The sequence below is a fragment of the Lutra lutra genome, chromosome X, assembly GCF_902655055.1.
Source record: "Lutra lutra chromosome X, mLutLut1.2, whole genome shotgun sequence".
Taxonomy (NCBI): Eukaryota; Metazoa; Chordata; class Mammalia; order Carnivora; family Mustelidae; genus Lutra; species Lutra lutra.
The window spans coordinates 1,891,552-2,013,462 of NC_062296.1; the positions used below are offsets into that span (position 1 = coordinate 1,891,552).

Genomic DNA, 121,911 nt, shown 5'->3' on the forward strand with positions numbered 1-121,911 from the left:
CTCGGTCCCCTAGCAACTTCCAGAATGCCTGGACTTTTCCATATTGAATATGCATCTGCTATTGCCATCATTTCTGCCTTTTGAGGCTCAGATGGATCCATCTGTGGCCTGGGGGAGTTCCTGCAAGGGGGCTCCCAGGTACCCCAATGTGGCGCTTGTGGCCTGAGGGCCCCCAGCACTTCCTGCCATAGCAGAGCGCCCGGGGTTCATGCGCACGCGCCGGCCTGGTCCTGCTCCTGCTGGAGAGAGGTGGCAGAGAGACACCTCGACACTGCTGAATCCAGTCCAGATGTCCTCGTAGCTCTTCTTCTCCTTAACATGTAACCCTTTAGGTATGTATGATGAAAACTCCATGTTTTTGAGACACTTGAAATACTTCTTTTTTGCACGGTTATGCCGAAACTGTCCATTTGTTTCTGTTTGTTTTTCATGCTTAGGGAATGATTTGGTCTCCTTTTTAATTTTTTTCAATTATAGAAACAATTTTTCATGAAACAATACTTGTATATTTATATCCTCCTATTTCTTTTTTTTAAAGATTTTATTTATTTATTTGACACAGAGGGAGAGAGATCACAAGTAGGCAGACAGGCAGGCAGAGAGAGAAGGGGAAGCAGGTTCCCTGCTGAGCAGAGAGCCCGACTCGGGGCTCAATCCCAGGACCCTGAGATCATGACCTGAGCCCAAGGCAGAGGCTTAACACACTGAGCCACCCAGCCGCCCCTATATCTTCCTATTTCTTATACAGATACTATTACATGCTGTGCCGTACCTCGCATGTGGATATATGCTTACATCCTGGGGCTTTGCAGGAGGTATAGGAGCTCTCTTGGACCCATTTATCCACCTGCATAGTGCTCTGAGAGGCCAGCCTTGCATAGCTGACTCAACTAGGCCTGTGCAGTGGGTGGTGGCTGGTTTCCAGTCATTTGTCATTACTAAGAAGTACCTACTCTCGATAGGTCTGCGAGACTCCCTCCCTCCTTCATTAGTTCAACACATGCAAGGTGCTGGCCATGTGCCAAACACTGGGCCAGGCTCCCTGGGTGTCATGATTACGATGGAGATCCGTCATTGTTTTCCCTGGGTTCGCCCATTCTTCGTGGGTGACAGATTCTTAGCTAGGCCCATGCCTGCCTGAATTAAGGCTAGTTGCAGCCACATGACCAGTTCTGGCCAGTGAGATTTAACTGGAAGTCTTATATAGCACCTTCTGGAAAACTGCTTTCAGAGACGCTGGTATTCTTCTTGTTCCTCTTATTCACTCTTTGCTCTATTCCCTGCATCATCTTTGTTCTGATGTGATGGCTGGAGCACTAGCTGCCATCTTGGATCAAGGCGGTAAAGGCCATCACTGGAATCATTAGCAAACTGGAATCATCTGGAAGGACCTTTGAACCCTAATGATTTTGTGGACTATCCATACTAGCCCTGAATGTTTTACCTCTGGACTTCACTAACACACAAGACAAATAAAGGTCTTCTTCGGTTAAGTCCCCATTATTATTAGTTTTTTTCTCATGTGTATCCCTAAACCTAATCCCAGTGGACAGAGGGAAAAAGCAAAACAGATGAGGTCTCTGATATTATCTTATGGGGGAACAGCCCATTAAATATGACACGGCTAGTAAGTAAGTGTGTAACTGGTATTGCCAAATTGTCTATGGAAAAAACAAAACAAAACAAACCTACCAGGTCACCCCTCAGTATCAATGACAACAAAACCAAGATTGAGAGAAAGATTCATCTTTGATGAGCATACCTGGAATGCTGCAGTGAGAAAACCAAGAAGGAACTTTTTTACATTAGTATGTACGTAAGTTTTTTGACATTTCAAAAGATACAAGTTGATTTGTTTCCTTCAGTATTATAACCTACATGCTCTGAATGACCTTTGTGTTGAAAATAACCAAAACTGCTGAGGAAAAGACGTTAAAATCATCCTTTTAAATGCACCAGTGAGACAGCGAAAAGGTTAGGAATCCCAGGGTCCAAAAATTAAGTCAAGACAGGAACCCAGAGAGGTAAATAGAGCACTGAGGCCAACTTTTACCCTGAGGGCATTTGTGGACCCTGGTGACCTTAAGCTTCAGTTTTCATGGCCTTATGGACTGTGGGGACAGGCCACAAAGCCCAAGTCTTGCAAAATAGGAAACCTTCATCCACCTCCCCCCCGCTGCATGAAGGTGGGACATAAAAGGTTAAGTCATCGTTGGAGAGGTGAACTAGAGACATTGACCACCACCCCTTTGTCCACGAGCCTGCAAGGACAGTGGCTTATTTCCAAACCTGGCATGAGCACCATATGGATTTGCAGCTGGAATTGGAACACCTGGGTAGTCCGTAAAGTCATTCAACTGAGAATTTAGTTTAACACGGTTCTGGATTGCAGAGCCTCCAGAAAATCACCAGAAGCCCACACAAATGCTCTCAGAAGGAATCCACCTTCAATGTAGGTTTCAAGGTGTTCCCACTACGAAGTTCTAAGGAATAAAAACAGCCAGTCCGAAAATCTAAACACACAAGTGACAAAAGGCAGACGTGCACCTGAGTGGCTCAATCAGTTAAGGGTCTGCCTTCAGCTCCGGTCATGATCCTGGAGTCCTGGGATGGAGTCCCACACTGCGCTCCCTGCTCAAGGGGTGTCTGCTTCTCTCTCTCCCCTGTTCTTGCTCTCTCTCTGTCTCTTCACTTGCTTACACACTCTCCCAAATAAATAAATAAAATCTTTAAAAAAAATCAACTGTAAAAGGGAACAGAGCCCCATGAGGGAGTGACAACAGAATAAAACCCCCAAAGACTTCCAATGGTGGGATTATCAGACACAGAGGATGAAAGAAGCATGTTTAATATGTTCAGAGAAATAAAAAAGATTGAAAACGTAACAAAGGGCAGAACTCTACAAAAGCAACCCAATATATGTGGAAAAAAATAATATTCCTAAAAGTGAAAAATAAAACAGAGTTTAGAAATTCAATGGACTTCCATTTCTGGTAATGATGAATTAGTTAATTCATGCCTACTTCCTGATGAGGACAATTAGAAAAGATGAAAAAATAGAAAAGTCACTTACCTGAAGGCATCACAGAGAAAACAGAGGATGAGGAATTTCCAGGCCAGGATGCAAAAAAGAAGAGGAACTGAAGAAGGTGAAGCCGGTGTTTAGAGCGGATTATCCTCTGAGTGTGTCTGCAGGGTCTAGAATGGGTAGGTTGGAGACGGCAGAGGGCTGTCGACAGCTACATGGGGCTGGAAGGATGGGCATTAGAACCCAGGACCTGCCGAAGAAACAGCCTGCTGAATATTCCTTGTTTTGGTTGAGACCCTAAAAAGCTGTTCCCTAGGAGTAAGGTGATCCAGAAATAGTCTCCTAGGATTTTCATTAGCTTTTTAGCCTCTCAATCCCTTAAACTGGGTTAAGATGACCCTACATTGCTCAGAGAAGCCACATTTTGCTCAGAAGCTTACAAAGCCAAGTGGAATCTTGTCTGGTAGAAGAGGACTTCACCCTCACCTTCAAGTTATTGCTACAAACATTTTTTTTTATCAATTACAATGTTCAGCAAACAATAAAAACACGTTGGCAGATGAGGAGAGAAGGCAATAGGAATGAAAACCAACAGTGATAACAGACAATAGAAAAGGACCCACAGTGGCTCCAGACATTGGAATTATCAAGTATAAACTTTAAAATAGCTAGGTACACAGTGTTCAAAGATATAAATGGCAATATTGATAATTATGGCAGAAGACAAAAACTATAAAAAAGAGCTATAAAAAAGAAAATTCTAGAACTAAAAATGAGTGCAACCAAAATTAAGAAATGAATGGATGGGCATAATAGCAGCATACGTGCAGCTGAAGAAAGTGTTGGACTGGAAGGTAAATCAGAAGAAACTACCCAGAATGAAGTGGGGAGAGACAAAGGGATGGAAAAATTTTTTTAAAAAGAGAAGGAGACAAGGAGGATACAGTAGAATGTAACATATGTGTAAATTGAGTCCCAGAAGACAAGGAAAGAAAAAAAAAATGGGGTCTAAGCAATATTAGAAGACGTGATGGTGGGGCGCCCGGGTGGCTCAGTCAGTTAAGTCTCTGCCTTTGGCTCAGGTCATGATCTCAGGGTCCTGGGATCGAGCCTCATGTCAGTTCCCCACTTAATGGGAAATTTGCTTCTCTCTCTCCCTCTGCCCCTCCTTTCTTCCCCTTTATACTCTCTCTCAATAAATAAATAAATAAATAAATAAATAAATAAAATCTTTAAAAAAGATATGATGGCTGACAATTTTCTAAAAATGGGGAAAACCTCAGATCACAGAATTAAGGAAGGTTTAGAAACTGCAGAATAAGTGAAGAGAAATACATCAAGGTAAAACTAAAAACCAAATTCCTTGATTGTGAAATACTAAAAGCTTTATATTTGAGCTCATGTACAAGATAACGGGACTAGTTAATACCAGTTCTACTTGGCACTGTACTTGAGTACCTGGCCAGTGCAGTAAGGCAAGGCAAATAAAAAGACTGAGAAATAATTTGCAGATGATATAAAGGTTTATGTAAAAAAATCCCCCCAAATCTAAAGATAAATTATTCAAATTAATAAGAAAATTTAGCACATTTTTTGGATACAAATCAACATATAAAATTAACAGAGACATAATTTGAAAATGAAAAGATAATATTTATAACAGCACAAAATATATGACCATCCAGGACTGAATCTAACAAAGACACACAAAACCATTATGTAGAAACTTATAATAGTTTGAAAGACAGTGAAGGAAAAATAAAAAACAATAAAAATATATGCTATGTTCATGGATTGGAACACATAATTTCTTTTTTTAAAAAATAATTTTATTTACTTATTTGTCAGAGAGAGAGAGTGACAGCACAAGCAGGGGAAGCAGCAGGCAGAGCAGAAGCAGGCTCTCTGTGGAGCAGGGAGCCTGATGCGGGACTCAATCCCAGGCCCCTGGGATCACGACCTGAGCCAAAGGTAGATGCTCAACCGACTGAGCCACCCAGGAGTCCCAGGAACACATAATTTCTTTCCTTTTAACTTTATTTTTAAAATTAAAAAATTTTTTTAAGTAGGCTCCATGCTGGAGCCCAATTTGGGACTTGAACTCACGATCCTGAGATCAAGACCTGAGCTGAGATCAAGAGTCAGATATTTAATCAGCTGAACCAGCCAGGCCTCCCTCCTTTTAACTTTCTTTCTTTCTTTTATTTTTAAAGATTTTATTTATTTGACACACAGAGAGAGATCACAAGTAGGCAGAGAGGCAGGCAGAGAGAAGGGGGAAGCAGGCTCCCCGCTGAGCAGGGAGCCCGATGAGGGGCTTGATCCCAGGACCCTGAGATCCTGACCTGAGCCGAGGGCAGACACTTAACCCACCAAGGCACCCAGGTGGTCCTTCCTTTTAACTTTCTTAAACATAATTTTAAATTTATAAAATACTGCAAGAATAGTGGAAATAGAGAAGGGAACATCTCCAACCTAATAAAAGGCATGAATGGAAAACCCATGGATAACATCATATTTAATAGTGAGAGACTGGAAACTTGCTCCCTATAAACAGGAACAAAACAAAGATGTTTGCTCTTGTCACTTCCAGTTAACAATGTACTGGACATTGTAGTCAGGGAAATTATGCAAGAAAAAGAAGTAAAATCTATCCAGATTGGAAGGGAAGAAGCAGATCTATCTCTATTAAACAGATGACATGATCTCATACAGGAAATCCAAAGGAATCCACTAAAAACTGATTAGAACTAATAAATGCGTCCAGTGAGGTTGCAGAAATAAAGCCCATATACAGAATGGCAAGGCTTGTACAATACCACATTGTTGAAAGACATTAATGAAGATCTAAATAAGCAGAAAGACACCCCATGTTCATGAATCAGATTATTAATATGAAGATGGCAACACTGTCCAAACTCATCTACAGATTCAATGTAGTGCCAATCAAAATTCCAGCTGGTGTTTTTGCAGAAACCAGTCAGCCAATCCTAAAATTCACATGGAAATGCCAGGGATCCAGAATAGCCGAAACGATGTTTAGAAAGAAGAACAAAGTTGGAAGACACACACTTCCCCATTTCAAAACTTAGTACAAAGCTACAGGAATCGAGACTGTGTGCGATTGGCATAAGGATAGATTTATAAATTAGTGTAATGGTATTGAGAGTCTAGAAATAAACCTTGACATTTATGGTCAATTAATTTTTCAACAGGAAGTGCCAAAACCATTCAATGGGAGAAAGAACAGTCTTCAACAAATAGTGCTGGGACAACTGGGTATCCACATGCGGAAGAATGAAGTCAAACCCCTACCTTCCACCACACACAAAAAGTAGCTCAAAACAGATCAGAGGGGGCGCCTGGGTGGCTTAAGCCTCTGCCTTTGGCTCGGGTCATGATCTCAGGGTCCTGAGATCGAAGCCCGCATCGGGCTCTCTGCTCAGCCGGGAGCCTGCTTCCCTTCCTCCTCTCTCTGCCTGACTCTCTGCCTGCTTGTGATCTCTGTCTGTCAAATAAATAAATACAGTCTTCAAAACAAAACAAAACAAAACACAACACAACAGAGACCTAAATGTAAGAACTAAGACTATGCAACTCTTAGAGGAAAAATGGTTGTAAATCTTCATGAGCCTGAATCAGACCATGTTTTCTTAGATATGAAGCCAAAAGCACAAGCGACAAAAGACAAACTAGATAAATGGCTGCAAATGATACTATCAAAAAAAGGAAAAGACAATCCACAGAATGAGGGAAAACATTTGGAAATCATGTATCAGATATGGGACTTGTATCTAGAATATATAAAGAACCCTTACAACTCCACAATAAAAAGATACATGACTCAGTTCTAACAACGGGTGGAGGACTGGAAGAGGTGTGTCTCCATAGAAGATCTCATGAGCTAATGGGCACATCAACAGATGCTCAACATCATTAGTCATTAGGGAAATGTAAATCAAAATCATCATGAGATTTTATTCCACACCCACTAGAATGGCTGGAATCAAAAAGACGTACGAAACATATTGGTGAAGATCTAGAGAAATTGAAATCGTCATACGTTGCTGATGAACATGTAACTGGTACAGCTGCTTTGGAAGAGCTTGGCAGTATCTCAGGATGTTAAGTACAGAGTGTCCATATGACCCAGCAATTTCACTCCTAGGGATAGTCCCAGTAGATAAAGTGTATGGCATGTGAATTATATCTCAATTTAGCTGCTAAAAAAAGCGTAGTAGATGGATTTCTTCTATACCCTTCATACAGATTCCCCAAATGTTGACGTTTTATGAAGTTTGTTTTATTCTCACCTCTCTATATGTACACCCTCGCACACACCCCCACGCGCCCCCCCACATGCCCACACTTATTTTCTGAACCTTTCAAATCAGTTGAGACATTATGCTCCTTGATCTCTAAAAACTTCAGTGTGTATTTCCTAAGAACAAGGAACATTCTCTTACTGAACCACAGTACAGTTACCCAAATCAGGAAATGAACATTGATACAATACCATAATCTACGGTCCTGATCCACAGTTTGCCAATTGTCCCAATAATGTCATTTCCCGAAAAGGAGCACCTCTGATTGCTCATGACATTCAGTTGTCATATTCTCTTGGGTCTCCTGTAATCTGGAGCAGCTCTTCGGTCTTTGTGTTTTATGACATTGGCATTTTTCAAGGGCACAGGGCAGTTATTTTGCGGAGTGTCCATTTGTTTGGTTTTGCCTGATGTTTTCTCACCATTAGATTCAGGTTTTGCACGTTAGATAGGAATGCCAGAGAAGTGATGTATCCTCGATCTAGAGGCACACAGTGGTGGTTTGTTCTCTTGCTGGTGATAGTAGCTTTGGTTGCTATTATTTTCCTTTTGTGCGGAGGCATTTGGAGACCATTTAAATATCCAGTTCCTCATCAAACTTTCACCCACTTCTTTTTTCATCCATTGATCAGCTTTTTTTTTTTTTTTTTTTTTTTTTTTTTTTTTAAAGATTTTATTTATTTATTTGACAGAGATCACAAGCAGGCAGAGAGGCAGGCAGAGAGAGAGGAGGAAGCAGGCTCCCCGCTGAGCAGAGAGCCTGATGCGGGGCTCGATCCCAGGACCCTGAGATCATGACCTGAGCCGAAGGCAGCGGCTTAACCCACTGAGCCACCCAGGCGCCCCGATCAGCTTTTTTTTTTAAAGATTTTATTTATTTATTTGACAGACAGAGATCACAAGTAGGCAGAGAGGCAGACAGATAGAGAGGGAGGTGGAAGCAGGCTCCCTGCAGAGCAGAGAGCCCGATGTGGGGCTCGATCCCAGGACTCTGGGACCATGACCTGAGCTGAAGGCAGAGGCTTTAACCCACTGAGCCACCCAGGCGCCCCCATTGATCAGTTTTGCTTGAATCAATCAATCATTGCTGTCTTGGTTGCCAAATGGTGATTTTCCATCATTCTTTCTACCTTTTTCATTTGGCTTTCTCCTATGAGGAAGAGCTGCTTTTCTCCCCATTAACTTACTTATTTATATCAATGGAGACTCAGAGATTCCTTACCCTCTGGAAGAACAAGATGTTCTAAGCTCCTCTACACTTTTCCTGTCCCCCATTCCTAGAATTAGCCATTTGTCCTAGGATCCCTAGTTCAATTTGAATGAGTAGTTGCACTTAGAAAACTTTTGCGGGGCGCCTGGGTGGCTCAGTGGGTTAAGCCTCTGCCTTCAGCTCAAGTCATGGTCTCAGAGTTCTGAGATCAAGCCCTATACCAGGCTCTCTGCTCAGCGGGGAGCCTGCTTCCCTCTCTCTCTAACTGCCTCTCTGCCTACTTGTGATCTCTGTCTCTCTGTCAAATAAATAAATAAAATCTTAAAAAAAAGAAACCTTTTGGAAAATCACACACACCCCATACATATATGTATACATATGCACATTTATTAATAAATGTAGCAGTAAAATACATGTATGTATGCTTCCACACATTTCTGTTTATATATTTATCTATCTATCATCCATCCATCCATCCATCTGTGTGGGTTCATAGTGACACCTCTAATTCCAGGTTCATTCCAGCCTTCTTCCCACCCCTATTCTCTAGAGTTCAGTATTCATTTCTTTTTCTTTTTTATCTTCATCCATTTATTTCCATTGGTATTTCATTTTTGCATAATACCCTGCAAATTTGTGATTTTATTTATTCTAGGTAATTTGAAGTTCAGATGCTCTCTGTCTTCTAGTGATGCTGAGGTCATGGGTTTTGTGTGGTTTTATTTGTTCTTGTTTTTTTTTTTTTTCAATTGATTTTTGTTTGGAAGCTATGTTGAGGGTTTTGCCATTATCTTGGTTACCCAGAATTCTCAAAAAAAAATCAATGTTTTGAACATGCCAATTCCCTTCCATTTGATTTATAGATTGAATGCAATTGTAATTTAAATGCCGTTTTTAAGTGGAGCTTGACAAGGTGGTTCTCAAATTTATATGCAGGAACAAAAGGTCAAGGAGAGTTAAAATGTTCCTAAAGAGGAATTATTGTAAAAATTATTCTACAGGTACTGCATTTAAGATGGTGCAGTATTGGCAAAACGATGGGCAAATAGACCAGAGGGCCAGAAGGGAGAATGCGGAAGCAGAAAAAACACGTGCAGGAAGTCTCTTATGGCATTTCTGACAAAGCTGGTGCCGCAGCTCAGTGGAGGAAGGGGAGGCTTTTCAGCAGGTAACGCAGGGACAACCACTCATGCACATGGTAAACAAAGTCTGACAGCGTCCGGTGTTGGCAATCCGGGGAACTGCAAGAAGACTTAGATCCTGCAGGTGCCCCTGGGCGCTGGTGCCATCACTTGTCATTCCTCAGTGTCAAGTTCGAATCCGGCAAAATGAAACCATGTGTTGTTTGGGGGCACATATGAAGGTGGCGAAGCTACAAGGAAAAACATGGGACTGGCCTACACACAATTCAGGGAAGAGGTTAACCTCTGAAAGGGGTGTTGGGGGAGTGGGGGGGGGCGGGGCATGGGGAGGGACACTCAAGGTCCTTTGCTGGTAATGTCACCTTTCCCCCGCCCGCCCCTGAGCCAGGGTGGGAGGTGGGAGCACACAGGGGCTCATGGCATTGTTCCTCACACTCACACGTCTTTTCTCAGTGGGTAACAGGAACAATGTTTAACGTGCAGAGACCTCAGAAATAGCCCTCGGGCTCTGGTGCCTCAGTCCGGGGGTGCGGGCCCGGTGCTCTAACCCTTGGTCTGGGTCACAGCAGCTGACAGCAGGGGCACCTCAAATGCTTCCCACCTGCTGATCGCCCCAGCCTCGCCTCAGGGGCTGGAGGAGGCCTCCTGCCCCCATCCCGACTCCCTAAATAACCAGCTGGGTTAGTTCCAGTCCCAGAGCAGCCTCCCTGCCTGGGCCTCTGGGGTCAAGTGCAAGGAATATTCATGCTGCAACCCCCCCCACACTCTTCAGCAAGGCCCAGCACCCCCACTCCTGGAGGAGAGAAGATTCAAGGTTACCTCCGCAACCGGATCCGCTTCCCATCCAGGCCACCCACAGCCAGTTTGCCTCGTGACCAGTTGGTCTAATTACCTGGTCACCTCCAAGCCGGGATTTGGAATTCAAATGAAGGCGTTTATTTTCACCTCTTATTCTAACGGTAACTGCAGCTTAATCAGTCCTTTAATGATCAATTTGCCCAATTAAAAAAAAATGCAGCACTTGAAAGCGATTCACCAAGGGCTTCTATCTCTGTGGTGTGTTTCCAAGGGTGGCTTTGCTGCTGGGTCAGGGCGTCCCCGCTCTCCTGACCCAAGTCGCACGTCCAGCGGCAAAAGCGTCTCCGCACTGCGGGGTTTTCTAGAGCTGCCCAGTAGCCCCCGGACTCAGCGTGGCCTCCCTCTGGCTGTGCCCTGGAGCTCCGGCCACACGGGGTGGGGGGGCACTCGCTGCAGCCCTGCCGCCGCCCCGCAAGGCCACCCCCAGCCACCATGCCACCAGCTTTGCCCACTGAAGGGACAAGTGGGACAGCTAGTCAAGCTCACAAAGAAAACAGGACTGTGAAACACAAACCGTACAATGTGTTAATAGAACAGACTTAGGCCGAGAACAAAACAACATCAGGAAAAAATCTTTATACCAAAAGGCAAAAGAGGCCGGGGGGGGGGGGGGGGGCGGCAAACGCACTTGCCGGGTGTCTTCCTGGCTTCTCCAGGCCTCTGGACCCGATGACTCTGCTGTTACTGGCCCTTGACCCGGACAAGTCACACCAGCCTCCTCCTCCTTGGGAGACGGGGCAAGAACCATGTGTCCTTCAGAGGAGGAGTTCATCCATTTCCTGTTCGCCATGGAGGCCCGGAGGCCCACTTTAACTGCAGGAGAAACACAGATTAAAGTGAGTTGCCCTGAGAGGAATGCTTGGTTTTCCTCCTTTGTTTTTTTTTTTTTAAATCCTTAAAATGCCAAAAAGTTGGGGAAAAATAAGGCCCAGGATACAGATGCAGAGCCCCTTGGATGCACCTGAGGGCCGCGGGGCGGGGCTGGGCTTCGGTCAGGGCGGAGTTGGGGGGTGAGGGAGTGGGGGGTTTCTCTCCAGCCTCTGGGTAGCTTCCACTGCAGCCCTGGCTGCCTTCCTGTGGTCTCGAGATCCTTCTCTTCCTTTACTACTCTTGCCTGGAAGCCTTCCTCGAGCTCTCACTTGCCATGAGCCTCCACCATCTTTGCGGGGCAAGACCTCCTCTGCTGTTCTTCCCACAGAAGTTCCTGATGGCTTGATGGGGGGCGGGTGATCCCCAGCCCAATGAGGACGTGACTCAAAGAGTGTCACCTAAGGAGAAGGACCCCTTGCTGTCTTTGAAGACCCACTTCTGGGCTGCCTTCCAAGTAGGAAGTGAGGAATGGGGAGCAAAAACTCCAGGGGGAGCTGGGCTTGTGACCCTGGGAATGGGGTGCACACTGGACTCATGGGTGAGTGCCTGCATCTGCCCGTGGGGGTTTCTGGACGCTGGAGGCTTGCTGGAGGAGCCGCCCGGCTGGGCCAGGAGCCACTGAGGGTGTGTGCTGGCAAGGAAAGGATGGGGCACCCGTACCCCGGCTCCACTCCACCCTGCGGGCAGGAAGCCTGGGGCCAGGGGGCAGTTGTCCTTGCAGGGGACACTCACTTGGGGTGGGGGCTGGGGACATGGCTGGGGCCTGAAGAGGACAGGGCTTACCAGCATTAAAGAATCCTTAGCAAAGAGGGGGCTGAGCCCACCCTGGAAAAGAGGTGACCCCCTTGGCAGGAGCCACAGGCAAAGATGGAGTACCCTCCCCCCTTCGACCTTGGGCTGGAGACAAGGCGTTGCCTGCCTCAGCCCAGGAGTGGGGGGTTGGGAGGGAGGGGGAAGTCACAGCACCCTGTCTTTGTTCCGGTCCATTCCAGTCCTGGGGATGGGGAGGGGGGTTTTGAATAGGATGTGAATCTGGGCTGAATTTTAATCACCCAAAAGAACCAGAGAAGTTAATGGTCAGGGGTGAAGGAGTGGGGGGTCGTGGGAGGCGCCAGATGCACCTGGCTAGCGTGAACAAAGCCAGTCCCGAGCTGAGCCTGCAGAAAGGTCTGGAATGGTTGGTGGGGCCCCTGGAAGTGCCGAGGGAGGGGTAGAGCTGCAGGCTCGGTGCAACCCCTGTTGCACCCTGTTCCTCCAAGCTGGAGCTGCCCTGGGGCAGAGCAGGAAGGAGCGTTGCAGCCTAGAGGGCCAGGGGCCTCTCCCAGAAGGCAGCCAGAATGGAGGTCTGGGAGCAGTCGGGCCACACCTCCAAAGGACTCTCTATTTTCCAAAAGCCAAGCCAGTATGACCTGTAGCCCCAGGAGACATTTCTTGTAACTGAGGCTGCGGGGAGTGGTGGGCAGGGTGGGGAGACATTCAGTGTAGACAGAAAGTCACGGGGCTGTGGTTTCAGGACAAACTGGGGCAGAGGTGAGAGGTCCCTGAGTCAGCATGGGGCCCCCTGTGGGTCTGGGGACCAGAGGGGCTCAGATCTTTGTCCGCTCTTCTGGGAGGGTGGCAGGCTGCCTGGGGTGGACATGCCTGGGCCCTTGGAAAACAGGCCTGGCTCAGCGGGGGAGCTGCAGCCCTTGGGGGCTCTGGCTCAGACCTACTAGCAATTTCCTGACTCCAAATGTCAGAGCATTAACAGAGGTGGACCTCAGTCTGTTGCGCTGTGCAGGCTGGGCACCCCAAGACACTCTACCGTGGGAAAGGTGACCTAAGGGCTCTCCCCTCTTGCTATGTTTCTCCGGCCTGAAGAGCCCGCGGGCTCCCCTGTCCCCAGGACGCGTGTCCTCCACCCAAACCAGCGCTCATTCTGCCAGAGCGCGTGTTAACTTTAACATTTTTATATTTTTTTTCCCGTGCTGTCTCTCTTCAAGGCCTCTCGATCGGTGTGCTCAAGGAGTGTGTGACGCCCCGACATTTACTCTCTGTCTGGGGGGATCTCGGGGACCAGGGTTTTCCCCACCCCGCTCTCTTGGCCACCGGCAGCTGCTCCCGCATCCCCGTTGCAGGAAATGGCTTCCCCTGAGCCGCTGCCTGGTAGCAGAGTGGAAACCATGGCAACGGGAAGCTGGGAGGATCTTCCCGTCACCCCGCAGAAAGGGCAGCCTATTTCTGGGACCTGAGCCCAGTTATTCACTAGTTCTGCATTTTGCTGTGAATTTCAATTCTGGAGAGCTGGCATCCAGGCCGCTGGGGCTGAGTTCGAGGGGGCTGGATAAGTGACACGCTCCCCTTCTTTCTCTGAAGGGGACACAACTCCTGGCCCCACCTTCTAGGCCGTTGGTGCTGCCACGAGACTCAATTTCTACCCACACTTAGATCCCTTCTTCAGGCAGAGAAGGGGAAGATTGGTGCTTTGGAGGTCACTGGGGTGGGACGGAGCCCGCTGGGCTCCCCCTCACCGACTTCTCTCTGTACTAAGAGACTGCTCTCGGGGCTATCAGCAGAGGGGACTCTTTGAGCCACCTGGCTGCGGGGAGGAAGCTCTGACGTGGTGGGAGAGTGAACTGAGTTGAGTTGAATCCCTTCCACCCAGCGAGGAGCGGGAGCTCAAGAGCGCGGGCACGCGTCCGCACACACCCGCACACTCGCCAGTTGTGTGGCTTTTAGTGTAGACTCCTCTGCCCCCTAGTGGTAGGCTTCAGCCAGCACACGGGGCTCGGAGGGGCGGGCTGCCACCTCGCCTCTAAGGGGATTCCTTCCAGCTTTGACCTAGGAGGGAGGTCTTTGGCGATGAAGGAGACAGATGGGAGACTGGCCCTCCGAAGCTGGGTGCGAGGGGAAAATCGCAGGGTGAGGAAAGCACCCCAGGAGGGGATCACAGCTGGATCCTACCTAGCCATTCTCCTCCTGTCCCGCTCTCTTGGGTGACTCCACTTTCTCTCATTGTCTGCCCATACCTTTCCCCTTGGATTGCCCCAAACTGGGAACAACTCTTTGATGTCCCTCTTCCTCCTTCCCAACATCCGACTCCTCACCCATTCTGGGGGGCCCACATCCCAAATAGCATTCATTCATGTACTTCTTTTGAAAATCTTTATTTTATTTATTTATTTTTAATTTCAGTATCGCCGGCACACAACGTGACACGTTAGTTTCCTGCGTACAATACAGTGGGTCAGCACCTCTGTGCGTTACACTGTGTTCAGCACGGGGAGCTACCAGCTGTCACCATACAACTAAATGGCTTTAAATAATCCACTTGAGGGAGGCATAGTTTTGGCCCTTGTGACCTTTGCCCTCTGATGTTATGCCCGTGACTACGTCACATTGCATGGCCAAGGGGACTTTGTAGGGGTAATTAAGGCTACTAACCAGCTGACCCGAATATAAGAATATTAGCCTAGATTACAGGCTGGGTGCAATGTCGTCACAGGAACCCTGACATGCTGAACTTTCGCAGCTGAGACCAGATGGGAGTCAGAAAGAGTCAAAGATAGTGAGAAGAATGCCAGCCACCGTTGCTGGCTAGAAGACCGAGAGGCCTCAAGGAGCTAGGTTCTGCCAACAACCTGAACGGAGAATCTTCGGGAGCCTCTAGATGAAAGCCGGTCCACTTGACGTCTTTGTTGTGTTTTGGTTTTGTTTCAAAATTATTATAGAGTCACGGGAAGTTCCAAAGACAGTAGAGGGCCCTGTATGGACCCTTCCCCCAGCTTCCCCCAGTGGTGACAGGACTCCCCTTTCTGCCTCTATGGATTTGCCTTTTCTGGCCTTTCCGACAAATGGAATCATACAGTGTGCGACCTTTGGTGTTTGGCTTCTTTGACTAAGTATAATGTTTCCAGAGTTCATCTGTGTTGTAGCATCTGTTCATGCTTCTCTCTTTTTCACGACCGAATAGTACTCCATCATGCGGAGGGACCACCCTGTGTGTGTCCGTGCGTCTGTTGATGGACATATGGGTTCTTTTCACTTCTTAGCGGTCATGAATAAATCTGCTATAAGCACTCATGGGTAAGATTTTGAGTGGCCATATGCTTTCATTTCTCTTGGGTGTATACTTAGGAGTGAAATTGCTGTGCCATATGATAACTCTGTATTTAACTTTTTGAGGAACTGCCAAAATTATCTGTAGTGACGGCACCATTTACATTCCCACCAGCAATGAGCGAGGTGCCAACTTCTCCATGTCCTTGACGACATTCGTTATTCTTCTTGTTGTTGTTATTTGTCAGTAGTCCTTTTAGTTATAGGTACCTTCGTGGGTAGGAAGTAGTATCTTGTGATTTTGATTTGCATTTCCCTAATGTCTAGTGATGCTGAGCATTTTTTCGTAAACTCAGGGCACATGGTGGACGGTCTTCAGAGAAGTGGCTGTTCAGACCTGTTGCCCCTTTTAGTCGGGTTATTTGTGTTTTTCTTATTGAGTTGTAATGTTTCTTTATATATTCTAGGTACAAGTCACTTATTGGCTACATGATTTGCAGATAAGTTCCTCCATTTTATGGATCGTTTTTCGGTGGTGTCTTTTGCATCACAGAGCTGTGTATTCCAATTTATTTTTTATTATGTTGCTTGTATTATTGGTACCACAGTTAGGAAACCATTGCCTCTTTCAAGGTCATGAAGATTTATGCCTAGGTTGTTTTTTTTTTTAAAAGGAGTTCTATAGTTTCAACTCTTTTTTTTTTTTTAAAGATTTTATTTATTTATTTGTCAGAGAGAAAGCAAGCAAGGGAGTGAGCACAAGCAGGGAGAACAGCAGGCAGAGGCAGAAGCAGGCTCCCTGCTGAGCAAAGAGCCCAACGTGGGACTCCATCCCAGGCCCCTGGGATCAGGACCTGAGCCGAAGGCACACGCTTAATGACTGAGCCACCAGAGCTTCCAAAAAGTTTGAACTCTTACATTTAGGTTTACGATCCATTTTGAGTTAATTTTTGTATATGGTGTGGGGTGCGGGGGGTGGGGGTGGTCCAACTTCATTCATTTGCATGTAGCTATCTTGCCAGTCTTGTTGAAACTCAGTTGGCCATAGCAGTATGGGTTTATTTCTGGGCTCTCAATTCTATTCCATTGATCTGTGTGTCTGTCTTCGTGCCAGTATTGCACAGTCTTGATTCCTGTAGCTTTGTGGTAAGTTTTAAAATCAGGAAGTGTGAGTCCTCCCACTTTGTTCTTTTTGAAGATTGTCCTAGCTATTCTGGGTCCCTTGAATTCCCATATGAATTTTAGGATTGGCTTGTCAATTTCTCCAAAAAAAAAAAAAAAAAAAGAAAAGAAAGAAAAAGCCAGCTGGAATTTTGATAGGGATAGTGTGGAACTTGTAGATCAGTTTGGAAAGTATTGTCATTGTAACAATAGGTCTTTTGATCCATAAATAAGAGATGTGTTTTTATTTACACAGATCTTTAATGTCTTTCAATAGTATATGGTTGTATAAGACTTGCCCTTCTTTTTTTTTTTTTTTTTTTTTTTTTTTTAAAGATTTTATTTATTTGTCAGAGAGAGAGAGGAGAGCGAGCGAGCACAGGCAGACAGAATGGCAGGCAGAGGCAGAGGGAGAAGCAGGCTCCCCGCCAAGCAAGGAGCCCGATGTGGGACTCGATCCCAGGACGCTGGGATCATGACCTGAGCCGAAGGCAGCTGCTTAACCAACTGAGCCACCCAGGCGTCCCTAGAGACTTGCCCTTCTTTTGTGATGCTTATTCCTGGGTATTTTTTTCTTTTTGATGCCATTATAAATAGAACTGTTAATTTCATTCTGGATTGTTCCCTCATAGTGTACAGAAATACAGGCAGTTTTTGTATATTGGTCTAGAATTCTGCAATTTTGCTGAACTTGTTTATTAGCTCTGACAGTTTTTTTGGTTTTTTTTTTTTTGTGGATTCCTTTGGCTTTTCTTTATACATGATTGTGTCATCTGTGAATAGAGAATTTTTTCGCCCCCTCTCCATGGCAGACACTCTTTTGTTATCATTTGGTTGCCTTTTCTTAACACTGTAACTCTTCTAGTAGCTGCCTCTGTATCCGTAGATAAGGGATTTCCACAGCTACTTCTTCATGTAGCCATTGAGACCTTCTCTATCCACTGCCTGCCGAGAGCTGAGGGCTTGACTTCCTTGCCCAGTAAACACGCAGCAGACTCAAGATCTCTGACTGACTCCACTCGTCCTTCGCTGAGTCCTCTTCTAGGTTTAAGGAAGGGGTGCACGAAGCAAAGGACTCAGGGGCTCGTGGAGCTCGTGGAGCGGTCCTGCCAAATGGATGTCCCTGGGCTCCTGGACTGACTCGCTTCACACAGGCCCCTCCACAGGAACCAGGACATACACTGGACTGCCCCCAGGGGACCAAAGGTGGCTTCCTGTTTCAGAGCGAGTGTTCATTAACTAGACTCATCCAATCAGAGTCTCCCTCTGGACTTTGAACCTGGAGACTGAGTTGGTCAAATGATGGTGGGCACATGGTTGAAAGTCTGGGTCGTGCTGGTCCCATGGCCAAAGATAGGGGAGTGGGGAGTGAGGAAGGGGGTGGTTCTGGCCACAAGCCTCGGTGATCCCAGCCGCAGGAAAGGCTCTGTGCGCAGTAACCCCGAGAGGGTCTGGGGAAACAGCAAGAGGGCTAGAGTTCGAGAGGTATGGGGTCTGATGACACAGTACGCAGGCAGGAGGGGCTGGCACAGACAACAAAACTGGTGAGGACTTCACTTTCCAACCTTGGTGAGGGGCATTTGGGATAATGAAGAAAGTGCTGTGCCAGGAGCTAAAAGCCCCACATTTGGAAGGACAGCCCTGCGCGGGGTGACCTTGAGAAGCCACCCGACCTTCTCAGATTGGATTTCTTCATCTGCATTCTTTCCTTTTGTTTTATTTCTCCGTGCCCTGGGATGAATTATGCCTCCCCAGGCCTTCTTCCCTTCCACAGGGTTATGAGTGGCCCGTGCATGGGCAGCAGCTCCGGCCTCCCTGTTTTCCACAGTCTCGAATTTATTAGCAGACATCAGGGGACAGTCTCAACCACCTGCTCCCTGACACCCCCCCACTTATGAGGTTCCTGTGGCTGCCATTAACAAATGACCACAAACTGTGTGGCTTAAATAACAGCTATCTCTTCTCTCATGCTTCTGGAGGCCAGACATCTGAAATCAAGGTATCTGCAGGGCTGGCCTCCCTCCGGAGGCTCTAGGAGAGGATCCTTCTCCGTCTCCTAGCTTCTGGTGGCCCCAGGAATCCCCGGGCTTGTGGCCCCATCACTTTAGTCCCTGCTTCTGTCTTCAAGTGGCCCACGGGTCAGGGAGGCCACCCATGAGATGGACGTGGGTCAGGATGTCCCCATCAACCTCCAGTCTGGCGGGAGGGCCTCCGGTGTGCAGAATTAGAGCGGGGCTCTCCACCTGCACCCCTAGACTGGGTGTCCCGCATCTCCAGCACTCTGCTCAAGCTTTCCCCACCGAGCTATTTACACAGCTGGGGCGTTCTCCCTGTCTTCTCGCGACCCAGGCTGCCTGGGCCTTTCTCTAGCACAGTGCTGCCAGCCTCGCTGCAGCTGTCCCGCTGTTGCTGTCCCGCTGGCTTCTCAGCTTCTGCTCCATGGGTTTGTGAGTTCACTCGTCCACGTGGAGCCTTAGCGCTCTGAAGAACTCCCCGGCTACGTAAACGGCTCGTGGTCCCTCCACCAGTGCTGCTTTGCCCCCTGACTCTCTTTGCTGGCCAGTCTTCTGGCTCTTCTTTATGAAAATCCCTTCTTGCCATGGGGGGTTTTGTCCTTGATGGCACAATTGTCCATGACCTTTTTTTTTTATTGCAGCTTTATTGAGATATAATTCACACACCATAAAACCCACCCATTGAAACTGTCTAGTGCAATGGTTTTTAATATGTTCACAGAGTTGTGCAACTCTCACCACAATCCAGTTCCAGAACATTCTGATCACTTCCCTTTGAGCAGCCACTTCCATCACTCGCCCAGCCCCACAGCCAGCCCCTGGCACCCATGGGTCTACATTCTGTCTCTGGATTTGTAGCGCTTGTCCATGCATATCTAGCGCCGGGCGGGTTTTCAAACCCTTGTGCGGACTTTCAACATTGCAGAGGTCTGCCTTGGTCACACGCAAGCCCCCGGGGGTGTTCAGAGCTTGCTCAATCTTTCTCTTTACTGAGCCTGTTTTTACTCAAAACTTTGAAAAAGGAAAACATCTCAGGTAGTAGTAGATTAACCAAAAGCTATAATCCCTACAGTGTCTCCACTGGTCCGGCAACTCCCACCTTCATTAATAAGACTGAGCCCTGGCCCGCCCGGTAAACAGAGCCCTGTCCAGGTAGTGTGGCTCTGGCAGGCTCGGAGAAGGCAGGGCCCCAATCAGGCTTTGGTTTCACAAAGGTTGCTTTGTCTGGAGCATGTGGGGTGGGGGAGGAGGGCAAGGCTCCAGAAGGGAAACCCTGTCTGCTTCATCCCAGCACCAGGCCCGAGCCCCGCTCATGCAGGCGCTCTGTCAATGAGGGAAGGAGGCAGGGGGCCAGGAGAGTGGGGGTGAGGGATCCTCCAGAGGAAGGTGTTTGGGGCAGGAAGGAGCGTGTCGTGGTCACTCTTCAGAAACAGGATTGACCTCCCACCCCAAATTTGGTTTGGCCAAGAGGGCACCGCCCCGGCCAAGAGGTTACAGAAAGATTCCTTACTCATGCGCTGAGGCTTTCTGGGGATAGTGGGGCAAGTCCCCAGCCTGGCCAGAAAATGACTTGGGAGGGCACAGCGAGGAGACTGGCGGGGTTCTGTGTCATGGCTTGTGCTAGGGCAGGGGTGAGGGCTCCTGCGTGCGGTTTGAACTCCCCTCTGGTGCCAAGGAAGGGAGCACTCCAGCTTTCTCCGGAGCTTGCCCAGATGTGGGGCACAAGTGGACAGGGAGGGTGAGGCTTCAAAGCTGTCAGCACTGAGAATTTAAAACAAGGAGCAACCGGTGCTGCTGGATGGAGGCAGCTTGGAAGCAGCACGTGACCTTGGTGGGCGCCGGGGTCTGAACGCGCCCCTCCTCTGAGCTCACAAGGTGTGACCCTGATGCTCTGGGCTGGGGCCACCTGATCGGGTCCTGAGGGCGGAGCCTCAGGAATGGAACCTGTACCCTTATCAAAGAGACCCCGGAGAGCTAGTGTGCCCGTTCCACCGTGGGAGGCACAGTGAGAACTTCACTTTCTGCAAACCGGGGGAGGGTTCTCACCAGAGCCCACCCATGCTGACACTCTGATCTTGGATTTCCAGCCTCCTGACATTTGAGAAAGAGATGTCTGTTGTCTATCCATCACCTAGCCTGTGGTATTTTGCTCTAGTAGCCCGAGTGGGCTAAGATGAGGGTGGTGTGGGAGGGGGACAGTCTCACCCAGCGGGGGCCGGGCGCGGGGGGGGGGGGGCAAGGGCGGGGCAGGCAGCAGGCTGTGGAGTTCAGGACATATGTGGCTTCAGAGCTTGCATAGTCCAGAAGGGTGGGAGGGCAGAGGGCAGCAGAAATGGGGAGGTGGTTGGGACAGCCAGTGGGGAGAGTTCGGAGGCCCAGAAGGTGTTTGTGGAGAGCTGGGGAGAGGTGGGGAAGAAGGGGTGACAGTGGAGTGAGGTTCTCAGGTTGCAAGAAGGTTCCGAGGACACACAACAGGACTGGACTTGGATGAAGGGGCTCCTCATGACCACCCTAGGGCGAAGGCCACTGGGGAGGAGGTGGGCAGGGTGAGCACTTTGGAAATCCTCCCCTGTCCTTGAAGACCAGTCAGGCTTTCCAGTGGTCCGGCCTCTGTACCCAAAGGCCCCTCCCCATTCTCTGCTTCATCCTTTGAGCCTCGGCCTGAGCCCCGGCTCGCTCCCTCGCTCATTAGGTGAGGAGGAGGCCGGGCTGTACTCAGTGGGAGGCGCACAATAAAGGTTAGATAAGGCGGCCTTGGCAAATACCATAGAATCCCCTTCCCATAGAATTGTCCGCCCCTCCTGTATTGATCATCTTCTCCATACAGGGCCTGGAGATAATCCCCGGGGCAAGGTCAGGGGATGGTGGGGGCGGTGAGGGGGGGCGGGGGGATGCCACCTTTGGGAGGGGTGACAGGAAGGGAGGGCCCATGCAGTGGGTGTAGCTTGATGGTGGGAGAGGAAGCCCTGCCTAGAGGTTTGCTGGCTCCCACTGGTGGCTAGTGAATTATTCATTTGTCAACCACCTTGTCCAGGCTGCTTGCCGGGAGGGTGCCCTGTGACCCAGGGTTTTTAAAAATTAATGTGTTCATTGAGTCATTCCCTTGACTCACGTTCATGGGCGCCTGTTACTTGCTGAGCCCAGATTCTTCACACCACAAAAGGCCCAGGGCGGGGAGGAGGAATTCAAGCTGTGCTGTTTAACCCGCAAACACAGGGGGCAGAGAGGTGACAGGCAGGCCACTGGGCCAGGGCCCGGAGGGAAGAGTGAATGAGACGACTTGGGCGTGTGGACGTGTGTGCGTGTGGTGCGGGGATTGCCCGATGTGTGTGTACATTTGCATGTGAGTGTGGGGAGGGGTGTGCGTGTGCTGGTGCTCTGGGTGGTCTGGGTTTCAGCCTCAGCTGGGGGACAGCAGTGACAGAGTGCTCAAGGCATGACAGGTGTTAGCACAGGGGCCTCGGGGCCCCGAGTCCCTCCATACATATGCACATGGGTACATGTGGGCAAGCACGCGTGTGCGCGCACACGCATGCACCCACACACGCACAGGTACTCAGCCCAGAGGGCCTGGGCCTTGCCTCAGACAGGGAGTCGGGGAGAGGGGTTTGGGGCAGGAATCCCTTCACTGGGCAGAGCTTGTGTGAAGACCCTTAGGCGGGAGGTTATAACTTCCAGGGAGTTGCACAAGGGTGTTGCCATGAGTGGCAGAGTGGTGAGATCTGAGGCTGGTCAGTTGACAGGGTGACTCCCTGAGAACTGGCATGTTAGGCTAAGGCCTCAGCCTTCTCCTGAGTGTAAGGGGTTCTGGGAGATGGGAGGCAGGGCAGAGCCCGTCAGGCTTACATTTTAGGAGGCTCGCTCTGGCTGGCGGCTGGTGTTCCGGGCCAGACGGTGGCCCCCTAGGTTGTGATCCCTGGAAGCTGGGATCGGTGAAGAGTCTTTGCAGATGTGATCAAGTGAAGGGTGCAAGCTGAGATCACCCTGGATTTCCTCATTGGCTCTAAATGCAGAGACAAGTAAGAGGGGAGACACAGAGACACACAGAAGAGAAGGCCATGTGACAGCAGAGGCCTGCAGTGACATGGCCACGAGCCGAGGAACACTTGGGGCCACCAGCAGCTGGAACAGGCAAGGAAGCATTGTCCCCTGCAGAGAGAGAGTGGCCCTGCAGACACTTGGATGTTAGACTTCCGGCATCCAGAGCTGTGGGAGGATGAGTTCCTGTTGTTTTCAGTCCCTCGCTTCATGGTCATTTTGTTACAGTGGGCACAGGAAGCCAGCCACCATGGCTGGCGTGGAGAAAAAGACTTGGGGGGAGTTGAGTTGGGAGAGAGATGGGGGAGTGGAGGAAGGAGACAAGGCAGTCCTGGGTGGGTCAGGAGGTAGAGCCATCATGACCCTCACTGGGGGCCAGTCCCCTTGGCGGAAGAGCTTGGGAGCAGTGCCTCTTCCTCTCAAACTTCGAAGCTCTCTCAAATCATAGCAACCATCCGATGATACCGGAATGACCCGGATGACTGGGTCATTAGTTTGGGAGTCCCTCTGGTGCTCTATATCCCTAATGCCTGACGTGGGATACCCTGCTTGTGGAAGGCACACGGACGCAGGGTCCGATGGCATCGTGAGCTGGATATTCAACAACATTCATTCATTTAAGCTCCTAGTGTGCGTCAGCCTGGGAAGGTGAGCAGAAGCCAGATCACCAAGGGATGCAGAGGAAAATCCCAGAGGCAGGACCCCACAACACACTCGCTCTTCGCACATGTCCTCCGGGGCTCGTCCACCTGTCTGCAGACGCGGCAGATGCGAACGCGGGCACTGAGGATTTCTCCCGCTGGGAGTCGAAGACCAGTCACAGGCAAGCGCCCCTCGCCCCGGGGGCTGGCAGTCCCCACCGGCCGTCCCAGTCCCAAAGCACGCTGGGCCACCAGCCTGGAGCGACGCCCGAGTGGGACCGCAGGGACTTGCCGCTAAGATGCCCGGGGGTGCCCGTGACCTCGCTGCGCCCTAGCGACGCAGCCCAGCCAGTTCCGGCCGCGGGGTACCGGGCCGGCGGCTCTCGGGCCCGGGCGTAAGCCCCCCAGGGACCGGCCGGCGGTTCTCAAGGGCGAGGCGCGCGCCGTTCGGGGGCAGGTCGGCCGCCAGCCAGCCGCCGCCCGGCCCAGTCCGCGTCTGCGCCGGCGCCGGCGCCTGCGCGGAGCCGCGGAGTCATTTCCCCCGCCGCCGCCCGCCAACCCGGGGCAGGGAGCTGGGAGGCGGGGCGGCGCGGGCAGGGGCGGGCCGGCGGGGCGGCGGGGCGGCGGGGCGGGGCGGCTGGCCGCGCCCGCCGCGAGGACCCCCGGAGCCGGTGGCCGCGCGCTGGGGCCCCTTTTCCTTCTGGCGGGGGGTCCCGGGCCGCGGGCCTCATGGAGGCCGTTGGCCTGGACAGTTGCGGAGGGGGGTGCACGGCGCGGGGTGCCGAGGGGCGGCCGGCACCCGAGGCAAGGGTGCACTTCCGAGTGACGAGGTTCATCATGGAGGCAGGTAACCGCGCTGGGGAGAGGCCCGGCCTTGCGGGAACCCCCTTCCCGGAGCAGGGGACGCGCAGGACGGGCAGCGGGCGCGGCTGGACGGGGTGGGGGCGGGGAGAGGGCCGGCTCAGGGGTGCAGGCCCCTGCTTCCCGCCGCGCCCTGTGTGCTAGGCTTTGAGCTGCGAGGAGGACACACACGGTCACTACCACCTCGCGGACGGGCGCGCGGGCCCAAGGAGAGGACGTGGACAGGGACTGGCGCGAGCGACAAGGTGGTCGAATCCCAGCGCCCCGGGCTTGCTGCCCCCCCCCCCCCCGCGCCTTCAGGCACATCTGTCTCCCCGCGCCCTTGGTCTCGCGGAGCCTTTCGGGGGCCGCCGTTGGTGAGACTCATGACGGGCCCCGTCGGCGAGGTCCCGTCCCAGCGAGGACCCAGGCCGGGTGCCTCTCGGGTTCTGAAAACCCTTTCCAGGCTGTGTTCACGGAGGTGTTGGGTGCCCCTGCTTCCAAGGCGAGACAATGAGGCGAATCGGATCCCGTGGAAACACTGTATCTCTCTCTGGCAATAGTATCTGCTCGGGGGCGGCCGGTTACTTTTGATCTTTGTTACTTTGTGCACAGTCTGTGCCAGCGGGCTTTGGGCGAGTCGGCTTTCAAGTCCAAGTCGGCCGTCTGGGGGAAATGATGCAGGACCATTAAGCCCAGGGATGTGTACATTTAATTTCCAGGAAGTTGCACGAGGTCCGAAGAAGGATGGCGGTGGCCTCCCACAGGCTGCCATGCATCCGCTTGGAGGGTCCATGTAAACCAGGGCAGCGTGCTGCCCTTTGAGGACTTGCTACATGAAACAGGGCTTGGAGGGTCATGTGCAGCTATGGCTCCGTATCTGACGTCTCGGGACTGAAGAGTCTCGTGTAGGAACTGCCTATGTAACTGAAGTTTAAACCTTGACGTGCTAAAAGCTCTTCCAGGTACCACTCTCCAAGGACTTCTTTATAAAATGTGTTGCATATGCCCCTGCTCTCTGTGTGAGGCCAAACATGGGTCCTCCAAAGATGGCCCCATCCTAATCCCCCGAACCTGTGACCCTGTGACCCTCTGACTGTACTCCATGCAGCAAAGGAGATTTTGCAGCTGGGATTAGCATCTCGATATGGGGAAACTACCCTAGATTATTCACTGGGCCCAGGATAATCTCACCTGTCACATCCTTAGAGGTAGGAGTGACTGGCAGAGTGGAAGGCCGTGGAAGGCCGTGGAATGAGGGAAGCAGAATTAGAAGATGCTCCCCCTGACTTTGACAAGGGGGGCAGGGGCCACAAGCCAAAGACTGCAGGATGCCTGGAAGCTGGGAAGGGCAAAGAAGCATTCTCCCCTGGAGGCTCCAGAAGGAACCGACCCCCACCCTGCCCACACCTTGAATTTAGCCCCCCAGGACTCATTTCAGACTTCTGACCATGAGGACTGTAAGAGAAACAGTACGTGTCATTTGTGGTAATTCACTGCAGTAGCCCCAGGGAACTAAGGCACCATGGGGAGAGGATATTGACTGCAATCTTTTTTTTTTTAAAGATTTTATTTATTTATTTGACAGACAGAGATCGCAAGTAGGCAGAAGAGAGAGAGGAAGCAGGCTCCTTGCTGAGCAGAGAGCCCAATGTGGGGCTCGATCCCAGGACCCTGGGATCATGACCTGAGCTGACGGCAGAGGCTTTAACCCACTGAGCCACCCAGGCGCCCCTATTGACTGTAATCTTAATGACTGTTGGTTGCCCCCCACCTTCTTTCAGTCTGTTGGATGTCATTTAACCTTCTCTTGTTATCCCTGGTCACTGTGAATTTATATGGGTTCTGTTACCCCAGTGCAGTGATTTCCTTGGGAGCCATCCAGAGCTGAGATGGGGTGGGCTGGGCGTGGGGTTAAACGGTTAAATCAAACCACCACGGGTTCTGGTTTTTGAACCGTTCCCTTTTCTGTGTGTCGCTCTTCTTCCCTGGTACCTGCGGGGGCTGTAGGTTTTGCTTTTTTCCTGCTCTGCCTGCAGTTGCCTTTGGCAGTCACCCTGCAGGCAAGGAAACTGGGGCCGAGTATAATCTTTAGTTGTAACCCTGGGACTCTGTGGTGTCTGTTCGATGCTCAGAGGCCTTTTTCCCCTGCTGTCATCTTGGCAGGATTTTTGTTCCGTGAGCTGTGGGAGTGAGGGTGACCTCTGGTTAAATGGTTTCTGAGGCAGAAACAGACACACAACAGTGTGTGGTCCTTTCCAGAATGTTGTGCAGAGGCTGACATTCCAGGTGTGACCGGGAGGGCTTGACAGAAGTGTGGGGTCCGCAGTGCTGCTGGAGGGGACCTGCATTGGAGCATGAACCCCAGCGGCTTGTCAGCCCCGTAGAATCGGAGAGGCCTGGCTTGAAACCTCTCAGATAGAGGACCCAGTGCAAGACCCAGCAGCCGCGGCCAGCCGGGCTCCGGGTCCTGTCTGAGCAGGGCTGTACGCCCTCAGGGCCCCACTCGGCAGCTGCAGCCCTGCTCCGGCAGAGGGTGAGCCTGGCCTGAGCTCTCCCGCCTGCTTTCTCTTGGTAGGAGTCAAGCTAGGGATGCAGTCCATTCCCATCGCCACTGCTTGTACCATTTACCATAAGTTCTTCTGCGAGATCAACCTGGACACCTACGACCCCTACTTGGTCGCCATGTCTTCCCTTTATTTGGCTGGCAAAGTGGAGGAACAGCACCTGCGCACTCGGGACATCATCAATGTGTCCAACAGGTAATAGCTTCCAGGCCAGGCCCTTTGGGAGGACTCACTGGTGTTCACCCAAGTGGGAGGGCAGAGAAGGGTGCCGCTGAGCCCCGACCTCCAGTGACAGCGGTCAAGCTCAGAAGGAAGGCCAGGGTGGTCCTGAGCCAGGGCGAGAAGCACGGCAGCAAAGGCAGGCGCGTTCCTGTGTCACAAATGGGGTGAGTGGACGAGAAGCCGGGGCTGGGTTAAGGGATGTCTCAAAGGCCCGAAAGAGTGTAGGGGAGCTGGGGTCCTGGGGAGGGGAGCATGGCTAGAACATAGGGAGCTTGGAGAGATGTGTCAAGATTCGTCTGGAGTTTTAGGCAGGATGGATGGAACCAGTTGTGTTCTGTGGGACCCGCAGGACCTTCCCAGGCAGGGGAGGGTGTGGACCCAGTTGGGCAATTATTTTATTAAAATGGTGTGGGAAACCAAGTCAGAATCGCTAACAGGCATCTCTTGCCTGGTGTGGGCATGGTGCTCTGTGGGCAGCCCCCGTGGGTCCAAGCAGCTGTGTTCCTATTGGGGAAAGATATGGGGGTCCGGCCAGGCTGCACTGAGACCCAGGGGGCCCAGCAGTTTGTGGAAAGTTACTGACTAGCAGTATGGCGTAACCTTTCTAGAAACTAATCATTAGGAAAGAAAACAGTTTTGTGCTGCTTCTCTTTTAATCAACAGGTAACAGAAAGAGCACTCCCTGCCCCCTAAGCATGACAGGTTCATAGTGTACCATGAAAGCCTAAGAGAAAAACTGGAGAGGGAACCAAGGGAGAGCCGCAGGAGTCCACCTGTAATTGCCAGGTCCCTGGCAGGGGGTGCTGGTAGAGGGGAAATTGTCTGGACCGCTAATTAGACAGGAGCACCTGGGTGGGGTTCTATGGTGAAGTTGCAGAAGGATCGAGAAACTAGGAAGGCTGAGTCATTGGCAGAGAATTTTGATCACTTGAGTGTGAATCCTGTTCTCTTACATCTTGGTGATCATGCGTAGGTGGAAGTGTTGTGGATATATATGGCGTAAATAAGGACAGAAGGATCTGGAACAAAGGAAAGACAGTCTGGGAACATAAAGCTGAACTACATTTATTCTTCTGTGTATAGCGACCCCATGACATGTTTTAGGACCTTCCTTGGGCCCAGAGTAGGAGTCCTGGGCGTTGCCATCCTGGGCGATAAACCCCGTCTCTGATCCCAGCTGACTGTGATGGGAAGCACGATCAGTTCAGGGTGTTGGAGCTTCGGTTCTCCTGGAGCAGCCGCAAAGAGCTCGTCTTTACGCTGGGCATGTTGCTGAGTGCTACGGGACAGCCCATGAGGGCCGAAACGAGGAGCTGGCTGTTCCTGTTTTTGTCCTCTGTCGTAGGCCTGTAGATGAAGAGTGACTTCTAAACCCGTCAGTAGAACCGGCCCCATCCATGGCAGAACCCTGGGGTTTGGGTCTGGACGCCAGGGGACTTGGGGGTCTCCCTGGGGGCACCTCCCCAGCCGCCGCGAATGCCGCTGTCTCTCCGCGCAGGTACTTTCACCCGGGCGGCGAGCCGCTGGAGCTGGACTCCCGCTTCTGGGCTCTTCGGGACAGCATAGTGCAGTGCGAGCTCCTCATGCTGAGGGTCCTGCGTTTCCAAGTCTCCTTCCAGCACCCGCACAAGGTACCTGCTGGGGGGAGTGGCAACCTTTTCTAGAGGCGTGAGCCTTTTCGTTCCTTATCCCGAGACGGCCCCCACCGAACGCTCCCAAACATGTGGGCCGTGAGAGGAAGAGCAGAGTTGCAGCCGGACACCGGGGCTCCTGCCTGTGCGCCGTGACTGGTCACGTGGCCCGGGTTTCCTCCGGCGGCTCTCATTTCAGCTTCTGCCTTTCGGCCCACTTGGCTGAGGCTGTGAGCTGGGACCCGTGTGACTCTGCAGCCCCACACAGATCGTGTGCTCAGCTAGCCACAGGGAAGCGGGGCTGCTTTCGTGATGCCCCAGGGTTCCTGTCCCCAAGAGCCGCTCCTCTGCCTCAGAGCTCACATGCCGCCCAGCTGTGCTTCGAGACCCATGAGAAGAGCTGAGTCACAGAGTCACAGAGTTAGGTGGGCGCACTTTTAACCGCTAGGAGCGCGGAAGCCCCAGTAGAACGGGTTCTGACGGCAGCAGAAGGGATATGTGAGACCCTCGGAGCACTTGGATGTGACACTTTGGGGGCTCCAGGCCCCCATGTGGGCAGCTTGGAAGGGTGGCCTGCAGGGCAGGATGTGGGGGTTGGGACAAGGGGGTTGGGACATGGATTGGGAATAGGATTTCATTTTGTTTTGAATTGAGACTTGCACTGAGGTGATTGTAGATGTGCAGTCGGAGGGAAGAGTGCAGAGATCCTGCCCGAGATGGACACTCTGTGCAGCCTCCCCGAGTGGAAACATTTCGCAGAACTCCAATGTGCCGGCAGGGGTGTCGGCACTGGGGCAACCCCACTGCCCTGCTGGGGACTCTCGGGGTGGCTGGGTGGTCATCTGCACAATTTCATTCCATATGCCCCTGCATATATCCGTGGCCACAGCTGAACTACAGAGCAACTCCCATCACCACGGCTCCTTACAGTCTCACCCCGGCCTTCTAGACGGCCTTTCTAATCCCGGAAACCCCTGGTAGAGATTTAAAATAGTCGTGTTTCCGGTCGGTCGCCTAATGCAGGGGAAGGCAGGAGCCGGCTGGGCTCAGGGTCTGGGGAGGAACAGCACCTGCCAAGGGGGCTGTCGGGTGGGGGAGTGGGGCTCAGCGTTGCCCGAGCCTAGCGCCCTTCTGTTCACGTCAGGTCGGGACGGGGTCTCCGGGAGCCGATGAGCCCCCCTTCCTGGCAGGCGGGGGTCGCATGCGTGTGTGTTCAGGCCTGTGCAGTGGGCTCGTCAGTGTGTTCGTGGGTCGGGCGGTTCAGCAAAGCGGCTGTCTTCCCAGAGCGGGGACAGATAGCTGAGCTGAAAAGCCGTTCTGAGTCTGCAGCCCAGCACTCCCGGAAAGCATGGTCGCCAGTCTTAGTCCGGAAAGCGGGCGTCCTGTCCCTTGGCAGCCCCTGGCCTGAGGCTGGGCACACGGGCGCCGCATTCTGTTTGGAAGATGAGGACGCTATTTCCGGAGCTTACGTTGAGTTGGGCAAGGGGATACGCAGAATGGTTTCTTTCTTTTTTTTTTTTTAAAGATTTTATTTATTTACTTGACAGAGAGATCACAAGTAGGCAGAGAGGCAGGCACAGAGAGAGAGAGGAGGAAGCAGGCTTCCCGCTGAGCAGAGAGCCTGATGCGGGGCTCGATCCCAGGACCCTGGGATCATGACCTGAGCCGAAGGCAGAGGCTTTAACCCACTGAGCCACCCAGGCACCCCCCCCCCTTTTTTAAAAGATTTTATTTATTTACTTGACAGCAGAATGGTTTCTGACGGCGGCTAGAGCAGGGCCAGGTGACGGAGAGGGACTGTGGTAGGGGTGGCCATCGAGAGAGGCTCGTGCAAGTTCCAGGAGCTGGGCCAGGAGTTGAGCGTGGGTGGGCACCCGGGCCCGGGCCCGGAGGGAGAGACCATTTCAGGCAGAGGGAGCCACGAATGCCAAGGCCGGAGGGGTTAGCAAGCTCAGCCTGTTTAAACGTGGTGGGAAGGTGGGGCGGCACAGGGCTTGGAGGCCAGTGGAAGGCACTGGGGCTTTTTTCTAAGGGACCCAGGGAGCTGTTGGAGGGCTTGAACAGAGAGATGACTTGATCTGGTTTGTGTTTTATTCCTATTGAGACAGCTTAGGGGCAGAGTGGCTGGTGGGCGGTGGGGTGGGGGCACAGTGCCTCTCAGCAAGGAGTCAGGTGTCCTGGGGGCTGGAGCCCCAAAGGCCCATTGGCTGACTGGTGTGTCTTTGCAGTACCTGCTCCACTACCTGATTTCCCTCAAGAACTGGCTGAACCGTTACAGCTGGCAGCGGACCCCCATTTCCATCACTGCCTGGGCCCTGCTGCGGGACAGCTACCACGGGGGGCTGTGCCTCCGGTTCCGGGCTCAGCACATAGCCGTGGCAGTGCTCCACCTGGCCCTGCAGGCCTATGGGGTGGAGGTGCCCGCCGAGGCCGAGGCCGAGAAGCCATGGTGGCAGGTGAGGTGACTGCTCAGTCTGCTGGTGTGTCCCCCTTTCCTTCGCCTGAGGACTCGTCCATGTTTCTTTGTAGGCACTGTCCAGGAAGGAAGATACGGGCTGCTTAGCAATACTGATGCTTGAACACACCCCGTCATGATTGTCTAAGGCAGGGGCTCTCCCCCTTGGCACCATGGACGTCTGGGGCTGGATCGTTTTCCATGGCGACACCATCCTGTGCTGCCCGGTAGACGCCCCAGTCGTGACCATCAGAGATGTCTCCAGACCTTACCGAGTGTCCCAGGGTGGGGGTCAGCCCCGGCTGTTGAATTGAGTGGGAGCTTGCCACAGATCTGAGGTTTCGTAAACTTGGATTCACATCGGAAGAAGTATAGGGGATCCTCTGAAAAGATGGGTTCATCATGGACAGGCAGATAGACGATAGATAGATGGACCGGTAGCTGACAGAAGGATAGAGGGGCGGACAGACAGATGGATGATAAAAGATGGATTGGCGGGTGGATGGCTAGATGGCAGACGACGAGGCTGAAGGTCACGAGATGGGCCGGCCTCCCACAGCACGGTTGGTAGAGCACGAGTCTGGGGGAAGGGCTGCCCTCGAGCTTCCCTGAGGAGGCCCCAGTTTCTCACAGTGGAATTTTGAGACCATTTCTGGTTTTCCCTTCCCCGTGCTAGACCTGAGTCTAGTTTGCTCTTCCTTTCGTGTAACACCTCGTAGTCCGGCCTGGCCCTGGAGGAGGGTCTCTGTGAGCGCTGCCCGCAGTCCCTGAGGGTTTCTCCTCCTTGGGCGCCCTCCCTCCCTGGCCAACCACCAGTGGCCAGAAGTCTTCTAAAAGGTGTCCTCTGTTTCCTGAAGAGAGGGGGCCCTCCTGGGTCTGCTCCTGGCACCCCCGCCCTTCCTGCAGCTCGTGGCTCCCATGGTGGCCCTCCTTTCCCGGCATTCCTCCCCCGGCAGGCCCTCTGCGGAGACCCGGCTCCTCCCGCTGTTCGTTCTCTTATCCTTCACTGTCTGTCCAACCCCTGCAGCTACCCAAGGTAGCAAGCACCGGGAGGTCAGGGATTTTGTCTGCTTTATCAGCCGCCCTAGGCCCGGTGCCTAGACCTGGCACATAGTAGGTGCTTGTGTGTCTTCGAGCAGACACGTCTGTGGCCCTGATCTCAGGTGAGACACACGTGCTCTGACAGCATGGGGTTGAAAGGGGTCTGCGTAGACAGAAAGTAGTGCTCTGTGCTGGGGTTTCTTGGGGACTTCCAGATCGTGTGACCATAGTGTTCCGGCTCTATGGGTGGTGGCAGAAGGGGCTGCCACTTCCCGGCCCTGCTCTCCAGGGGTGTGTGGTGGGCATGGCAGCCCCTGCCATCTTGGCTGCTTGGATCTGCGATTTCATCCCTCTTTCCCATTGTCTGGCTCTCCTCTGTGTGTCTGCCTTTCTGCTCTCCTTTCCTTTCCCCTGCTCCTGAGCGACCCTGGTCACCCCCTCACCGCCTCTGCCTCCCACTCCCTGCCCTCAGCAGGGGAGGTGCTGGGAGGCAGCCACCGCAGACCTGCTTTCTGGGCAGCACCGGCTTACAAGTGATTGTTAAGACTGGGAAGGGGTGGGGGGAAACTCGTTTCCACTCAGCTCTTCACCTTTTCCGCCTGGCTCTGGGCCATATGCACCAGGAGCATCCAGAATTGGGGGGCCTTTTGGGCTTGTGATGTGCAAGGACCAGTTGCCTTACGAGAAATGGCTCTGGATGATGCCTCCCTCACCGCCCCCCCCACAAACGCCTGCCCGCCCATCTGGCCCTGGATGCTGATGTCTGAGTTGGGAAATACTTTTCCTCCTTGTTCGCTCTCCTCCTTGCTCGCCACTCCCTGCAGCAACCGCCTCTCTGTTGTCGTCCCTTGTCCCCCGGGGGCTGGGGCTTTGCCATGCTGGTCAGGAGCCTTGGGAGGAGAGCGTGAGTGCGTCTCACCAGAAGCCTGCGGGTACTCGAGGGTGAGAGGGGCAGGCCTTTGTGCCAAGCTGTGTGGGGCCTCCGGGTGGACGAAGTACTGACTCTGGAGCGGGGGTCAGATGTCTGTCCTTATGGAGGCTGAGCACTGTTCCGTGGTACGGATGGGCCACGTTGTGACTGTGCATTCCTCCAGGGTGGCCTCTCAGATTGCTTCCACCTTTTGGCCTGGGACTACTTTTTAAATCTTTTCTTGGCTTGAGGTCCCCAGGAACACACAAGGAGTGAACCTTGGCAAGCAAGCCCAAGCCTGTATTTTGGAAGCATTGATTTTCCACCTAGAGTCTGGGGTGGGAGGGCCGATCTTCACGGCCAGGGTTTGGGATTTTCGGGCCACAGTTCCCTACCTGTGGCAGTAGCTTATGGAGGGCCCCGGATTTCTTTGGTGGCTGTGGAGGGGGTGGGCTCCCATCTAGTTTTTGCCCTGGCTTGACCCAAGGTCTTGACCCTACTGGTACCTTGGTTCCCCAGGCAGCAACCCCTGGGCCCAGGAGGCCACAGCATCTAACCGAGATCTCCTTGTTGTGCTTTTTATTTCCCATGTCATCAGGGGCCCCCGAGAGCACCCGCAGGCTCGATGCTTCACTAGGAGGGCTCGCAGAACTCAGAAGAGCCGTACAGCGGCTCCTGGTCACGGCCGTTGTGGTCAGTGACAGTGGAAGCACACAGTTCGGAATCGGCAAGGATGCAAGGAGCGTAGGGCGGGGGGCCGGGACAGACCAGGCGGGGGCGTGGGCTGGGCCGTTTCTCCCGCAGCCTGGGGTGACAGCCTGCCCCGGGCCCCGCCACCAGGGAGGCCTCCCTGAGCGGTGCTGTCAGGGGACTTGAGATCGGGGTCAGTCCCATGGGCCTGGAGCTCCCGTGGGGCTGACCTCGGATGCTCATCTCTGCCCCCTGCCCCCTCCCCGGAGGTGAAGCTAAGAGGTGTGGTCCAGCTCCGCCCCTGGGGGGACTGAGACCCTCTCATGGGGCAGGACATCCTGGGGGCCAGAGATCCTTTCCCCGGGGCTGGGCAGGGACCAAAACTTCCTTGGGAACATGTGGCGTTCACCCTGAGCTGCACACCCCTCTTGGTTTGGGCCCCTAGGGGTTCACCTGATGATTTTATAAGCTCTGCAGCACAGTCAGGAGCCTGGCTGGTCTAGGCTGTGGAACAGGTGCAGGTGTGCTCCAGGGCCAGCCCGGGGTGGAGTGCTGTTCAGTAGTTTAGCCTGTTTACTTTTGGAAATGAACCCCTGGCCCAGCTCTGTCACCAGCCCCCTGTCCTGTCTGGGCAGATGATCCCCGAGGCCTTTTCCATCTGGAGTGGTCTCTGCTTTGTGGTCAGCAAGGCTGGAAGTGGACAGGCTTTGCAGAGAGCTGCCGTCCTCTCTGATCGCCAAGCCTCTGTGCCATCCCCTGTACAGTGCAGTTTGGCGATTAGTGGCGGGTACCTTGTCTCTCACAGAGGGAGTCTAATCGGAACCTGTTTTCCTTCTCCTTTCTAGGTGTTTAGTGACGACCTTACCAAGCCAATCATTGATAACATTGTGTCTGATCTCATTCAGATTTATACCATGGACACAGAGATCCCCTAAGGCCCTGGTCCAGGCCTGCCCCAAGAAGCCCGGGATGCTCGGCTGCCTGGGGACGGCATCACCACGTCGCTGTGACGGCTGGTCCCCAGAAGACCAGCTGGGAGGACTGGTTTTGTGCTGCTGGAGACGGGCTGGTGAAGGCGATAACCTGCTGCCACTCTGATTCTCATGCTGACTGTCCCCGGCAGCTGTGGTCCAGACAGTGATGGGCACTGTGCCTCCTGCGGGCAGGTCGGGGTGCACCAGGGGAAGGGCCCCCCCAGGCATCCATGTCTGCTTCTGTCCTTTGAGAGGACGCTGACTGCAGTTGAGGTGTGACGTCATTGGAAGCAAAATCAAAGAACAGACGAGACTGACTGTACCCTTGGGGATTTTTTAAAGCCAGATTTATAGGAAGTATGAATGTGCAACACAGATGGAATTTTATTTTGTATAATAAAAGATGATACAAATCATCGGAGACGCCCTGTCTTTGCTCTGTGGCCCAGGCTGCTCTGGGGGCTCTCCAGCCTCGGTTTCCCCAGAAGTGCTCTCCCTGGATGGAATTGCCCCTTGTGCCTCCACTGCTTTCTGAGGCCCTGGTGTCTGAGTGTGTGCTCACATCCTGGTGGTGTTCCCGAAGGAGTCCCCATGTCCTCCCTCCTCCACTGGGACATCTGCAGAACTTGGCGCCCGTCCCATTCAGTGAGCGAGCATCAGTTTTGGAGAGAGGGACTGGGGAGCATCACTTGGGTTCCCCAAACCCAGATCTGACCAAAATGTAACTAGAAAGTACTTGACAGTTTTTTCTTAAGTGTGAAGCCAGGGAGTCTGGACGGAGAGCCTGGAGAACCTTGGCCACGACACACTCCTGACCCACTCAAAGGGCAGTTCTTCCAGAAGACCTGCTTTTGGGTGCGTTAGAGAAACAGAGCAGCCTAGGTTGTTGTGGGAGCTGGCCAGAATGCTGGGGTCCATCCGGCTGCCGCCGAATGCTCGTCTCTAGTGGAGGAGACACACGGAGGTGTCCCACACTGGTCACAAGTCAGGCGGCCTGGCTTGCTTGAGTTTGCTTAGCAACCGTCTTCTTTGTCTTCAGGATGAGAGATCGGAGTAAATGTCCACTCTTCTACTGTGTCCTTTCCATATCTGTCCGCCCAGCGCAACCGGGAGCTCTTTGAGGACAAGGCTGGTGCTCGGAGCCGGGGCTCTGAGTGCGGAGCGGGTGGCGAGGAGTTAGCTCTTGCTCTCACTGCTCCTTTCTGTCTTCCGCTATTTTTTTATTTTTTATTTTATTTTATTTTTTTATTTTTATTTTATTTATTTATTTTTATTTGACAGAGAGAAATCACAAATAGAGAGTCAGGCAGAGAGAGAGAGAGAGGGAAGCAGGCTCCCTGCTGAGCAGAGAGCCCGACGCGGGACTCGATCCCAGGACCCCGAGATCATGACCTGAGCCGAAGGCAGCGGCTTAACCCACTGAGCCACCCAGGCGCCCCTGTCTTCCGCTATTTAAAGAGGACCTTTTCTGCCTCGTGCACTTCCTCCCCACAGGCTGGGCCCCTGCATCGCCCTCTGGACCCCAGCCTCGCCCGTCCCACCCTGACCTGGCGCTGCCCTTGGCCAGTGCCTGTTGCTGGTCTGAATGGAATTGGGTAACAGATGTTTCACTTTTGGATTCTCTGTATTCTCTCCCATGACCAGATCACAGGTTCTTATAGAAGCTTCCATTTCTTCGGCTCTCTTAAGGTTGAGCTCCAGAGAGGCAGCCTGCCCCCACACACTTGATGTGAGGTCATTTGCTCAGCTCTCAGAAAGCAGAGCGCCCTGCCCTGGTGGGAGGGCTGGGTGGAGGGTATGGGAGAACCCTCTGGAGAGTTCTCTCCAGATGCGCTTGTTTCCGTCTGTTTGCTCCCCACCCCTGTCCCAGGACTTACCAGAAAGAAGGGAAGATGGCTGGCTAAAGCTCTCTGGGGATTTGGTGAACATCCCCGCCCCGGCTTGAGGGCCCTGTTTCCGAACCGGGAAAGAGTGGCTCCGGAGGCTCTGGTCTGGGGTTCCGGGGCAGGCTCTGGAGATTCCCGTAGCTCTGGGTTTCCTTTTATGATGACTGCATAGCAGGCCCCTTCTTTTCTTTCTATGGGACTCAGTTTCCCACTTAGTATATAGAGCAGGTTGGACCAAATGATCCCAGACTGGGATTGCTGATCACTCGTTTCATTTTTTATTTTATTTTTTTCTGATTGCTATTTTAAAATCCCTTAATCCACCCTTGTGCCTGTCGTGCTGCTTGGTGGGACTTGCAGGCCTCGCATGCTGGCCTCCGGGCCTGTCCTGTCAGCACTTACCCCGTGGGGGTTGTCTCTGTTTCCCTGATGCAGCTGGGGCTGGGAGCTCCCCCTTCTGCGTCATCATCATCGGGAGGGAGATGGAGGAAAGGCGCTGGTCAGCAGTGAGGGATGGTGATGAGATTTCCTAAAACCCAAAGCTTCCAGGAGCTTCTTAGTCCAGAGCACATCTTAATTACTGTAAAGTGATAAACGGGTGGAAGGAGGGGGCAATCCGGGTTCTATGAGGAACTTGGCTGGTCTCTCCCTTTCCAGCCACGGTTGAGTGAATGGTGTCCCTAAAAGGATGTGTCTATGTCCCAACTCCTGGAACGTGGGGATGGGTCCTTGTTTGAGAATAGGTTCTCTGTAGCTATTGTCAGTATGAGGTGAGATCCTATGGGGGTAGGCTGGGTCTGGATCCGAGATGACTGGTGTCCTTCTAAGATGCAGCGGTGACCCGTGCGGAGGGAGGAGGCGGCGGGCCGGTGGTGGCAGGAGGAGTGGCGCCCACCAGCCAGGGCAGGCCAAGGACTGTGGCGACCCCAGCCGCTGGAAGACTCAAGGAAGGATCAGCCCCCAGAGCCTTCGGGAGGGGGAGGGCCGCCCTGCCCAAACCTGGATTCCTGCCTTCTGGCCCCCGGAGCAGGGGGGTGGGTGACGGCCTTGTTATTTTAGGCCCCCGCCCTGCTGACCCCCTCCCCGCCACCACCATTGTCAACTCCTACCGGGTCTTCCTCAGACTCCTGGGCTGCACCTTTGCTCCCAGGGGTGCTCCTGGGTGGTGAACTGTCGGCCAGCTTTGTGCAGGGATGGGTACTGTAGTGCTGCCCAGTTGTCTCCCATGGCAGAAATTAGCGATGTGGGGGGGGGGTGCGTAACACCCTCTGTAAGGTGCCAGCTCCCTGCCCAAGGCATGGAGCCCCCATCTAGACTTGCTTGGCCTTACGATTCAAGGTGGACTCCTACCTCCGTGAAGCAAGGGCTCTTTGCTATTTGTCTGCTGTTTGCTGTTACTGGTCTTTCTGCCTTTTTTAGACATATGGGCTCTGGTGGTTGGGAGGGAACTTGGAAGCCATTTTTCTCCTTTCTTGGCAGCTTCCCTGGAAAAGGCATCCACTGGCGTTGCCAAGTTTGAAGGGGTGATGTGTGGAGTGACGAAATGGAAACACAGGCAAAGGCGATGTGGGTAGTCTTGGCCTGGTTGCCGTGGTGGTCATTTGCAAGTTTTGGACCAGAGCTGCCTTTGTGGTTCTGCTGGCAGAGTAGAGGGGCTGGGTCGCAGGGCACAGTTGTCCCCCGCTGTAGGTGTGCGAAGGGATGGAGAGGGGAATGACCTGGCGAGCAAGTGAATGACAGAAATAATGGGTTTTCTTTCCCCGGCTTTGCCTTAAAGAGGAATTCTGGGGCGCCTGTGTGGCTCAGTGGGTTAAGCCGCTGCCTTCGGCTCAGGTCATGATCTCAGGGTCCTGGGATCGAGGCCCGCATCGGGCTCTCTGCTCAGCAGGGAGCCTGCTTCCCTCTCTCTCTCTCTCTGCCTGCCTCTCCGTCTACTTGTGATCTCTCTCTGTCAAATAAATAAATAAAATCTTTAAAAAAAAAAAAGAGGAATTCTGATTACACCCTTTGTGCACTGCTGGTGGTGGTGGGGTTTCAAATGGTGCAACCGCTTTGGAAAACAGTTTGGCAGCTCCTCAAAAAATTAAACCTAGCATTACCAGATGACCCAGCAATCGCACTTCTGGATGGAGACCCAAAAGCAGGGACTCAACCAGGTGTTTGTACACCCGTGTTTGCGGCAGCGTGATTCACAGTAGCCCAAAGGTAGAAGCGATCCAGGTGTCCCCTGGTGGATGAGTGGATAAAGAAAATACGGTCTAGCCATACAATGGAATGTTCTTCAGCTTTAAAAGGCAGGAAATTCTGACACAGCCTACAAACACGCATGAAGCTTGAGGACGCGGTGCTGAGCGACATCAGCCAGTTTCAGTTACTGTCTGCCTGCACTGCTGCAGGTTTCCGAGAGCGGTCAGACCCCAAGAGACAGAAAGGCCGGTGGGGCATGGGACGAGGAATTAGTGTCCAATGTGAGCAGATTTCAGTTTGGGGAGATAAAAGTGCTCTGCAGATGGATGGGGGGGATGACTGTACAGTACCGTGAAAGTACTTCATGTCATTGCTTAAAACTGGAATGTGACTTTTATGGTGTGTGTATTTTGCCGCAATCAAAAGAAAAAAAAATGTGCATTTGGGTTGGTGGCTCCTGCCCTCACCTTCCTTGGAGGACGCCGGCCTGGACCTTCAGGTGAGGCCCCTCTGGGTCCAGACAGTTAGACGACCGCCATGCAAACCTTCGCTAACAGTGCCTCTGACCCCCTCAGGGCAGGCAAGCCCTTTCTTCCTTCTAGAAGGGTGGACCGGTGACTGCACACCCGGGGTGGGGGTGGGGGGCTCTACCATCCCTGGGGCTCATCTCAGTGGTGGTGAAGCAGATGAAGACACCTCCTTTTCATTGCAAATGAGAATTCACCAACTAATAAATCACACATGTTACCCAGACTGGGACTATAGGAGCCTTTCATTTTTTTTTTTTAATACACAGAAATTTTGGTCTATTCTTTAAATTAGGAAATTCAACTACAGACTTTAATTTATTATGCATCTGGTCTTCCTCATTAAGATAATTTTTGTTCTTCTTTATAACAGGCAGATAAGAATGTAAAACATATTTAATAACTGAACACAGCTGACCAAGCCATTCCGTATTATATGCTCGATAGAGGGGGGCTTCTTCACAAGATAGGTCCCTTAGCCAGAGTGACAATCGGAGGTCACAGCGCCCCTTTTCTGAACCCCATACCCCGAGGAAAGGCAACCTAGGGACTAAACAATGGACACACACAGGAGGCAACTTTGTACAGCAGCAGTGAGGGCGGTTGGTCTATGCTGACCGTTCGTTCTACTGAGGTGTCTCTAACAGGGAATGAAAAGAAGCCCATGAGCAGAGCATACGCCCCTTATCTTCTTCAGTTGAAAGATTTCCAATTTTATTTCTAGTTTAAGAACACACAGACCCTCAACAGATTGAGTTGCCCTTTTTGTTGTTTAAACAAGGACATTAGGGAACAATTTACAAATGGATAACATTCTCAATGTGCCCTTTGGAATAAAGGGATGGCTTTAAGTTATCTGTAGCTGGCATTTTAAGTGGGATTTTCTTGTCTAACTGGAACTCCTTTGCCTGAGATTTGACTACTCCTGCTCAGCCTCAGGCCCAAGTGAGAGGCACAGGTCGGGCCTCAACTGCCTCTGGGCAAAACACGAGACAGCCGCGTTCCGCAGGTAAAGGACCCTCTGCGTTTTCTGCTTTTCCCTCCCTGGTTAGTGTGCATTCAGGGGAAACTGAGGCTTGGCACCAGGAGTGCCCATACGGCAGGGAGAGGTCCCCGAGGGAACCATCTGGGGAGCCCAGGCCCAGCTCTCCTGCCCGCAGACAGGGTGCTCCGCCGGCACGGCAAAGCTCACCTCCTCAGCCTTCTGGGCTCATGGGGCTGAGCCACAGGGGCCCCCAGGGGCTCTGCTCCCGCGTTGGCTTCCCCCATGTCCCCGTGGGTGGCTGCACACACAGAGCCACGCCTGCATGGGTCATACTTGTCCTTTAATGAGTGCTTTGGCAGGTGGTGACTGAGAACTGACCCCAGTCACTTGACGGACCCCTCGGCCCAACTTCTTGGTTGCGGTCACATCAGCTCCTCTTGGGTTTGGACAGTATCTCTTCCTCTGCCACTTTCTGCCTGACTCCTGGTGCTCTCCCCACCCCCATCCCACCTCCGGACCTGGCTCTCCTGGGGCTGCTTCGGGTTCCGGGTTCTCCCGAGGGGGCGGCAGCTGGGCATGGACAAAGAAAGCCCGCCAACCAGAATTCAGGACTTGGAGTTGAAACCGAAGGGCACGGGAAGCAAAACTCCCCTTTCCACCTACCGGAGGGGATCATTCTCACCAATACTTTGGTATTTTCCTTTTAAATAAAAAATTCCACCAAAAGGGTCCTGCTCCCATAGGCAGGGGTCTCAAAGCGCGAAAGTTCCAATTCTAACCGCCCCGGCCTCGTGTCTCTCTCCCCGACCTTCTCAGGAATCTGCACAGCAACACTCCCAGGAACCGTGCGGGAGGGAGGACCGGGTCAGAGCACGGAGGCTGGGCGGAAGGTGGGGGGCAGCGGTGGGGGGGCCAAGCAACCGAAAAGATACTCTCTCAGTCCCGTTCCCTGAAAAAACCCTGCCTCAGTAAATAATGAAATTTCCAAAATGAAAACACCTGATAAGAGGAATGGAAATATCATGCTGATAAATAGCTCCTTATTCTTTAAATATGCATCGGGTCATATATGTACGTATATGTCTATACGCACACACACAGCTACACACACACACGCGCGCACACATACAGACCGCACGTGTGTCCTGGGGGAGGGGTGCTCCGTGGTGCAGGTCCCTTTGCGGGCGGCTCCCGGCGGGGAGGCGGGGGGCTGGCGAGGCATCCTGCGCGAACCTGTCGGTCCGCTCACTCTCTGGTGGGTGCGATGCAAGGCCCCATCAGCCGAGCGCAGCCCCCCGCCCCACCACACAGCCCGAACGGCGAACGTCTGGTGGAATTGTAGTGTTCGTTTAAAAAAAATGCTTCGATAGAAAAAAGGGAAACGCAGCTCTGCTCACGCTCTAGTTTCTCTCTCCTCCTCCTCAGTGCCAGGTAGGAAGCCTCGGGTGGAGCAGCCCCCGCGAGTGCCGCGCGAGCACCCCTGCAGCTGCCTTGGCCGTGCCCTCCTCGCAGGCCCGTGCTGGCTGGCCGCGAGCGCGTGTGTGCGGTGCGCGCTGAGAGCAGTTCCCCTAGAGGGACGTCTCCACGCTGTGGAGCGGGCTCCCGGGTCTGGAAGAAAACGCTGACGAGGTAGCTGTCTTGGTGCCGTGCGTGGTCAGGTAGATGCCGCTGTCTATGGCATTGTTGTTCTGGTTGGGGGCTGGGGGCGGGGGGGCCCGCAGGCGCTCCTCATTCTCGTCCACGTCCGTGTCATCGATGAGCGGGATGTTGTGGGTGTAGTCATTGATCAGAAACTCGGGCGTCGCCATGAAGTTATGAATGGAGGTCTTGGATTCCGGTTTCTCCAGGCCTTCGTAGAGCGAGCTACGGAATGCTTTCACCACCCGGATCTGGAGTGGGAGGTGGGAGGACAGGGGCACGAGGCGGGAGCAGGGAGGGAGGGTGGGAGCAAGGCAGGAAGGGAGGAAGGAGGGAAGGGAGGCAGCCAGGCAGGAAGGAAAGAAGGAAGGAAGGAGACAGTCAGTGGCGCTGGTGCTGGCAATTCCCACCCACGTCAGTGGTCCTTCCACAGGAACGGAGCAACTGGGGCCGCTCTGCCTGGTCGCGCTAAGGGCTCCCGGGACTGGGTCCACGTCTCGTCATCTGATCCACACGCAGGACAAGTGGCAGTGGCTTTCTCTAGGCCGACCCGGGCGGTATTTCGGAACTCGAGAGCGATCAGTGTGTGAGACTCTGGGCTGTTACCTCCCCTTTGCCAGCCCTGGGAAGGGGAGGACCAGCTGAGGGGGCCCTTGGGCCCTCTGGCAAATCTGAATTCCAATTTGGTGGAACAGGAAGATGATTTAAAACAGGGAGAATGCTGGAGCGTGGCCTCTCCGCTTCCTCCTACCAGAAAGTCCGCAGAACTTTCTGATAAGAGAAAGTCCCCAGAACTTTCTGATAAGAGAAAGTCCCCAGTCTGTGGGCACTTTGCTGGCCTTTCCCAAGCGGGTCTCCCTTCCTGGCTTCTCTATAGACCTCTTCTCTGTCCCCCTGGCTCTCGTGACTATCACCAGCCCCCATCGTGCGCAGACCCACATGGCCATCAGTCTTCCTGCTGCTATGTTCAGGGGCAACTTCTCTGTCTCCGTTTTATTTGATTTCTCAGGGCACCCAACACAGCTGACGGACCCTCCGTCTGGAAACTCCTCCCAGCTTCCCTGAATTGCCACTGCTGGCCCTACTCCTATGTCACTGGGTGCTCAGGCCCTGTCTCCCCGACTTCTCCTTCCTCTGTCTCATGGCGCCCCAGAGCCCCAGCACTGCTTCATTCGCCCTGGCCCATCTCCCGGCCCTGACCGCCTCCACTGAAAATGGCTCCACTTTAGACTGCACCCACTAAGCCCATCCTGCTTGGATGCCCTGAGCCAACACAACCGTGCCTCATGCCTCCATCAGGCCCCTGCCTGCGGCTGGGCGCCTCTGCTTGGTTGTCATTTCCGTCCGCAGACACTTCGGCCTTCGCGTGTCCTGCCATCACAGGCATTTTGCAATCTGGCGCTCGTTGCCCCTCCAGCCTTTCTCACCCTGCGCGCTCCTCCTCCTCTTCAATTTCTTTCAGTCCCTGGAATCTGCCGTATTCTCCCTCTTTTCTAGATCTCGCTTCCTGGCTGCTCCACTGGCATTGACAGATGTCGCGTTAGCATAACTCTCCACAGGGAAGACCTTCCCACAGTGCCCTGGTCCCCAGCTACGGTGGCCCTTGTCCCAAGCCAAACTCGGGCCCCCTTTGCCCCCCCCCCGGCCAGATCTTGCTCCCAGGTCTTTGCTCCCCTCAGTCTCTTCGATCCCACCTTCACTTATATGAATGTTCACGTCACCAGGTCTACGAGCCACAGAGCTGAGGCCTCCCTTCATTCCCTCCCTGGTCCCCCTCCACCTGGGCTCCCTCTTGGTTCTAGAAGCTCAAGTTGACGGGAAGGCCTTTGCTGGGCCCCGCGTGAGCCAGCAGCAAAGCCGGCTCTTCCCTGTGTGAGTGGGTGGACATAGCATCAGTTCCACAGTCATTTCCACATCAAAGGTTCTAGAACTTGGCTTTCTTGGTTTCGACTAGGTGTTGGCCAACTGTGGCCCACGGGCTAACACAGGCTCTCAGCCCCACAGCCACAGCCATTCATTTCTGCATTGTCTCTGGCTTCTCTGAGATCCCAGGGCAGAGCGGGTCGTTGCAAGAGAGACCTGGCCTTTATAAGAGAAATTTGCTGCCCCCCTAAATGCTGTCACCTAAATGGTGACATTTAGACCATGAATCACACCGCTGACAACGAATCCCCTTGGATCTTCCAGGGCCTGGGTCCCAGAGCTGTCCGTGCGCGGCCAAGCACAGCGCTGCAAAATCAGTTTAAGCCCCGTGAGCCTCGCAGCCCTGTGAGTGCAGAAAGTCAGCCAAATCTTACATCTGGCTAGGACTGTCTCTGAATTCGGTGAAGTCACACCTTCTGGATTACAGATGGCCAACGATTCGCCCTCAGTTTCTTAACTCTCCCAGACTGGCTTCTGAGAAAGGGGTAACCCAGAAGTTGACGTGAAAATCGTTCATATTTTTAATGTCATTGCAGATGTGGCCTCATTATTTGGGCCTTTTCTGAGGCCAGCACTTGGGGGGGGGCTCCCAGGATGTTTGCTGCGGCTGGCGCACCAGTGGTGGAGAACCTGCTCCTGCTGTCGGCAGCGCCCCTCAAGCCACAGAAAGGACAGCAAGCCGGATCCTGCTGCCCTTGACCCTGGGCGCCGTTGTGGTAAGTTTGGCAGCAATGATCTGATGATCCCGGCTACACCCTTTCCTCTAGCTGAGCCTGTCCCCTCCTTTGGACCTGGGTCACAAAGTCAGACCCATCTTCAGGACTCCCTGTGCCTGGCTGAACAACAAAGTCTTTGTCCAAAAAGGGCAGCCAGCCGTTCCCTCTCCAGCTTCTGCAGCTCTGGAATGTTCCCTCAGGGTGCTCCTCCCAAGTATAATCAGACTCACTTTAATGATGGTCTTGTCACTGGTCTGGTCCTGTTGACAGAGACAGAGCATGGCATAGCCGTCACTCAGTACCCAAACCGGGGCCCAGGGCTGCTCACACAGACCTGTGTCATCCCAAGTCTCTTTCAGGTCCCACTTTCCCGCATTCAAGCCTCGGGCTGTTAACAGATTGCTTGGTATTGGGAGTTTGATGGGGTGCGTTCAGGCCACCCAACCCTGAAGGGCACTGCGACCTCCTGGGATGGGTTTGGTGAAAACCGTCAAATGTTTCGAGAAGAGATGCCTGCCCCGGAGACCCGAGCTCACACACGGGGGGCTTCGGAATGCCCCCACGGCAGAGTTCAGGGGGTCCCAGCAAAAGAGTGACCAAGGCCGAGTGGAAGGAGCACCTCCTCAAGTTGCAGGGGGAGTCCCTCGGGCCATCTCTCCATCTCTGCCACTCCCCAAGGGACCTTTCCACCCTCAAGGCTGTCAGGTCCAGCTTATATACACACCCTTCATACCCCCTATGTTTGCAGCCAGCCGCACCCCTTCCCCGCACTCCCTGTGTCCCTCATGTCCCTTGGGTGGCAGACGGGTCTATCAGATTGCGGGAGGCTGAAGGTCAGCCCCAGTCTTCCCATCCTCGTGCAGGGCTCTGGCCAAACCACAGAGGCGCCTCGAATCCCGACCCCAGAGCCCTGCCTCAGCATGTCCCTTGGCCCCCAGGTCCCCACCCTCTTCACAACGGGGCCCTCTCTGCCTCTCACAACCCCCAAGGGCAGAGACCCCGACTGCCTGCTCTCGCGGTCCTCCCTGGCTCCCACCTGCGTGGCTCACATCTCCGGGGTCCCTCGCAGCCTCCCTCCTCTCTGACTGTTGAATCACACCCACCGTCCCCAACCTGGCTCAGGTGGGGGCCTCCAAGCATTCCAGCAGGCAATGGGGCTGCCCTGGGTCCACTCCGTGTAGTACAGGAGTTCACCGAACTGAACTCCCCCCCGCCAAAAAAGTCCATTTTACTGTCAGATAACTTAAGAGTAAAAGAAAGACAGGAAAAGCACTTTCCAATAAAGATGCCTCCCTCGGGTTGTAGCCAAGGCGTCTGGGAGAGCCGAGGAGGATCAGGTCAGGCTGGGGCGGGAGGGCTCTCTCACAGCTTCCTGTCCCTCCCCGACGGAGGCCTGTTGTGCCCCCCATTTCCCAATGTCTGAGAGGCAGCCCTGCTTGCTCCTACACTGCCTGGGCACCTCACCCCTGCACCCACTCAAGGATGTTGTCCCCTCCCTTGCCTAGCTTACTCATTACTTATTTGTCTTCTTTCCTGACCCCCTACCCCCCAGGGACCTCCCCACCTGGGAATGCAGTGCTCTTCATGCCACACCCCTGCTTCCCGGCTCAGATGGTTCTCTGACCTCTCTCCATCTCACATCTGAGGGCCCCAGGGCTCATCTTTGGACATTTTCTCTCCTTCCTCTACAGCCACACATTTCCTAACTGATCTGGTCAGCCAAAGTCTTAACTACCATCCGTCTGCTAGTGAGTCCCACACCTCTATCTCCAGACTTGGGGCTCTGCCGGCCACCTTCCCTTCACCCTCCACCCTGCGCCTCCTCCCTGTCTCCCCGCCCCTGCCCTTTACCTCTGCAGTCTATTCTCTGCAGAGCAGCCCAAGCAATCCTTTCAAACAAAAGCCAGAACTTGTCACACCCTTCGGAGGGTCTAAAGACCCTTCACTTAGAGGTGTCTCCTGCAAAGTCAGGGCCTGCCTCAGGCCATCTTTTTTCTCATTCCTCTTTACTGCCTCAGGCCTTGGCTTCCTGACTGTATGAATACCGAACACCACCTGCACACTCCTGCCTCAGGGCCTTTGCACAAGCAGTTCCCTCTGCTGGGAAGGCTCCTTGCCACTGAGCCTCACAGCTCCCCCTCGCCTTTTCTGTTCACAGTCTCAGCCCTTCCATCTCCCGCTGTGGCTCACCTTCAATTCACCACCACCCCCACCATTATTCTCTCCTCTATCTCCTTTCCATAGGCCTCCGAAAACTGGAGTCTGTCCCATTCGCTGACCTCCCCAGCTCCCAGCACCCAGCACAGTGCCTGCAGCCGGCAAGAGCTCAGCGGGCGGCTGCCGGAAGTGCCTCCGACCAGCTAGCTCGAGTCTCCCCCAGCCGCGTCACAGCTGCCCTTTCCCCTGTCTAGACTATGCGTCTGCCAGAGTGTCCCATGTGAACTTTTTCTCTGTCCTCAGAACTCGGCTCACACATCGATCCTTTGGGAGGCTGTCCCAGACAACCTTTCTCTAAAACAGCACCCCCCACCTTTCTTTTGCTCTGCTTTCTTCTCTTCTGCGGCTTGTGACCATCTACACTTAACATGAGCTTACTTCTCCGTTCTTTGCTGCCCACCCTCTGCCCTCACAGGTAAGCGCTGGCCGGCCTTCCCCGGAGCCCTGAGCTCCGTCAACGGGGACAGGGTGGGTGAGGCTTCGAAGCCACAGCCCTGCTCCAGCGGCCCAGAGCCAAAGCAGAAGGGATGCCTGTGCCACACTCTGCAACAGGACTGCACTCCTGAGGGGTGCGTGGGGCAAGGGCAGAGGGGCTGAAGGTCATGGCTGAAAGTGGTTGTGCTCCACTTTTGTTCTGACCTCCCGTGCTCAAGTTTGCGAGGCGGGCGGCGATGAGGGTGGGGAGGAGGTGTGACAAACTGGGAGGCAAGGGAAGGACCCAGGGACCACCCACCCAGGTAAACAAATGCAAAAAGGGAAGGAAAAGAAAAGAAGAGGAAAAGAAAAGCCAAGGCTCCTGAACAATGATGACAACAGAAACAACAGAAACTGTGCTTGACAACCTTTTGGCCTTTTCTCCTCAGTACCAGGGGACCAGCAGGCTGGGGGTGGGGAGGGGTCATCATGCTTCCCACCCTCTGCTTCTATCTCACTGCTACTCCCTCCAAGCCCCCTCATGCTTGATGGGCATGCCTGTCTCTGTACCAGACACTAATCCAGAATCTTCTGCGGGAGGGAGGGGACTTTCTGCTCTCCTGGCATTCAGGCTTTGGGTTTACAGCAAATTCTGAACATAGCAGCTGGGGAGAGCCAGGGGAACCGCTTTCCAGGAACTTTGGGGTTCCTAGGTCCCAAACCATCCCTGTGGGCATGAGAGTGGCTCAGGGCTTGATCGCGACACAAAGAGGTGTGCAGAGACAGACCCACAATCCAAGAGGAAGCTTTCCTTTCCTCACCATGGAATTAGGAAATGTAAAAATCAAAGTCCAGAGCTGGCCCTTGCACTGAGGCTCGAACCCCAAACCAGCGAAGCACGGACTCCATGCCTGTTAGCAAAAGTCACGAATGCTAACGGCCAGCAAGCTCTGTGGAGATCACCTCCCATCCTGCGGGAACACACCTGTGCCAGGACCGGGAGAGCCCAGGCTCCTCCGCTGATCGCAACATTCTGTGGCCCTGGGCGGACCCAGGCATGGGCTGAGTCCTGGGCCTCTAAGGTGGCCGGCCTTGCGTTTTGTCCTGGCCACATCCCGCTGTGAGGCCGTGAGTAAGGCCTGAGCTTCCTGGGCTCTGGCTGCCACCCTGGGAGTCGGCCTGGAAGTGCCTACCGGGCGGGGCTCGGAGCAGGGGTTCTGGGGTCTGCCATAGGCGGTGAGCAAGCATGTGCTTTGGGAATTAGCCGGAAGGCCCTTCTCTGTTGTAGGGCCCACGGTTGCAGGAAGGCTTGGGCCAGGCAGGGTTGATGCCCTTCCTAACGCGGAAACAATGCTGTCAGATCGCTGACGAGCAGCGCCCGTGCTATCCTCGGGAGCACAAGTGGAGAGGCCTGGCTGGAAATCAATGAGCTTCCCGAGGAAGGCGCCAGCGCCGGCGAGCAAGACTGCCTTGGCTGTGCAAGGCTCCTTCCTCCTCGGGGCTGGTTTAATTCCGGGAGCGGCTGCCCTGCCGGTGTGCGGAGCCTGCTGTCCCGGGCTCCGGGACAGGGTGCCCAAGGAGACTGTCGGGGCTTACCTGGCATCGGCTTTGCCAAGTTGGATGGAAGGCTTTCTGGTTGCAGAAGGCGATTAAAATAGAGCAATGGCTATGATCTGTTTCTGGCGCAGTCAGTCAGAGCTCAGCGGCCCAGCGGGCGCCCTTCTGGCCGCATCTGACCAAACTCGCTGCCTGCCCTGGGCCCTGTCACCTGGCTGGTTCAGGAGCCCTCTCTGTTCCAGTATGGAGGCCCAGGCCTATGGCAGGAGGGCCCTGATGAGATGGGGGAGGCCCTGGGGCAAGCTGGGGGGAGCAGGCTTTGGAAGCGTGGCTCGGGAGGGGGAGCTGGGGCATGACTATGTGTCTCCGCTCACCCCACAGGAGGCAGCCATCTGGCACCCAGCTTGCTGCTTGGGGATAAACCTGAGGGAACACAGTACCCCATCTCAGGCCACACCTTTGGACCCTCCAGCCAGGGGGATGGGCCAAGCTTCTCCCAGCTCTAGTGGCAGGGGCAGCGGGGGTGGGAGGGGGTGGACAGGATCACGCTCCCTGTTTGTTTTCACGAGACCAGAGTGCTGATTAAGTGAGCCACTCACAGGGCCTGGCCTCTGGGGGATAAGCTGAGGTCCCACGCCAGGAGGTGATGGCCATGAAGGGCAGGTGCGACACCCCAGCTGAGAATGGAAAGGCTGAGGGAGCCATCCTGGGGCTGCAAGGTCCCTATGTGTGGCCAGAGAAATGGGTGCCGTGTGGGGCTCCCAAATCCAGGGCGAGCAAAGACATGTGGGTGTGGGAAGCCTTGTGGGGGTCGGGGTTTAGCTGGAAAGGGTGTGCGGGTGTGAGTGTGGGTGTGCTGAGCCCCAAAGACCTCTCCTCTCTAACCCTCCCTGGTCACCCCTCTGGGGAGCTCTCCTTTCCCTCCGGCTCTGAGGATGTCCTCCTGCCACCTCTTAGCATTGGTGCCAAGGCAGGGACCTATGCTGGTGAACAGCGTTACCGCTCCCTCTGGCTCCGGGGTTCTGTGTATGCACCCTGCGCTGGGCCCTCTGCCTAGAGAGCCCGGCAGTCTCGGTGGAAGTGATGTCAGACCAGAGGCCCTGGTGTGTTGGAGAGATTTGCTTCAGCATGTGGGTGAGAGCCAGACTAGCTGGACTGGGGGCAAAGAGGATAGGAGCCTTCTCGAAAGAGCTGGGGTTTTCCTTGGGAAAACCTCGTGGCCTGTCACCACTGCACCTTCTACCAAGCTGCCTCGTGGCTCGGCTCGGGGCTCTTTTGCGATTTGCACCTTGCCTTCCTTCTGGTCAGGTCCAAGAGAGGGTGAGGGCCAGTGGCTCCCCGGCCCCCTGTGCCAGGCCTTCTCCTGTTTTATACAATGAGGGCGCTGGGCTGAATGATTTCTCTAGGTCCTCACTGCTTGGATGGGGGGGCAGTTTGGAGTTCCAAACCATCTGTCCCACAGTGATGCTGGCAGGAAGTGGTTTTGGTTGGTGGCTTCCGGAAGCAGGCATGTCCCCTGGTGCTGCCAGGTCCTCCAACCATCAACTTCCTGCACAGTGTGTGTGTGTGTGTGTTGGGGGGAGGGGGGTCCTTTCTGAGGTGCTGCCACTCAAATGGGATGAGCCCTGAGGCTGGCCCTGTGAGTTGGGACCTTGGGACCCCCTTGCTGCCACACCAGCGCCTTCCTCAGACACCTTCCTCTCACTGGGGCCCTGTCATCTGTTCCTCACCCAGCAGCAGGGGGTGCGGATGGGACAGTGGCCCCTTTTCTGGTCAGGCACTAGCTCTATCCCCCTGGAGAGGCTCATGACCCGTGGGAAGGGTGGTGTCTCTCGAGATGTTCTTACCCGGCACTGCTGGGCTCCCCAAAGTGGGAAGTAGGGTGACAGATGGCTGCAGAAGGAAGGAAGGTGCTAGGAAGAGAGGAGAGAAAGAGTCTACTGCCAGGGAGGAAGGCCAAGGAATTCTGAGGGAGCCAAGAGATAGTGGGCCTCGCCAGGTTCCCAGAGGGGAGGACCGGGCAGGCCCTGGAGTGGAGAAGGCTTGAGTGGAGAAGGCCTGAGGGGCATGAGGAGTGGGGGCTCTGTCAGTTGCCTCCCCTCTCGAGTCAACAGACAGATGCACAGACAGACAGATAGACAGGAAGTGCAGAGAGAGATGGCAAAGAAACGTGTGGAAAAAGTCAAGGGAGAGGGAGGGACGGGGCAGGTCGCTCTGTGCCCCTTGGGCAGACTCACGCCCCCTCTTGTCCCTTCATTTCCAGGAAGGAAGGTGCTGCTGCCTCAGCCAGGCCCTAGCTGAGGGGCTCTCGAGAGACCGGGGAGCACTTCTGTCCTTAATTGCCTGTAGCTGAACCTCCCACAGACCCCCTGGGTGGAGTGGTGGCAAGACCCCTCTGGGACAAGGCCAGAGCTTTCCAGCCTATCGGTGATGGCGGATGGTCAGTATCTGTGGCCCAGGTGGGGAGGCCCAGTGAGTGTGCAAGGCAGCTGGAGGTGTGTGAGGCCTGCGGTCCGGGGAAGGGGTGGGTGTGTGCGCATCTACATGCTGTTTCCGAAGGGGACAGGAGGTCCGGCGGGGGCGGGTGTGGCCCACGTCCCTTCCTGAAGGGGCAGAGTGGCCTGAAACGACAGTGTAAGCAAGAGGAGGGCCCCACGGGGGACCTCTCACCAGTTCCTAAAAAAAGAAAAAGAAAAAGAAAAGAGGAAGAAAAATAAAAAAAGGGGGGGGGTAAAGACAAGACAAAAGCAAAAAAGGGAAAGAGAAGAAATCAAGCAAAAAGAAAATCCTAGAGTCTGGTGAGGGAAAAAGGCACAGTTAACGGCTGCTGTCTGTGGGGAAGTGGTGTGTTCACGGAGGTGAGAAGTGCCGGGTCTCACTGGAAGGAAAGGAAAGAGGTAGCGTTGAACCATCCCAGAAGGGGCTCTGGGCTCATACTGGAAGGTTTACTGTTTGATCTTTACAAGAAGCAGGAGGCCCTGGGAGGGAGCAAGGCCCACACCGTTCCCTCGCTTGCTAGGGAAGCCATAGGGTGGCGGGTTCGGGGCTCTGGTGGTCGTTCTTTACTCTTCGCAAAAAGATGTGAACAGTCATGGAAGTTTCTACCTCTCTTAGGACAGCCCTTGGGTTCCCTTTAAAACGTGACCAACATGGTGGAAAGTTTTCATCGGAACAGAGAAGGGAATCTACTTCTCCCCGCTTCTCGGATGAAGGAGGAGAGAGAACGTGGACCGGATCAGGCTAAGACCTTCCAATCCTGAGGCCTGTTCAGGAAAGAGCAAGGGTGTTTTGGGAACAAGTGGAAATATGGCAGAGACACCTCTCGTACCAAGGGCTCAGGGCCAAGGCAGGAGCAACCGGCTGCCACCAAGCCCACCCGGGGACATGAGGCCCTGGCCTCCCGAAGCCCGCATCTGGTCTACTGCCTTTGGAGACCAGCCTCAAGGAGGGTTCTGGAAGCTGCCACGTTAGTCCCGAGCAGGCGGCCTGGAGTGTTCTGCCTCCCCCTCCGGCCCTGCGAGGCAGCCCTGAGCCCGCAGGCCTCCCTTCTGCCCCATGGAACCCCGGCCAAGGCCCCTCCCCAACAGCAGACACCACCAGAAGCGGCCCGAGTTCGTGAAGAACCATCGGCAAATGCAGACAAGTTCGAGAAAAGAAAACCAAGGACAGAAGGAGCACTGAATGAAACCAAAAAACCAAACAAAGGAAAGAACGGAAGGTCCAGCAGTGCCATGGAGTCACTCCGTTTCGTAAGGGAACAACATGGCTTCGGAGAGACGCGCCGTCGGGGCGGGATGGGCCGGGCGGCGCGGAGGGAAGCACCGTGACCATGAGCGGAGGCCGCAAGACCGGAGAGAAGAGAGGGAAGAGGCGGGGAGGCTTTTTCTCCCCAGAGATGCCATTTATGAGAGAAAAGGGGACTCAAGACTCACTCCCAGCGGCACTGGTGGGATGGGCGGCGGAGAGAATTACGTGAGTAGGGGCAGAAAGATTGGTTACGTCATGGAGCTGGCCGAGGACCGAAGACCGCCGGCGCACGGCGCCCTGAAATGAACCGCTTCTCTTGAAGGTACTCACTACCTCCATCTGTGGGAGAGAAAATGAGATAAAGTTTGGCTTGCACTGCTGTCCCGGCGACCGCACGGGGGTGGGGCTGGGTGAGGACGGGGTGGGGGGCACGCGGAGGGGGGGACACACATGGGGACAGAGAAGCCTCATCTAGGTCACCCCGCTCCCCGGGAGCTGCCAGTGCTTCTGACCGGGGCCGTGGTCAAGGCTGAGGCCAGCCTCTGTGTCGCCACCAAGAGAGGGAGGCTTTGCGGAGTGGATCATGAGCACCCGGGACACCGGGGGTGGGGGGCTGGAGAGCCATCAGGGGCCATAGTGCAACCCTTGTAGAAAGAGCCGTTTGTGGTCACCCTGTGCTCACTGCAAGCCACTTGTCAACAAGCACGTGTGTCTGGCGACACTCCGTTCCCCTAGGTCAGGACATGTCCACCCAACAGACAGGAGGAGTAGGGCACACTCCCTCCTGTTAGGACGAGTGTCCCTGCGGCTGTGCTCATCGAAGGTGTGGGGATGGGGGCCCTTCCCCAGCCCCTCCTCGGCTGACAGCGCTCCAAGCAACAGTCCACTGCTTCTCACTATGCTGGCCTGCCCTGCCTCATACGGAGCTGTGGCCGTCGCCCCTTCCAAGTGACCAAGGGAGCTCCCCTGCGGGCAGCCTCAGGGGAAGAAGGGACTTAAAAAGAGAGCGGGGAGATTTTGCAAAAGCACCTGCTCTGTCGTATCAGGCATGGCAGGAAGGAGAGCAGAGCGATCGGAGGGTCCTGTGAGCAAAGATGGCTTTTGCTTTGTCCCCCGCCCTCGAAGCTTCCCAGCTGTCGAAAGGGAACTGGGTCTATGGGTGGTGAAAACCATGTGGTGAACTCGCGAGGAGTCCCAGTGTCTTCTGACTTCCTGACCCCATCTTTCACTGGCCTGGAGCTCTGGGGGGTGAGTCAGACCTGTGGCTGAATATTTCTTCCTTGGAGACTGTGTGCCCAGGTTGTGGGAGGCCAGCCCCGCATGGCACACTTTTGGCTTCCTCTTTGGGAATGCCTTGCAGGGATGCAGTTGGCAGCAGGGAGGGGGGTGGCGGGGGGCAGAATCTTTTGACCTTAGAAGGTGGATCTGACTTCTGGAAAGTGTCATATGGTTCACAGGATGACATGAGCAGCAAAGCAGATATGCAATTCTGGCTCCTGATGCACGCTGGCTACCTACTCTTGCCTTTGTGGGACTGCTAGTTTCAGCAGGGGTCTGACACGGGGCCAGGCTTCGTGGAAGCAGGCAGCTCGGGTGCTCAGACTTCCCTCACCCCAACCAAAATGAACATGTGCATCATTTCGACTCTGAGACACGCGGTGGAAAAGACTTTCGCCCTCTGCCGCCGCCGAGCTCCACCGAGACCCACGCATAAGGCGCACTGAGCGGCCACAGGGGGCTGGCACAATGTCTTCTGTGCCCCAATGTGCTGGAGGAAGAGGACCCGTGCCACATGCCACCCTCTCTTTGGAGGGGGGGCGCCTCTCCTCCCTAGATGGCCAAAAGGTCTCTAAAGACTGTCTCGAGAGGGCATTCCTAATGGCAGCAAAGGCCACAAGGGAAGGAAAAGATGCTTTTCCTGCCCCTGATTTGACCTTTCCTCCCAGTGTCCCGATGGGATGATGGTATCAGTCAAAATACCTCAAAATTGCTCCCCAGCCCCCAAAATCTCAGGTGCTGCTGGAGCTTCTCACTCGTTCATAACTGCATTCTGACAGCTTCGACGAGCTCCGTGTGCTCGGTTTTAAGGACTCTTTTTTATTTGGGAATGCCCCCCCAACTCTTTGGCGTATTGCTATGTTAGTATGAAAGGATGGTGACAGCAGGTAGTAGGCTCTACAGAATGCCTTCACTTAGCAACATAAAAAGCCGTGCTGGCCTCCGCAGTCTGGGGAGTGACTCTGTTGTTCGCAAAATCCAGAAATCTAGGGCAACTCCCTTGGCTTGGGGTACACATACGAGCTGGGGGACTTTATTTCTGTTTTTCAAGCAGGTATTTTGAATCAAAAAGAACAGATGCTCTTAAATTAGCAGAAGTAGCTAATTGGTTCAGCGTTCTTGAGGAGCATGAATTTATGCTACTGGATCAGCTGACAGAGACGCTCATTGGGTGAGCTGGGGTGAGGCCCCGTCTCTCTGGGCCCCACTTCATCGTGTACAAAGTAGTGATCTGACTAGCCAGTGTCTATATGGGCGGTGATAATCAGAAAGGCCTGGAACTCCAAGACTCTGAGTGAGGAGACCTGCTCCACTAGCCAGGCAGCCAGGCAGCCGGAGAGCCCCCAGGCACACGGAAGACACTGACACACTGCTGGCCAGCCCCCGCTGACCCACCCCCAGCTGCCTCACCCTGGGCAGGGCTGCTATCTCAGCGGCTGGAAAAGCGACCACCATCTTGGGCGGTGCTGCTCCACACCCTGCTCCAGCTATCTCAGGCTGGCTCTCCGCTCTGCAGCTGGACCGGAGCGTGACAGACAAGAGCCCATGGGGCCAGGATGGGGTGGGCAGGGACTCACAGTTGGGTGTGAGGCAGTGAGGGGACACCTGGACATCTGGCTATGAAGTTATTCCTGCCCCTCCCCTGGGCACTCAGGGTTCCATTTGGACCTGAGACAGTCTTCCCTGGCCACGCTGGCCTAGGGGCTCAGGACGCGAAGAGGGATGAGCCCGAGAGCTGGCGAGAAGCCCCTTCAACATGGACCTGCCCCTACTGTATCCCAAAGTGCTAGGAGCAACCCAGGACACTGCAGCTTTGGAAAGTTCCCCGGGGGACTCGGCTCCTCCCTGACTCCAGTACCCTGGGCTGAGAGCCCTGATGGCTGCGTGGGGCCTACGGGGGCGGGAGGGGGTGGACTCTGAGAAGGCTTCACGAGGTGGTGCTGCGGGAGGAGGAGACACCCCAAAGGAACACAGGGAGAGCTGGGGAACCCCGGGCCGATGGGTGACCAGCACAGAGGCAGAGCGAATGCGCATCTGGAAAAGCAGCAGGGGTGGCAGGGCCACAGGGAGGGTGGGATGAAGCTAAGAGGCAAGGGCTTGAAGGCCACGGTCAGGATTCTGGACTTGACCCTTAAGACACGAAGAGAGGATACAGGGGCCATGGTGTGGATGGGGTCATTGGAGGGGCGAGCAGAACAGAGGCTGGAGAAGCAGGTGGGAGGCTGAGAGCGTGTGGTGGGAGCTGAGGCTGGGCCCTGGGGAGGAAAGAAGTGGCGGGGGGTGCTGAGCCTGAGCTCCACGAGGCTTCCGGGGATGGAACAGCAACAACTGGGGCGTCAGACCCCGTCCAGGGTAGGCACCGGCTATGGAGGGCACTTCGGGCGAATTGTGTAAAAGGTTCTCTGCGATGAGCCCGTGTGCCGGGCTGGAGGCAAATCTGGAGAGAGGTGTGCTCTCAGGTCACGTCCCAGGCCCAGCAGCCCCCGCAGGAATCTGGGGGAGGGCGGGGCTGAGCGCACGGGCTGTTCCTCGCACTGGTGGGACTCCCGGGGGGGGAAAGCAGTTGCGACTAGGTCTGGTGCATGGGGTTGGGGGTCTTGGACGGAACACGGAGAAAGATCGGAGGTGGGGCTTTGGGAGGCATGGGAGTGGCAGAGAGTGACAGATGTCCCTGGGGGCTCGGGAGGCAGAGACAGTGGGGCTCTTCCTTCCTTCCCTATGTGGTCCAGTGGCCCAGGGTCTGTGGGGTTTTCGGCATGCGAGGCTGAGGAGCAGACAGGGGGACGGAGGGGACAGCAAGGCACCAGAGAGAGCAGGGCTGCACTTAGGGAAGGGCGCCGGGAATTGATGCAGGACGGAGGGATCGTCCGCATGAGGGAGCTAGGAGCAGGTCTTGTAGGCCTTGGCCACCACTGCCTCTGGGACGCTGTGGGCAGAGGCCAGGCTGTGGTGGGATCACCAGTGAGTGTGTGCAAAGGATGTAAAAAGCCAGCGAGGACAGAACATTCTGGCAAGAAGCTAGCCGGGAAGGGTTTGCTCGTGAAGCCTTGGAGGTTGCCCGTGGCCGAGTGGTCCTTGTGACCGTCTGACTTTACTGAGGCCTTGGGCTACACCAGTTCTGATGCGTGGCCACTGAGATGCACAGAAAGGCCCCAGACTGTGGCCGGGGTCTGCTCGCATGGTGTTCACAATGAGCCCGCGATGGGGAGCTCACCAAAGACTTTTTGTAACCGGCAGCTGTGTCTTCCCAAGAACGTCACCTCCCTGTGGTCGGGCTGTTCCCAGCAAACCAGGCAAGGCCCACAGCTACGCAGACAGTGCGTAGTGCCCTCTAAGAAGCAGCAACTGGTCACAACACACACCTTTAGCTGACGCCTGTCCCCAGCACAGGGAGGGTTCCCTGGGCTCTGAGGGAGGTGGCAGAGACAGGCTGTCACAGCCCCATGCCCACCAGCAGGTGCACCTGGGGATGGCCCTTGTCCCCGTGGCAGCAAGACCTAAGGGTTTCCCTGCTGGTAGGGGGTTCGTCTCACCCACTCTGTGCCTCTAGCTTGCTTGCCGCCCTCTCAAGGTGGGAAAGGCAGAGCCTCCGAGTGGTGCGGCGGCTTACCTGCGTCTGAATTCGATTGAGGCCGCGGAACCAGAGGATCTGGCCTCGGCGGAGCTCCCGCTCAGCGTGGTCGATCTCTTCCTCCCCTTCGGCCAGCTCCTCGTCAGTCATCTCATCCTTCCCAGGCCCGTGCCCTGCTTCCTTCAGGCACTTGAGCTGGCTGGTGGGGATGGTGGCGATGACCTGGGGGACAAGAGGTGAGGGACAGCAGAGACAGGAGGCTGTCAGAGCAGGGCTGGTCCCTTCACTGTGGGAGCTCTGCTGGGGCCGGCAAGGGACCCAAATCGCCCACCTCCTCGTGACAGAGATTGAGGCCAGTGTCTATGCTTCTTCAATGTCTCTTCCCTGCAGGCAGACCTAGGCGGGGACATGTGCACACACACACGCGCGCGCGTGCACACACACACGTCCTTTTTTTGCTCTCTGAGGCTGCGTGCCTGGACCAGCTTTGCCTGGGGCCAAATGCTGTTCTCCAGAGGCTCCCAGAGTCTCCCTGGAGCTGAGCTGGGCCATACTCTCAGCTTCGTGTCCAGGGGGACGGGGGTGTGCGGAGACCGAGGTCAGCCCCGCAGGAGCTCCAGGCTGATGGGACCGACCCCGTGCTCAAGTCCCCGGAGAGCACGGTTCAGGGAGGCTTCCCTGGTGGCGGGGCCCCGGGGGGGGGGGGCTGTCACCGCCGGCCGCGGGAGAAATGGCCCAGCCCACGCCCCTGCCGGCCAGGGGCCCAGGAGCTCCCTCCTGGTCTCTCCAGGCCCGGCCCTGCATAGGCTTGATGTTGGACTTCCAGCCTCCACAGCTGTTTGAGCCCTGTCTGTGCTGTTTTGTTGTGTCCGAAGTGACGGAGACACAGGGCAAAGTGGGTCATGGGCTTGACCTCTGGCTCTAGAGCCCTCGGAAACCTCTCGTGTGCCTGTGGCCGGGGCTGTCTCTTCCTAACGCAATCTTTGGCTGCCGTGAGCCCTGAGGCCCATACAGCTGGAAGTAAGCAACACCCAGCTGCATCCTCCAAGGGGCAAAGAGAAAGCCAAGGCCTTGAGGTGTCTGACTCTTGCTTTCCATCCTCTCAAAGCCTGTCTTCATTTTCCCCGAACCCCCACATCATGGCCGCCACTGGTGCTGTGGTGGAGACAGGTAACGGTTGGGGCTGGGAAAGGAGGACAAGGCAGATACTCACCTGTCCCCAGACCAGCTCCCCGACACCAACGAACAGGCACCAGAGCCACTGCTCTGTGGACAGGGGGGAGCAGCTGAAGGGCTTTCCGCCGAACTGGACAATAACAATCTGCAGGGGTGGGATAGGAGGGAGGCAGGTCCAGCTGCGGGCCCCAGCTGGGCATAGCTATGGAGGCCCCTCCTCCAGCCCTCAGGGACCACATTTCCAGCTTCTAGAAACTTGAGGCTTTAACATCTGCCCAGCTGGCCTTGCCTGGGCCTCCTGCTGCCTTGTTGCGCCTTCCTGGGGAAGAACCTCCCTCCCTGGGATGAGTTTCGTCAATACAGACCAACCAATCCAGAGCCCACGCTCCAAGCACCCCCGTTACTGTGTTCTCCTTCCCAGGCCACTGCTCCTGCTTTAATTACTCAGGGCCAGGACCCAGACCACGTGAAACCCAGGTGTCCTCCAGAAATTACTCATCCTCAGCCAGCTCGCCCCACCTAAGTTTCTCCCCTAGAAACCACAGTAAACGCTCCCAGCTCCCCCTCTGTCTCCTGACTGACCCGGGGCTCCCCTGGGTGGACCCCGCCATGGCACGGCAGAGAGCTGTGAGGGGCAACTATCCTGGCCTGTTGCCATCACTAGACCTCATGTTTTCTATTAATACCCCCTGTTTTTGAATGCTCGGCTTCTCCCGAAGGGTTGGCTGTCTAGCCTGTCCACAGCATAGCGGCAGGCCGAGGCCGGTTTGTCGGCACCGGGGAGAGAAAGCATGTCCAAAGGAAACTTCTGGAGTTCTGGTGGCCTCCCACCAAGGAATCAGATGCTGGAAACGGGAGTGGCAGACTCAGAGGGTACTACAAGGAGGCTCGTTTGTTCTGAGTAAGGCCCACTGAGGCTCTCTGGAACCTGGCGGGTGAAGCCAGGGCAAGGCCATGATGTTTTGAAAGTGGGGACAGAGGATATGGGGTCACAGGGAATGCCAGCAGGGTCTGGGAAAGCAGGAGGGGCAGAAGCGCCTCTGAGTGGGACCGGCAGGCCGCTGGCTGGGGCAGGGCACGGTCCCCTGCTCTCCCATCTGCTGTAAGAGTAGGGTCGCTCCTCCTACCTGAATTGCAAAGGTGCCGAGGACAATGGTGCAGAAGATGGGGTTGCTGAAGATGCCGTGAAAGACGTTCCGCTCACCGTGGATCTTTCGGGCATTGATCTCGTTGAAGAGTTGCATCATGACGAAGGTGTTGAAGATGATGGTGTAGTGCTCCGAGGGCGGCGAGTGCAGGGGTGCGTTCCTCCCGCTGTCGATGTCAAAGAAGAGCTCCCCTGCAAGCCAACGGGTACATGGCGGGAGCTGAGCCCCGAGCAGACACGGCTTCCAGCCGGTGCCGCCTGAGGGATGCTGGGGCGGGTGCCTCTGTGCCGGGCATGAGACGGCCGAAGGAGGGAAAGTATGGACTCTCACCCTGCAGCACGAGCTCGCAGCCCAGGCCTGGCCGATGGCTCTGCTGCAGAAAGCGCAGGGCAGAACGAAAACACCAAGACAAACCTTGCATGCCCACTTGAGGTGGGCGTGGGCTGGGGAGGCATCCGAGGCTGTGGGCTGGCCCTCCTCGGCCCCGTCCCTAAGCCTGGGCAGCCAGGCGGAGACCCTCAGGCAGGGCACAAGAGGCTTCTGTTCCCAAGAAATCAGAGAACAGCCCGCTGACAGGAACATTTTCCCCACCCCTGACCCAGACATTTGCAGTCCCACCCCACTGTGACTCCTGTCCCTCAGCAAGCACTGTCCTGGAGGGCAGCCCTGGTAGCTCACCGGAGTGCCCTGACATAAGGGAGAGGGACCACGAACAGACAGACCAACAGACCCCGCCCTGGTGCGAAAGAGGGAAACTGCCAGATACAGTGCAGCAGCAGAGCTGCCATTGGTGACGCCCTGGGCCTCCCCCGACTCCCCAGACGGCCTTCTCTTCCTGGCCTTGCCCCCTTCTTGCTTCCTGACCCTCAGTCCTCCTCCTCCCTTCTCCTCTCTCCATCTGTCTTCCCCTCCCTTCCTGTATCCCCCTTCAGCTTCCTCCTCCTCCTTGTCCCCATCCATCCTCCCCCTTGGGTCTCCCTCCTCCTCCCTTTCTTTAGTCCTCCTCTCGTCCTTCTCTCTCCTTTGCTCTGGCCTCTCCTTCCTCTTCTCTGTCTTCCTTCCTCTGCTTCACCTCCTGCTGCCGCTCTCTCTCCTATCCTTCCTCTTCCCTCCATCTCCCGCCACCTCTCTTTTCTCCTGATCCTCCTCTTCCCACAGCTTCCAGCACAGCACTCTTGTCATTGTCCCCTGGAGAAATGGTCGTGGGATGCGTGGAGGGATGGGTGAAGGCTGAGACGCGCTGTCTGCTCTATGGAGCCGTGCACAGTTTCTCAGATGCTCGGGGGGCCTGTGACCCCTCGCCGGGGCGCACGCAGAGAGTGATGGCAGGGAGGGGTCCTCATGGGGACCTGGGTTCCTGGTGATCATCCGCCCCTTGCACCACTAGACGCGACGCCCGGGGACGGACTTACCGACGAACAGCAGTGTGAAGATGATGGCGAGCTGGTACACTGCGTGGCCCAGGATGTTCTTCATCATGGTGCGTGAGATCAGGGGCTTGTCCCGGCCATACGGTTTCCGCAGCAGCAGCGCCTCGGTGGGCGGCTCTGTCGCCAGGGCCAGAGAGGCAAACGTGTCCATGATCAAGTTCACCCACAGCATCTGCACAGCTTTGAGAGGAGAGTCCTGTGGAGAGGAGGCAGTCACCCTCACGTGGACCCATGGTTCCTGGGGCAGACACTCAGCCTGGGGGCCGTGTCACTGGCACGACGTGCAGTGAATCCGACCTTCCCAGAAAACTGTGACATCCCCATCCCTGTTGTTACGGTTCATAACACGTTTTCTGATTCCTGCTCTTAAAATGTGGCCAGTCTCCTTTCTCCCACCTGGTAGCAGTGACCCAAGAGGTGGGCTCCCGGCCATCAGCGGGATGTTCACAAGCCCGTTGCCCCAGACTGCGATGGGTGCTCTCCTGAGCTCCTACACCCAGGGGGTATGCCCTGCACCTTTCTTCTCATCACCTCCGAGTCGGTTAGAAATAAGCCTGTGATTCCATTCCTACGAAACTTCCAGAAGTGACAGATCCACAGAGCCAGAGAGTAGGTGAGTGGATGTCAGGAGCTGGGGGAAAGAAGAGGGCTTATCAGCTTTGGTGGGCATGACACTGCGAATGCACCAAGTGTCACTGAACCACGTACTTCCAAATGGCCGTTACAGCGCCCGGTATGTGATGTGAATTTTATCTCCATTAAAAGAACCTTTCAAAGGGAGACAAATTCCGGACACTCACTAATGGGGAGAATTGGACTGTGGAACACAGGAAAGAGGGGCACCTGGGTGGCTCCATCGTTAAGCGTCTGCCTGCGGCTTGGGTCATGATCCTGGGGTCCTGGGATCGAGCCCTGCATCGGGCTCCCTGCTTGGTGGGGAGCCTGCTTCTCCCTCTCCCACTCCCCCTGCTTATGTTTCTTCTCTTGCTGAGTCTCTCTGTCAAATAAATAAAATCTTTAAAAAAAAGAGAGAGAGAGAAAACGGGGAAGAGGCTCCTCCAAGGGTTCAAACATGGTGTTCCCATGGGAGCAGCACTTGCCCTCTGGGAGAAGCGAAAGGTCCACACAAAGCCCTGTACACGCATGTTCATGACAACGTTATTCATAGTCACCAAAAGGTGGAAATGACCCGAATGCCCACTGATGGAGGAAGGGACAAATGAAACACACTCTCTCCAAACAATGGCGCTTTATTCTGCCATCGAAAGGAACAAAGTGCCGCTCCGTGCTGTGACATGGATGGACCTTGAGAACACGATGCTGAGTGAGAGGTGCCAGACACAAAAGACCACATGTTATTTGATTCCATCTGAATGGAATGTTCCAGAATGGGCAAGTCTGTAAAGTGAGAAAGTAGTTCCATGGGGGCCTGGGACTGGGGGAAGGGGAGTGACTGCTACTGGGGATGGGGTCTTCTCAGGGGCGATGAAAATGTTCAGGACCCACGGTGAATGTATGAAATGCGACCGAAGTGTGTCTACTCTCAAATGGTGAAGTTTTCGGTATGTGATTTTTATTTCAATTACAGAAAAAAAAAAAAAAAAAGCGCGCCACAAAGGAAAGGCCTGGCTCTCGCAGCGAGCCCCCTGGTGGGCATTCATCGGCCTGCACACTCCCGGGAGTGGGGTCTCCCGGGCTCGATCTCCATGCCGGGCTCCAGGTGCACAAGGCAGGAGGGGTCCGGGAAGGAGGGAGGGAGAACTTGCGGGAGGGAGAGCCCAGGGTCCTCCTCGGGCACAGCGGTCCCCAGTGCCCACCTGAGTAATGCAGGCACCCGTGAAGGCCACAATCACGGCCACCACGTTGACGGTCAGCTGGAACTGCAGGAATTTGGAGATGCTGTCATAGACGTTGCGGCCCCACATGACGGCCTTGACGATGCTGGTGAAGTTGTCATCGGTCAGGATGATGTCTGAGGCCTCCTTGGCCACGTCAGTCCCTGCGATGCCCTGGGGGGGGGGTCACACACACAGTGTCCATGGGCCCCTTCCCCAGCCCCCGTGATCACTCAACCCACTGGGGCCTGCTGCCCGACTTGGCTTCCAAACAAGGCTTGCCACCAGCTAGAAACAGATCTTATTACATCCAGCCAGACTTCCTACTCCAAGCGGCAGGTCATCTCAGGGTGAGGGAAGGGGCTTTGCTGATAAGCAAAGAGGGAGCTGCCACCAGGGCCACCAATGTGGCCTCACATACAAGGCCTGGCCGCCACTGCATGGTCACTGACCAGGCTTCTGTCCAGGGTCAGTCTGCTACAGAAGGAGCTCTGGGAGGCCTGGGCAGGGGCGCCTTCAGCAACCCAGGTCGGGGCTCAGGGTGCCAGTGGGTGGCGGTTTGGTCACCTTCTGGGCCCCAGACTCTGGGAAGGACTGACCTGGGCCCCTAGCGCCTGTCCACGGTGGGCTACCATCAGTGTGGCAGAGCACAAGTACTCTTTAGTGGTGGGGAAAGGGGCCACTGGATTTCCGCACAGCTCACTGTAGAAGACTCTGGGGCCGGGGCTGGCCACCTGAGCAGCAGGGCTGGGATTTACAGAGAGACACGAGGCCCTACCTGGTGTGCTAAGCCAGGTCGGTGCTGGGTGGCTTACCATGGCAAAGCCCACGTCTGCCTTTTTGAGGGCTGGTCCATCGTTGGTGCCATCCCCCGTCACGGCCACCACCTGCCGCTGCTCGCCAGTGTTGCTGTCGATGATCCCTGGAATGCAGAGCGGGGCGTCTGTGCCCTGGGTTTCTGCCGGGGGGCTGGAACCAGTCAACCAATGCTGGTTGATTCCTGGTTGACTCGGGAAACCCTTCAAGACTGTGACTGGGCCAAGTGCCCCCAGTCCTCCGTGCTTTGGCCGCCTTCATGGTGAACTCCCTGGGCCTTGAGCAGCAGTCCTGCTCCCCTCCATCCCACCCTGGCCCACCACCTAGCGAAATGATACCCGGGGGTGGGACTGGGTGGAGGACAGGGGCTCAGCCCTCTGTGGCTTGGAGAATTGTCTAACTCTCCTGGGCCTCAGTTTCCCCATCTGTTACAACGAGAGGCCATCCTCTACTGGCATCTTCCACTCATGCTGTTAGCCCAGAGAAGCCAAGGGGTGGGCCCTGACATGTCAGCCGTCATTAGCCCCACTTCCCTGACGGGGAGACTGAGGTTCGGCACGTCCATAGCCCGGGACCCCACTTCCTAGGCAGGCCCTGGAGCTGGGCGTTGGGAGTCTGGGGGCCGACCACAGCCAGCCAGGGGCATGGCACCCTGTGCGGGGGAAGGGGCAGCGGCGAGCCAGCGTGGGCAAGCTCCATTACCTTTGACCAGAGTATGCTTGTCGGTGGGAGACGATCGGGCGAGGACCCTCAGCTTGGGCCACACCTTGTCCAGACGCTCCTGTTCTATCTGGGAGAGGGAAGCACATAGATGTTGCAACGCCTGGATTGCGGGTGCTGAGCAGAGGTGGGGGGAGAGATCGCCAGAACCCGGGACTGAGTGGGGAGGGCAGCAGGGCTGGGAACTACCTCGCCCTTCTCGTTGCGGATGCGCCGGTTGAACTCCTTCCCCTCCAGGCACAGGAAGTCCTCCCCAGGCTGGATGATGCCGCACTTGGCCGCAATGGCCCGGGCTGTGTTGATGTTGTCCCCGGTCACCATGCGGACTGTAATGCCAGCGCGCTGGCATTTGCGGATAGCTTCAGGGACCTGGAAGAGACAAGAGAGGAGGGTGTGGCCGTTGTAACAAGACACACCTGTGTCTAGGCTGTCCCCTCTCCATCCAGATGCGCAGCGCCCTTGCCCAACCATGCTCCCTCTGAAGGGGACCTGTGGGGAAAGGGGGTTTGTCTGCTCTCCTGCCTGGTCCACACTGGGCCGAGCGCCTCCTTCATTCTCTCAGCACCCCTCCCTACCCCTGGGTGCCTCCTCCATTGGGCTGGGCCCCAGGACCAGCAACGACTGGGACCCAGGCCCCAATGCCTCCAGTAAGGGGCACCTTTGGAGTCGTGTGAAATGGAGACCCAGGGCTGCTGAGCCCCGTCAGCTCTGGAAGAATGAGAAAGGAACCTGTGTCCCCAGCTACCCTGCCAGATGGCAAAGCTGACGGCAGGCCTGTCCCTTTGGGATCCTGACTTGGGGCAGGCTCCTGGCTATCAGCTGGCTCGTGGCCACGCTCTGGGCCCCTCTCACTTGTCCCCCTTCCACCCTGCTCCTTCGCCCAATATAAACCCCGAGACGCTTAGAGCCATAGGTCTCACAGGATAAGGTACTGTCCCTACTCGTTAGTGGACATGGAGCAAGTGGAGGGGGCCGGCTGGGGGTGGTGGTGTAGAAACAGCGGTGGTCAGGGTCCTGGGAGTACGGGAACACTGGCCTCTGGGGTCTGTGGCACATTCTGACACCCAGCCCCCTAGGAGCAGCACCGAACGCCAGCCAGGGGCCTGCAGCCATGCAGGGGTGTGGGGGGGCGGTGGCGAGCAGCTCTGTTCAGAAGGGAAAGGCCGCCAGGTCTGCGAAGGGCAACGTGGCTCTGCAACTCCGCTTCATTGTGCGGACGCAGGCCTCCTCCTCTGTGCCTCAGTTTCTTCCTGTCCCAGTGCTCTCCTAGGCTGCTCGCCACGCTGTCCCCCTTAGCTACACCTGTCCCTCTGGCTGCTGCTTCCTCCCAGGCAGGCTTCCAGTCTCCTCGGAACACAGGGGTGCACCATCACCGACGGCCCACAGCCACCGTCCAGATGTAGCAAGCACTGACTTTTGAATCAACGGTCTTTGGTACCTGAGCCAGTGTGTGAATGTAGACCATCTCCGGAAGGAGGGCCCAGAAGCTTCTCCTTGCTGCTGTCAGCAGCCCTAAGGGTGGCTCATGCACATTCATGTTTCCAGGCTAATCAGTGGGATCAGGGCGGCCCCTCCCTGCCTCACCCTCTTCCTGTGGGAAGATCCACTCCGGGGATTTCCCGTCTTTATGGAGCAACAGGCCTCCCCACTGTTCCTTTGCTCTACGGCCTGTTCAGCTGCTGCCCGGTTTCTCCATTCCCTCTGCAGAAGAGCTCTTGGTAAAGACATCTACACAGGTCAGCTTCCGGTCTAGACCCTTCCTCCATGTCCCTTTGAAGGCTCCTGCCCCCATCTGTCCTAGCTGTGCCCTCACATAAGGATGCTTCTGGAATCTCTCTCCTGCCAGGACCTTCCTTCCGCTTTGAGCACTCCACTCCTACTTGACGTCTCCATGGGGAGGTCCTGAGCCTCACTCGGCCCCAACCAAATCCTGGACGGAGGACTGCCCCTGCCCCAAAAACCTGTGTCCCCTCGGACTCCCAGCCCAGTGATGGGTCAGCCATCCACCCGCGTCTCTGAACCAGAGCCCTGGGAGTGGTGCCTGACTCTTCCCTCTCCCTCACCACTCCCTCCAGTCCATCAGTCCTGCGGGGGTCACAGCCGTCGAGGTTCTACTGGCGCCGTCTCTCACCTGCTGGAGGCAGAGCATGAGACAGGCCTAGAGGCCCCGGATGGGGGCAAGGGGGCGACGGTGAGGGGGATCACGTGTGCCGGGGATGTCTGATCTGGAGGACCCCGAGGCCCTGCCCTGGCCCACCTTTCCTGACCTTTCTGGACTCCAGCAGGAAGTAGTGTGTAGCAGGGAAGGCAGGAGAATGGGGCCATGCTGTGGAGACCTGACGGGAAGAAGGGCTGCCCCTCCACCCATCCAACAACCTGGGCTGCTCTCGAACGAGTGGGTGGCTACCTCGGGCCGCACGGGGTCCTCGATGCCCACGACGGCTATGCAGGTAAGGTCGCCCACGACCTCGTTTTCATTGTCCCAGTCAGGCTCCTGAGCAGCAGAGAAGTCCCGGTAGGCAATACATATGGTGCGGAGGCCGTCGCAAGCCATGGGCTCGATGATCTTCTTCACCATGTCGTCCCGGTCCCGAGGGCGAAAGCCGCGCAACTCACCGTTGCTGTTTAAGATGTTGGTGCACCTGGGGCGGGGACACAGCAATGCGAGTTGGTGTGAGTGCGGCAAGGGGAGCTGGACCAACTGAGAGTCTGAGTCCTCCATCCTGTGTGGCAGGGAGGCTACTCCGGGAGGTTGTGTTCCCTCTCTCACTGTGTCTCTCTCTGTCAAATAAATAAATAAAATCTTAAATAAAAAAAAGAAAATAAAACAGGTTTCTCTGTTTTTTTTTTTTTAAAGATTTTATTTATTCATTTGTCAGAGAGAGAGAGAGAGAGAGCGAGCACAGGCAGACAGAGTGGCAGGCAGAGGCAGAGGGAGAAGCAGGCTCCCCACAGAACAAGGAGCCCGATGTGGGACTCGATCCCAGGACGCCGGGACCATGACCTGAGCTGAAGGCAGCGGCTTAACCAACTGAGCCACCCAGGCGTCCCAGGTTTCTCTGTTTTTAAGCTGTCAGGTTTGTGGTCCTTGGTCCCGGAAGCCCCAGGAACTGGAAACTCACAGACTTGGGTAGGCGAGGAGAGCGCCTTTTTGCGGATTCACTCATGGAAGTCTCACAACATTCCCAGGAGAGAGGGAAGTATTTGTGTTGTGTCCGTGTAGGAGGGAACGGAGGCTCTGGCAGGGGAGTGACTTGACGTTCACATGCCAGCAAAGAGCAGAGCCAGGGCCCTACAGAAACTACAGAAACCAGGCTTTTAGCCCGAGAAAAAGGGAAGCACGGAAAGAAGGTTGAGGCCTCCTGATCCAGCTGGGATGCGGATGGATGGCTTCAGGGAGGAGGTGGCCTTTGCCCTTGGGGAGTCTGTGCCTGGGCAGACTTTTGAGGGAGAACATTTGAGTCTTAGCAGGTGACTCGGCAGGAAGGGTGGACTTGGGGGGTGGGGTAATTGGAGGCTTTATTGGGATATAAGTCACAGAGCTGTGCCACTGTCACCACGGCCAATTTTGGAACATTTTCATTACCTCTAACAGAAACCCTATACAAGCGACACAAGAAATAAAGAGATAAACTGAACTTCATCGCTGGAAGACACTGGTGAATGCGGGGATGAATCAAGAGGGTAAAAAGAAAAAAAAATCCAATTGTCAGAGTGAAAAGACAGCCCCCGGGGTGAGAGTGGATATTTACAAACCAGGCATAATCGAGAGCTCTTGCACCTCAGCGTAAAAAAACCCAAGAACAACGAAACAAAAGATGAGCAGAGGAATAGCTTTTTCTCCAAACAGCCAGTGAGGGCATGGAAAGGTGCCAATATCACCGGTCGTCAGGGAAGTGCAGACACAAGCACCGGGAGACCCAAGTTCGCATCCACTGGGATGGCTGTAATAACGATCATCATATCGATAATAGTGATCGTAATTATCAACAGAGAATAACACATGTTGGTGGCTCCTGAGAAGGTAAAATTCTGTTCCCATAGGACCCAGTGCTTCTAGTCCTGGGAATAGGCCCATGAGCCCTGAAAACACATATTCAAACAAAAACGTGTCCACCCCTGTTCATGGTAGCAAGTGTCCACGACAGGCATATCCACGGAGAAAGGAGATGAGGGGCTGTCAGGGGCTGGGGAGGGGAGGTGGGAGTGGCTGTTTAACAGGGACAGGGTTTCCTTTGGGGGAGTGATGGGAACATCCTGCAAGCGCCATGACAGTGCACGACTCTGGGAATATATTCTGTACATTTTAAAGCAATTAAAGCGGCCCATGTGACGTTCTGTCTACTTTACCGTGATAGCCACCCCGGCAGCCCGCATCGTGGGGCTGGCCACCAGCCCGCGGGGTGCCCGGCCCTAGACTGGCCCTCGGCGCCCGCTCACTTTTTCAGCAGGATCTCCGAGGCGCCCTTGCTGAAGAGGCGGAAGCCGCCGTCGGGCGTGCGGATGACCGTGCTCATGGACTTGCGCACGGAGTTGAAGGTGTAGACTTTGTAAAGCTTATCTTCTGGAATCTGCTCCCGCACAGGCTGGAAGTCCCGCTTCAGGTCCAGGACAAAACCCAGCAGAGCACACTCCGTCTTGTTGCCCACTTGGCGTGGGAGGGCGCCTTCTTTCTCTGGAGGCTACGAGGCAAGGAGTAGCTGCATGGCACAACAGGGCCGAGTCTACCCCCCCTGCCATCCCTAGCCCCCCCCCCCCCCGCCTGGCTGCAGCCACCTTGTGTCTAGGGACACCTTGTCTGACAGGGAGCTGAGGACGGCTTCCATGGGGACTAGATGGGCAGGCTTCCCGCCATGCACTGGGCTTGGAAGGGGTTTCTAGATGCTGCATGTTTTGCCCAGCAGCCAGCACAGGAGTCAAGAAATGAGGTGGAGACCAAGCAACATCCCTGTAGCTCTGCCACAGGTTCTCAGGAGAGCCGAGGGAGGCTCTGGGGACAGCTCCTGCTGCAATTTCGGGCCTGGCCCCTTCCTCCATCCCACCCCAACTTGGCCCAGCCAGCTGCTCTCTCTCTGCTCACTAGTATTTTGGTGGTGTAGGCACTGTTGATGGAGATGGCGTGGACCAGCAGGTCAAGGATCTTGGGGGTCAGGGTACTGGGGGCTGGAACTTCTTTGTAGTGGGTGTCCCCGAGGTAGGACTGGACCACGGTCATACGGTTGGTGGTGAGTGTGCCCGTCTTGTCTGAGCAGATGGCAGTGGCATTGCCCATGGTCTCACAGGCATCCAGGTGGCGGACCAGGTTGTTGTCCCTCATCATTTTCTGTGAAGGGCACAGATAGGAGCTTGGGTAGCCAGCTGGCCTCGGAAAGGTTGGCCCACAGGATAGGGGAGCAAGAGGTCGTCAGCATGTCATGTGTGACTCGGTTCTGCCCTGCTGGCTTTCTGCATGGCACTGACAGCCCGGCGAGGGGGGCTCAGATGGCAGCCAAATGTCCTTGCTGCTGGGTTGGTGGGCTGACGGCAGTGCCTAAAGACATAGCTTGGACTGGTTGCAGGCTGGGAGGACTCTCATCAGATAGCCCAAGCAGTCAACACTGGGAAGCCACTCTCCCCAGAGCGCAAGTGGGGCCTCCCTGCTGCCCAGGACAAACCCTCTACCTGTAGCTTAACCTAACCTAACCTTAACCTTAACCTAACCCTCTCAGATCATCCCCAGTCTGTGCTATCTTCCACCCACTGTCTCCCAGTGTCCTCAGCTCTCTCCTGATCACCCACTTCTGCAAGTGACACCTGCACCCTCAAATTCCTGCCCTCATCCCACTGATGTCAGGTCTGTCCCACTGTGCCTCCCCTTCCCCTGACTGATCCCAAACTTTCTCCAGTCCATGTCACACCAAGCTGCTGAATGGCTTCCAAGTCTGCTTTCTGGGTCTGTATCCAGGCATCAACGGGTTCTCATTGCAATTGCATTTATTATTATTACCTTGACGGAGTAAGCTAAGGAGATGGTGACAGCCAGAGGCAGGCCCTCCGGGACGGCCACAACCAGCACTGTGACACCGATAATGAAAAACTTCACGAAGTACTGCACGTAGACGGGCGTGCACTCGGCCAGCCACGCCCGGCCGTCCACGACAAAGGTCTCAATCACGAAGTAGAGGACCAGGATGATGACAGTGATGGCGGACATCACCAGTCCTGCGGGGGCGGAGGCGCAGGGGCCACAGGGGCCACAGGGGGTGGGGTTGGGATGGGGAGTGAGCGGGGCGAGGGAGGGAGAGAGCAAGAGCGAGGGAGGTGTAAGGGAGGCCGTCAGCTCCGACTGACGCACCCTTCCCATGGCCCAGCCATGCGGAGGTCTGGAACCCACGCTCTCTGACTGGGGCTGCTGTAGACCCTAATGGCCACGGCTGGCCCTGGCAGGTCCCCCGATGGCCTGGCCCACAGGACCCGCCTCGCTCGCACCCCATGGCAGCCGCACCTGCTTTCCCGATCTGCACGGCCAGCTTGGTGAGCTTGCCCTGCAGGACCGACTTCTCCTTCTTGGGCACGCTGGCTTTCTTCTTCTCCCGTTCCTCCATCTCCCCGCCCTCCGCGCTCTTCAGGGGCTGCATTTCCATGGCAACCGCCCCATCCTGCTTCTTAGCTGCACACGGAGGAAGCCCACAGCCGAAGTTAGGGCAGGGGGTGGTGGGCAGCGACAAAGGAAAGCTGCGCTCCCTGAGAGGAAACAGGGCTGGGGGGGGGTTTTCTCTGTTTTCTGAGTGTGACATAGCCCAGGGGCTCTCTCCTCTCCCTCCTGTCCCCAGCAGCCCAGGCCCTCCTGACCGGGGTGGGAGGCTCTGGCGCTGTCCTTGCCGGGGCAGACGTGGTTCTCCGGGGGCCTCCCAGGGGAAAGAAGACAGACACAAGCACGAGTAACTTGGCCCCAAATCTTGATACCTGACAGCAGAGGCCTGGGGCCCTGGGAACGTTCCAGAACCTTGAGCTGACCCACTAGCTCACTGGTGTCTGTTCTCCCAGCAGCCTCTTGAGCGGGCACATTGACTTCTGTCGGGACCCCCGCTCACCATACACGACCTCTGTTCTCTCCTCACGGAGCCTTTGCTACTCTCCTCTAGCTGCCTCTCCACTTTCGGTCTGGAGCAGGTGGCCTGTCCATGCCCCACCTCGAGGGGGCAGCCAACCCCACCACTCATCCTTCTCTGTCACTACCCCTGTCCCCACACAATGGAGCTCTCAGTGCTCCTGACACCACCTCTGTATGCCTCCCGCCATGTCACGCTGTCAGCTGCTCCATAATGCTTCCGGTCTTCCCACCTGTGCCTTCTCCCCGTGGCTGCCTGAGACCCCTCACTGCTGGCTGCTTTCCCCAGGGGCCTCAAGCCAGAGCCCACGGCCTCACGGTCCCCGGCCAGCGACGGCCCCTCTCCACCCCGGCCTGGGACCGTGGCCGTCAGGCTGACCCCCCGACCCAACCTTAGCTCTCCTCTGAAACTCCAGGTTCCTTGTCGGACCCTGTCTTGGTCTCTGGGTCCCCGGGTCCCACAAGGCACCGGAGTCTTGCCCCTGGGTCTGTGTCTCTGAACTGTGACCTTGCTTCGGCCACCTTGGCTTCCCCAGTACCTGCGCCTGCCGTGGACAACCCCCGTCCCATCGCGGAGTCTCAGCGTCTACCAGGCTGAGGGGAAAATGGGCGTCAGATGGCCACCCGTCACCCTGCCTCAAAGGTCCGGCTGAACTGGGACACCCACAGGCCTAAGCCTCAGTCGCCTGGCCAGGAAGCCAGCTCGCAGGCAATTCCCGTGGGCTTCTGGCCTCACTCAATTGCTCTCCGGGTGCTGCTCCCGGAACTGAAGCGGGCGGCTCCCCACCCTGGGCCCCACCCTGCGCCGCCCCACCCTGCGCGCAGGGCACGTTACCTTTGGTCTGGCTACTCTCCATCGCCCCGTCCTGCTGCTTGCCTACAACGGAAGAGGAACCACAGACACGAAGCCTTGAGAACATCCGTGTGGTCCTGGCACACACACACGGGACGACGGGGCACAGGGACACAGATAGTGAGGCCAGAGAGCATGGTGGAAAGCGGGGAGAGAGTGAGGAAGGCTCAGGGCCCCCTATCATCCTCTGATGCCCGATCACCACCTCTCGGGAAATGGGCGCCACACTCTGGGCCTCCTGACTGAGGCCCCAACCCTCCAGTGAACGCCCCCCACCCTGTGCCAGCCCCGGACAAACTGTGGGCCATGTGTGACCTGGCAATGGGAGGCTTCTAGAAAGCCTACCATCATGTGGAGCTGGAGCCGCCAGCTGTCTCGTCCCAGCTCTGCCACCTTGATCAGGGCCCCCAAGCTTCGATGTGCACTTGCCCCCAAGAAGCAGCCCAAGCGCTTTACCTCGGGGTCCCAGCGGCTAGCTCTATGAGTGCTTTGGAGGGACAAAGCAGCGAGACTCTAGAAACCTGCCAGCTTCAGGTGCCCGCCTGGCACCTGGGTGCTGGGCACCTAGCCCTGGAGGAAGCGACAGGGTGTGGGACGCGCTGGGTCCCAGGTGGACCTGTGGGGGTGGCCGTCAGTGAACCTGCAGGGTGGCCGCCACAAAGCCTGCAGCTGGGTGCTGGGAACTGGGACAGTGAGTGGCTTCCAAGGCCAAGATGGAGAATGCTGGTGGGGAGTTTGCCCACACCCAGCTGGGCTGCGTTGTAGGTTGGGCCCTCTGTGAGGGTGGGGAGGTTCCGAAGGGAAGGAGATTTCTGGGGGCAGAGGAGATGCCTGTAGACACACGGTGACCATACAGCGCAGTGAGGAGTCGTTGTTGAAAACTCTGGGGCCGTGAGGGCCCACAGAAAGGTCAGAGGCTGCAGACAGGACCCAGGGAGGCCTCTAGAGGAGGGAGGGGGTGTGGGATGAGCACTATAGGAAGAGGAAGACAGAAGCCAAGGGAGGGGAGGAGGGGCAGGAGGATATCCCAAGCAGAAGGGTGACTAGGAGTCAAGGCCGAAAGGCAAGAAGCCGGTCGGAGGGGAGCAGGTGGGCCAGGAGCGCTGGGCTGATAGACAAAGTCGAGAGACAGCGAAGGTGAGGGTGCGAGCCAGGGAAACGCACTGGGAGAGGCCACTGGAGTGGCTGAGCCTTGGGCTGAGACCTTGATGGGGAATTGTGGGTGCTGCTGCCCCTCCCCAGACCCTGGCCAGCTCTGCTTCCCTCCTGGGCCCCCGTCAGAGTTCCCCTCCTCCAGGAAGCCTGCTGGTGAAGGTGCTTGGCCTAGGGGAGCTGACGGAGAGGGGGCAGAGGAGCCAGAGCCAGAGCAGGAGCTGGGGTCCCTGGGCTCCCTGGGGCCCCTTGGGGGGTTTTGTCAAGGTCGGAGAGGAGGGGCCCAGAACTCAGTCCTGAAGACCACCGACATTTGAGGGGCAGAGCTGGCGGGGGGGGGAACCCATGAAGGAGGGGAGAAGGAGCACCCCGCCAACCAGCCATCACGGTGTCGATGGAGGGACCCCAGGCAGTGAGCTCGGCTTCCCGGGAGGGAGGGTGGGGACTCCAGCTCAGCCCCAACAGAGGCCCAGGGCTGACTGCCCTACGCGCTTGCCTGCCGTGGGCAGCAACTAGGCTGCGCCCTGCAGGGAGAAGAGGCTTGGTGTGGCAAAGGTGGGCAGGGCCCATGGGAGCTTCTAGGCAATGGCTGGTCATCTGTCTCCTCTCTCACTGCCTCCAGGAGCAGGGCAGCCTAGGGCTGGGGACACCAGCACATCCTTCCTTGCTGACTTGCCCCTTTGTTGCCTGTTTTCTGGCTCTGGGGGCCCTAACTGACTGAGCGGGCCTGGTGGCCGCAGGCTTCCAGCATGTGCTCTTCCCACACATGTGCGGGTTCTTCGTACTTCTTGTGGGCCCGAGTGAATTCTCTCCGAGGCACACATCTAGAAACTTCCGCTCCCCACTTGGTTTGACTGCAGGAGCAGCCTGAGGGGAAACCGAGGTTAGAGCAAGGTGAGTTGTAAGCTGGTGCCCGTCCTAATCAAAGAAGATGGTGGGGTCCTGACTCTGGGACTGGGACTCTGGCGTGGCAGTGGCACTGAGGACGGCCATGCCTGGGGCACATAGCAGTGGTGAGAGGAGGCAGCAGGATGGCCATGTCCTGGGGAAGGCTTCTGGGGAGTCCAGTCCATTCTGCTTGGGAACCTTCTACCTCTGGCCGTATGACCCCCTTTTCCCTGGCTGCCGTGTTGGTGGGGGTCCTTAGCACCTTACTGGTGGCGCCCTCCCAAGCCAAGGTGGCTGACCCCTGTCCCTCCAACCCCATCCCTGCCCAGCCAGGGCACTTCCTCCACCCTGGCACACGCTTCCGAAAGCCTTCGGGGAATAGCTGCCTTTACACAGAACTGGGGAGCCTGCCGACCTGCTGGCTCTGGGGCAATGACCCCAGGAGAGGGGTCCCCAAAAGGAATCAGAAGAGCGGGTATTACCTCCCACCCCTGAGGGCTGGCTCTCCCTGGAGCTGGAGTAGGGGATTAGGCCAGCAAGATATAAAGGAAGAAAGAGCAGGCTGCAGAGACAGCTGGCACTGGGAACTGGAGGTCACCGCTTCCTTACCTTTCTTATCCTTCTTCTCCTCTTCCTCTCCACCGGCTCCAAGCAAGGTAAAGATGATGCCTGTCTGGGAGTTCACACCAACGGCAGTCACCACCATTCTTCCAGAACCTTCCATGACATGAGTACCTGGCAACACAGGGGAACCAGGACAGAGATTTACTCTGCTGGTAGGAGGCATGCTGAACACCTACAGGTTCTCTCGCAGGAATCCCAGAAGCAGGGACTCAGCGTTTGGAGGCCCCTGGGGGCTATGTTGACTCTAAGACTGGGCTGAAGCCTCTTCCCTGGCTCGGAGGGGACTTGGAGGCCCCGCAGGAGCAGCTGCTTTGCCCAGAGGCCTAAGATGAGGTCCTCTCAGGGCCCACCTGGGGCCTCCAGCCTCTCAGTCCTGCTTCACACTGCATTTGCCACAGGGATAAACCCCGGGCTAAGCCCAAACCTTCTGGAAAGGAAACGCTAACCCCACTGGCTCTTCTTGAGTGTTTGGCCTGGGGAGGAGCACAGCACTGTGCTGACCCAGAGCCAGGCCTCGTCTCTGGGGGCTGTGGTCAGGAGATCAGGGGCTCTTCAGGGCTGGGAGCACCCCCTTCCTGTCCCAGTGGCTGGAGCTGCCCCATCATGCCTCCCACAGTCCGCTCTGGCCCCTTTTGGGGACAGGGCAAAATCTTCAGACTCTTCGACCAGAAGGGCTACTCAGGAGGCCCCGGTTGGGGGAGCGGCCGGCCCAGGTAGCCTCCAAGGCCGTGTGGCGCTGAGCTGGTCCGGGAGGCAGCCTGGCCGGTGCCCGGAGGCCTCACCTGAGAGCAGCATGGGGTCTTTGTCCGCTGATTTGCGCACGTGGTCTGACTCGCCGGTCAGGGAGCTCTCGTCGATCTTGAGGTCGTTGCCTTGGATGAGCACGCCGTCGGCAGGCAGCAGGTCTCCTAGGGCCAGCCGGGCAGCCGGAACCACAGGCTGGGTGTGGATCCGGGCAGCCCCCTCCCTGCTGCCTCCCCCCTGCCCCAGGGGAGGTCTCGAACCCAGTGTGTGGGGCCCGCTTCTCTCAGTCTCCTCCTTTCTGGGGAAGACTCACCCAACCCAGCCCCGTCGTCCTGCCCTTCTGGGGCTCTGTCTCCAGCTTGAACTCAGCCCCTGCGCCCCCACAGGTGAAGGCCCACGTGCTCCTTGGTGGGGGTGGGGGGGGCGGGGGAAGGCCCACCCTGGAGGCACTCACCATACTTGACCTGTGCAATGTCCCCCACCACCAGGGCGGCCACGGGGACCTGCAGCAGCTGGCCATCCCGGATGACTGAGAACCGCTGCTCCTGCTCGATGCGGCTCTGCAGGCCCCGGAACTGCCTCTCCTTGCTCCAGTCGTTGAAGGCCGTGACCAGCACCACGCAGCTGACCGACAGCAGGATGGCGGCTCCCTCGATCCAGCCGGCCTCGGCCTCCCCTTCATCTTCCGCCCCGGCTGACACGTTCCCACATGCTGTGCCAGAGGACGGCAGGGAAGGATGGGGTGCCGGGAGAGTCATGCTCTGGTCCCTTGGTTCAGGTCCCGGCCCTGCCCTCCCGTCGGGCCCCCTCTCCCCGCTCACCTTCGCTCTCCTCTCCCGGCGGCGCGTAGAAGGAAAGGCCCAAGGAGACGACGGCGGCCACTTCCAGGATGATGAGGGTCACGTCCTGCAGGGCCTCCCACACCAGCTGCAGGAAGGTCTTAGGTTGCTTGGGGGGGATGAAGTTCTGCCCGTAGATCTGCCTGCGCTTCTCCAAGTCGTTGGCATTGTTGGCCAGGCCTGGGGGGTGCAGGAATGGAGAGCAGGGACTTGGAAGAAGGATGGGTGAGACCAGCAGCACGAGGCCCTGCCCATTCCTGCCCCGCTCACCCACAGTGCCCAGCCCTGGCTCTGGCCCGAGAGCTCCTGGAAGGCGGACCGGCCCTGGCCTGGTGCCGCGGGCCTTTCCACAAACTCTGAGGGCACGTATGTGTGAGTGTGGGCACTCCAGCTGCCCGGACACAACACACAATGGTGTGGGGCCTCTAGTGGGCCCGAGGACCAGATCCTCCCCTCATAGGCCCGGGGATGTGGATGGGGTACATTGGGTCCCTTCAGAAGGGACAATGACAGCCAACATGGGGAGCGGACAGAGGGCACCCAGCTGGGCCTGGAATGGGAACAGCCAAGGCTTTCCCAGGGGTGCAGGACTTGGTAAGAGACTGGGCTGGAGGGAACGGGGGTGCTGTGAGTGGGCCGACGTGTTCATACCAACCCTCCAGGGTTCAGAGGAGGAAAGGGCCTCGTACCCATGAGTCAGAACTCTTATTGGCAACCCAGGACTCCTGTGCTGTCCTGGGCACTCAACTCCAGGCCAGGATGGCAGGAGCCTCACAGAGGCTAAGCCACCCAGAGGGGGGCACAGCCAAACTACATGTGCTGGACACAGAGTGTTTATCATCTGACCCGATCTGGGGGAGGGTGGGCTCCAGCCGCCCAAAGACCTTGTCTGTTTCTCCCACGCTGCTGAGCATGGACCTGGCACCCATGGCACATCCCATCCCTGCCCTTCACTGTGTCCCGCAGCTCAGAGCACCTACTGCCTCCTATGGAACTGCACATGTGGCAGGTGGGAACGTCTATAAGGCTAATGGGACTGTCAGTGATTCGTGCTGATGCCACGGTGTCCCCGGGCCACCAGGCGGAGGACGAGAAGGGTCAAGGATGACAAAGCCAGTCCCAGTGGGGACCCCTTGTGGCCGGAGCAGATAATGCATGGTGGAGGAGGGCTTGAGGGGCTGAGAGGGGCCTGATCTAGACTTTCAGAGCGCTGGGAGGCCCCTCCACATCCCAGACAAGCTACTGTGTTGGGGCTGGGATGGAGGACTCAGAATCAACACCTGCAAAGGGGTGAGCTCTGGCATTTGGAAGCTGGGCCCTTACCTTACTTTCCATTCTTGGAAATTCCACTTTCTACCCACGTCTGCACTGAGTCTTCTGGGCCTCTCTGCCTCTAGAGCTACCAGAAACTTCCATGTGGGACTGACATCCAGGTCACCTCCTCCCAAGGCCAGATACCCACTAGGCCACCTTCCCCTGAGGTAAGCAGATGGGATACAGTCCCCTGGGCCTGCCGGGCAAGTGTCCAGCCCCACACTGACACCTAGTGGACAGATGGCTGCTTACAGTTCCCAGTCCTGAGGAGCTGTGACTCCTTTGGCCTCCTGAGGGGGCAGGGAGCAACCAGCAGGGCAGATGGGGGTGGGGGTCCCCACCCTATGAGGTGCTCCCAGCTGGCTTGGGAAGGCACATGGGACCTGGCCCCCAGGTGACCTGAAAGCAAGGAAGTGCTAAGTGGAATGCAGAAGACCTTGGGAGGAAGGACGGTGGGTGTCCACTGGGCAGGGAGGGGCATATGACTTTGGTGGAGGGGCAGGGTGGGACCCCCCGCTGAGGCACAAGGCCTGACAAGAGCCTGGCATCTCCCCAGCTGGTGACGATCACACGCTGTGTCCCCCACCTAGCAGAGCCGCAGCTGTCCCTGCCCTTCTTCCCAGGGCCTCATGGTGCCTGGGCCCTGCCGGGTCTCAAGTTTCTGGAGGCTGCAACTTTCCAACGGGGTGTCTGGGAGAAGATCAAGACCTCGGCTCCTAGGGGCTGGGGTTCTAGCTGAGGGCCTGTGCCCCACTCCTGACTGAGGCCTGTGTCTTTAAGCTACAAGACATATGACATGTGGGGTAAGTACTAGGGAGGCACTATGATCCCTGGCTCTCCTAGACCCCCAGGATATCCATGATCCCAGCCTGAGAAAGGGCACGGGTCCCCATGGCCCCGTAAGTCTGCATCCTGCCTACCTCGCCCGGCATGGCTTATCCCCTACAGAAGCCAGGACCTTGGGGCCCCTTCCCCAGGAGCAAGCTTGCTCCAGTCCCTCCTCCCCCCCCCCCCCCCCCCCACCGTCAGCCTGTTCCTTGGCCTTGAGCTGCCCTTGATGCTCTACCAATGCTTCTCTCTCCCTTGCTCTACACCAGCCCAAGGCTGTGGTCTTCCTGCCGGGCTCAGGGGTCCTGGCAGCTGCTCAGGTGCTCACGTGGGCACCAGAAGGCAGGCGCAGCCCCTCTCATTCTAAGCATGTGCCTGACCAGCAGGCCCCAACAGCAGTGGCCCAGGGCCAGAGCACTGGGGCGGGGGCCGGCTGGTTGGCATGGACACAGATGAGTGCCCTACCCAGAGCTGAGGCCAGATGCCATCGGAATTGGATTAGGCCCACATCGTGTGGTTCCTGCATAATCTGCCCTCTCCTTTCCATGACTGCTGGTAAAGGCCAGACAGGGGAAGGGCTGGGACCAGGGTCCCTCCAGGGGGCTTACCACTGAGCTTGGCCCAAGACCCAGGTTCCCTGGCTTCTGAAATCCTCTTGGATAGTGACAAAGGCTGAATCCATTTTTGTGCTTATGGCCAGGAACGGCTGGAATCTCCTCCCCCGGTACACCACGCACCGCCCTAGACTCACCGCCTTCCCCAAAGCACCAATCTGCCAGCACACCTTGACAGGGCATTGATGTGGGGGCCTGGGGATGTAGTTTTGGGAGGGGCCCAAAGCCGAGGCCACTGTGTCTGGGCAGGAGTGGGGACATCTGGAGGAGCATTCCGGGGCCAAGGCAGCAGGTGCGGTGGGGGCTGGGGCTCCCGGGCTTGGGGATGGGAGGGGTAGTCATCACAGTGCTCAAGCTGCATGTTGGAGATCAGGCCTGGCTGGATCCCTCTGCTGCAGCCAGGCCGCCCACCTGGGCGCTTGCCCTTTTCCATGCCTCCCCTCCACAGGCACCGGGCAAGCTCCGGAGAGCACTGTGGCAGAATCAGGCAGGTTCCCAGGGGCCTTGACATTTTGAATATTTAACAAGGCCTGACAGGCAGAGTCAAGAGCTGCCAGCTGCTTCCTTTTATCTGGGAGAGGCCATAGCCCTCGCGGCTAAATGGCCCTCCATCCCAGCCTCCCCCCGGCCCCAAATCCTGGTTGGGAGGGGTAAGGAGGAGGGAAGGAGAGAGATCCCTCTGGCCCTGAGCCAAGCCATCTGCCCCGGTAACACAGCACACCAGGCTGGATCCCTTTAGAGCACAAGCAAGAGAGATCCAGGCGGCCCTGGGAAGGCCACTGAGGCTGGGAGTTCCTGGCCTGGCTGGGTGGGAACACTCTCGTCCGGCCCTTGGGCCCACCATATCCTGGGTGGGCCATCTCTGCCCCCTGCTCCAGCCCATGTGGCCCCACAGATGGATAGGGCCAGGGAGCAGGGGACGAGGATGACCAGGGCCTGGGGTAGACAAAGGTGTGACAGCTGCGATCAATCAGCAGTGGCGAACAGGCCTGGCACTGGGTTGGGATGGCCCTAGCAGTCCTGCCAGGGAGGAGCCAGCCAGGGCAGAAAAACACTGGAACTCCTGGAGTCTGGGGCCAAACCTGGCTCCCGGGGGTCCCAGCCTCCCGGCAGACCAGGCAGGCAGGGCTGGGAAAGGCTGGTGCGGGGCAGGCCAGAGCTTGGCCTCCAGAGCAGGGGGGAAAGGGCTCTAGGGCAGCGGCAGGGACCCAAGATGGCCACTGGGCCTCTGCCTCTGGAACCTTCTAGAGGAGGTTCCTCAGCCTCCTTAAGCTCCCTGCACCAGCTCCCCTCAGATCCATACTGCCTCAGGCTTGCCTTTCTATGGGACGGCCGGCGGCCAGCAGCAACTGTGCTCAGCACTCTGCTCCGCTCGTTTTCCAGAGACATCCCCCCTACACCACTGCCTCTTCCTGTGCCCCTTAACTGGACATAGGGCTGAGCACATAGGGCACCTGGGACATACAGACAGGGGCCCTGTCTTCCTCCTCCTCTGCGCTGGGAGGCTGTCCCACCCCATTTCAGAAGAGCTTCTGGGGTTCCAGCTGGGGGCCCAGCCCGCATGCGCATGCCGACACCGTGCTGTCCTCTTCCTTCCCCTTCTCTGTTGCTCGATGGCTGTTTAATCCAAAGAGGCGACAGCAAGGAGCTGCTGATTACGGAGGGGCTCAGGCCACAGCTCCTTGAGGACCCCCGGTGCGCAGAGGATGACCTCCTCGCCCCACACAGAGCATCTCTTGCTGGGGGGTGGGGTGGGGTACAGTTGCTACGGGAGGGCACAGTCAGGGTCAGGAGTGCCACCTTGGCCAGGCCTGCCCTGGGGAGGGGGTACAGAACATCTTCAGGATGCCCCTTGAAGACAGGGGCGGGGGTGTCAGATGGCCCATGGCCCTATGTCCCTGGCACACACGCGGCCTGCGCTGGGGCTCTGCTGGCAGTCTTACCCTCTGTGGGCGAGGTCTTCAGCCTCCTGCAAAGCCCACTGACATCCCCGTAGGCTTCTTGGACCTTCTGCAGCGCTTCAGCCCCTCGGAGCTCCATGAGGGAACGCAGCTCAGCCAGGGTACACCCGAAGCCACCTGCTTGGGGGGCCTCCCGCTGTTGCTGGGGTTTGGGGTGGAACTCGATGGAACTGTTGGCCATGTCGCCCATCCTGCCTGTTGTGCTGGGAGGACAGGGTGCCCGACCTCTTCACAGGTGTGTTAGGGGCAGGCGGCCGCCAGGCGTCCCAAGGTCTGGGTGAAGTGTTGTGGAGGGAGCTGTGGTGGGGACGCGGCTGAACACGGACACCTGGAGAGAGGTGAGAAGCCAGGGGCGAAGTTGAGACAAAACTGAGGTCCACTCTTCCAGAATTCTCTGCAGATCTGCACTCAGCCTGAGCCATGAGTTGCTGATTGCAAAATTCGCCTCCGAGGCTGGGCTGGTGGCCCTCATGCCCTGCCAGGCCCACCTGGCAGGCCAACCCCTAGTCCTTCCTGGCATGAACACCCAAGGCAGGAGGAGTTGCTTAGGTGGGGCAGGAGGAAGCCTTAGTGTCTCCCAGAAGCGGTCTGCAGCCACCTCTCAATCCGTCTAGGAATCCCCACTGAAGCAGAAGTGATGTGTTGGGGTTGAACGGTGGCACAGGTTGGGGGGGATTATCCGTGCCACAATTCTCCCCATGTCTCTGCCCCACCTTGAGTGAAAGCTTGTCCACTCCATCACACTCCCTGCTCTCATCTGATTAGGACTGGCCCACCATGGCAGGTAGAAATCCCCTACAGTGGTGGTGGCAGCAGTCTTCTGGCTCAGCCTCTGTGGCTCACAGTTTCAGGCTTGGGGCTGTGTGGGGTCTGGGAAGCAGGCCAAGCCGCCATGGACAGGGCCAGCTGGGAGCCAGGTCAAGGCTTAGTGTGCAGGGTGTCTCTGCTGCCCTGAGGGTGCCTGGGGGGCTGGGGTAAGAAAAGTGGGGTGGCCTGGAGGGAGGGAGTAAGGAGGGAGAAGGAGGGCAGGAGTGGGAAGGGAGAGGGGGAATAGGGAGGAGGAGAGAAAGGGAGTAGAAAGGGAGAGGTGGTGGACAGGGCACATAGGAGAAAGTGGGAAGCAGCCACAGGTCACCGGTGACTCCCCATCACCCTGTGCCACAGCACGCAGCCATCTGCTCCCCTCTATAGCCTTCTGTCTCCCCACGATGACGGATTCATAGGACCATTTCCATATGCCTACAACCCCGAGGGGCCTCAGGACACATGGGGGCCTCAGTTCCTTTGGATGCTGGCTCCGTGTTGTCAAGAAAAAGCACTTACCTGTGAGGTCTGGGAAGCAGAGAGGCAGCCCAGAAAATGACCACCCACAGTGGTCAACATTCTTTAAGTTTGGGCACCTAAGTGTTAATCCTCCAGACTCTTTCCCCATGGAGCAGCCTTCATGGCTGGAAGATGTGGGAACAAAATGGCAGACAAGAGAACACGCTGTCCTCTCCACTCCCACGCATCTTCCCACAGCCCGTCCTTCCAGTTTGCCATCTGACAAATCCTTACTGAGCATCTACTATGTGCCCGCACTGGCCGTCTGTCCTGGAGACAGAGAGGTGACAGGACTGAATGGATTCTTGTGCTCTCTGCCTGGGACACGGGTCCCCAGCGGAGGAAGGAGTTGACAAAGAAAATGGTTTCACTGCGGGGGAGGCGGTGGCCAGGGAAGGCCTCTTGGAAGGCGCACATTGAGAGAAGAGAGCCTGATGCTAGCGAGAAGGCAGGTAAAGGGACAGGTCGGAGGGAGCCAGGGGTTGCAGATCCCGTGGGGCCACCAGTGACACGGGCCATCACGGAGCACAGGGCTGCCAGGTAGGGACAGACTGGAGGGGCAGAAGCCGGGACAGTGCTCCTGTTGGGCACACCTTTCTCTGACCCTGGGTGCCGCTGCCATGTCCCTCCCTTCCCAACGCAATGACCTGGGGGAACCAGCAGTGCTGGGTCCGCATCCCCAGCGGAGGGGACAGGGTCTGGTTCATCTGTGCAGGCACTGGTTTCAGCCCACCAAGAGGCACAGGTTGCTCTGGGAGAAGGCTCCAGGCCAACAGGGCCGCTGAGAGAAGACCAACCAATGGGCTGTGTGAGGTGTGAGCCCTGGCAGGGCTGGGGGTAGGGGGGCATTTAGCAAGAATGTGTGGCAATTGTCCCTGAGCCAAATCCCAATGCTGTCAGCCCAGGAGGTGGATGCCCCCTCCCAGGCTGAGGCAATGGCCACGCTCACCCCACGCTCCGATGCATCTGACAGGGAGGCCACTGGCCTACATTCCACACCTTCCACTCGGGCCCCAGGGCCCCAGGGGCCAGCTAGGTGCCTGCGTGGCCCCACAGAGCTGCCTAGGGACTCCCTGGGGCTCTTTCGAGAAGCGAAGCCAGATGAATGATTTTGTTCCTTTTTGGAACCCTTTTAGCTTTCTGACCTCTATACCCACTTGGAGAAGACTCGGTTGGAAAGTGCCCAGCCCCACCCGGATGGCATTCAAGGGCTCCGGGGGGTGACAGAGGAAAAGATCCAGAGGTGGGTGGGCTCAGGGGCAGATGCTGGTGGAGCTCACGCCATCATCACCTGCTCATGCCCGAGGCACAGCTCTCTCCTCCCCTACGCCCCCCACAAACAGGGCTCCCTGAAGGTGAGTTCTGTCCTCCCTCCTGGGCCCTACTGTGGCCCCAGCGCAGCCCTGCCCTCGATTAAGCAATAGCAGTGGCCCAGAGAGCCACGCAGGTTCCTTGAACTGCTCCGAATTGCTGTGCTGTCATCACTGGGCCTACTGGGCCTGTGGTGACTCATGGTAAGGGAACCAGGCAGAGAGACGAAGCCTGACCTTCTGTGGGACACAGGGCACTCCTGCCCTCACCACTTCCTGTCAGCCGGCACTGCTGCCCCTCTGAGTTTTGGTATCCCCTGGCACCCCACCCACCGCTGGGTGCACTCCCTCGCCCTCAGCCCCCCCACCCCCACTGCCAAGCAGGCCCCAGCTCTCCATCTCCCACCTCATCAGTTTCCCTCCTGTCGGACAGCTTGTCACCACCCTGCTCTGGGTCACTGCTTCTCCTGGCTCCCGCACTGCCACTCTCGCTGCCTCCAAGCTGCACTGGCTTCTGGAAAGCCCCACACCCTGTTTCCGCTGGGACCTCACACTGGCGTACCCATGGCACCACCCGCCCTGCCCCAGTGCATGGCCAGGCCAGCCCCCTGCGCTCCGGAAGCACCCTGCCCTGCATGGCCTTCTGTCCCCGCTCTACCTGATGACCTCTGACAAATCTGAGCGGCAGTTCAAGCAGAACATTCTCCACAGAGCCTCTGCCAAAATTGATCGCTCATGAGTCTGTAATCCGGCCACTGTCCCTATCCCACTCTGCTCAGCATCACAGTAACCTGTGAGCGTGTCTTCCCTGCTCTTGGAGTCGCAAGCTTTTTGAGACAGGCGGTTATTGAACTGGCAGGAAGTCCATTACACAGTCAGCCCTGGGCAGGGACGGGCCCTGGAGGAGTCAGTGAACAGGGGCCTTTTATGGGGGATTGCCATCCTGAAGAGCACGAGGGAGGGCAAGGGGACGAGGCGCGAGAATGCCTTGACCCCCAGCAGGTCACTCTCAGTGTGCCCAGGGGCTCCACCCGGGTCTGGGCGTGGGGGTCCCCTCTCGGGGAACACTGTGCTTATGCTAATCTTCCTCGTCTTCATTCACTCTATAGGCAACAAGGCAGACAGGAGCCATCAGTTAAATCAGTCTGTCTTGCGTGACTGTTGGCTGCTGTAGAGACCAAATGGCATATACTATTCTGGGTTCTCTTTAAGCCTGGGCAATTGCCTCCCTCATTCTGAATAAGGACAGTAGCCATCACTGGAATGGCCAAGAACAGAAGTGACCGGGCCTATCAGTTCTGCAGGCCTGACAGAGACTTTCTGGCCTGGGCTGACTGCCTAGAACGGTTTGTAGGCACTAAAAGTGAAGGGAACGTACCATTTTGGTACTCTTTCATCTTTCAGACCTTAATTGGCTTAATTGAATTGCAAACCTCCTCAGAGACGGACTCGTGCCTCCTGATATTTGCTCTCTCCTGGCACAAGGCTAGTGTACAGATCTGTGGTAGGTTCCCTGGCCTGCCTCACTCCTGCCCTGTGACTTTCAGGCCTGTCACACAACTGCCACCCTGACGCCTCCTGTCCCCAGGCCCCGAGACTCGCATGGATCTGATGGGAAACCCAGGAGTCTTCATCCCTCACTGCAACTCATAAGCAAGGGGGCAAGAACACAGCTTTCCATTTCACAGATGTGGATACTGAGGCTCAGGGAGGCTCAACGATCCCAGACCTCCTGGCCCTCCTTGCCGTGTTCCTGAGGAGAGTCATGACACTGGTAGCAACTAAGCCCCTTGGCTGCCAGGAGAGAGAAGACTTGTGCTCCCCCAGGGAGCTCCTCCGTGTGGGCGGCCCACCCTCACCTTTATGGAAGGGACAAGGAATAGGGAATGAAATCCCACGAGTCAGAGGGGGCGATGTGTTAGAATTCAGCCCGTTGCTAAAGGTGGCAGCCTGGTCCCCTTGTAGCCAGTGCTCATTGCCACCAGTGTGCAGTTGCTGGGGTCCGAGTGGGCATGTGTCCCCAGGATGGACGCAGCATGGCTGGCAGCACCGACTAGAAGCCGGAAAGTCCCAGCATCTGCGTCACTCCCAAGTCACAGTGCTCTCAGCCCTGGGGTCAGCAAACTGGTGACAAGAACATTCCCCTTGTGCTTGCCCAACGCAAGCCAGCAGAGCCAAGTCACACCTGAGGTGGGGTCAGAGGGTGAGAGATGTGGGCCCGAGGGCCCACGTGGGCACGTGCCCTCCACCCCAGCCCTCCTTGACGCACACTGCCCGTTGCTAGCTCTTGACAGACCCACCGAGAAGGGATGCCTTCCAGAAGGATCCATGGCTCAGCAACGTGACTTGCTGTGGGGATTTCTTGAAAAAAAGAGCAAAAGCCACCCCCCCAACCAACCGGAGGCTGGCCCAGATGTGGGCTGTGGCCACCCAGGGGGGAGGTGGGGATTGGGTGTAGGGGCCCCCTGGAAATGCCAGCGGCAGAGCCCTGCCCTCTCCTGGGCCTGGTTTTAATCTCAGGCAGGTGAAGATGCGGCTGGGCACCCCTTCTCACGCTGCCCCCCTCCCTGGCCAGGCCCTCTCCCTACTGCCTGGCTCCGCCCCTTCCCTGTGCATGACACACCTTGGCTGGGCACCTGGTAGGGGAGAGGAGGGCTCCCAGGATGAGGCCTGCATTCAGCAGAGCAGGGAGGAAGCCCGTGCGTGTGGGGAGCGGGGGGGAGCTGAGGCAGAGAAGAGCCTCATTAATATTTCAGAGGCACCGTCACTGCAGCTCCTGAGCCCTCACAGCCCAGGGAGGAGGATGGGTAGAAAGAAGGAAATAAAACAGAGAAAACAGATTTAAAGGGACAGTCCCCCCCCCCCCCCCCGTTCCTTCCTCCCCCTTGTTCCTGGTACAATCTGTACGCACGCCAAGGAGCTCTCACGGGGAATAGCTTTGGGAAAAAACAGTAAGAGCAGAAAAAGGCCAGTCCCCCTCCCCCACTCCCCGCCAGCCCGGGGGCACCCTCTCCCCGAACTCACAACTCACGAACTCATGAACTCACGCACACACGCCCGCCCACACCCGGTTCACTGCGGCTCCACCTCCACAGCCCCTGCCCTTGCTGCCCCTAGGGAGGGGCTGTCAGGCTGTAGCCAGGCCGGAGGGCTACCTCGGGGACTCCCTGGGGGCTACCAGCAAGGGCAAAGGATGTTTTCCATCCAGTGCCTAGTCCAGACTCAAAGGACTGTCTGAGGCCAGGAGAAAGACAGATGTACAGATTACAGGCATTGGAAGTCCTTGTTAATTAGAGCAGAGCCAAGGAGGATTCTGGAAGCCAGAGAAACCTCCATTCACCTGATTTAGCCCCTGCCTACAGGTGGGCGAACTTCTACAGTACCCTGGCTAGCTCATGGCCCAGGACTTGAATCTACAGCAGTGGGTGCCAGACGTGGAGGGGTCCCCTTTGTACCAGGGGACTTTAAAAAACGCTCAGTCCCAGTCGGATCGTCATAGTCAGAAGCGGGTAGCACTGGGAGTCTTCAAAGCCCTGGAGGGGGCCAGAATTCTCCAATTCTTTGGGGAAGGCGGTATAGCAACTCCTCAAAGAACGAGACACTTGGCATCGGAGCCAGCAATTCCGTGTCCGGGTCTGTACCTAAAAGAAGTGAAAGCAGGGGGCTGGGGAGAGATGTGCACCCATGTTCGTAGCAGCATGAGTCCCAGTAGCAGCCCCAAAGGCCCCGAGGGCTCATCGAGGGATGAACGGAGAAGCCAAACGGGGTCTCTCCACGCAGAGGAACGTTCTTCCGTCTTCAGAAGGCGGGAGCTTGGACACCGGCCGCGACCCGGCGGAGCCCGGGAGCCATTCAGCGGAGCGAGGGACGCCGGACGCGAAAGGGCAGGTGCCGCGGGAGTCCGATCCGACCCGGCGCCCGGAGCAGTCGGGCGCAGAGACGGGGCACGGGACGGTGGGCACCGGGGGGAGGGGCTGGGGGAGACTGAGGGGGCGCCGGTGTCCAGTCTGGGAAGATGGGAAGGTTCTGGGGAAGGATCGTGGAGATGACCGCGCCGCTCGACGTAGGAATGCGCTTCGTGCCACGGACCTGTGTGCTTGCACATGGCTAAGGTGGCACAGTGGATGGGCTCTGTATTTAACCACAATCAAGAAACCGAGTGGGTCTCACGGCCCTTTTTGTTTTGGGTCCGGTGATGGCAGGCATCCCACTATCTGAAATGGAAACCCTAGCGGACCATTCCACGCTTGCCCTACCCCTCCCTTTGCGCTCAGTGACCTCTGACACCATCCACATCCTGCTGCAGCTCCGTGGTCCTCCCGTTAGGTGGCAGAGATGCAGAGAGCTGCGCAGCTGGGCTCACTGGTGGCCACCGCCACTGGCTCTTGCCCTTCTACCTGGAAGAAGTGGGGCCCCACTCGCCACGTGCATTTTCTAGAGGTACTCAGCCCACCCTGTCCTCAGGAGAGACCAGAACAGGCCAGAACACCTGGGGAAGGCCTGGCCTCCACGTCTGCATTCCGTCTGTGCGAGATGGCTTTAGGAAGCGCCAATGAACCCCCAGGACCTAGACATTCCCCGATTTCTGCGCCTCTTTGCCAACGTTGTATTTTTAATCAGGCATCTTGTCATCCAGCAAAATGACTACATTCTCCCAACTCGGGTGCAGCTACATGTGACACTAGGTCCTGGCCAATGGGATTCAAGCAAAGGGACAGGGACGCAGCTTCTTCTTGGACTACACTTGGGACCACACATGGGGCAGAAGGACGATAGGGCCAATGGCAGGGTTGTGTCCTTAAAGGGACATGCCTCCCCGAAGTCTCCACGACCTAACAAAGGCCCACACTTCTGTGGGCTCCCTGGGACACATGATGACCCAGAGCGGGGCTCCCTCTCACCTGTGTATTGGACACTGTCTTGGAAGTTCTAGCCAAAGCAGCAAACAGAACCGTGAGAGGATTGAAAGAGACAGTATAACAGTCTGGTCACAGGCAATGCCAAGCACCTGGGCGGCACGAAACCTTGTTCTCCATGCTGGATGGAGTTACACTGTAACCAATTTGTTCGGTGCTACTGGCCCTGCTTTAGGGCTGAGGCTGCTGAGGCACAGAGAGGTTGAGCTCACTCAAGGTCACACAGCCGGCAAGGAGCAGAAGCCAACATGAACTCAAGTGGTCTGGCTCCAGAGAATTCTACACTGCTCCTCTGCCAAGTGACTGCCCAGGAAACCCCAGAAAAGCAATGAACACATGATTAGAACCAATTAAAAGAGTTCAACAAAGTGGCTAGACAGGAAATCTGTCCCCATAAACCTCAGGGCTCGGGAGTGAGGCCACCGGAGTCAGGGCTGGCTGTCCCTGCCGGCACAAGGCACTCAACCTCCATGGGTCTCCACTCTCGCATCTGGATTCTTCTTCCTGCTGGCTGGGTTGCTGTGAGCTCTGGGGACAGGGGACCTTGCCCTGGGTGCCTGTTTCCCCAGAAAGAAGGTAGGGGATGCCCCTTATCGAGTCCTCCCTCTGCCACGCCCCCCTGCCCTCCACCTGCCCAAAGCCCTGAGCTCTCTCTGAGCCCACCCAGATCCCAGAATTCATAGGTCCAAACTGGACTCCACTAGCCAGGCCAGAACATTCTGCTTCGTCAGGGGCTGGCACCAGGAGATGCTTGGAGGCTTCCCCATTTCTGAGGTCAACTTCAAGCTGGCCAGGGCCATGATTCCTTCCTGAAGACTGCTAGACGCCGTGGTGACCACCAGCTCCCCAGGCTGCTTCTCGAGGGAAGTCTACACTCCCCCACGGGTGGCTCTCAGAGGGCCCTTTCCAGCTGGGGCCTTGAAGAGTCATTACAGGGGTCGCAACTCCGCCTGGGGAAGGCGGTCATTTGTTTCCTGCCAGAGAAGGCGAGAGCTGGAGAAGGAGAGTGCGAGAGAGAGAGAGCAGGAGACAAGAGCTGTAATGACACTAATTATCCAATTACAGCCGCTCAGGAGGGGACTGCATTGCAGCAGGGAGCCTGAGCCGGCGCCCCTTCCCCCCCATACCCATGGTCTGGCTCATGGTGGTCTACACCCCTCCGGCTCTATCCCACAAGCAGCTGGTGGGTAGTGAGGTCCCGGGCCTGCCCCGCAGAGCACAGAGCACGGCGGGGGGTGGGGGCGGGCCTGGCCTGTAGCCTCAGGAGGGGCAGGTGGAGACCCAGGAACATCGTGGCTGGCCTCTGGGGCATGCCTCCAACTCCAAGTGGGGTCTGGGAGGCAGCAGAGCCCCGTCCTCCTGGCTTTCGTAGAGGACACAGGGGTAGAATGGGGGGGTTCCTAATCCCAATCCTCCCCCAAGTCTCCCCAACTCTGTCTGGGTTACCACATTGTTTGCCCCCCACCAGCTTCCAATCCCCTAAGCCAGCTGCAAACCACTGAAATTATGGGTAGCTGATGGCCACGGGACACTGCAGGCCCAGGGGTGACTAAATACAAGGAGACGACCGGGAAACACACACGTCCCTCCTGGGGATAGGCTCTACAGGGGCCCCACCGTGGGTTCTGGAGGGGAGAGGATCTGGTTTCTGGAAATAGGCTGAAGCCGTTGGGAAGACAGGCTTGGGGAGAGTCATTGGGTCAAGGTCAGGGGCCAGGAGGACTGCCAGGGAAGGACACCCACTTCCCTGTGGCCAGCGAGAGTCTGGAAGACCAGGAGTCAGTGGGGGATGGGAGATGTGGGGGCAAACTTAGGCTCTACCCTTGTAGGACCTGACTGGGCTGGAGGATCCAGCCAGGTCCATAGAGCCAACACGACATGCAGGAAGGGCTGGCTAGGACTGTCACCACATGGGGAGCTTAGGTGCAGATCACTCCAAGCACTTAGGAAAGACTTTGGCCTTAGCCATTCCTTCGGGAGGGGAATGGCAAGGGTGCTGGGTGAAGCAGAGAAGCCGTATTCAGACTAAAGATGGGAATTGAGTAGAGTTGGCCGTCTATGACCCGGACACCAACGCGCTCGCACCACCTTTCCAGGCTAACTTTGGAGGAGCACCTGCGGCCAAACGTGCTGGTAGAGGAGAGTGATGGACAGGGAGGGCTATCTGCAAGGCCCCCTTACCAACCATGACCAGCAACTCTGGCAGGACCTGAAGGTCACCAAGGGCCTGGCTGCCATCTCCTGAGAGATCAAGCCCGGCCAGAGACCAAAAGCTTGTTTCTGGCAGAGGACCCCAGCACACAAAGCCAGAAGGCATTTCCTGCAAAGGCCTGCGAGGACTCCATGAAGATCCTGCAGGGCCCCTCTCATGCTGGGACACCTCGACTGTGACAAGAACGTGGTGGGGTCTGAGTTTCCCCCCAGCATACCCCACACCCCCACCCATTGGCAAAGACCCGGGGGTCACGGGAAGGAGGAAGCAGGTGGGGTGGGGGGCACCCTGCCCTGGCTTGTGCCTGTGCCTGTGTCCTATGCTCCTGTCCCACTGCAGGTGTTGGGCTAATCAGGTACGAGCCTTCCTCTGACCACGGAGGTGACCCCACTCACAGGGCAGGGCTCAGGGACCCCAGCAGCCCGAGAAGCCCAGACTGCCTGTGCCTGGACTGAGTGACTCCCTCCTAGGCTCCAAACCAAGATGGGAAATTCGGCCCCTGAGTTCTCTCAGAAGGACCAGACCTGAAGCCCGTTAAGGGGAGGGTGTCAGGGCAGGTTCCCTGGACCTGGCGTGGCAGGTGGAGGCTTGAATGTGGCCCAGAACTCACTCGCCCCAACACTTCCCCACACTGCGCACCCAGGGCGCTGAGCGCTTTCTGCCAGGCTGGTCGACTGTGGAGAAGGGTCCTCCGTGCCTGGTCACATCCCACGCCACCATCAGGCCCGTGTCAGCGATCGATCATGCAGACAGTGGGTCGGCAGAGAGCCTACGCTCCACGCGTCTTGACCCTGGTTCAGGGTTTGCACCCAAACGGCAGCGCCCGTGGATGCCCAGAGTCGGGATGGTTCAGGGACTGCTGGTGTTCCCAGGCCACTTAGGGGGAAAACGGACTGCGGTGGCTCTTTGGAATACTCCTGCCTTGGGGTCAAGCCAGAGATATGATTCCCGAAGAAAGCCCAAAGACCGTCTGAGTCCCGAGTCCTGGCAGCCCGTGAGAGGGCGATTCCCACAGCTCCCCGGTTCCCAGCTTGCCAGCTTTGTTTTTCCGTTTCTTAATCAGGAGGCTCTGGTGCTCCTGGGCTGTCTGGCCATCCTCATCTGTGAGCCTTTGCTTCTGAGCACACTCTCCTGCCCGCACTGTGTGTGTCTGTTAGGGAGACCCGCAGTGTCTGTGGAGAGCAAAGGAGGTTTGTTCTGCTTTAAGATTGCTAAGGTGTGACCTGTAGGTCAGGTATTAAAAGATGCAAGGTGTGAGCCCACAGACAGGTCCATAGAACGAGATGGGCAGCTCAGAAATAGGCCCTACTCCACATCAGAACCCATCTCGACTAAGGAGGCATCACACAGTGGCACATGCACGCACACATGCAGGGCAGACCAAGAAATGGATGGCTCTCAGATTTTTGTAAGGGATTTTGTAGGCCCGGAAGTAATGGAAGAAATCACAAAAACGGGTGACACAGAAAGTGTTTATCTCGTACACGAAAAAAATTCAAAAGCAAAGAACAAAGAATTTTCAAAATCACTTGCAACAAGTATGCTACGTTGTCAATATCGTTCACGAGTGAAGTGTTGTCTAAACCCGCAAGAAAAACCCTAGTGTCTCAACAAATAAAGGTGAGAAAAGACAGGTCACTAGAAGAGAGAGAGAGAGAGAGAGAGATACAATGAAATAAACGTGTGGGGGAATTGCTCACTCTGATGAGCAATTAAAGAAATAGACACTGAAGCAGAAATTTTGGCCCCAGATACTCATGCCCGGCTGTTTGCTTATAACATGTAACGCTGGCCAGGCTTCCGTGAGTCAGTCTTTCGGATGTACTAAAGAGCCCTTCTAGAGAACAGCTTGGCAGAGCGAGCTTCTGTCTGGGCGCTCGCTCCTCGGGACAGGATGAGTATCACCCACCAAGATGTTTGGCAGAGCCTCACGTATGACCCCAAAGCGGGTCTGATTGCCTGGGTCTTCGCAGATAGCCAAAGAATTAAGCAAATGGTCATCTCTTGAGAGAGTATTATTCGGCCATTTAAAATGGTAATGACAGCCCCAAGGACTGCCTCAGTACGTCCCGGGTGCTGGATAAATTTGGAGTCACTTCTTTGCCCAGGTCAAGTTCTTTCTTGAGTTTTGCAATAAGTGCTTCACTGCTTTCAAAATCTTAAAAAAAAAAAAAAATTAAACTATATCCATTTTGAAAAAATTCATTTAGGAAGGGATTATATTAGTAAAGAAAGTGCTTCTGTGAAGGAAAAAATAGATCACACAATCGCGCCCGTGGTGTAATTACAGTAATGTGAAAATAAACGGTCTCTGCAAAGAAATAAGATGGAAACACCGGCTGGCGCTCTGCGGATGGGATGGGGGGTTTTCTCCATCTTCTACTTCTCCATGTTTTATGAATCTTCATGTTAAGAGCATTATTTTGAAATGGAAGGAAGTCAATGTTATTTTTGTTGTTGTTTTAAACCCAAGAACCTCGCCCATCTGTGAGAGCTGCATGGCCCGTCGGCATGTTCCAGGTGAGCGAGCCTGAGGCACATGGCAGGAGCCTAATCAGAATGGAGCCGGGCCAGATCCACATTTGCCCCAAGCTAGTATGTGCCAGGGCCTCGTGGAGGTCTGCTCCCAGAATGAGGCGCTCTCTCACCATGTTTGTGGGGGCACCTGAGCCAGCCCTTGGCAATGGTGGCAGAGGCCCCCAGACTCTCCAGGGGACAGACAGGCTGCACAGAGCCATCCATACCCACTAACCCACTCTCTTTCAAGGAGCCGTCGGGGGATGGGCAGGGCAGTGAGCTCAGGGTCCGGATGAGGCCTGGAGTCTGCCCTAGCTCTGAAGGGGCGCTATGTGACGGAACCTTCTGGAATGATGGAAATGTTCTCAATCTACCCTGTCTGATACAATAGCCGCGTGTGTCTACTGAGCACTTGAAGTGTGGCTAGTGAGGCTGAGAAACTGAATTTTAAATTTTGCTGAATTTTAATTAAATTACCCCTTGTGGCGAGTGGCTACCGTGTTGGACTGCAAAGCCCCACACGGTGCCTCAAGATTGGTGCTGCAGGAAAGAACTACTTGTTTGGATAAAAGGGGCTTCCTTTTACTAAGGGACCCATCTACAGACCCCAAGGCTCAGGACCACTTCACATCAGGCGCTCTCCAATAACACTGACCTAGCACCCCATCCACCCAACTCTGGTTTCAACCCCAGTCTCTGGAAACCTCTTGTGCTCCAAGTCCCCTGCCAGTCCCAGGGAGGTGAGAATCAGGAGAACTCTCCAGCACTTTCCTCCCACCTGGACCTTTCCACTTCATCCTGTAGCTCTGGTGGGTTCTGCCACGTCCTCAGCCATGGGCCTTCGACCTCATCCCCTTCCCAACCTTGGCAATGCAGGATGCCCAGCCTTCATTCCTGCATCTGAGATCCCCTTTCCCTCCATCCTGGTGACGTGTGGGCTCAGATCCCGCTCTCCAGGCGGTACCCCAGGCCACCTTCCAGCACCTCCCACCCAACAGAAGGCGCACAGGCAGGGGAGGGCTTTCCAGCCAGGCAGGGCAGGGAAGAGAGGAGCAGTGACGAGCCTTCTGGGAAATGATGGGTTTGGGGAGGAGATATGTGCACATTCCAGGTCTCTGCCTGCCCTGCCCAGCAAAGGTACAGCCAGAGCCTGGCTCCTGGGCCCAACTCGGAGACGGCAGTGATGAGGCTCTCAGGCGGCATGCTGTCAGATTTGAGCATCTACATTTGCTGCCACAGCCCAGGTCCCTGTCTATCAGCTGCCATTTACGCACACTGAGACTGTCACCTCGTAGAGGTGACCTGGAGGGGCCACGCAGACTTACTGAAGAGTAGATCATCCCCCAACTTGCTTTGGATCGCTATAAATCCATGGTTTGTCCATTTCTCTCAGTGGACAGATGGGGGCCCAGCTGGCTCAGCTTCGGAGCTGCAGGGTCTTCCCTGGGCTAGAGGTGCCCTCGATAATCAGCTCACGTGCACATCTCGGTTTTGCCACCTGCTGGCTGCATGACCTTGGGCAAGTTGCCTAACCTCGCTGGGCCTCAGTCCGCTCATCTGCAAAATGGGGATAGTAACGGCTCTTGCTTCACTCGGTTGTTGTTCCAGTGAAGCGAGGGAGTGTCGCAAAGCCCTGGGAAGAAGAGTGGCCGGCACAAGGCGAGTGCCGTTTTTATTACTGCCGTTACTGCCGTTATCTGATGTGCTCGTAATCTCTGCTGGAGACTGCAGCCCTCAGTTTAAAACTTGTCCTGTCCACCAGGATCACGAGGGGCCCCCTCTATAAGCCACGCTGGGGGAGGGGGAGGGACCAAAGCTGACCCCAGCACCCTTGGCTGCCTTCCTGGGCTGGGAGAAGGTGTTCGGGGATGGAGAGCGCTCACTGACTCAGGGCCCGGCCTCTCCGCTCACAAATGTTTCAACCTCCAAAGCTCCGGCTCAGAATCCTGAAATGTCAGCGGACTCTCCGAGACCCACCCCTACCCTCCCCAGGCCTGGAGCAGAGAAGGGACTTGGCCAAGGTCACAAAGACCATCAAGCCCAGAGCTGGCACCCAAATAGAGCTCCTGGTTAGGCCAAGATGCCCCCTTCCAGCCACTTTCGCCCGCCAGGGTCCTGCCGCCACACCCCTGCTGCTTGTAGCTCTCTCCCCTGGGTGCTCTTACCCTTGGGGGCTTCCTTCCCCAAGGAATGGCTTTCCTTCTGGCTCTGAGCAAAGCCCCCTCCCACGCCACCCCAGTTCCATCTGCCTGCGTTCCCCCCCCCCAACACACACACACTTCTGTGCCAGAGCTGCCTGCCCCTTTGCTCGAACCACCTGGCAGCACTGGGCAGGTACCAGGTTGATTTGATCAAGACTAGCTGTGTCCTTGGCCGTCCCTGTCCTCCAGGCCAACAGAGAGACAATCAATGCCCTGGGACTGAAACTGTCCAGCCCCTTCCAACTGGCTCGCTCTCCAGGGGCCAGCTCCACCCGCAGACACTCTGCCAGCCTAAGGCCCTGGCAGCCCCCCAGCCCTCTCCTCTGTGGGCCAGTTCTGGTAGGGGCTCCCAGCACCCTGCTTATCAGCCACATGGCCTTAGTTTCCTCGACTGTGAAAGGGGGCAGTGCAAAGCGCGCCTTACATGTGATGTTGATAGAGAGATTCAGCCGGGGGTCGGGGGGGGGGTGTCCAGGAACCTGCTCAGAATGGTGCTGGGACATGTGGGAGGCGCTCTGCCCCACCAGGCTCCTGGCAGTGTCCCCATCCATCCATCCATCCATCCATCCATCCAGTCAAGGTAGGGCCAAGTTCTTTCTCTCGAGGCCTCAATTACCCCAACTGAGAAATGGGAACAAAGAGCCCAGCCTTGCCTCCCTCATCAGGTGATTCTGCAGATTCAGTGAGGTCAAGGTCGTGAACGTGCCACACAGAAACCTGTACCCACTTGGAGTCAGGCATATGCTGGGCACTCAAGGGCTTTCTGCCTTATAATGCTCACGGACTACTGAAGGGTGATGGCAGTGAAGGGGGCACAGAGCTAGTGGGTGAACGGAGGGGTGGTGCCTTCCAGGCTGGGAGCCAGGGGAGATTGAGATGGCCAGAGTCAAGGCTGAACACGTCTCTGTGGCCAGCGGGAACCCACTTTAAGTCCGAAGCTCAATGACCTCATCTTTGAAATACCGAGGGGGCACACTCACTTGCCTGGCCCCAGGGGGCGTCAAGCTCCTCTTCGAGGGGTGCTGGTCCTGCCCTGCCCCTTGAGGTACTGTTTCCACACATTCTTCCCAGCCCCCACCACAAGACTCCCTACATCTCAGCCCTGGGCCATGCCTCTGTCCTGCCTGCTACCCCTCCTCAGAGGGCCAGCTGCTAAGCCTGCAGGGACCAGCAGAAGGAAAGGGACCAGGTCCTAGAGAGAGACTCTGCCCGTCCAAGGCAGAGACCCAGGTCTCCCTCCTTTGGGAGATGCCGCACCAGCCTCCAAATTCCAGAATCCTAAACCCAGAGAACACTGAGGCCCAATAGGAGAAGCCATCTGGCCAAGGTCACACAGGTGAGGAGGGGGAGGACAGCTGCGCGTGGAGGGATGGAAAAGGAGTTACCCAAGTGTGGCCTGGGAGGCTTGTTGTTGGCGCTGCCCGGGCAGGTGGCAGGGTCTGCTGGGCAGCTGTGTGGGCGTGCGGGGGACAGTGTAGGAACGCGTGGGGGTTTCTCAGTGTGTTGGTGGAAGATGACACAGTGCGAGGGCGCGGGGCGGGGGGAGGGGGTGTCGAGAGACTCTGGGAAGGTGCACAGCGCAACCTGGCTCTAGCCCAGGCCCCGGAGGCCAGGCTCTGCTCGCCTAGGACCCCGCCCGCAGCCCCCGGCGGCCTTCCCACCACCCCCACCGGCGGAGATGCGCGTGCGCGCGCGCGGGATGCGGGGCGCGGGGTGCGGGGCGCTGCCCGCCAGCCCAGGGCCCCCGGGGTGACGCGCGGCGCCGCAAGGACACGCAGGCCGGACGCGGGGCGCAGGTGCGGTGGGCGGGGACCCGCGTCCCCCCACCTGCCGGCCGCGCCACCTGCTGGGCCGCCCGCCCCGCCCGCCCCTGCCTGCGCGCCCCAGGCACCACTTACCCGGTCCCGGGCACGGCCGACGCCGCGGCCTCTGCTGCAGCGGCTGCTGTCGCTGCAGACGGGCTCCCGGCGGGCAGCGATCCGCTCCAAGGACGGAAAGGCCCGGGCACAGGGCGACCTGGCCGGAGGCGCCGGGCGCGACCCTCCGCGACAGGCGAGAGCTGCGGCCGAGTGCTCCTCACGCTCCGCACCGGCGGCGGCGGGCGACGCGGCGCGCTCGGCTCCAGCCGCAGCTCTGAGCGCGGAGGGAGGGAGGGAGGAGGGAGGAGAAGGAGGCGGGGGTGGGGGGAGGAGGAGAAGGGAGGAGGGAGCGGGCGCGGGGGGCGGTGCGCCGCGCGGGGGCCGCGGGGCTCCAGAGCCACGCTCCTGGAGCGCGCCCTTCTGTCCCCCGGGATGCGCTGGGGTACCTGTCCTTCCGGGTCTGCCAGTGCCCCCGGAGGGCGCTAGTGGATGAGAGGTGGGCTCGGCTGGAAACCTGGGGGCCCTGGCACCTAGGAGCGCAGGGAAAGAGCGATGAGCATGTGACTGGGGCACCCGGACTGCCGCTCCCTCTCAAGACCCCTGTCCTCGGGGTCCTCTCCCTCACAGTCAGGTGGAGTGTGGAGCTGGGTTGCTCATTGGTAGCGAGGGCTTCTTGGGCGCCTGAGGTTTCCCAGGGGGTCGTGATGCTCTTGGAGCTGCCTGCTATTGGGAGTATGACAACTAAAAGCGTCTTTGGGGAGGAAACTGGAGCTTATGGCAGATTTTCAAAGTTGGTGACCCCAAAAGGTTATCACATAAACACCATTACACAGGACGCAGAGCTACTGCACACAGGTGGACGGACACCCGAGACAGACGCACAGGGACACATACGTTCCAGGCACAAGTGGAGACAGACACAGACAAGCCCTGATGTAGTGAAGACCCATCCCCACCAACACACATTGGCATGTCCCTGGGCCGTCACCGAGTGTGTGCCCACGGACACCCTGCAGCCAGGTGCCACCGGTCTTTAGGGTCCCAAGCTTCCCAGTTCCAGGGACAGTGGGGGCCTGCAGACTCAGAGGAGGCCTTTGCCACCATCTGAGGGCATCAGAATCCCCAGAGGGCTGAGCGTAGGAAAGAGAAGTGACAGGCCCACAGTAGGCCTCAGCACCTCAGAGCAGGCAGGGCTCAGAGCGCAAGAATGAGGCAGGTAGAAGACACTTGGACATAGCCACAAATTCTTTCTTGCCTCGGACAAGCAGAGCCCCAAGGTGTCCTGTGTGCAAGGGCCATGCTGGGCACTGGGGACACAGCAGGGGCCACAGAACAGGTTGCTGGCGGGCAGAGTGAATGTGCAGTCAGAAAAGTGGGTTAAGAGCCCTCAGGGAATATTGATGGGGGGAGCGAAAGATGGTGCCGGGGGGCTCAAGGAAGTCTTCCAGGAGAGATGCTTGTTGTGACAGAGACCTATAGGACTTGAAGGGTCTGCTCCCCAGAGTTTGTCCTTCCTGCAGGAAGCAGCTGGTTCCATGAACAGCCCCTGACATCTGGTACCTCTCAGTGCAGGCAGAGGTCACACGCATACTCTCTCTCTCTCTCTCTCTCTCTCACACACACACACACACACACACTCATTCACACATGCCGGCATGCTCATATATCTCTGTCATACACACATGCTCACCCCCCTACTCACTCACACATGCATATGTGCTCAATCGCATTCACATTTACACACAAGACCGTATTCATCTAGCCCACGCTTGCTCACTCATGCGCTACACACTCACAGGTCAGTCACACGTACTGGTGCCAACACATGCTCGTGAGCACTCACCAGCCAACGTGCAGACGCTCACACCCAAGGATTCATGTAGAGTCACATGCTGTCATGCTCGCTTACTTGTACACACTCATATACCTAGTCGACTGCATTCACACTCATGCACAATTACTTACATACATGCACGCTCGCGCCCACGCTCGCCAGTTGAGTTGTGCACACTCACACATAATCACACTCCGAGCTCTCACACCCAGCCTCACACAGTTGTCCGCCCATGTTCTTACACCCTTATTCTCACACACGCTCACATGCTCGCTCACACGTACTCGCACACACGACTTGTGCACTTCTCCTGTGGGTTTGCAGGTGTCCCCACAGGTGGGGGGTTGCCCCAGCAGGTGCGGCTTGCAGCAAGTCTGGCTCCCTTGGCCCCACAGCCCCAGAGCCGAAGCTTCTGTTCGCGAGCTCAGCGTTGCCCACGGAGCCTCCCACCTGGAGTTGGAGTTGCTCTTCCTGCCGCCCCACACTCAGAGCGACCCCGGACCCCACCTGAAGCCCATTGTGCAGCTGGGGTGCCAGCCCACCTCCCAGGGCATCCGCAAAAGGGGAGAGAAGCCCTGAGTGGCGGGAACACCGCCTGAGAGCCTATGGCCTCCTCTATCCCACGGATGCAAGCTGGGTCCCCACGCCCAGTGTGGCAGGCTTCCTGCAGTCTGGCCTGATGGCATGTCCTTTGGTCCCTGGCCTGAGGTCCCGGGCTGCTGGCAAATGTTCAGTTATTGGTCAGCCTCTGGGCAGACATGTGTTGGCAGCTCGGGGAGGAGAGGAACGGGGAAGAAATGGGTGCTTAGTGGGAGGGGAGAGTCTCACACTCGCAGGCCCAGGAGTGGCTGAAGAAAAGAGCTGGGACTCCCTTGGGATGGGATCACCGCTTTCCTTCAGGGATCAGGGGACCTACTGATCGCCGATGGCTCCTGCCCACGTGGGGGCATTGGCGCCATCATGTGAAGTCCGTCCGGCTCCCACCTCTTGCCAGGGTCGCCCTTGAACACCCAGAGGGAAGAAACGAGTCGAGGGGAGAAAAATCAGAGGCAAGGAACACTCACCACCACCCCTTCGCCCCTTTCCTAGGGGTACTGCCAAGGGCTAGCCCGGGCCGGAGTTGGCTGTGCCACACGCCTTTGTGATGAAGCCCACTGTGGCCAAAGTCAGCTGGCCAAGGAACAAGGTATGTGGCCTTCAGTAGAGCTGAAGGGACTGGACCACAGCTCCACGGGGTGTCCTGAAAATGCCCAGTCTCTGGCAAATGGCAATCCCCAAAGAGCTAATGAGCCAGGAGAGGGGATGGCCCCCTTCCTGTGGTTCAAAACTGTTGGTCCCCAGCCTTGTGGCCTGAGGCCAAGAGAGAGGTCTCAGACCTGGGATGTGAGGGAGCCTGGGTGCCAGGGAAACTCTCCCACTGTCATCAATGGCCTCTGCTCCTTGGCCAGCCCCTCTTGGTTTTTCCATCTGCACAGAGGTGGGTGGGGAGAAAGTTCTAGAAAGTTCTTCCTTACATCAAGGCCTGTGTCCTGTACTGAAATGCTAAGGGGGCAGCTCCAGGGAGGCCCGCAACTCGGGCCGGGGTGTGGCAGGAGAAGGCGTTTGGCTGAGCAGCCCAGACCTCCCGGCTTCCCTGAACCTTCCTCTGTTCCTTTCCTCCAGCCCCACACCTAGTCCCCGCTGTGCAGGTACCCTTTCCTGCCCCCTCAGGAGCCCCAGGCCTGACTCTTACATGGTCAGCTGCCTCCACCCGGGACGTCTCAAAGGTGTTCTTGGCCCAAGAAACAAAGCCAAGAACAAGAGGCCCGCCCTCAGGCCCATTTCTCTCCAGCCTGCCCACTCACTGCATAAAAGGAACCCACACTCCCTCTTCCTACTGACCACCCCCTCCTTGTCACCTGCCTCCAGCGATCCCCCTCCCCCACTGCCGCCTGCTTTCTTTCCCAGGTCTTCAGCCAACCGGCACCACTTCACCACACCCCTCTTCCTGCGCCCAGCAGCGGCCTCCCCTCCCCCTTGCCTGGTCTCCCTCCTGCTACTTTTAGTGTGGCTGTCACAGTCTCCTCTGGGGACAGGAATTCCTCAGCCCAGCCTTGAAGTAGAGAAACTCCTGGCCCGGCCCCAGGGCCCTCTCTTTTCTGAGTGTCCACTGTCTCCCTAAATGAGAGCATAGACCCTTCCTTCTCCCCTCCTCCAAGGTCTTGGGGGCCACCATCGTGCTGGGGCCTCCCAGATCAGCCAACACCTGCGGCCCTATGAAATGCCCTCGCACACACGTGGGATTAAGTTAAGGATCTTGACATGGAGAGATCTTCCTGGATTATCTGGGTAGGCCCTAAATGCAGTGACAAGTGTCCTTATAAGAGAGAGGCAGAAAGAGATCACACACACACACACACACACACACACACACACACACAGGAGGAAGCCCTGTGAAGACAGGCGGAGCCTGGAGGGGTAGCCAGAAGCAGAGGAAGGACCGGAGCCACCGGAAGCTGGGAGAAGCGGGAAGGAGCTTCCCCTCGAGTTTTTGGAGGGAGCACAGCCCTGCCGACACCTTGATTTTCCAGGAATCTCCTATCAGCCCCTGACCTGGCCCCCAACAAGTCCCGGGCGCCCACAGACCTCCCCTAGGACCTTGTGGGCACTCGGTCTCAATAGCTTCTACCCCAGTTCCTCTCTCATTTTAAGGAGCAGCTCAGGTCTGGCAAGGGCGAGATGGCCTTTTGGGCACGACTGCTCCTGCCACCAGACTCCGGTCTCCCGGGCTAGCAGCAGGCCCCGGGACCCCCAGTGTCAGGGCTGCCCTGGCTCTCCAGGGCCGCGGGACGCTGTGGCTCTGTGCTTTGCCTCTTCGCTCAGCCCCCACCCTCCCAAGACCAGAGCCCACGGGGAGGGGGCCTGGAGACCCCAGGGGGGACCAGAAGTGAATGAACAAGTTCTCAGAGCGGCCCCTCCAGCTGCCCCTTGGGGTCCTTCAAGGAGGGATTGACCTGAGGTGCCCTGCCCCCATCCCCGGCCATGGTCTGGGGACGCCTGGCGGGCCGCCCCTCCGACAAGCCCTAACTTGTCTAAACTGAAGCAATGGATTCAGCTTAGGCTCCAGCTGGGCCCCGCTATGGCCAGAAGGCGCCTGACCTACAGTAAGTACTTGGAAATGTACCCCCACCCCAGCCCCGTGTCTCTGAGAATGCTCCTTGGCAGCCACTGCCCCGTAGGACAACCCTCCCTGAGTGAGCTGCTCCCGTGACTTTCAGGGCCTGTGTGTGGGTGTGTGTGTGTGCACCTGTGTGTGCGCCTGTGTGTGTGCTTGCGCACCTGTGCCTGCCCCGGCTCGCTCTCTCGCTTAGATGTGTCCTCTGAGCTGCGTCCACACCCCCAGAGCGCCTGGGTTCTCCTGGCCCTCAGGTCCTGTTCCTTGCGGCCCCTTCCTCTTCCTCCAGGGGCCTCGGACTGGCGGGGGTGGGGTGCCACACCCTCCTGCTGCCTGTCACCCCACGTCCAATCTGTCCCCAAGTCCAGCGGCTGGAAGCTGGCTCCCCCTCCCTCAGTTGCTGTGGCTTTGGGGGCACAGCGGAGGCTCTGTACCTGGACCCCCTGAGCTCCTCCATCTGCCTGCAGCTCACCCCGTGTCTCCCTATGACCGCAGCCAGGCTCCGAGCTCCACGAGGAGGGCCCTCTTGGGGCACCAGGCCGGATCATCTTCATGGTACCCTGGCTTTTATTCCTGAGCCCAAGCAGTCCCAACTTGGGTATGGTCGTTGTCGCCATCATCTAATAGTTTGCAGCACACTTGACAGTGGAGCGAGACCAGGTCTGTGCCCACTGCTGTGGGCGTGGAACAGTTTTCCAACCAGGACTCATCAGCTCTTCTGTGGTGTGGCCCTGTTCACAGCCCTGGGCTCCTGCCGCAGGGCCCAAGTTGTCCCCTGGGTGCCTTGGGGGCCTCCGGTCTGGACAGAGTGTGGGTCCTGCCTGCAGGGTGCGCTGTCTCCTATTGTGCCGGGTGACCCACAAGGCTGGGAAGGAAGATGGAGGTCTCTGGGGGCTGCGTGGCACCTGCCTGACACAGTTTGGTGCCCCAGACTGGCCCACAGACAAATGGCCTGAGAACTCCGTGTCTCTGTGTCCTCCAGGCCCCAGTTCTGGCTGTCCCTCTTCCCAGCCAGTGAGGGGACTTAACGAGGCCCAGTCTCCTGGCCCCTGGCCAGTGCCCTTGCCCCGCGCCTGCCCAGCTCAGCAGAGATTGCTGGGCTGTGGAGCACATGGCCCAGAATAGTGCTATGATGCCGATGGCTGACATTCTGTCACGGGGCCACCATGCTGAGCGGCGCCTCCCGTCCCCAAAAGGGGAAACTCAGGGACGCCGGGCACCCTGGTGCCAGGCCAGGCGGAAGGGCATGCAGCTCTGTGCTTGGAGCCAGCACGTGGAGCCTCTGAGCTCCTTCTCTCCTGGGCTGGCACTCCTCATGGGCTCTATTTTCATCGGCGGCCTCTGGCTGCCCGGGAAAGCCCCGGCCCCCACTGCCTGAGGCCAGGGCCCCTTGTGGGGAACGGAGGACGAGCAGCAGGCTCTAGCCTGCCGCCACGTCCGTCTGCCGGCCTTGCCGTCGGAGGGCACGCTGCTCCGGGGATGGTTCCTCACAGGCCCATGCTGCCCTTTCTGCCCATGCTGCCCTTTCTCAGGCTCCGTCCTGGATGCTTTCCTGGGAGCCAGTGACAGAGCGTGGCAACCTGGGCCTGGCTCTGCCGGCACCCAATGGGACCCGCCGTGGGGGAGGCTCTGCTTGGGACCCAGGCCAGGCCAGCGCGGGTGGGCAAGCCCAGCTTGCTGCCTGGTCTCTGAGGCCTGTCCTGCCAGGTGGCGCCCCCTGGTGCTGACTTGGGTGCTATGCACAATTTTTGATAGCCTGGATCTCACATGGTTCTGAGCCCCCAGATCCCATCAGGATAGGCTGGCAGGGCCCCTGGGATCTCCAGGCCCCCTCTCAGAGTGACGGTCTAATCTGGGGCTCTGAAGATGGCAGGCGCTTGGCAAATGCTCTGCTCCGGAAGGGCAGAGTCTCCCTCAGCCGGGCCTACTTTAGGACCCCCGTCTAAGGACAGCTAGGGCAACGGAAGCACCTCGAAGGAAGCGGAAGGGGCCCCCTTGTCCAGTGTCAGATCTGGAGGCACTGAGGATTCTCGCCTGCGGGCAGGGAGAGCAACAGAGAAGAAGCCCGCAGCTCGGAGTGGGCACGGAGGGGCAGAGCCTGGGAGCCAGCCACCATGGCCCATTGTGGCTCTCCCCTCTCTGCCCAGTCCCCAGGGCCACCCCACGAGTGGCAGCACACAGAGCCATACTGCACAGTGTTTCTTTAATTGAAAGACAACAACCGACCTCAGAAGCAGTCCCACCGTACCAGGGGGCCGGAAGGCAAAGGGAGGGGACAACTAGCTGTCATGGGGGGAAAGAGGGACAAGGACAGTTGGCTGGGGCTCCAGTAGGATGCCAGGCCCTTGCCAGGGCCAATGCTCCCCTTCAGACTATGGGGTGTATGCGGGGTGCATCACCTCCAGCAGCTGGTCCCCTCCAGGACTGTCCAGACTTGGGCTCAAGGCCTGGGCAGGGCAGGCTGGGAGGCAGCTGCCCTCTGTCCCCTAGCTTGCCTGGGTAGGGGCTGGGCAGAAGCCCAGCGAGACAGACACCGACCCAGCTCAGAGATGTGAGAGAGGAGAGCGAGGCTGAGAGAGACAGATGGAGACAGAAAGAGGGGGAGAAAAAGCCAGAGTGCCAGAGAAGCAAATACTGGTCTAGAGGCCAGTAGGGCAAGGAGGCCTGGATGAATGGGCCATGGTCTTGCAGAAGGGTTGGGGGGGGGCATGGGAGGCCCAGGGTAGCAGGCCAGGCCCAGGATGGCTGGAAGCTGGAAGTACACGAGGAGGAATGTGTCCCAGGTGGATGCGGTGGGCTGTCTCCATCCTTGTTAGCCCCTTCCCGGCCCCTTGACCCAGGGCCCGTTTCTCTTGGGCTGGAGCCTTGGGCAGTTTGATTTCATGGTGAGTGGGAAGAGAGCTTTATGAGGGTGCCTCTGAGTGGCTATGCTGGGGGTGCGGGGGCAGGGACAGCTGTGAAGCCGGAGACATGTGATGGAGGCTGGGTCTTGTGCCCCATCTGCATGCTTGGGAGCCAGGATAAGGGCGTTGGGAGGCAGCGAGCTGGGGTCCAGGATCGAGGGCGGGGCTGGAGTGGGTGCAGCTGGGCGCTGACTTTGCTCCTTCGCTCTGCCCTCCCCTTCAGGATGTCCATTGGGCTCTCTAGAGACCCCACCCAGGCCACCACGGTGGTTGCTGGCTGCTCCTACTTTTTGTAGTTGCCGAACTGGATGGCCAGGCGGTCAGTGACGCAGCGGAAAGTGGCTGGCTGCACCTCCCAGTAGGGCACAGGGTTATTGAAGAGGCTGATGCCGTTATAGTAGGCCCGTTTGACTCCGAAGCCCACGGGGCAGAAGTCATTGACGCCCACCTTGGTGATGTTGTTGGTGTGCAGATAGACCACCTGGGGGCAGAGGGACGTGGCTCAGGCCCAGTGCCAGGGCGGAGGATTCACCCCCCCCCCCGCCCCCTACCACCACAGTGCTTGGAATCTGGTCCAGCCTGGCTGGGCCACGTCGAGGGTAGATAACAGAAGGCTTGGGCCCTCCCTCCCAGCTGGGTCCCACCTGGCCACCCCTTGGGGGTGCTTTCATTGTAGTGCTTGCCCTTTTGAGGGCCAGAATGTGACTCTTCCAAGGCTGGGGGCAGCAAACCAAGGCCTGGGTATGGGTGTCAGGTGGGTGTTGGGGGATTTTCAGGTACTGGTGTGTGACCGGGGGCTGGGACGAGGGACCCAGACGTGGTGTGTGGTGGGTGGGAAGTGAGGGACTTGGGGGTGTGAGTCTCCATGCAGGGAAGATGGCTCCTTGGGCTCATGGATGGTCTCTGGCCCTCTCTCTGAGTTTCCCAAACTCCAGGCCTGGCTCTGGGCAGCAGCCTCTCCCTTCAGAGACCCATAGGTGTGAGAGGAGAAAGAGCTAGCAGATGACCTCCTCTTCCTTCCAGTACCCAGGGGTGCTTGCTTTTTAGCAGCCCTTAACTTCCTGAAGCCCCTATCTAGCGGAGGGACAGAGGAAGCAGGGGGCGTGAGCGGGTAGGGAACGCCAGGACCGTGGTGAGGCGCTCACGCTGCAACTGCGCCCTCTAGAGGCAGAGAGGACACCGGCCGCTAGAGGGCGCGCTTAGCCGGGCCTGGGCCTCCCTGCTGCTGCTTCTGGGCAGACCCGTCTCCCGCGCCCTCACCCGGGCAGGGCTGGTCTGGGACTTGGCTCTGGCTGCACAGCCTGTGAGAATGACAGGTGTCCTGGAGAGTGTGAATGGGCCGAGGAAGAGACTGGAAGCCAAGCCAGGGACAGGGGTCCCTGAAAGAAGCCCAGGCAAGACCCTGCACCTCCCCCATCAGTCTATATCCTGCCCCAAGCTGAACCTATCTTGCCACAAATCTGTCCACCTCCCAAAGCCAGACTGTCCCCTGACCTCCCAGGCTCTGCCATGCCTTTCTGGTGTCCCACCCACCTAGGAACACTTGAGCTACAATATTTATCAGGCCAACTCCTGCTCACGCCTCACACCTCTCCGCCCATGACCTGCCCTCCCTGCCATCCACAGTGGAGTCCCCGCTCGCCTTCCCTCCTTCCTCGGCATGGATCCTTGCGATTGCTGCTTTCCAGATGCGGAGGTGGAGGCAGAGAGAGCGGGAGGAGCTGGCCAGACCACAGCAAGGTCTAAGCCATGCTGTCTTACAGCAGCTGGTGCGGGGGCTGACACACTCACCTGGAGGAGCTTGAGGTCCGGAAGGCCAGAGGGCACCTTGGACAGCTTGTTGTTGTCCAAGTGCAGCTCCCGCAGGGTGGGCAGGAAGCTTAGGCTGCCGTTCTCGATCATGCGGATCTGATTGTGGCCCAGGCCCAATCTGCGGAGGGCAGGCGAGATTCACCAAAGGGTAGAGGCGAAAAGAGCAGGGGGCGGCACGCCCCGCTTGGACCCCTGGCACACCTGTACAGCTTGGAGTAGCGGAGCAGATCCTCCAGCTCGATGGCCTGGATTCTGTTGTGGTCCAGATGCAGCTCATTCAGGGTCTCGGGGAGATCTGCCAGGAAGAGAGGGTGCTCTGATGGAGTGCAGGAGGGGAGGCCACGTGTGTGGCCTGGTCTGTATGTGGGTGGGGGGCAGACACGAGCACAGGACTACCAAAGCCCTCCCTGAGTTGACTGATGGTTCCAGATGTCTCCAGCACCCCGCCCCCCATCCATGCCCATCTGTGCCATGGAGGCCTGACAGTGTGGGGGAAAGGGGCCACCTTCCTACCTTTGGGGATGCCGGTGAGCTTGGCCTCAGAGATGCGAAGGTAGTTGAGTTTTAGGCCATCGAAGGCTCCGGGCTCAAAGCCACTGTTTTCCAGGGGGTTCCCGCCCATCTCTAGGAGAGAGGCCCTGCTCAGCCCTGGTGCCGGATCTGGGTGGCCGCCCGCATAGCCCCAGGTCCTGTGGGCTTCCTGGCTTGGGCTGGCCCGATGGGCCCTGGTTCCCCAGTTGCCCCTGAAAACAGCTCTGCTACCTTACTGGGCTGATTGCAGACTCCTGACTGTTCAAGACCATTAGCTCCCAAGGGTGCTGGGAGGTAGGGGCAAGGCCTCCGGGGGTAGGGGAAGCAGTAGGAAAGGGAGGGGAGACAGAAGTCAAGGTGGGGCTCCACCCCAGCCTGCTTAGCTCCTCTGGCTGGGTCCCAGATGGTCCCCAGCTGGTTGGCCCTTTTCCTTCCCTCTCTCTATGGTCCCTAGGTTTCTCTTCATCTTGCTGAGGCAGCCCCGGGGCAGGCTCCCAGAATGTTCTGTGAGGCCCACCAGGCTTGCCCGGGGCACCGAGCCACCCCAGCTGCAAGAGGCCCTGTCGCGAGCGCCCCCTGCCGGCCGCACTCACCTATGCAGTTCATGTGGCGCAGCCCGCTGAACACGCCCTTGGGCACCTTGCGGATGCGGTTGTCATGGATCCGGAGCTCCACCAGCGAGCTGGGCAGGTTGGGAGGGATCTCCACCAGGTGGTTCTTGGAGATGTAGAGCTTCTGCAGCTTCCGCAGGGGGCCGAAGGCCTTCTCGTGGATTTTGGAGATCTTGTTGTTCACCAAGACGAGAGCCTGGGACAGGGAGGGTGTGGCGAGTGAAGGTGCCCGTGACCCCCCCACGCCCCGCCCTCCTCACTTTCTCCCTCCCTTGCCTACCCACCCTGGGCTGGTGATCAGTGGGGGCTGCCAGTGCAGCCTCGAGGAGGTCCCCCAGGCCCGGCTGTGCCATTCCTGCCTCACACGGCATCCCCCTTCTCTAAGCCTCAACTTCCCTACTTGCATCCTGGCTATGACGAAATCTGTCCCTCTCGGGTCACTGCGATGCCCCGATACAACGGAAAGTTTTCAGCCGCGAGGGGAACCGGGCTGAGCAATTCTGCCCTGGGCTTATGGCTGCTACGGCTGCTGACATCTTCGAGGGCGACCTGGGACCTGCAGCTGTGCAGACTTCTCGCAGGACTCCATGGGCCCCTAGGCCCCTCTCGCACTGCACACATGCGTGCACACACCCACAAGCACCCAACTCGTTAGGGGAAGATGGTCCACCTCCTCGAAGCCCCTCAGGGCTGGGCCGGGCTTACGTAGAGGTGCTGGAGGCCTTTGAAATCATCCTTGCGAAGTTCGGAGATGTCATTATTCTGCAGGTCCAGCAGCGTCGTGTCGGGTGAGATCTCCTTGGGCACAGCTTTCAGACCTGGGGGCCAGGGCCACCGTCTCCCGCGTGAGTGACTCTGAGCACGGGGACACGCACTCACACACATGCACACAGACACGCGCGCAGGGGCTCTGCCACAGAGGAAGGCCCTTCTCACTCCCCATGCGCCTGATGGACACCATTCCACGTGGAAACAAGGATCCCCACGCCGGTGTGGGCTCACCCCATCCCGGACCCCACCCTCTCAGGCTCCTCCCACAGGACAGACCCGTGTCTCCTCAGTGGGGCACTCAGGCTGGGCCTGCGCCTTCATGCACCCGTTCCCCCTGGTCCCGGGACTGACCCAGGTCAGAGCACTGAACAACCCGCAGGTGGCAGTGGCAGCCGAAGGGACACATGGCGCTGAAGGTGGGCGTGAGGGAGTCCAGGTCTGGGACCCCTGACGTGGTCTCAGCACCTGAAGCCTCTTCATCATTCAGCATGGGCAGCCCGTCGTCCAGGGTGAAGTCCCAGAAACCCTTCTGCTCGAAGGGCAGGGCCTGGCTCATGGCCAGCAAGGATGCCAGGAGCCACAGAGGCAGCATGGTGGGCATGCCTGGGAGGAGGAAGGGGATGTCAGGAGGGCCCAGCTGGCACTCGGCACTCGTACCTGCTCTCCGGGCCCTGTCCCGGCAAACCTCCAAACACCAGCAGCCTAGGTTCCACAGACCTCAAGGTAGGAGCAGCAGGAAAGGGGGCAGCAGAGGGAGTGGATGTGGGCAGGCAGGGACCCCTCCTTCTGCTCTCCTCTGATCCCAGGCAGGATGCTGGCTTTCATGGGTGATGCATCGTCTTGCCAGTCGGTGAGTTGGCACCGCTGGCCCCCTCCCCCGCTGTCCCCCACACACCACTGAGTCAGCTGGCAGTCTGCCCCAGGGTGGGTTGGTCAGTGAGGGGAACAAACAAAGTGGAGGAGGCGGACGGAGGACAGAAAGGCAACTAACTCTTCGCCCCATACTGGCCTTGAAGAATTTGGGTTTGAATTGTGGCTCAGGACGATGTGGGCGCAGTCAGCACTGAGCTAGACCACTGTGAGTCACTTCCTTCCCTGCCTGAGCTCCCCCTTGCAGCACACCCACATTTTTCGAAGAAAAGTCAAGAGGCCAAGACACCAGGCTGGGCACGCGGGGCTGAGACCCGGGCTAGCCCTGGAAGCAGTGCGGTGAGGGGAGAGAGAGAGAGCAGGGGCAAAGTCACTGAGGGGAGGGGGCACGGCCCCACCACCCTCCCTGTTGCTCCCCAGGGCTTCGGCACCTTCTCCTGGCCCCCAACACTTCACCTGGCTTGGCCTGCAGAGCCCCAGGGCTCGCACTTAGCTCCTGCCTGCCTTCTGCCCGTGGCCCAGCCCCCTGGAGAGGCCCTCAGAGGGGACCAGGCTCCTGCCAAGGTGGCAGGCGGGCTCAGGCTTGTCTGAAGGCTCCCCCAGGCTGGGCAGCGGGGTGGGCGTGAGGGGGAAGCTGTCCTGCCCAAACCTGCCCCAGGTGCCCGTCTTTACCCACCTCCTTCCTTCTCCCATGCAGCGGCCCCCTATGGGAAGGTCCCACCAGCCTCACCTACCCAGACCTCCTGGGACAGTCCCAGCAGCCTAATCTCCCTGTTTGTTACACAGGCACAAGTGGGCCTGCCCTGCTTCCCTCCCAGACTCTGGTGTCTGCGGTTGTTCTGGGGGCATCTGTGGGCGGTGAGACTGGCCAGGTTCCAGGGGCTCCTTGCAGACCCACACCAGGCCCCACCCCAGGGGGACCCTCCTCACTTGGGGCCCATTTTGGATAGGGGAGGGGCTGTGAGGGGCTTCAGTGGGGCTGGGTGACCCCTGAGCCTCCCTACTGGGTGGAAACGTGGAAGGGGTCCCCAGGGAGTAGAGGACCCTGCCTGCTGCATTCCTGGGCCAGCCCAGCTGGTGTGGGGCTAGGCTGGCTGATGTAGGCTGCCTGCCCCCCCTGCCCTGGAACCTTCCTGACCAGCAGGCCAGGGGTCTAGCACCACTTCTGGGTCTGGACACAACTGCTCTATGCTCCAGGTTCCCATCCAGCCCAGTCTTGCCACCCCCTTTCACACTCAGGCATCCCCTCGGTGGGCCATGGAGCTTGCCCTGGCTCCCACCGTTCCCGAGGACAGAGCAGGAGAGTATGTAGCAGCCTTTCTGGCACCCAGGGCTGCGGTGTGCTTGGCTGGTGGAGGTCACGGACCCAGGACATGGTTCAGTGGACTCAGCTGGACAGCCAGTCCCAGAGCACCCCTAGCAGCTCCCAACAGCCCTCCTGAGTGTGGCCTGCAGTGACAAGCTCAGAGAAGCTGCGTGCCTGTCCCAGGTCACACAGCAAAGTAAGGACCCCCATGTCCAGGGGGAGCACCCAGTATGCCTATCTCCTTCAAGCCCCCACACCCCACGATCATACCCCAGGTTCTGCCAGCCCCAGACTGGCCAGGCAGGACCCAGGGGAGCCCCCAGAAGGTCACGGGACCGAGTAGGGAGAAGGCCCTGTGCTTGCCTACCTGGGCAGTGTGTCCCTCCTTCTTCCCCTGATTCTGCTACCTCCAGGGCAGAGCAGGGTAGGCCTGGGCCGCTGCTTGGGGCCCTCGCCTGGGAGACACTGGACGCCCAGAGCTGGGAGGAGGAGGAGTGGTGGGAGAGAACAGGAAGGGGAGGATGGAGGCAGGAGAGCAAGATGGAATGGGAGAGAGGGAGGAGATTGCTCCCTTCTTGCCTGGCACCCCTGCCAAAGCCGCTACCTCACAGGCGGGATGAGTCAGGACTGGACCGCCCAGTGGGAGACTTGGAAGGCCTTGGGAGCCACAGTTCACCTGGATAGGTGGGGGTGGCTGGGGTGGTCTGGCCAGGCGCAGGGAAGCTGTGGGGAGAGGTGGACAAAAGCAGGCCTCTTCTGGCCTGTCAGGGCTGGGGAGGGCTGGGGGGGTCTCTGCAGGGAATCTCAGCCCCCATATCTGGCCCTCCTGCCAGACTAGAGGATGGACGGCACTGGGGAGGCCATCCAGGGAAGCTGGCCACCCCAGCTCCACATGGGCTCCCGGGACCTGTCCCAGGGGGATGGGGGCTGTAGAGGAGAAGAATCAGCTCAGACCAGCTATGCCTGATGTCACTGTGTCTGGGGGCCATGAGACGCGGAGCTGCGGCCCTGGGCTCCCGCAAGGGCTCGCTTGTGGTGGGAGGGCCCAAAGCTGAGGGCTTGGAGGCCCTCCACCGGGGGCCCTATGACAGGGGCTGAGGACAAGGTGGGGCTGGCTCTCCCACCACCCGCTCCCGGGCCCAGGCCGTGGACAGGCTGGCAGGGTCGGGGCTGGGCAGGCTTCCCAGCAGAGCCTCATTTCCACTCCGGGAGCTGGCAGCAGATGCAGCGGGTAGAGTCACCCAGGGAGGAGGGGGCTGGCTGGACAGTGGACCTGAGGGGGTGTCCCGGAGGACTTCACGGCAGGCCTCGAGCGCCATCGAAGCGTGCTTGGAGCTTGCTGGACCCCTCCCCTCTCCGAGCAGAGGAAAGAAGTGGTCATGGCCATGAGGCCTCCGGCCCGGTGCCCACAGGTGTGAGCAAGGGAAAAGGCTGGGCTTCCCGGAGCCCGCGCCGCCAGACCCATAGGGCCTTCCTTGTCTAGCCCTCTGAAAGCCAGCGCAGTCCTCCGAGCGGGACTGCTCCCGGTCAGTGCCAAACACGACGCATTGGCAGCCTCTGAGAACATGGAGGGGCTGTGCCAGGCATTCAAGCCAGGCCAAGGGCGGCGGGAGCAGGGCTTAAGGTCTGGTGCACGCTGGGAGCTTGCTTGCAGATGTGTGGCCCGCCGCTGCCAAGTCGCAGACGCCGGACACCGTCCCGAGACCTCAGCCCATGGCGTCTGGCCCCACTGAGCTACCCGACCTGAACTCTGGTGTGCACACCACCGTCTACCTACCCCTGCCAAAGCCCTAGGACTATGTGGATGCAGAGGGGTGGGAGGGGGACAGGCAGCACAGGGTACCCCCCTTCCTCTGTCCACCAAAGCCCTCAGGGACCAGCTTCAAACAACAGGCTACATTCCCAGCTGCTCCTTGCCACCCTCCCGGACCCCACCGACCCTCTTCACTTGGGTGCCAAGCAGAGAGAAGGGACATGTGCCCCCCCGTGGGTCTGCTGAAACTTATGCAGGGGTGTGCGTGTGAGGGGGTGACCGTGTGAGGGGCTCGTGGCTGGAGTGGGGAGGGGGCAGGCCCTGAGCCCCACATCGTCTGCATCTGTTCCTTCCTGCCATGGCCCTGGCCTCCCCGGGGGACTGAAAGTGCAGTGGGCCCCGGGCTCTGTCAGCCTTCGCGGAGAGCTCCGACCTGCCAGTGCCAGTTGCAGGCCGCAGGGAGTCAGCAGGGAGCCGGTCCATAGGCTGCAGGGGGCTGGTCCCGGGGAGCCGGCAGGGGGGCCGGCGCTGGCGCACCAGACCTCTCTCCCCTCGGTATTCAGGAAAGCCATCCATCCCTCTCCCACTCTTCAGAGGAAACCTCTGGAAAGCAGGAGGGTCAAACTGCTGGCCAGGAGCCAGTCAGCAGGGGACCCAGGTCAGCTGAGGGTCCTGAGTTCCCCGGTCCTCTGGCAGGTGTCCTTCCTTCTCCTCCCACTCACTGAAGAGACACTGAACTCCTCCTCAGCACGTTCTGGATTGTTTGAGGAAGAAGGCGGATGCTATCATCTCCTGGAAATGGGGCCGGGGATTTAAATGATCTCTTAACAAACCACCCCCCACCCCAAAAGACCAAAAGAAGAAAGCGGTGTTTTTACCAGTTGGTGAATAGGTAAACTGAGGCTCAGACTTTGCCCAAAACTCTTGCCCAAGGTCACTCAGTAAGGAAATGGTGGAACTGGACTTCACTGTCAGTCTGTCTGTCTACCTGCCCATGTGCCTGGCCCCATCCTCTGTCATTGGCGGCTGTGCCACATGTCCCAAAGCCATACTTTGGCTGTGCAGGGCACTGGATCAGCCTCTGGGCCCCTGGAAAAGACTCCCGAGCAGCTCCCTCAGCTGAACTGGGAGGTGATGCTGCGGGAAAGCTGAGCCCTGGTCTGTGGGCCCTTTGTCCCCTTGCTTGCCACCCCATGAACCCTCTGGCAACACGGGGCCTCTCTCTGACTGCCACCAGCGGTAGCTCCCCACTGTGTGCAGGGCCAGCCGCCCCTCCGTGGCCCCAGCACAGCCACCGGGCGCTTGCTCCAGGTCTGCAGGGGCAAGGAAAAGCCATCGTCCCATCCAGGCCAGGGAGCTCCCCTGGAGCATTTTCCATCCCAGTAGGCACCAGACCCCACAGGGAGAGGTTCTCAGCCTGGTTCCCAGAGCCTGGCGTCCCACCTGCCTTGCTCCCTGGCTGGGCCAGGCCAAGTGAGGTCCTTCCCTCCCAGGGTTTCCGGCAGCCCCTTCCCTGCATCGGGTTCCCTGTTCTCCTCCAGGGGATCTGGCTGGGGCTGGGAGCCAGATGTCTGTAGTTGGCCCAGGAGGCCCCTCCAGGGGCTCCCCCCATGCACACCTCCGTTCGGCCAGGAGGCTTCCGAGGCCCTGGTGGACCATAATCAAGGGCGAGAGGGGACTCAGGCTGCAAGGAGCTCAGAGTCACGCTGGCCTCCGGTCTCCTGGGAGTAGGGCTGCCCTCTGTCTCTCTCCTTCAAGTCCTGCTTCTGTTCCCCAAATCCCAAATCCTGTAGCCACTTAGGCTGGTAGATGCTGTGTTCCACTTGGCCATCCAGCTGTCAAGGGGCAGATGGTGGGAGAGAAACGGGGGAGCCCTGCAGCTCGGCCCCAGGCTGATGTTTGCGGATTCTGGCCTTGAGCCCTAGCTAGGAGACTGGGTAGAGACCCTGGCCCCTTAAAGCCGAGAGATGTGTTACCACAGGGAGGGGCTGCTGAGTCATCTGTGTCCTGGCCCCTCCGGAATGCCAGAAAGCCATGATGTTGCTCTGTAGGCTGCTGTGGGAACTGAGGCTGCTGGGCCCCAGGCGAGAAGGCATCCTCCACGGCCACCCTGTGGACTGCCCCGATCCAGAGCAGGGCGGTTGGTGGGGACAGCAGAAGCCAAATGGGGTGGCTCTGGGGCGGCTCCCAGGAGCCTGGAATCCCAGAGGCGGTGAAGGAGGCCCTGACGGGGTGGGGGGGGCGCTCTTGGGCTGAGGGCTCCAGGTGAGGGGGATGAATCCCAGCCACCCACCCCCTAGAGGAGATAGCACCTAGGGCCCCGCCCCACGCCCACCCCAGGGGCCACTGGGAGACTGGCCTGACCACAGGGCTGGCCAGCGAGCCTTAATGGATCTCAGGCCCTGGGGAGCAGGACCGAGCAGACACCCTCCCCATTCCCCCAGTGCAGCACCCCTGCGGGCAGGCCCCTTACTGCCTCCCTCTAAGGTGGGATTTACAGAAGGCGTCCTGTGGGCCCCAGTGTCTGAGCAGAAGAGAACAGGATGGAGGGGTGGGGTACTGATTGACACCGGGGTCAGCTGACAGGAGGGGGCAAAGCCTCCAGGACCCTGCCTTTAGGGGGAGCTCTTGCTCACACCCCGCCCCCACAACTCCACGGCTCACAAGGAGGGTGCCTGGGAGAGCCACCATCACTCCTCCAGTCCCCCAATTTGAGCCAAACCCTTGGGCTGGTGTGTCCCCTCGCACCATTGGGGCCAACAGGTGTGGCAGAAGGCAGGTTCGGACAGAGATCAAGCTCTCTTACCCTGGGGTGACTGATGAGGAATGGGGAGGGAGTTGTGGTGGGGATGGGAAGATGTTTCTTACAATCAGGGGTGCTGGAAGGTCCCCAGAGATGTGCAAGACAAACGACCCAGCTGCTCATTAGATGAGGCTTCAGAGGCCCTGAGGCTGGGGCTGGGACCATCTGCGGGCGGGCGGGGGCGGGGGGATGGGGGCAGGGTGGACGCCACCTGGGCCATTGCCTGCTGCTTGTGTGCCCCAGGGGCCTCCTGGGAGACTGCTACTCTGTCATGCCACAACTGTGTCCCCAGACAGGTAAGGACAAGTGACCGCTGGGACAGTCCTGTCCTGTGCTGTGCTGTCTCCACAGGGCTTCTCCAGGGAGTGAAAGAGGGATGGCAGTGGGGGGCCCAGGAAGCAGGGGAGCTGGGAGAGATGGGAGGCCCTATTGAAAGGTTCTGCCCTCTTGTGGGGACTTGGCACTGGCGCCGGATTGGACGCCCTGGGGTCTCTCAAACACCCCCTTTCCTCCTGGCCTTCCTCGTTTATGCTCCTCCAGCGGGCCAGGGCCACTGGTAGGATGGGGAAGAAATTTGGTCAGAGGACTGGCAGGCCAACTTTCTGGGCCCCTGAAATGAGCCTGCCCAGAACTGTCCCCAGCCCATCAGTGAAAAAGCTGGGCTTCAGGCTCCCCATGTACAACACGGGCACACGGGTCTCTGCTCCAGGGCAAGGCACAAAAGCGGTAGGATGATTAATGCCCACTGCGACCTGGGTTTTTAGGGCTTAAAGGCAGGCCAGTGGGTGGGTGGGGGGGGGCAGGCTCTCAGTCTGCTCTCGCCGTCCAGTGCGGTGCCTTCCTTTCAATGCACCCCCACCGTCCCTCCCCGCAGGGCTACCCCGCACTGCCCCGCCATAGCCAGACACGGGCGGCTTTCACATGAAGGGGCCTCTGTCAGGGCAGCCTGTGTCTCAGGGAGCGGAAGGCCCCGGCAGCTGCATGCGTCCAGGAGGCACTCCCCTGCGTGGTCGCGGCGGCCTGCGCCTTCTCTTTCCACACCAGCCCTGGCCCTGCAGGGACCTCCCCGGGAAACTTCCTTGGCACTGAGGGAGGCCTGAGCATCTCCAGCCTGTCTCAACGCCGGTCAGTCTCTACAGGGTGGAGGGCGTGGAGACAGGAACGTGCTGAGGACAGGACTGGCCATATCTGCGACCAGAGTGGCCCTTAACAAACATGGTTCGAGAAGAGTTTCCCTGGCCTGAAGATCTGCACTGCCCACCCTAACCCACCACCCTGCCCTAGAGTACCCTGGGCCTCCTGCTCCCCTCCGCAGGACCGTCCTGGGCAGCCCTGATGGACCAGTGCCGAGCCGCAGCCCCACTGCGGATGGTGCTCCCATCCCCCAACCCTCCAGGGCACTTGGTGACACGTGCACAGAGCTCTCTTCTGCCTTGCTCCTCTCCTGGGTCACTTGGCAGTCCCTTCAACGTGCCAGCCATCTTGGGAACTTGCAGGTCAGGGACCAGTGGCCCCGTCACCTCCCACTCCAATCCCCATGCCATGCAGTTGGCCGCAGGTTGTCATTATCAGTGCCCAAGTGAGGCTTCCCTGGGTGGTACAGCGTCGATTGCCAGGGCTTGTCAATCAGGAGCCCTGGGTCCTGGCCCCAGCTTTGTGTCGGACTTGCTGTGCAATTGTGCGCAGGTTCCTGCCTGTCTCTGAGCCTCACTTGTCCCCTTTGTACAATGGAGGGTGTGGGAGTGAGACCAGCAGGGGCTACTCTTTCCCTCCCAAAGCACTTTGGGAGCAACCCTGCAGCCACGCTTTTGCTTCCCACCTGGGGCTCTCCCTCCAATCTGGAGTGGCTCCATGCACCAGTCTGTGGGGGCTGCTTTTGGGGGACAGAGCTCTTGAACCTCACTGATCCTTAAAGGCACCCATGCTGGAACAACGATGTCTGAGTTTGGAAGTGGACCTGTGGCCTCACCCCTCCCCAGGGTCCCCAGAAGCCCTCCAGGGCCCCAAGCCAGTCCTGCCCAGGCTAACATGGCCCAGTTGCCTGCGTTTCTCTCCGCCTACCCCCACCCCCACCCCATTCTGAGTTTCAATCCAAGAGGGTCCTGGGGACAGGCAAAACAGAGCCACCCAGCCAGCCGCACCCAGGGACCCTGTGGTCAGTGCCATGTGGACCCACCCCTCACTCAGGAGGAGGTGGAGGAAGGGAATTGGCCTGTGGGTTAGGCTGCCTGGAGTGTGCCGGGGAAACCAAGTCTGTGAGCCCACACCAAGGACTAGTCCTGGGCAGGGCCGGCTGCCGAAGTGCAGGGAGCTCTCGGGGACTCAGGGACTCTCAGTGGAAGAAGAGGGCTACTGGCAGAGCTGGGATGCCAGCCACCCAGCCATGCCAGGGCCATGCTCTGGGAAGGGGGGCAGTCAAGGGGGAAGAACCCAAGGAGGCAGGGAGGGCAGGCAGGCAAGGCAGGCAGTGTTGCTGAGTGAGGCCAGAAGGGAGAGGAAAGGGGGGCAGAAAATACAGAAAGGGGCAAGGACTAAGGGAGCCGCAGGGCAGCGACGAAGTGGTGTGGGCCAGGAGCCTACAGCATTGGCGTGGGAATTGTGGGGACTGCAGGCAGCCTGGAAGTAGGAGAGGGAGGTAAGTGGGTGACAGGGACAAGGGTAGGGATGTGGAGGGGTGGTGTGGGGGCCGTAGGGACAGGGGACATCTCCAGGATGGTGAGAGGGCAGTGGAACCAGGGATGAGACAAGGAGGGGACAGCAGGGACAATGGCGTGGGGGCCCTACCTGGGGAGGACAAGCGGCCGGGCACAAGCTGGCTAGTTGGCAGGCTTGGGTGTCAGGCAGTCAGTGCGTCTGTCCGTCTCTGTTGCGCCCTCCGAGAGCGGCTGCTCACTCCCGGGCAGTTTGTGGAGAGAGGGAGACAGAGGCGGTGGGAGGGAGGCTAAAGGCTGAGCGGGCTGGCCGACAGGGAGGGGACAACAGCAGGAGGGGGCGGGGAGGGAGGAAAAGAGGGAGGGGGCTGGTGGGGCGGAGAGGGAAGGAGAGAGGGAGGGAAGAAGGGAGGGAGGGGGCAGGCCTCCAGGCCCCCCTGGAAGCTTCAAAGGGAGCAATTTTCTTGTAGACGGCTGGGCTAGCGGCTGGGCTAGCGTCCCCCCACCCCCCGCCCCAGGCGCATGGGGAAGGGACACACTCACTCACACAAGGACCCTTGGTGTCTCTGGGCCGGCACAGCCTTAGATAGTCAAACTTTCCACTGCCCAGATAGGGACACTGAGGCCCAGAGAGGGGCGGGAACTGGCAGAAAGGGGAGGAGAGGGGCCTGGGATCCTGTCCTGAGCCAGCGCAGAGCCTCCTGAGCAAGGAGGTGGTTCTCTCCAGTCAGGGAGGCAGCCGTTGTGCGTTTCTGGAAGGGCTGGATGAGGCTCCCAGGTACTCTGGCCATCCCAGTCCCCCTACTCCACTCATCTTTTTTCCCTCAAAAAGAGGACTGGTCTTCTCTGTGTGAACTTGAGATGAGACTCAGCTGGGCACTGACGGGAAGGCGTCATAGACTCTGGGGGTCTTCCCTAGCTTGCCTGCCCTGAGGCTCAGACAAGCTGAGAGTGAGAAAGTGAGTCATCTTTCTTTGCTCCATCCGTGTGTCTCCCGGGAGCCAGTGAAGGCTCTGTGGGTGGGCACTTCCTCAGGGCTGAGCCCTGTGCCGGCCACTGACAGCGGCGAACCGGGCCGGCCTGCCCAATGTCCCAGGAAGAGGCCACCGTCACCCACAGCCCCACGTGACCACTGGGAGCCCAGCTCCCCCGTGTCTAGAGCCCAGGGCCTTAGCAGCCCACCTCCCTGTCCTGCGGGGTCCCCTTCCTCCCGTGGTCTGTGCAGCCAGCATGCAGCAGGGCCAGGCCACAGCCCGCCTCCGTCACAGGCTGACACCGCACTGAGGAAGGCTCCCATGGGTGAGGGGAGGGTTTCCACAGAGCCAGAAAGCAAGGGGGGGAGCAGCGCTGAGGTCCGCAAAGGAAACAGAGGGAAGAAAGTAAAGGCAGGCAAGGAGCTGGGACAGAACACCCCCGAGATCAAAAGAGAAAAGTGCATGGAGAGATGACAGGCTCCACAGGCAGAAGCTGAGGGAAGTGAACGACAGGTGGGTCCAAGAAGGGAGAACAGGGGTCCTGCCCACCTGGCCTGCTGTCCAGAGCCGTGTGTGGGTGGGGTCTAGAAGGTTCTGCCTGGGGATATGGCTGGGCCCGGATCCCCTTCCAGGCGCAGCAGCATCAGTTCAGCGCCGTCGGTGGAGGACCAGAGACACAGGGTGTCCTGGTCCAGCTGCGGTGCCCGCCTGCAAGAAGCTTCCAGGCGGAGGAGAAGGTCTGGGAGGGGAGCTCTTGATTTCACGGGTGAGGCGGCTTGGGACCTGGAGACGGGAGAGAACACATGACCTTGCAGACAAGGGGAATCGTTGTCTGCTTGTTTGTTTGTTTTTTACTGTTTATTGGCGACCCACTCAAACTCTCTGAGCTTCGGCGTCCCCAGTCGCAGCGGCCCCACCACCGCACTCTGTGAAAGGAGCGTGTCACAAAAGACGTGGTATGATTCCATGTGAAACATCCAGAATAGGCAAACCTATAGGGACAGAAAGAGTATGAGAGGTTCCTTAGGGCCAGGGGGTAAGGGTCGGGTGGGGGGTGGGATAGAAGGTGACAGCTGAAGATATCAGTTTTCTTTGCCAGCTGAGGAAAGTGTTCTAAAGTTGACAATGGCGATGTTGCACACTGAACATGCTAAAAACCACAGAATTGTATATTTTATTTTATTTTTCTAAAGATTTTGTTCATTTATTTGTCAGAGAGTGAGAGAGAGAGAGATCACAAGTAGGCAGGGAGGCAGGCAGAGAGGAGGAAGCAGGCTCCCCGCTGAGCAGGGAGCCCAATGTGGGACTCGATCCCAGGACCCTGGGATCATGACCGGAGCCGAAGGCAGACGCTTTAACCCACTGAGCCACCCAGGCGCCCTGAATAGTATATTTTAAATAAGTGAACTTTATGGTATGTGAATTGTATCTTAATAAAGCTTTTTCTAAAAAGGAAAAAAAAACCCACCATGTAAGACACGCCCATTGCCCCAAGGAGCCTTAAGCTGCATCTGAGGCCCCACCTGGCCTTGTGCGCCCGCCGATGCCGCCCTCCACTGGCCCTGTCCTGCTCCGGGAGCTGGGACCCCAGGAGCCCACACTCACGTCCTTGACCTCCAGGAGTCCCAGTGGTGGTTGGAGCTCTGCTGGGGAAAGGCACTCTGGGAGCTCCGGAGCTGAGCTCTGAGCCCTGTGGGGGGGGGCACCCTTGTTTCTTGCCTTCCCAGGCCCACATCCAGCACCAGAGGTTCAGAACGGCTTCCTAGAGGAAGTGACTTAAAATATACAAGAGAAAAAGGAGGGAAGAAGAACATTGGCAGTGAAAGGACTAGCACACAGCGAGGAGTAGCAGGGAGAGAGTATCACCCCAGTTAGGTGGGGCAGCTGCAGTGTCCCCTGCACAGTGCACAGCCCTGGAGGTGTTGGTGTTGGCCAGGCATGCCCCCGGAGGGAGCTTGCGGGTGACAATGGGGGATGCATCTGGGGCAATATTTCCTTAAATACGGCTCTTGCGCCTGGAAGGCTCTCGTGTCTGTGGTTTGCAGTATGCCCCTGAGTCATTCGGCCGGCCTGGCCCTCTAATTTGGGGGTCACTCCCAGACCAGCCAGGCAGCACCTCAGTTCCCCAGTCCTTCCCCTTCCTGCTCTCTCTCCCCAAGCCTCCGCTTTCCCCTGCGAGCCCAGGAACAACGTGAACCCCAGCTGGGAGCAGCCCGTCCTTGTGGCCCCCTGCGCTCTGGCTTCCCCAGGCTTGGAGGAGGCCGCT

At 57.5% G+C, this 121,911-nt stretch overlaps 3 protein-coding genes across 10 annotated transcripts; 1 reads left to right on the forward strand and 2 right to left on the reverse strand.

Moving 5' to 3' along the window:
• Window positions 1-14,933: 14,933 nt before the first annotated feature.
• On the forward strand, window positions 14,934-35,074 carry CCNQ (cyclin Q). Of its 4 annotated transcripts, XM_047716086.1 has the most exons (6): window positions 24,037-24,173; window positions 24,889-25,131; window positions 26,745-26,928; window positions 28,454-28,586; window positions 30,815-31,042; window positions 34,528-35,074. In XM_047716086.1, the coding sequence occupies exons 3-6, from the start codon at window positions 26,759-26,761 to the stop codon at window positions 34,615-34,617; spliced, it is 621 nt and encodes a 206-aa protein (XP_047572042.1). In that variant the 5' UTR covers window positions 24,037-24,173; window positions 24,889-25,131; window positions 26,745-26,758; the 3' UTR covers window positions 34,618-35,074. The 4 variants fall into 4 exon arrangements, with proteins under 4 accessions (XP_047572043.1, XP_047572040.1, XP_047572041.1 ...); XM_047716087.1 differs by lacking the exons at window positions 24,037-24,173; window positions 24,889-25,131 and adding an exon at window positions 14,934-15,082; XM_047716084.1 differs by lacking the exon at window positions 24,889-25,131 and having other exon boundaries at window positions 23,924-24,173.
• Window positions 35,075-39,498: 4,424 nt separating this feature from the next.
• Window positions 39,499-97,930, reverse strand: ATP2B3 (ATPase plasma membrane Ca2+ transporting 3). Of its 4 annotated transcripts, none has more exons than XM_047716335.1 (22): window positions 97,712-97,930; window positions 81,317-81,662; window positions 76,600-76,797; window positions 76,233-76,490; window positions 75,817-75,942; window positions 75,020-75,145; window positions 72,353-72,394; window positions 70,912-71,076; window positions 70,414-70,628; window positions 69,508-69,750; window positions 68,868-69,109; window positions 66,835-67,069; window positions 64,617-64,796; window positions 64,410-64,497; window positions 63,707-63,813; window positions 62,874-63,065; window positions 61,039-61,252; window positions 59,606-59,817; window positions 58,516-58,623; window positions 57,342-57,524; window positions 52,679-52,792; window positions 39,499-42,130 (listed from the first exon to the last, which is right to left on the reverse strand). In XM_047716335.1, the coding sequence occupies exons 2-22, from the start codon at window positions 81,522-81,524 to the stop codon at window positions 41,810-41,812; spliced, it is 3,777 nt and encodes a 1,258-aa protein (XP_047572291.1). In that variant the 5' UTR covers window positions 81,525-81,662; window positions 97,712-97,930; the 3' UTR covers window positions 39,499-41,809. The 4 variants fall into 4 exon arrangements, with proteins under 4 accessions (XP_047572291.1, XP_047572287.1, XP_047572288.1 ...); XM_047716332.1 differs by having other exon boundaries at window positions 41,985-42,130; window positions 52,639-52,792; XM_047716331.1 differs by lacking the exon at window positions 52,679-52,792.
• A 6,916-nt stretch (window positions 97,931-104,846) lies between these two features.
• Window positions 104,847-118,957, reverse strand: BGN (biglycan). Of its 2 annotated transcripts, none has more exons than XM_047716199.1 (8): window positions 118,805-118,957; window positions 109,640-109,891; window positions 109,223-109,335; window positions 108,500-108,713; window positions 107,889-107,999; window positions 107,577-107,670; window positions 107,355-107,493; window positions 104,847-106,044 (listed from the first exon to the last, which is right to left on the reverse strand). In XM_047716199.1, the coding sequence occupies exons 2-8, from the start codon at window positions 109,887-109,889 to the stop codon at window positions 105,847-105,849; spliced, it is 1,119 nt and encodes a 372-aa protein (XP_047572155.1). In that variant the 5' UTR covers window positions 109,890-109,891; window positions 118,805-118,957; the 3' UTR covers window positions 104,847-105,846. The 2 variants fall into 2 exon arrangements, with proteins under 2 accessions (XP_047572155.1, XP_047572154.1); XM_047716198.1 differs by lacking the exon at window positions 118,805-118,957 and adding an exon at window positions 111,832-111,985.
• Window positions 118,958-121,911: the final 2,954 nt, after the last annotated feature.

What these genes read in the sequence shown, in the direction of transcription:
- CCNQ (XM_047716084.1), top strand. Translation starts at nt 24,056, where the DNA reads ATGGAGGCCGTTGGCCTGGACAGTTGCGGAGGGGGGTGCACGGCGCGG. An exon ending in CCTTCCAGCACCCGCACAAG is followed by an intron (nt 28,587 to 30,814) that starts GTACCTGCTGGG and finishes GTGTCTTTGCAG; the next exon opens with TACCTGCTCCACTACCTGAT. An exon ending in CCGAGAAGCCATGGTGGCAG is followed by an intron (nt 31,043 to 34,527) that starts GTGAGGTGACTG and finishes TCTCCTTTCTAG; the next exon opens with GTGTTTAGTGACGACCTTAC.
- ATP2B3 (XM_047716335.1), bottom strand. Translation starts at nt 81,524, where the DNA reads ATGGGCGACATGGCCAACAGTTCCATCGAGTTCCACCCCAAACCCCAG. An exon ending in GGAGAGTAGCCAGACCAAAG is followed by an intron (nt 71,077 to 72,352) that starts GTAACGTGCCCT and finishes CTCCGTGTGCAG; the next exon opens with CTAAGAAGCAGGATGGGGCG. An exon ending in ATCTTTCTGCCCCTACTCAC is followed by an intron (nt 42,131 to 52,678) that starts GTAATTCTCTCC and finishes CTCCCACTCCAG; the next exon opens with ATCCGGGTGGTGAAAGCATT.
- BGN (XM_047716199.1), bottom strand. Translation starts at nt 109,889, where the DNA reads ATGCCCACCATGCTGCCTCTGTGGCTCCTGGCATCCTTGCTGGCCATG. An exon ending in TGTTCAGTGCTCTGACCTGG is followed by an intron (nt 109,336 to 109,639) that starts GTCAGTCCCGGG and finishes CCTGGCCCCCAG; the next exon opens with GTCTGAAAGCTGTGCCCAAG. An exon ending in GCGCCACATGAACTGCATAG is followed by an intron (nt 108,000 to 108,499) that starts GTGAGTGCGGCC and finishes CCTCTCTCCTAG; the next exon opens with AGATGGGCGGGAACCCCCTG.